This window comes from Chanodichthys erythropterus, chromosome 14 (assembly GCF_024489055.1).
Source record: "Chanodichthys erythropterus isolate Z2021 chromosome 14, ASM2448905v1, whole genome shotgun sequence".
Taxonomy (NCBI): domain Eukaryota; kingdom Metazoa; phylum Chordata; class Actinopteri; order Cypriniformes; family Xenocyprididae; genus Chanodichthys; species Chanodichthys erythropterus.
Window position 1 is genome coordinate 23,808,620 of NC_090234.1, and position 107,623 is coordinate 23,916,242.

The window sequence follows — 107,623 nt, forward strand, 5'->3', positions numbered from 1 at the left end:
AATTGTAAATTGTTATTACATGACAAAAGTACATACATGTGTGTGTGTGTGTATGTATATATATATATATATATATATATATATATATATATATATATATATATATATATACACACACACACACACACACACACACGTGCACAAACATAAATATATGTGTATATTTTATTCAGCAGATACTAAATTAAGTAGTCTGAAAAATATGTTTTCCAATTATCACCTTCAAAGTCCTGTTTTATCACCTCCAATTTGTCCTGCTTCACAGGACGGTTTATTTAGCAAAAGTACAGAGGAGATTTTAAACTGAAATGGCTTTATCCACATGTAAAGGGCATGTGGGTGGACAGGGTGATTTTAGCAGGGGGGATTGAGAGAGTTCAGGGAGTAAGAAGAGAAGAAAACAGCAGATGGACTTTGGATCAGTCTCACAGTGACTTGGCAGTCAGATTTCATACTTTGCACGTATGAAGTGATTCTCTCTTTCAGGCTTACAGACTCGCACACACTTACAGTAAAAGTAAAAAGAGACAGAACTTGGAATAGCCTTAATTTCACATAAAAGTTTAAGGCAAATGATTTTCTTTTTCAAGACTAAATGTTCTGACAGCATTTTTAGCATAATGTAATGTAGTTCCTTTACTGTAACTCTGATATTTGCTAAAATATTTATTTATTATTAAATCCTCTATACTTACAGATATTCTCAGAAAAACTGTAAAACTGGCAACAAAGTCTAATTAATTAATAAAACAGTAACATATCAACATAAGAGCTGATAATCGAAAAGTGTGAAAAACAAATACAACCTTGCGTGTGCAAACATTATAGGTACAGTATAACTGGTGGAAACATCAGTAATCATATTCAGGAGCTTGTCATAATAAAATGCTGTGCAGTGATTTGTCAGCAGCTCCATGGGCCAGGCTGGGCAACAGAGTGTGTTTTTTGGAGCCTGGCCTTTTGCACGGGCAATATAACACAATAAGGCTACATTAGCTGTTTCTTTTCCCAGTAGAGAGATGCTTAATGAGCTGGACACATCTCCAAACCCAGCGCCAAACACTCGCATCTCACACCTCAGGCGACAAGAGTGTGAGTGTTTTTGTGGTCAGGCGCATTATGGCTTTAAACCAGAGTGAAATACATATTAGTGCCAACATGTGTACAGTCTTTGGGGAATGTTCAAGAAGAAAGAATTTTATATTACATTTTTTTTTTTTTTTTAATTTGTGTATTATCAATTGTTTGTGTATCCAACTGAAATCTGATCTAAATAATTGACTGTTCACACTGTGTATTGCAACTGTTCAGATCCAATTTGTGTGTCCCATTGCACTCTTTTATGCTGGCATGTGTCTGTTGGTCTCAATTCAAAATAATAAAGTGCTTCCATCCACATCCATCCATCATAAACGTGTACTCCACACGGGGGGGGGGGTAAACTGATGTCGCATCAGTTAAGCTTTTTCCATAAGTTGAATAGGGAAGGCAGAGGACGTAGCTTAAGCTTTTTGAACTGCAAGAGTTTTACACTTACTTCGTATGTTGAATATGGAAGACGGAAGAAAGTGTAAAACTCTTGCAGTTCAAAAAGCTTATGCTACATCCTACACCTTGTTAAATATGGATATTTTTTACACAAATGCATTGCTTTGCTTGTTCACCAGAAAAAAAGAAAGTCATATACACCTAGGATGGCTTGAAGGGTGAGGAAAGCTTGGGCTGATTTTCATTTGAAAGTGAACTAATCCTTTAACACTTGTTAAATATGATCAGATTCCAATCAGATATGCACAAAAATCAGGACAGACAGTTTGAACAAGGACTTTTGTCTGCTGTCTCTTTGACTCATTAGACTTCCTCAAACAGTATCATTAACACCTCTATTTGATGACAACTGCCCAGCCGCTCATGTTCCTTCTACTGTGTGTTCATCTCAACATGCTTATGTTCAGGTCCGTTTGCTCATATTGCATATGTCCAGGAATGCCACTGATCAGCACAAAGTCTCAAGACTTAGCACTGTACATTTTTAAACACCGCGATCAGAGTTATACTTTGTCTGTTCCCACAGATGCCGGGAGATAATTCGGCCGGTCATGTGATGGGCGTGAGATGCCAGGGAGGTCTGAGCAGCCGAGAACAGAACCAGCGGCCTTCAGCTCAGTCTGGAATAGTAGTGTTAACAATCAACATGAGAGCAGTGACGTAACCAAGAAAAGCATTGACGTCACTTTACTGTACAACTGCAGGAATAACACAGCTGACCAAATTCACAAGGATCTCAAATTCAGATTGCAATTAAAGAAATATAATATTTCTGCACTCAAATTGTATTTGTTTGCTCGGGACCCGGTGTCACACAGTCTCTCGTGTCGGCCATTATCACAGATCTCTTTTTACTGTACAAACTGTATATTCCTAACCCCAGCAAACATTGGTCCGGTGGCAACGTCGTGGTCATGGTAGGACGGCATAAATCGGTAAAAATATGTAATACAGAGCATTTCCTAAAAATACATTCAGATACGTTTTTACATGTCTACAAATTTCTGGGCTTGCATGTATAATTGTTTTATTTTGACTTTTAGCTACATGTAGTTCAATATATAATACTTACTTAATTATTTACCTAATTAATTAATTAATTAATTAATGAGAGAAATGTAAAAGACATAATTTTCATCAATTTCATTTTGGAATTATTTTTCAACCATAACGGGACGTGTCGGAGGGACATCGTTTAAACGGTCATTAAACGTCCAAATGTTTGCTGGGAGCCTTACCCCTAAACCTAACCATCACAGAAAACTTTCTGCATTTTTACATTTTCAAAAAACATAATTTAGTATGATTTATAAGCTGCTTTCCTCACAGGGACAAATAATGTCCCCACAAGGACAAGGATTTGGGATACTGCCAAATTTGTGGGAACATTTTGATCCCATAACGTAGGGTTTACAGGACGACACACACGCATCCTAGGCGCCAGTTACTCTTGATGGTAAATTCTCCAACTGTTGGGGGTTGTAATGGGCTTTCCAGGCTAAATTAAATAACATGTCTTCAAAAATAAGGTGCAGAACACACACACACACACACACAATATATATATATATATATATATATATATATATATATTTTTTTTTTTTTTTTTTTTTTTAAAGTACTTGGGGTTCCAAAATTGCACTTTTAATATGCCATTCATTATGCCATAATTTGGACAGCAGGATGTAGCGACAGAGACAGATAGAATTTAGTGGGTCAGGATACACACACAAACCCCAAACATCCACTGACTGACCTCATTAACTCAGAACAGACACTAACAGAGCTACCGGTCATTGCTCTCGTTAACACTGCCCTGGGGTATGGACAAGGAAAAGAGTGGCAGCTGTCCATAGGGAGCTAAAGCATTTTTAGAGCACAGACTCATCTTCCCTGAATTAGCTTCCGTGACCCTGCAGACCCTCTGCTGTAGGGAGGTGACCTCCACCTGTCCGGCATAGATAACAATGATGCTGAATGCCTGCTCAATAGAAACTAGCAAATCAGAAAAGACACTAGTTCAAAACTTGTAGTATATGGCTGTAATACTTAGGCTGAAGCATTATGTGTTCATTGAGATGAAAACAGGCCAAGTGCGGATATGACCTGCAGGTGCTCCAATACATCAAAGGAATTTCGCTTTTGGAATTCATCTGAGCCTTTAGGGCAACTCTAATGCTAGCCAGCTTGAGGATTCATCCACTACACTCTTAAAATTGGAAAAAAGTCAACTTATATTCAGAAATGTTTTTTTTTTTTTTTTTTTAATATGCATAATGTAATAGCAGACTATTGCTCTGTTGCCTATTCCATAATTTAAGCCTTGCTGCCTACATAGAAAACTGCCTGCATACTAAGGACACATGATAACTAAAATGGTGGAACACGCTAATTTGGAACACTCCACATAATCAGCAACTCCTATAAAAGTGCATCATATAAATAGCACCCTGGTTGTGAAGCAAATGGGAAACTTAACTCACAATTGAATCCAGTATTTTGGTGCTTTGTTGCTAAGTTACATGATACTTAAAGCAAAAATACAGCTAGCACACAAATACTGGAGATAAATCCTGTTTTTAAAATTGTATTAATACTTTTATACAGTATACATACCATTCTAAATTTTGAGGTCAGAAAAATTAAAAAATACAAAATAAATAAAAAATGTAAATGAAGTCTCTAATTCTTACCCAAGCTGGATTTATTAGATAAAAAATACAATATTACAATTTAAAATAACTGTTGTTTATTTTAATATATTTTAAAATGTAATTTATTTAATGGCAAAACTGAATTTTTCCAGTCTTTAGTGTCACATGATCCTTCAGAAAATTCTTCTGATATGCTGATTTGCTGCTCAAGAAATATTTCAAGGTGCCCTAGAACGTTTTTTTACAAGATGTAATATAAGTCTAAGGTGTCCCCTCAATTTGTCTGTGAAGTTTCAGCTCAAAATACCCCATAGATTTTTTTAAATAAATTTTTTTAACTGCCTATTTTGGGGCATCATTAGAAATGCGCCGATTCAGCTTACTTCCCTTTTAAATGCTCGCGCTCCCCGCCCCCGAGCTTTCGACTCTATATACATTGCATAAACAAAGTTCACACAGCTAATATAACCTTCAAAATGGATCTTTACCAAGTGTTCGTCATGCATACTGCATGCATGGATCGGATCATGTGAGTATAGTATTTATTTGGATGTTTACATTTGATTCTGAATGAGTTTGAGGCTGTGCTCCGTGGCTAACGGGCTACAGCTAACATTAAACTGTTGGAGAAATTTATAAGGAATGAAGTTGTGTTTATGCATTATACAGACTGCAAGTGTTTAATAATGAAAATAGCGACGGCTCTTGTCTCCGTGAATACAGTAAGAAACGATGGTAACTTTAACCACATTTAACAGTACATTAACAACATGCTAATGAAACATTTAGAAAGACAATTTACAAATATCACTAAAAATATCATGTTATCATGGATCATGTCAGTTATTTTTGCTCCATCTGCCATTTTTCGCTATTGTCCTTGCTTGCTTACCTAGTCTGTTGATTCAGCTGTGCACATCCAGACGTTAATACTGCATGTCCTTGTCTAATGCCTTGAACATGGACTGGCATATGCAAATATTGGGGGCGTACATATTAATGATCCCGACTGTTACATAACAGTCGGTGTTATGTTGAGATTCGCCTGTTCTTCGGAGGTCTTTTAAACAAATGAGATTTATATAAGAAGGAGAAAACAGTGGTGTTTGAGACTCACTGTATGTCATTTCCATGTACTGAACTCTTGTTATTCAACTATGCCAAGGTAAATTCTATTTTCCATTCTATGGCACCTTTCATATAATTTTGAATGTTAAAAACAGTTGTGCTGCTTAATACTATATTGTACATACAGTGAAACATGTTTCCAGGATTCTTTGATGAATAGAAAGTTCAAAAGAACAGCATAATATGACTTGTCTATAACTTAATATCACTTATTACATGAGCATTATAAAGGTCTTTACTGTCACTTTTGATGTTTAATGCCCCAGATTTTTTAATGGTATTGATATTAGCATTTCTCTCATCCACAATTTTAAAATAATTTAATAAAGTAAATAATAATTATGCTGCCTACCCTCCAGAACAGGTTTTGTGTGGGAATTACATGTATATGATGCCTTAAAATGCTGCACATAGTCAGCTCACTTGGATTTAAAACAGAGCAAGTATGAAGAAACTAAGTGCAGGCACAGAAGAGCACCATTAATTGTAGCTGTTGAGCCAAACACATAGGTCTACACTAGTGTGGTCTTTCATTTGGAGGGCTCTTCACTTATAAAAATGATTATTTGTTTCACAGATGGCTGCAGATTGCGTATGTCCCTATTATGTCATCCAGCCCACAGAAAAATTCATTTCCTCTTAAAAAATGAGAAAAGCAGGAAGACTGGTTTGTAAAACTGGGCCTCACATTGACCATATTGTGCCTCTCACCACAAATAAGAAATAAAACTTTGGTAGAAGAACAAAGCTCAAAGACACAATAAAGGGTTGAATTACAAAAAAAAAAAAAAGAAAAAAAAAAAGAAAAAAGACAATTACTCCAAATTGGTATTATAATACTTTGAATGAGTGTTATACCAGACTTTACATCCCACCACGTGATGTGTCATATATCAAAGTTATATTATAGAGCACATTTCCATCTCACAGGCCTCAGAGGGATGGATAGATGGACAGCAGTGCCAGAACCCTATTACAGGCTTTAAATGGTGAAAGTTCATGACCAAAAACGAGAGGTTATATATAATAGACATATTTCATGTTTTATTATAGTAAATTCAAAGATAAGACTGTACAAGAAGAACTGCACAGACTCACTCTCTCTTTTTGGTCTAGATTTTACAACAGATTCACAGTGCTATTACATACCGTGCCAGCAGAGGGAGTTTTGAGTTTTCGTTTCACACAGAAGATGTGCTTACTGAATGATTTTTTCCCCCCTCACAAACTGAGTACAAATATGCAGAGATTAAATGAAAAGAGCTCCCTCAGCTGTGCCTTCCTTATATTATTCTTTGAATTTTTTAAAGAACTATTTCATTCTGAAATACGCATATCCTTGGTGTAAATATGGATAAACTGCCACAATTTATGAACATTTCTCTAGTTAATTCTAAGTATGGTGAAATAAAAGTGCTCACAGAGTACAAGTGTTAAATACACCTGTTGTTGGCAGGGAGAAGCGAGCACTGTGAATGAGTTTGGCAAGGTCAGTTCAGATCACACGGGGGCCCCCCTGGTTTCTGTGGATCTCCGGTGTGAATCCGCATGGATTGCACGAAACCTGTCAATCACAGAAAGGAAAAACATCTCAAGTAGGCCTCTGGATGAGCGTCACATTGGGCTGATGCAGTGACATTCTCATGGTGGCGTTGTAACAAGATAATGATCTTACAAAATTACACTGACATTGAGAAAACATTTTGCACTCTGGCATGTCATGAAGGATAAAATTCACAGCATACTGCAATGCTCCCTAACTTTCACTTGTAGGTGACCATGCACCTGCTTTCTAGCAGACCACAGCTTTGTAATATTGTAAATCTTTTTGCACATTTGTAGATGAGATTAGTTTTGATGATTTGTAGATGAAAGACAAATGCAAACTTTTTTTTTTTTTTTGCTTGTTTTGTAACTAGATGCTTTTTTTAAAAAAGCTCAACCAAAAATAAAAAAATGTCATAATTTACTATATCATGTTGTTCCAAACCTGCATGACATTCTTCGGTGGAACACACACAAAAAAGTGTTTTGGTAAGTTTTTTTGTCCATACAATGAAAGTGAATAGAGCCCAATGACCAAATAGTTTTTTGTGTTTTTTTTTTTTTTTTTTTTTGGACTCCATTGACTTTCTTTGGGACAAAAACAGCTGAAATATTTTGGAAACATTTAAGCATTTTCTTTTGTGTTCCACAGAAGCTAAAGTCTTACCGGTTTGGAAAGACATGATGACTTCACTGATGAATTTTTGGCTGAACTATCCCTTTAAGCTTCAGACTTCAAATGATATTTCCTAGTTTCTCTGTGCTAGAAAATAAATCAGTTAGAAATGTTTATTATTCTTCAGATTGGCAAGGTTTAGCACGGCTGAAATGGACTGAGCTCTGAGTATACATACGTCAGAGAGGTCTGCTGCCTTCCTGAAGTTAAGCCCAGCTTAGGAATGGTGTGGCTTTACTGAAAAACAGCGCATCCCACAAAGTCAGAGGCCACCCCATGTGGGACTACCTCCTGACCTCCTCGTGAGCGGAGTAGAAGGTTTGAGGGGTGAAACAGGGATAAGATCGAATTTTGTTTCCCTGTCAGAGGAGGTTAGAGGATTTAGGCCGAAATCAACTGCCCCTCTTTATCTATCACTCCTCATGTCCCTATTTTTCTCTTCACCCACCCTTGTGCTAGAGTACAGTGCAGCTGTCCCTTTTCTCTTTAATTTTTCTCTGTCAGATTTCAGCCTATAATTAGCAGAAAGGACCTCGGTGACTCCTCACGAATGTGAATGTGTATGTGCTGTCCAGAACTAATAGAACTAATCCCCCCCACCCTCTCCTCCTCCTCCTGGGCATCACTGGGCTGACAGGTTCACAAGTGTACATTGAGTATGATTCGGTTTCTCAACACCACTACATATCCCCTTAAACCCCAGCACAGTGTACCTTAGCAAGCCCCAAAGCCACAAATCACTGATCAGTTACAGACTCACACGCTCCCCACACTCTTTGATAAACAGGTTTACGCACTGGAATTACATCTGTGCTAAATGATAATAGAGTTTTGCAAATTAAAAGTTATTTTCATAATCGAATACAGTGGCAGTGCTGGATATTATAACACAAACTTAATAAGAAGTGAAACATTCTATTTAAGAAAAAACTTTTATGTGACAGCCTGAGGACAGGGTCGTAGGTCAAAAAAAATGCATAAAAACCTTTAAAATAATGAAAAGGTTTGCAATTTTTACATACATAAAGATGCTACAGTAAAAACCTAATCAAGTTATATATACGGTGGAAAACTGTAAATGATTTAACATAACTGTAAAATAGTGTGATATTATTACATTTTGTATAAATATTTTTGCTTCTCATTTTTATCAGTAATGTACATTATGGTGTTTTTATGGCATTATTTTAGTGTTGTCTGTCAGTCTGATGGTGTTTTGTCTTTATGTGTGACTCTGTGCACTTTATATATTTTAGCTATGTTTTTTTAATGTTTTTTTTAATCACAAACATCTCAAGCATTAAAAGGAGATTTAAGTTAATGTGAACTTAATTGTTTTATTGTACTATTTTTTATCATTATAAAGCTTGTCAGCAAGGTAAAATAAAGCTGTGTGTTAAACTGTATTCATCCAGTCTCACACTTTCACACCTTAACTGAAGGTCAGTAAGGTGATCAAAAAATCTGAAATCCTACCATAGCAATTTCCATTTTAAATACAGTTGTGTAAGTCAGCGTGAAAAATGCAACAAATGCAAGCAAGCATTTCGTATGCAGTAATATTTCTGTTGAAATGTGATATTTATCCCTGTGTAAACCGTGTCATTCATAACATTACAAAGTCATACTTATTTTCCCCTTTCTCACACTTCGTTTGGGAATTATCCAGGGTTAGGATGGCTTTCGTCTGTTCCACGGGCTTTGTGTGCTTTAGCCGTGTCTCCGAAAAGCCTTAAGCTTCGATTTCTACAGCGAAATTTCACCTTTTTTTTGCAAGCAGATGCAGTAATCCACCATGAAAGCATCGAATGTACTTTAACTTAAGTTTCGTTGCCTTTACCCAGGGTTATTTTAATAATAAATGCAATTAATGTACTAATGCAAATCTAACTGATATGACTGGGCTTGTTCTTTTGGCACAAGTCATGCTTCTCAATTGCTTAGTTTGCATAGGGAGCATGTGTTTTAATTCACGTGTCTAAATATAGTATGGAATGGTTGAAAACAGACAAAGAAACGCTTACACTTGTCATGGATGCAGTACAAACTGTCGCAATATAAATATATATATATAGAAATATAGCTGTTACATTTTATAGTAAATTTCTAAAATAATTTTAAAAATATTTGTATATATTTTTAAAAAAATTATGTGTGTGTATGTCTTACCGTAGCTGGTGCAAAGACGAGGCAAATACGGATCTCCACAATAACAATGGGTCTCTTTCATGAACAACGGGAGTCCGGGAGACAAGGGATATGTAACAGTATGTGTGTTTATATATACAGTGGGTACAGAAAGTATTCAGACCCACTTAAATTTTTCGCTCTTTATTATATTGCAGCCATATGCTAAAATCATTTAAGTTCATTTTTTCCTCATTAATGTACACACAGCACCCCATATTGACAGAAAAACACAGAATTGTTGACATTTTTGCAGATTTATTAAAAACGAAAAACTGAAATATCACATGGTCCTAAGTATTCAGACCCTTTGCTGTGACACTCATATATTTAACTCAGGTGCTGTCCATTTCTTCTGATCATCCTTGAGATGGTTCTACACCTTCATTTGAGCCCAGCTGTGTTTGATTATACTGATTGGACTTGATTAGGAAAGCCACACACCTGTCTATATAAGACCTTACAGCTCACAGTGCATGTCAGAGCAAATGAGAATCATGAGGTCAAAGGAACTGTCTGAAGATCTCAGAGACAGAATTGTGGCAAGGCACAGATCTGGCCAAGGTTACAAAAAAATTTCTGCTGCACTTAAGGCTCCTAAGAGCACAGTGGCCTCCAAAATCCTTAAATGGAAGACGTTTGGGACGACCAGAACCCTTCCTAGAGCTGGCCATCTGGCCAAACTGAGCTATTGGGGGAGAAGAGCCTTGGTGAGAGAGGTAAAGAAGAACCCAAAGATCACTGTGGCTGAGCTCCAGAGATGCAGTCGGGAGATGAAAGAAAGTTGTAGAAAGTCAACCATCACTGCTGCCCTCCACCAGTCGGGGCTTTATGGCAGAGTGGCCCGACGGAAGCCTCTCCTCAGTGCAAGACACATGAAAGCCTGCATGGAGTTTGCCAAAAAAAAACACCTGAAGGACTCCAAGATGGTGAGAAATAAGATTCTCTGGTCTGATGAGACCAAGATAGAACATTTTGGCCTTAATTCTAAGCGGTATGTGTGGAGAAAACCAGGCACTGCTCATCACCTGTCCAATACAGTCCCAACAGTGAAGCATGGTGGTGGCAGCATCATGCTGTGGGGGTGTTTTTCAGCTGCAGGGACAGGACGACTGGTTGCAATCGAGGGGAAGATGAATGCGGCCAAGTACAGGGATATCCTGGACGAAAACCTTCTCCAGAGTGCTCAGGACCTCAGACTGGGCCGAAGGTTTACCTTCCAACAAGACAATGACCCTAAGCACACAGCTAAAATAACGAAGGAGTGGCTTCACAACAACTCTGTGACTGTTCTTGAATGGCCCAGCCAGAGCCCTGACTTAAACCTAACTGAGCATCTCTGGAGAGACCTAAAAATGGCTGTCCACCAACTTTTACCATCCAACCTGACAGAACTGGAGAGGATCTGCAAGGAGGAATGGCAGAGGAACCGCAAATCCAGGTGTGAAAAACTTGTTGCATCTTTCCCAAAAAGACTCATGGCTGTATTAGATCAAAAGGGTGCTTCTAATAAATACTGAGCAAAGGGTCTGAATACTTAGGACCATGTGATATTTCAGTTTTTCTTTTTTAATAAATCTGCAAAAATGTCAACAATTCTGTGTTTTTCTGTCAATATGGGGTGCTGTGTGTACATTAATGAGGAAAAAAAAAATTAACTTAAATGATTTTAGCAAATGGTTGCAATATAACAAAGAGTGAAACATTTAAGGGGGTCTGAAAACTTTCCATACTACCCACAGTACTGTGCAAAAGTCTTAGGCACGTCAGTATTTTCACCCCCCAAAAAAGGTTTTAAGCAGTTATTTATATATTTTGCTCTAGTGTGTCAATAGGAAATATCCGTTCACATTTCCAAACATTCATTTTGCCATTAATTGTAATAATCCAGTGAGATTTTTGAATACACAATAAGACTAATAACAGCCGGTGCTCCACATGGACATCAGAGCTCACCATCATCAAATCCGTCTGTGATTACATGAAGAAACAGATGAAACTGAGCAAACCAAATCAAGACAAGAGCTGTTTTAAATGCAATGGGTGGTCACACAAAATATTGTTTTAATTTAGTTAATTTAAGTTAATTGATAAATAAAATCTATTTATAACAGTATTTTTTAAAAACATCCTCACTTCACAGCATTTTTACACAAGTGCCTAAAACTCTTCACAGTACTGTATCTTTGCAGGCAGGTTTCTTGAAGCATCTTAGAGACACGGCCACAGTTCTCCTGGATTTAGTTTGTCTCAGTTTCATCTGTTTTTCATGTATTCACAGACGGATTTGATGATGGTAAAGATCAGATCACTGTGTGGAGCACCGGCTGTTGTCAGACTCTTTGTGTATTCAAAATTCTCACTAGATTATTACAATTAATGGCAAAATGAATGTTTGGAAATGTGAACAGATATTTCCTATTGACACACTACAGCAAAAGATATAAATAACTGGCTTAAAAACTTTTTAGGGGGCGTGAAAATACTGATGTGCCTAAGACTTTTGCACAGTATTGTATATACACACACACATACACATACACATACACACACACACACATATATATATCTATATATATCTTTCAGATCTTTATTCCTGCCCCTGCAGCCAACATGTTGATTACGAGAACTGATTGTTTGCTTACAATCTCAGACCTTAATAAGTAGCCTTGTTAGGAGATAATCAACAATATTCACTTCACCTGTGACTGGTCATAATGTTTTGGCTCATCAGTGTGTGTATATACATATATATACATATACATATATATACATATACATATATATACATATACATATATATACATATACATATATATACATATACATATACATATATATATATATATATATATATATATATATATATATATATATATATATATATATATATATATAAATCAAATGGGACAAGGAAAAAATAGGTCATGATACTTTGATTGACAAGTTCATATGGAGAGACCTCTACCTTGGCAACCAAACTCTGGTTGCTAGGATAACATGAGCAGATGGATGGAACGGCTGATTTTCCACAGTGACTGTCATGTACAACCCCCACCTGCAAAACTAGCCTTGATTCTCCCCACACGAGTAAGACAGAGAAGCGCAAGATGACTTGGCACTGAGAAAATGTATTAGATTCAGGGGACGAATAATTAACTGACGTCAGCTGCAGGGTAGAGCAAAGGTTGAGCTGCAAATATAGCTGAAGTTTTTTTCCTCAATAAATCGTCTGTGGGTGGGTAAGAGCGCTAGGAATGGCTGAATATGTCAAGTGGACAGGTCCAGCACTCTGATTAATGTGACAGAAGTCAATGCTGAAATAGAACATCAAACACACATCACAAACAGCAGATCATTCCTCTCTTCTGGGAGAGAGAGCTCTGCGGATACTATAAACAGCCGTTACTGGTCAAAGACACATCTCAGGTGAGATTTGTACCAGTAACCTGTGGTTTTAGACTAACATCTGTGAGAGTCAACTGTGCAAATCATTTAGGTGCGGATACTGCTTTCATCTGCCAACAGCACTCTTCATTCATGTGATTATTCCACAAGTTATGATCTGTTACAGCCATATATTATTGTATATGAAGTGACCTGACAGTTAAAAAAAAAAAAAAAAAAATCCTTTTACTAAATTTAAAGTAAAAACAGTTGGCCAAATTTGACCATAAATAATACATTGAGGATATTATAGGCATGGTTGTTTTATCAATATTCAAATTATATTATTATTGCTAGCTTGACTTACAGTTAAATCTCAAGTGGCCAACGGGAAAATAAAAAAAGAACACAACATAACTGTAACACAAACCCAAAACACCATTATGATAACACACATAACATTCTAGTCACACAACCAAAACAATAAAATCAGTCATTCAAAATTAAACATAATATTTTATTTAAAAGTGAGGATGCCCCTTTTCCCATAAATTATTGTGTGATTATAAAAAGTTTCTGAATATATTTTAACAATATTTTACCACAAAAATACACAATGCATAAACATAACAAATAAATTACAAATATTAAAATATTTTAATATAATATAATTTATGATTTATAATCAGGGCTTGACATTAACATCCACCAAATGCGGGTGGATTTCAGCAGTGGTGTGTAACGCAGTCACTCCTACTGACCACTTTGGTGGGTTAAATTTGTATATAATATATAATATTTTTTTCAATTGTAGTCTTTTAAAAAGAGAGCATTTGAAATAATAAACGAAGTGCAATGTAGTATTGTCCAAAATATCGATATTGAAATGCTGAAATGCTCCCAATACACATTTTCCGCAGAATAGATAACACGATACCAGTTGCGGTTTCTCGCTCTCTTATCTCTCCGACATCAAGTTGACACACAAACCCGTCTCCCCTCACTCACTTGTTTCATTTGCTCCAGATGAATAATGTTGGTGTTTAAGGTTGTAAAGAGGTGGAAGATTTCCGGTAAATTTCCAGAAACTTTCCATGGGAAGTTAAGCTGGGGAATTTGGGGAATATTTCAAGTTGGACACTTAACCAGAATTTACTAGAATTAAAGGCAGATTTTTTTTTTTTTTTTTATTTAACTTTTATTTTTCCAGGAAAGTCCCATTGAGATAAAAAGAAAATTAATTGGAAATTTGGGGTAATTTATACCAACTTTATCATATACAAACATAAACATTTTGTTGCGTCATAAGTAGACATGCAAGCAAACCAATACAAATTTTAAAAATAATATTTTTAACTGTACCCAGCATTATCACTTAGTTTTGGAGATCTATTGGCTGTATAAATGTTTGATTTTAAGACATTTTGTTAGCTTTTTATTTTTGGTACTATGTTGGGTCAAGTCTGTAAAGTAGTGTGCTATGTGCATGTGATTGAGTAATGTGCAGGGTAGAAATTAAACTGAATTTGCCTTCAATCTGGTTGCTTTAACCAAGATTATGCTGCAAGATTTAAACTCCTGTTATAGGCTGGAATTTTGCAACCCTATTGGTGTTACAGGGCTTGAATTTTGGCGTGGGATTGCATGTATTGTTCATAATTTTACATATTCCCACACATTTTGTGCTCACACCCAAAGTTGTTTTTCACTGCTTACGGTCAAATACACACAAAATAATGCCAAAATGTCGGTCTTTAGCAAGTATTCATGTAAACATGGTCAGTTATGTTGTAAGTGAACGTAAACAGAGAGAAAGAAAAATGGATCCATGCATCAGATCTTAAAGTGACAGCAGCCTAATATACCTGCTGGCAAATTATGAGATAATATTAAAAATATCTATATGGCAGTTTTTCCCCTTGGTATCGATGTCAAAATTGTGGCCAGTGAAAGTGGCTTGTAACTTTAGAAAACCACTAGCCACAGAGCAAAAATGTCAAGCCCTGTTTATAATGTATATTTAATACAAAATATTAACATATTTACGATCGACTTATCAGTGAAACCCCTTGTGGCTATACATCTGTGGCATGTGGTCCATATAAGCTGCAAATGCTCTGCATACCCAAGCTATTCGTGGACTCGGCAATTAATATTAACACTAACTATAACATATCTATTACATTAACATATATGGTTGACTAGGAACAGGATATGTAATAAATCTGAGCCACAGCAAAACTGACTGGAAAAAGAATTGGCTTCAAATGCATTTAGCATATCTGTGGCTTTGAGCGGTCCAATACCGTAAAATTAGCACCTTTACGGAAAGACGTAAGCGTCTGGACAGGAACCAGCCAGAGCACTGGGGGATATTTTGGCAGCTGCAGAGGTAGCGGTTAATGATGGAGCTGATAATATTTCTGTTTTTATTGACCTGTCAGTTCTTATCAGAGACTTTCTCTAAAAACATCCCTCGCCTTTCAGCGCCACTCTTCAGAGGTTGAGAAGTGGAGGAGGCTGCCGCAGGGGTCAAAGTTCAGTTGAATTGTTCTGAATCAGCAGGAGAAGATTCAAAGAATATTGGAAAAAAGAGAAATTAAAGCATGAAATTCAAACAAAAGGAGTGTTGTACAGATTTTTGTCCCAGTGACCACATTCTTGTATTGTGGTCCTAAATCATCTTCAAAACAAAACAAAACAACAAAAGAAAAACACTTTAGCTTTGGTTTTCGAGTGAAGACTAAAATGAGCAAATGTTTCTAATTGTACATAAAATACACATTGCTTTTTCAAGAGGGCTACTCATGCTGACAGGTCCAAAAGAGTAGACATCATGCAGATACAAACGGCTCAAACCCACTATACAAGCTGCAAATCCTGACAACTTTGCGCATGAAGTTAGGTTCAGTTTTAGCCTCCAAAATAAACCATCATTCCTTGGCCAGCCCTCATGCTTCATAAAGACCCAGTGTAGTTATCACCTAAAGTGTGAACCCACTGCTCACACTGTTTTTTATAAACAACAAGGCACTGCCAAGTACAACACATACAATTCCAACAATTTACTATAAAAGATTTGATCTCTGACTGTAAATGTACAAAATATCCTCAATATCAAAGGGAAAAAATAGCTCTCTTGCAGGTCCACCTTTGTTCGTCTCACTTTGACTCACGAGAGGAATGTACAAACTTATCAATTTACGGATACTTATTCTTCTTTCCTCACTGAGTTTTCAAATATTGCACTTTCAGATGACGCCAACAGAAACTGAAACTAGACACTAATATACCACTAAATTAAATATCCATTATTATTTGCAACCCAATTGTCTCTAGTGATAATAGCAGTAAGAGAAAGATGCATAAAGATGTCCATTTCTAAAATCTATATTACATCTATGCATAATTTGCTAAGTCCATCAGAGTGGATGTTTTTCATGGTATCTGAACAAACTGATCATATTCCTTGATATCATATAACTGCAGTGGTAAACAAACATTGCAAAACTGAAGAGCGCTTCCACCCTTTGTTCTTGACACCAGAAACACAGTAAACGATGACCCCTGCAATCAGCTCCCACCCCTTTGTGCTGAAGCCAGAGTTCCACAATAAATCATGCAGGCAAAAGATTGTTGTGCGCGATGTGGAATCTTCATGTGATGTGATGATATCTAGAACACGTACATGTGGTGGCTGCCCTCTCACATGCCAAGAGAAGCTTCTGTCTCTGCTTTTAGACCATCCACTCACCCGGACCTTTAATGTGAAAAGCTCTTGCCGCTGTAATTTGTAGCCTGCTGAAACTGTCAAGAGATTCAGGGTGGGAAAATAGATGGTGGAATGTACCCAGAGATTGGGTACATTTTCAGTACCTAAGTGTAGTTTCAAGGGGGGTGGGGAGACATGACCCTTCATCCGTGCTGAAAAGAACTGAGTTTGAGATGCCAGTAAATGAAGCATTGACAGCTACAGGGCTCATGCTGGGTGACAATGAAAATTAGAAGTGACTTAGGACCTTAAAGGTGCTAAAGAGGATCTTTTCGTCGACTGAGAAACCAAAGACTGTTACTGAGTTTTTGAAATGAGCGCATGCGTAAGAACAACCCCCCCTCCTTTCGAGGGAACGCCTCCCAAAAGTCGTGCACGAGTATTGGAACACAAGTGTTTACCACCGGCATTCACTGTGTCATGTCAGTGGATTCATTGTGTCGGACTCAGCGCAGGTAACTCATAATCTGCAGTAGTTACTCCTTTCTCCTGACAAAAACATCGCATGTGGCACCTGTGGAGTGTGGAAAGTTACTGGAGCGTGCAGCCGCGCTCGTCTCTCACAAGGAACGTCATGCAGTGATTGACAAGCCAGAGGGCCGATCATCGCGTAAACGATTGGCTGATGTTTTTAAGGCCCTACCTCGTGCACAGATGATGTATATTAATATTATTCCTTTCAGTGCACCTAATAAATAGTCTTTTATCAGTTAGTAAAGACAGTTTCAAGTAATATTGCAAAAATGACAATACAGGCTGAGGCTTGGGGCTTTAAGGGCTTCACTTTAATTCAGGTCAAATTAAATAGCATCTATCTTGCAATCTGTGCCACATTCCAATTCTATTGGATTTGGAGAGGGTGAAAGTGAAGGCCACTGTCATATCTGAGAAATGAGCTTGAGCTGATGAGTGTTTCGGGACAATGTGTGTAATTCTGATGGAGGCAGCCACTAATGGACCTTTGATTTTATTTATTTATTATTATTATTATTATTGGATAAAATTATCTGGAAAAATGCCTAAATGTAAATGTTGGTAGGCTGAGGCATTAAAAATAAAATGAAAAATAAATTATATATATACAGTGAAAACAGTAATATTGTGAAATATTATTATAATAAAAAAAAAAAAAAAAAAATATATATATATATATATATATATATTCTATTGTAAAATGTTATTTATTCCTGTGGTGGCAAAGCTGAATTTTCAGCATCATTACAGTCTTCAGTGTCACATGATCCTTCAGAAATCATTGAGATTTTGAAACCCTTATGAAGTAATGAAGCCTCGTTTACTGAAATCAAGTGACTTTGGCAGATTAATACACGCTATGAAACACTGATTCGAAACAAAAGATTTGTTAAGCTTCGAAGCTTCATGAAGCGGTGTTTTGGGATTGCTCATCACTAGATATTGTTGAATAAAGTCATTATTTAGTTTTTTTTTGGCACACAAAAAGTATTCTCGTTGCTTCATAACATTAAGGTTGAACCACTGTAGTCACATGAACTGATTTAAATACGTCTTTAGTATCTTTGTGGCCATTAAAAGTGTTAATTTTCCTGCTGTCAATGCAGGCCTCACTGAGCCATCAGATTTCATCAAAAATATCTTAATTTGTGTTCCAAAAATGAATGGTCTTGAGTAATTAATGACAAATTTTTCATTTTTCACTTAAATATTTTTATAACATTTTTATAATATATTTTAACATTTTTCTCAGCATCTTTCGATGGGCAAAAAGAACAGCTTTTACTTGAAATAGAAATATTTTTTAACATACTAAGGGCTAGATTTAGTAAACAGGGTAAATTAGCATGACTGTGCAATTCCAAAAAAAAATACAGATGGGAAAGGATAGTTCTGTTCTGCGCATAATCTACTGACAATGCGCAAATTAAAGAACACAGACGCAGCCGGATCATTTCCATAATGAGTCATGAGTCACCAACACAATCCAGGAGCAGCGCAAATTAGCATCTGGTTTAAGACACGTTTCTTTTGGGCGGTATATAATGGTGCAAATACCAGTAAATTGACCAGCGCAAACCTTAATAAATCACCTTGCATGATTCATTTAAATACTCTCCTCCCATAAATTTTGTGTCTTTAGTAAATTTTTGGTTTGTGCTGGTGCAAGATGTGAGTAAATCGGGCCATTGTTTTGTCACTTTTTCAATTTAATGTGTCCTTTCTGAATAAAAGCATAATTTCTTTCAAAAACACTATTACTGATAAACTAACAAATTAACAATAATCCCTACACTGACCATCACAATCGGCTCACTTCTGGCCATCACTTCATGTTTCTGACTGTGACTTCAGTTCAGCAGCTCCGCTGACCAATATTCATCTCCCTCATCACTCAACACCAACACTGAAGCACAGTAATTACCGGCCCTAAACTCATCTCCAATCAGACTTCAGACAGAGACTGTCCACATGCAGCTCTAAATCCCTAACCAGATGTCACAGTGTACAACTTACTAGGTATCTGCATATCAAATAGCCAGCCAGAACTGTCTGTACTAGGGACAGCAGAAAGGTCATATTAGAACAGCTGAAGACAGGAGTTGCATTTCTCAGTTTGAAGCTGTCTAGGCCTCTGTTCTAAATAATATGAACTGATAGATCAGTCGCTGACTGATGAACAGAAAATTTCTGGCTAGCCATCTTCATTAGTTAAATAATGTTTCTAGACATATTTTGGTCTTCAAAGCTACAAAACGATTTAATTAAACAGTGTCATCAGACTGATGCTGTCTGAAATAAATGTAACGACCTGGTGACACATGTATGGTGTAAACTATCAGAAATGTGGCACCAGGACAGGGAGAAACATATCCACCGATATTAGATTACATTAGTCTGCTCTCAAGTACAGCGATGGTCACGATGTGCCGTGGCCTTCTTTCTCTCATCAGAAACCAATGGAGTTTTAATTATGCAGTTTGGATTTAATTACGCTCTGCTTTGCATACCCGTAATGTTATCTCTACACTCTATCCATTACTAATGCGATTTTAAAAATTACAAGCAAGCATAGTGACATAATGATGCAGAAAATAAGTCTCTGACCATATCATTTCTCTGCAGGGCACCACACATTGTACAGAAGATGAGAATATAGCAATTTGTCAAGCTGAACATAATGAGTAACACCTGCTTCTCAGTACAATGCTGTACACGACCACAGTCACACATTGTATGTGGCCACATACGCAGCGAGGGTCAGTCGCATTCTCTTGTGACACAGAACACAGGTGGCCGGTTCACTCAAGCCTAGCTATGATAATCCCCACATCCCATGCCAGTTTGTTCCAACATCAGCTGGCAAGACTGAAGACCTTGCATTGTAACAGGACAATTACTACAAATTTACCTTTGACTTACATGTCGCGTTTATTCTAAGCATTTTCGCTTGAAAGCACTCGTGTTGCAGCTGGTTTTAGGTTATGCAATATAAGCCAATAAGCTGGGCTATAAATGCACAGAGAAAACAATTAATGTAATGTAATATATTCATTTTTATCAAAAAATATATGTTGATCATCCTGCTGAAGATGAAAGGTTTGTCTCATTACGAAGTCTGCTGTTCCTCCACTGCCCCATGGTGCTGAAACTGAGGTGTTAAAATGAGGTCTTGATTTATTAAGTACTAATTGTTGGTGTGAATGTCTCTGCTCTAGTCTGGTGCGGGTTACTGACAGTTTCCACTGAGTGTGAACTTTTAGCGGCTGGCAGATTCAAGGGATGAACCCCTGCTGAGGAAAGAATATTTTTGAAAAGTTGCAAAGTTGTTGCCACCACTCGAAAATCGCCCCTCGTGTCCTAGGGGGGTATTGTTTATTTTTTTCACCTCCAACAGGCTAGTGATTGATGAGAGGGGGGCTGTCAAAAAAGAACAGAGACGGGAGAGAGAGAGAGAGCGGGGGTGGTGGGACAGGGAGGTGGAAGAGAAGAACGGGCCTAAAATAAGCTAGTCATGGGTTTGGACTGCTCACAGGTCAGTGGCGAAGATGTGTTCACAAGCCATCACATTGGCCACATGACAGGCATGGCAGGACATTGCTGGAGGCCCAAAACAGAGAGGCCCGCAGCTCTATTTATGGAGCAGAAATTCAGCAATGGACACGCACTGTCAGCTCATGATGGATCAGTGAGAGGAGGCCTGGGATGGGTGGGCAACAGGGTTATATTATTGCAGCACTGGGGTTTTAGGGACAACATTTCACCAAGCATGTACAGGCCCCATTCATGGTACACACTGGTCATTGGACATCTGTGCTTTTATGGCTTTACTAAAAGAGCGTGATCATGTCAACAACCTATGTAAAATGAGCTTTTAAATTATATATTTGGGGTGTAACGGTACATGTATTCGTAACTTTTTGGTAATTGTCGTTCACAGGCGATCCACACTCCAATCCAGAAATGGGTAATGCAATGCTGTTTGCTAACTGCCACAACAGGAAAAAGCTAAGAAGAAGAAAGACATTAATAAAAAAGCTTGAGAATAATATCTCACATAGCATTACATTTACCTCAGGCAAATCATTTAGTGTCCACAGCATGTTAGTTCACTAGAGACTAGAGAAATTAACTCTAGAGGGGAACAGTTCACTAAATATAGTGATAATATTAGCTTATTTATTATATTTAATTTACCTGTTAGTTATTTCTTAATTATTTAATATATGTTAATGACAGTATATTTCAAAATTGAATTGGAGTAGAAAATAATTGAAAAATAATTGTATAATTAGATTTAGAAGTTAATGCAAAACCTGCCTTGTTTGCAATTTACATGTTTATTAGGGGCCAAGCACCGAAGGTGCGGAGGCACCTATTGTTATTGTTGGCGTTCTTTTTTTTTTTTTTTTTTTTTTTCTTCTTCTTCTTCTTCTTCCGCTCTTGAAGTCTATGGCAGCCCATAGAACCGCTTGCGGGAAAGTTGTGAAATTTGGCACACAGTCAGAGGACAGTCTGACCTTTGTCCATAGCAAATTTGGAGTCTCTAACTCAATCCCTCTAGCGCCACCAGCTGTCCAAAGTTGCACTTATGTTTATGTTAATAACTTTTGAACCATAAGGGCTAGAAACACAATTCTTTTTTCCTCTTATTCCTTGGCTCAAGACGAATCGAACGCACCATATGACGTCATTTTCCGTCATGAACATTTTTCCGCCATTTTGAATTTTCTGAAAAACTTACTTTTTCGAACTCCTCCTAGGCCGTTACTCCGATTTTCATGAAAATTGAATCAGATCATCTTCAGACCATGCTGACAAAAAGTTATGGAATTCAAGTTGATTCCTCAAACCGTTTTCGAAAAACTAACGAACGAATTGTACGTAGTGCTTGCGAAAACAGAAGTAAGGCTGTATCTCCATGGCAGCTTTATCGTATTCAGACCAAACTTGGTACATGTCATCACAAGCATGACCTGAGGTACCATGCAGTGTTTCGGCGCAGCGCCACCTACTGGTGCGGAGATATGAAAAATGGGTATTTTTGCTTATAACTTCTGATAGGTTTGTCCAAAAATCATAAATTTGGTCTCGTTGGATTCGGGGAATCATGCCGACTCGAATGATATCCAATTTTCCCAATTCGGCCATTTTGGCCGTCGGCCATTTTGAATTTTGTGCTAAAATGCTGTATTTTACGAACGCATTAACGTATCTTTACAAAACTTGGTATGGGTCATCAGCACAATGCCCTGAAGGAGCCTGAGAAGTTTCGGCACAGCGCCGCCTTGTGGTCAAAAGTTATAACAAAATTTACAAAAATGCTAATAACTTTTGACTGTATTCACCAATTGTAATGAAACTGGTCTCAGTAGATTCCTTGGGTCATGCTGAGAACAAAGATATCAAATTTGCCATAGTCAGCTAAACTTCCTGTCCGCCATATTGTTTTTCTTTAAAAACCTACTTTTTCGAACTCCTCCTAGACCGTTGCTCCGATTTTCACCAAAATTGAACCGTGTCATCGTCAGACCATGCCGACAAAAAGTTATGGATTTCAAGTCGATATGTCTAACCGTTTTCGTATACCAGAGCAAAGAATTTGAGGCATGATGCAAAAACGACTCTTGAAGCTGTATCTCTTCAGTGCTTTGACATATTCAGACCAAACTTGGTATGTGTTTTCACAAGCATGACCTGAGGCAGCATACTCTGTTTCGGCGCAGCGCCACCTACTGGAGTGGAGATATTAAAAATGCCATTTTTGCTTATAACTTCTGATGGGTTTGACCAAAATTCATAAATTTGGTATGGGTCATCAGGACAATGCACTGAAGGAGCCTGAGAAGTTTCGGACCAGCGCCACCTTGTGGTCAAAAGATATAACAAAATTGACAAAAATGCTAATAACTTTTTTTCTAATTGCTCACTACTGCTGTTGGTCTGATGCTCCCAGCCACGTTGGCTTGCTTCTTGTGCCATTTTTGTGCTTGGCCCCGTAATTGCTGCTTGCAGCTATATTTATTATTATTATTATTATTTTAGTCTTGATTATTATATCTAAAAATAAATAGCAACTGAATTTAATAGTTTGAGCTCTGTTGTTAATTGTAACCTTTAATATTATAGTAATGTGCAAGAAAAGGCTCCCTGTAGTTTACAGCATTAGCTGAGATAAATATTTTTTATCCTTAAGGAAATGTTAATTATAATTGAATTAATTTAAATAGAGAGACACAATTTGTTCAATAAACCACTGTTTAATAAAAAAAAAAGAAAAAAGAAGCAATTTCATGTTTAGTTTTCTCCACCTTGCTGTACTGAACCCGTACTGGACCGTACCTTCAATACCAAGGCACGTACTGAACAGGGGCGGATGAGAAAATAATCCATATTACATATAAAACTACACAAATATTACAAATTATGACATTAAAAAGAGCGCAAGTCACGCGTATTTCTTAAGGAACACTGCCCAACAGCGACACACACAGGTAAAGTATGGGAAGCCAAACACACCAAAAGTGGTACGAGGCAGCGGGGTGTTACAAAGCTCGCGCCGCGCTGACATGTCATCTGCGCGGATCAATGGGCCGCGGACGTGTTTTCTAGCGCCACCCAATGGGCAGCGCAGCTCGAGCTAATCTCATCCAATAGTATCCAGCTGCAGACCCGCAGGCAGCACCAGTTTCAGAACCGCAGTTTCATGATGTCTACAGTATTTAACAACAATACTTTTAAATAAAGTCATTTTTCTGTTCATATAGGCCTAATATGCATAAGATATCATGATGTACAAAGAGGAGTTTTAATTACCAAGTTATTCGATAATGCAAACTATGTTTTGTTAAGGCATGAACTAATTTGTATAAACTGTGAACAAATACTTTTAACCATATAATTTTGAAAATATATTAATAAATGTGTAACCATATAGAAAAATGTCTCCCTTGACTGTATGTGATATTTCCTTATGGTCGTGTTGTGAACTTCTGACAAATAATATAAAGACACAGGCATTTAAGGGCATTTAATGTCAAAATATAAGCCTACATGTATTTAATCATTGCAAATCCTTGAACAAGTGAAACATGCATTTAAGCCAATGAGACATCAGAAGTAGTATATGGTGAGTGTATGATATTTCTGTCATGATGTGGTGAACGAATTTATATTTATATATTTATATTACTAAGTATTTGTATTACTAAGTGTCTGCTAGGCTATTGAATCATTTACATTTTATCATTAAAGATTTTTTTGCATTTGTCAAAGATATGTATCGTGTTAATATTAAATATTAATAAAACTTATTCATTTTGTTTTCAGGGATGAAAAGACAGGGTTTTCTGCAGAAATGCCATGATATGGGCTTATAATCTTTAAGTGTTTTAAGATGATTATTTGTTTTTTGCTTGTTTTTATTTTATTATGAGCAGTTTAAATATGTTTTAATCCTATTATTTTAGAAATGTTTTATATCCTATTTGTTTTCAACACACGTTTTACTTGTTCAAGGCTTTTTTTTTAAATGGTTATTTTTATTTGACATTAAATAGCCTACGTTACATAATGTAAGTATTATGTGTAACAATTTGAACATGAATATACAGTCAAATGTTACACATGTATTGATATGTTTGAATTAATTAAATAATAAATAAATCTTCTCAAACTCTGTGTCATTGTATTAGCCTATTTAAAACGTGGAGAAAATCATTTTAAAATAAAAACGGCGTAGTTGTAGCCTATTCTCGCAGTAGCCTATACACGACTGTGTTTGTATCCATTCATTGACATATAGCATAGCATATAGGCTGTTTTAAAATTTTGCTCTTTGTACATCATGATATCTTATGCATATTAGGCCTATATGAACAGAAAAATGACTTTATTTAAAAGTATTGTTGTTAAATACTGTAGACATCATGAAACTGCGGTTCTGAAACTGGTGCTGCCTGCGGGTCTGCAGCTGGATACTATTGGATGAGATTAGCTCGCGCCGCGCTGCCCATTGGGTGGCGCTAGAAAACACGTCCGCGCTGCGCTGACGAGTCGGTCGCGCGGCTCGGCCCATTGATCCGCGCAGATGACATGTCAGCGCGGCGCGAGCTTTGGAACACCCCGCTGCCTCGTACCACTTTTGGTGTGTTTGGCTTCCCATAGTAAAGTTACACAGAGGAGTCATGCCTCCCTTTCCTCTCATAGGAATCAATAGAAAATCATCAGAACCCCGGCGTGCGGTGGGTTTTGTGGGGGGTAATTGAGAATGAATGGGGAAAGTCACGTGAGAGGAGGCAATGTCTCCATCGCGCTATGATTGGATGTAATTGGTTATGATTGGATATGATTGGTTTGTGCGATAAATCCCGCCTCTCGTTGACGTGCGCGTTCCGCGCGTAGGTTTGACTCGTTTGACTGAACAAATGATGGCGTCAATCGGAAGACTAATCGAAAAGTAAGTAAACAGATCACCCAGTTAGATATATCACTACTTTATGTCACGTCAAAATCAAACTTGAAATGGACTGAAAGCATGATTACTGCGGGGTTTTTTAGTGCAATCAGCTTGGTGAAATTAAAAATGCAATTCGTGTCTGTGACAGACGGTGTTAATGGAGCATGACTGATGATCCAAAATATTCTAGGTTGACTAATATTCTATGTGCCTCCTCATTTCAGAGCACCACTGCACGCCACTGGTACTGAGCCATCATGCTTTTATATATATATATATAGATATATATATATATATATATATATATATATATATATATAATATTAGGGTTGTGTGTTTAGGGGTCAGGTTAGGGGATAGAATATACAGTTTTTACAGTAGTAAAATCATTATGTCTATGGCAAGTCTATTTTCTCCACAGAACATGAAAGTCCAACGCGCATGCCTGTGTGTTTGATCAAAGAAATGCAGCCTTGGTGAGCATAGGACACTTCTTTAAAAATACTTTTTTCAACGTTTAAATTTTATATATATATATATATATATATATAGTATAGGTTCATTGTAATATATATTGCAATTATATATGTTGCATAATCAATGAGTCTAAATGAAAAATTGATTATGTTAAAAAGATTACGGAAAGTCATGAATGATGCCATGGTCAATGTGTTTCCGCACAGAGAAGCAGGTTGTTTTCATAGAACAAAGCAGGGCTTCCTTTTACAATCCAGCATTTAATACTCTCCAGAATGTCATTATAAAGGCTGCTGAGTCTGTCTCCCAGCTTTCTCCAGCACAGCTGCTGCAGAGGGTCGGGTGCGTTCTCCAAGACTAAGCCAGGTTTGGAATAGCAGTGATGACCCCTGGAGTGAAAGTCTGCAGATCCCGTTACGACCCCCCTTCAGCCGTCCAGCCATTTGATTTATTTATCTGCTCAGAATTTACAGCTTGTGAAATAGTCTCAGTTAACAGCACAGAGTGGGATGGGGCACAGAGCAGTGCTGGGGGGTAGGTGGAACAATAGAGTCCGCTTCACGGGGGGCGCAAAATCAACCTGTGCGCGTACCAGCGTTTGCAGCTGGTGTGTGCGTTCCTCCTGTCTGACGCACCTCACTCAAGGAGGAGAGTATAAATCCAGTCCATAAGGAGGAGGGGACGTGTCACATAACTGGTTGTCGTTTTTTTAAGACGTGAGGAAACATCACTCGGCTTGATTTCTTTTTGAAATACAGCAATACCATGAAAGCTTGTGCAAACATTTATAGATAAGAACACACTGGGGTCTATTAGTGCCACTGACCCCTACAAAGCTGGTGTATGGCGTATTTGTTTAAAAACACTCGACACTACCGTTAAAACCATCCACACTAAGGTTTGCAGGCATTTTCCAAAAGTTGTTTGTCCACACTGAAACCTCAAAAAAGGCTTAAATGTACAGTTCAGCCAAAAATGAAAATTACCCCATGATTTACTCACCCTCAAGCCATCTTCTTTTAGACAAACACGAGTTATATTAAAAAATATCCTGGCTCTTCTGAGCTAATGGTTTGAATGGCGCTCCTGATTTTGAAGTCCAAAAAGCATCCATCCACAGCTCCAGGGGTTTAATAAAGGCCTACTGAAGTGAAGCAATGAGGTTTTGTAAGAAAAATATCCATACTAAAATAACTAACTTCCAGCAGACGGCCTACGCAAATCGACTTGTGCCAAAAGAATAACATCTGACATGTGACCTATTGACGAATGCGGAGGCACAAAGGATAGAGCAAAACAAAACATTACTTGTAAATATTAATATATAAATTTATATCTCTGATTGATTATATCTCCAGCACATACTAAAATGGGTCATAGACCTATGAGCCGTTAAAATTAATTCAAGAACATGCATTTATTGCGTGGACGGAGCAAGAACATAATGTAAGTGTTTAAAATGCATATGCATTGTTCATTTGAAACCTTGCCATCTTTTGCTTGCTGTTAATGATGTTAAACGTACGAAGCAAACTGTCTTAAACTCAAACTGCTTAAATAACAAAGATATGCTTAAATAACATATCTTTCGCCTAGTCAAACAGAACGCGTTTTAGCGGGTCAATGCAGGCATAGAGACGCCTTTTTAAAAGTTGAACTTATTTTAAAGGTGCTAAAGAAAATGTTTTGTTTCATACATTTTTGCAATATTACTTGAAACTGTCTTTACTAACTGATAAAAGACTATTTATTAGGTGCACTGAATGTAATAATATTAATATACATCATCTGTGCACGAGGTAGGGCCTTAAAAACATCAGCCAATCGTTTACGCAATCATCGCATAAACGATTGGCCCTCCGGCTTGTCAATCACTGCCATGACGTTCCTTGTGAGAGACGAGCGCGGCTGCGCGCTCCAGTAACTTTCCACACTCCACAGGTGCCGCATGCAATGTTTTTGTCAGGTGACAGGAGTAACAACTGCAGATTATGAATTACCTGCGGTGAGTCCGACATAATGAATCCACTAACACGACACAGCGAATGCCGGTGGTAAACACTCGTGTTCCAGTACTCGTGCACGAGTTTTGGGAGGCGTTCCCTCTAAATGAGCTGTGAAGGAGGGGGGCTGTTCTTACGCATGCGCTCATTTCAAAAACTCACTAACAGTCTTTGGTTTCTCAGTCGGCGAAAAGATCCTCTTTAGCACCTTTAACTTAAGCGCCACGTTTTTAGAACACCGCGTCATGCGCAAGACTGTGCAAAGGATGTGAGACGTGAGCGCAAAGGTCAAAGTCCGTCTAGAGTGCATAAACAATGAAAAACAATAGAAAAGTAGCGCAATGGATTTGATAAACCTGGTGTGTGAGAACAGCCCAATTCTGCGTAATTAAAGTTGTGTTCATTACTAAAATAGTAGACTTCTGTTGCATTTACTTTCTAAATTGTCAATGATCAGTAGAAAAGTGAAAATGCAGCATTTTATTGAAAGTGAAAATAAGATAAAAACTCCCATATCATGAAGAGGCATGCTATAAAAAATGCTCAGTTTAAATAATTAAGAATCTATCTATCTATCTATCTATCTATCTATCTATCTATCTATCTATCTATCTATCTATCTATCTATCTATCTATCGTCCAAGTTGCACTTAAAATCACTATTCCATGTATGGTCTAAAACGCAGTTATCATGTTTTGACACAGGACAGCAACTGTCTGTCATCTTTGCAGGAATATAAAAATTGTACAAAGTAACATTCATTTTTAACGAAACTATGAAAATGGATAGCTGGCACAACAATGCGGGTATAACATATATAATATGCGTCACATAATTAAACATGCATCATTTCAGAATACCTCCATTTTCACAGTCCACAATACAATGTGCTAATGGCATTTTCAATTTACCCACTTGGGAGAAAGCTCACTTTTATAATATTAAGGTAGAACCACTGTAGCCTACTCACATGAACTGTTGTAAATATGTTTTTAGTACCTTTCTGGATCTTGAGAGGTGACACCGACATTGCTGGCAATAGAGGCCTCACTGAGCCATTGGATTTCATCAAAAATATCTTAATTTGTGTTCCGAAGATGAAAGAAGGTCTTACCAGTGAAGAACGACAAGAGGGTGAGTAATAAATGGCAGAATTTGCATTTTTGGGTGAACTAACCCTTTAAAGGATAAAGCACTGAATATTCACAGGCACTCCAGTCCCCTTTTTAGTTCTCCACGCTGTGGTTTATTTTGCTCTAAAACTCACGCCTCTCAGAAGCATAAGCACAGAGCTTGGAGGTCTGTCAGTGTGTGGCTTGTAAAACACCCCCTCCGCATAGCAGTGCTCTCCCAATTTCTTCACTGATATCACACTTTCCAAATAATTATCTCTTTAATTAATTGTAACAAACAGGTTCTTTATTAAAAGCATATGCCACATGATAATTATACAGTTGGTCATGGGTTTATTTTTATTTATTTATTTATTTTTATTGGATGGGTCAGAGAGTGCCAGAGAGGGGGTGTGACAAACCTCACTTCTTTGACTTTATCCTGTTGTGAACTAGGCTGAGGTGAGTGTTTGTGCTGGTGGTTGTGGTCTGGACACTGTGGGGGCCAAAGGTCATAAAGACTTACCTCATAAATGTCTCCTCTGTGCCTGCAGGTCATGATCTCAATGTGGCAGTGGGAATGTCTGACTCTATGCATATATTTTAATATAGTGGCCTCCACTGTTAAATATTTGTCTTTCTGTGCTGTTTGGCAGAAGAACGATGCTGGTTGGGAGTTGAATAGCTGTCGTGGGACCTGGGGATATAGCATTTGAAAACACAATGTACCCTGTGTTACCTTTTATATACCCCTGATCTGCTGGCAAGAAGAGATGCTTCAGACTGATGTGAAATAGGGACTTTTGTGAAGAAGATTTTCAGCAAAATTTTATATAGATTTCACATTAATAAACTGGCCAGCCAAACATTAATAAACAGGTCAGCTGATAAAATGCTTTCAGTTGTTATTGTCTAAGAAAATATATTACAAAAAAGACAAAATTCTCTTTAATTCTCTTTAAAATTCAATGTGTGTGAAGATATATATCACAAGGGTTATTCTTCCAATAAGACATAAAATGACTCAAATAAGAGGAAACTGATCTTTCTGATGAAAGAAGTAAACAAACAACTACCCACCCCAAATGTCATCAACCCAAAGTGGGGGAGAGTTGCAGGGTTGGGGGGTAGACTAAAGGAAAACCAAGAGTGGAAATGTCATAAATCAGCTGGATTTTAGAATCTGATGACAAACCTAATTCCTGTCTGAAAAGAGCCGAGCCATCCCCTCCTGACTGTCATCGAAGCCGGCCTATAAACATCGCAGCTGTCAGCCAAACTCGTGAGGCCCGCGAAGGACATGCCATTGTACCTCTCGCATGCTCTCTTCCTGGGCCAATTCTGGAATGGAGGTGCTGGTGAATTCCATTTTACATTTTGTCACATTCAACCCCTTGCTCAAACTCCACAAAATTCCACCCTGACAACCCGATCCACCAGCCAGCACCTCCAGCCCTCACTTCATTTGGTTGTGTCTGACCATCTGTTGAAGGGCATTAGTTCTTTAAAATCACTTCATCCCCCTATTGCTTCTAAAACAGGTTGTGAAAACTTAATATGGAAACATGGGTGATGGTTGGATGCTGAGAAAAGGAAAGGGGGGATAGAGCTGGGGGAAGGGGATATACATACAGTGCTAAATGTTACCACTGCGAAAGGTGAGTAGAGGAGCTTAAGAGGCCATTTTCCACTCAACAAATGTCCCCCGCTGCTGCCAAACAGACACACACACACACACACACACTCAGTAACTCTCCACACAGATCATATATATATATATATATATATATATATATATATATATATATATATATATATATATATATATATATATATATATATATATATGTATATATGTATATATATATGTATATATGTATATATATATATATATATATATATATATATGTATATATATATATATATATATCTATATATATATGTGTGGGTGTTTGTGTGTGTGCATATATTTATATATATATATATATATATATATAAATATATATACATACATATGTGTGTGTGTGTGTGTATGTGCGTGCGCGTCCGTGTGCGCATACGCGTGTGTGTATTGATGATGATTACATTTATTAATAATAAAAATAATAAAACATATTTTAGTACATAAAAATTTAATTGGGCAGGAAGCAGCCCCAGTGACATTTTCCTGCTTATTTGTGACGTGTCACATCCAATGTAGAGGTAAAATAACTGAGTAAATGCAGCCTTGGAAAGATCAAAGAAACAAAACAAACCCAAAAAAGCAACCATTGTCACTATAATTCAGTCATTTTGTTTCTGTGGACAGACTTTACAGAGAAACTCTGTTTCGCCTCACGCAGAGGAAGTCTAGAGACCTGACTAATTGCAGCTTCCTTCAAGTTAAAGTGGGACATAAATGCTACAAAGAATTATGGCTTGAAATAAATTTGTAACAAACTCCAAAATGGGGGGCTTCCACCTCATCAGTTTTTTGGCCTCTGCATTGGACGCGACACATCATAAATAAGCTGCAGAATGTCACAGGGGCTGCTTCCTGCCTAATTAAATAAACGTGCTGCGTGATGCTGTGAATGCCTGGTGTTGTGTGTGTACCATATGTACTACAAATGTACACATCTTGCTGCAATACACATGCAAAGGTCACAAACACAAACTTCCTGCCTTCATCTTTCTCTCTCTCTTCTCATTCAAGTCCTGACAAACATACAAGAATAAATCAGTTCCTGATCTCTTAATAAGGACTATACGTCAGCCTCTTTTTCAATATAATACAAACCCTCTGCAATTCATGGAGCAGATTAAAACATCAGCAAATACCTACTTTATACACTTTTGGCATGCAATAAATATAACCTGACAGTAACAGAGAAATAAAAAAGCCGATGTGTGATTTATTTGTATTCATATACAGCATGTACACCTCAGTGATTTAGTCACCCAATGCCACACAGTCTCATATCCTTCTCAAGTCAAAAGCAATCTAGTTAAACTCTGTTGGGAAAGCGGTCACCAGACCTGAAAAAGGCCCTGAAACATTGAGTTTAAAAGCCTTAAACTTACACCCCAGGCTCAGAAGATGTCAGTCAGCACCTAAATACTCTTGTCTAAGCTCAACCCTAATTGTATCCATCATCACCTGCAGTGATCGAGACATCCAGCCAACGCAAAGTCGGTTTTGCCGAGGCTGGACAGACCAGCACTAGGGCAAATGGCTGCCATTGTTTCCATTCTCTACCACACCAACTCCATTGTCATTTTTAGGAGGGTGATTGCTGTAATAGCCTTGTAATTGGCTTTAAATGGATTAGGACCGAGGCACAGCAGTGAAAATCTGGACCGCATACAGCTACACACAACACATAGGCTGAGCTGGACACAGACAGTCTCTTCATGGCAACTGAATTCAGTGGTGGTTTAAACAGTTTGTAATGGAAACAGTGCAGAATTTAAGTTGATAATTTACAGGTTAAAAAGTAGTGAAAATGGTACCATATAAAAAAAGTACCACTCTACAAATTTGTTTTTATTTAAAGGTGCCATTGAAAGTTTTTTTACAAGATGTAATATAAGTCTAAGGTGTCCCCTGAATGTGTCTGTGAAGTTACCCCATAGATTTTTTTTTATTCATTTTTTTAACTGCCTATTTTGGGGCATCATTATAAATGAGCCGATTCAGGGTATGCGGCCCCTTTAAATCTCGTGCTCCACGCCCCAAGAGCTCGCGCTTGCCTTAAACAACATAAAAAAGTTCAAACAGCTAATATAACCCTCAAAATGGATCTTTACAAAGTGTTTGTCATGCAGCATGCCTAATTGCGAAAGTATGGTATTTATTTGAATGTTTACATTTGGTTATGAATGAGTTTGATAGTGCTCCCTGCTCCGTGGCTAACGGCTAATGCTACACTGTTGGAGAGATTTATAAAGAATGAAGTTGTGTTTATGCATTATACAGACTGCAAGTGTTTTAAAATGAAAATAGCGACGGCTCTTGTCTCCGTGAATACAGTAGGAAACAATGGTAACTTTAACCACATTTAACAGTGCATTAGCAACATGCTAACTAAACATTTAGAAAGACAGTTTACAAATATCACTAAAAATATCATGATATCATGGATCATGTCAGTTATTATCGCTCCATCTGCCATTTTTCGCTATTGTTCTTGCTTGCTTACCCAGTCTGATGATTCGGCTGTGCACATCCAGACGTTAATACTGGCTGCCCTTGTCTAATGCCTTTCATAATGTTGGGAACATGAGCTGGCATATGCAAATATTAGGGGCGATGTATGTTATACACATTGCAAATATGTTGAGATTCGCCTGTTCTTCGGAGGTCTTTTAAACAAATGAGATTTATATAAGAAGGAGGAAACAATGGAGTTTTAGATTCACTGTATGTCATTTCCTTGTACTGAACTCTTCTTATTTAACTATGCCAAGATAAATTCAATTTTTAATTCGAGGGCACCTTTAATACAAGAAGGATCTATAACATAAAAATATAATTACGAACGCACAGCTTTAGAATTTTTTTTTTTTTTTAAACATTTTACTAGTATATATTTTTGATACCCTAAACTTAACCACTTTTCAACAATATAAAACACAAATAAGCAGATAAATGAATACAGTGAAAATATTTTGTTACTTTATACTATTATATTCCACATTATGCTGGATTAACTGATATGCATATTTGGCAAAATCTGACAGATTATTACTTATTGTTTTGACCATAACATGCAATCCGTTGAGGGTAATGTCAATATCTGAAGTGTGAGATTTACTTATTATTGCCCAGTTAAGTTTTATTTTGTGAACACAAATGAAGGGGCAAAGTTACATGGTCACTTGTTTCTTTCAAAAAAAACGTATTTTCCCACATGAACATGATTCCAAAATGCACATAGTAATTATCATCTGATTACATAGCATTTTTCTTATGCAGACTAAATTCTGAAGTATTTTGTTAATTCTACAAATGTTTATAAGAATGATGCTGATTAATGAAGATGAATGATTAATGTACATTTTCAGTTCATTGTAGTTGAAATAAGAAGTTAAACAGCTATTAAGACAAATGGCAGCTATTTTCATGGTAACACTTTATAATAAGATTCCATTTGGTATAACATAAGTTAACTAAACTAGCTTACATGAACTAACAACGAGAAATACTTCTAAAGCATATTTGTGACCCTGGACCACAAAACCAGTCAATTTTTTTTTTAAATTATACATCTGAAAGCTGAATAAATAAGCTTTCTATTGATGTATGGCTTGTTAGGATAGGAAAATATTTGAGACAACTATTTGAAAATCTGGAATCTTTGGGTGCAAAAAAAATCAAAATATTGAGAAAATCACCTTTAAAGTTGTTCAAATTAAGTCCTTATCAATGCATATCCACTCACAAAAATACATTTTTGATATTTACAGTAGGAAATTTATAAAAATATCTTCATGGAACATGATCTTTACTTAATATTCTTATGATTTTTGGCATAAAAGAAAAATCGATAATTTTGACCCATTGTTGGCTATTGCTACAAATATACCCGTGTGACTTATGACTTATTAAAATAAAAAGGTGTACTTGTTAATATTTGACTTGAGCTAACATGAACTAACAGTGAATAGTTGTATTTTTTATTAAATAATTTTAACAAAGATTATTAAAAACTAGAACAAATTCATTGCTTAATGCTAGTCAATGTATTGTTGTCATTTATCTGAAATAAAAGTATAATCTCCATTAAATTTAGACTTACAATAGGGTTGCATATACAGAATTCACAACAGCACCTCAAAAATAAACATTTCTTACATGCACATTCAGTAATAATGAATAAAAGTGAGTGTTTGTTTTAGTGGAAGAGAGAAGTCCCTTCAATTAAAAGACCGTCTCTCACTGGGTCTCTCCTTACTGCAGTAAATTTAACTTGGCATTCCTTTGTATGGAGCAGGTGTTTGGGATTACTGAGCAAACCCTCTGTCTGAAGAAGGCTTGGGAGGAGGGAGGGCGGTCACAAAGATGGAAAAAAAGGTCCAGGGTACAGTTGTTGTGGGACATATGAACTTAAACTTCATGCCATTCCTATATTAAGATTTGTTTGCTCTCTCAAACTAGTCCACAAACAACCTGGCTTGCTAGAAAAGTATGTTAGTGGACGTCCACATGCACTGATTAGGTTAAATGACAATAATGGAGCGCTTCATCTCTATTATTACATTTAAAACTTATTCCACAATAGAAAATTTCTCTGTTGTTCGTGCATTTACAACTGACTCCCCTGCACCCTTTCAGCACCTGCTTTCCGTACCAATAGAACAAGAGTGTAACATAAGGATGCTAAGCTAGCCATAATGTTTATTGTTTCCTTTAAAAGCCTGTGAGACTGTGAAACAAAAGCTGCTCACTAATTCCAGTCATCCTCCTGCTTGCTGCTGTGGTGAATGAGGTGTTAAAGGGTTAAACTCAAACTATCCTGAGTTACAGAGACACATGGGTTGCCAAGCAAAAGGGCACATAGGAACACACACAGACAGAGGGGTATTTTCATGTAGCAATCATGCACCCTAACAACTGCCTACATTTCATGGACTTAGAGGAGCTTTATCTTGCAATCATGAAGTAGCCCTGCAAAGCCATTATGCACAAAAACACCCCAGGTTTGAGGTCTAAACGGGTGCACTGATGCTAAATGCCATAGGTGGAGCAAAATTAGGGCAGTAATGTAGTCTGGGCCGGCCTATACAGTAGGCCTGCACTGCCAGAGAGTTTCCTGCAGGCTCGCTAGCTGCTATGGATTAGTTGTGCGATGATGGCGTTTTGCGACCATGTTAGAATGCCATTTTTACACAAGTAACTGCTCTGAAAGGAGATTAACATGGATCTTTTTGGAAAGGCTGGCTTGAAGTTTCCATGAAATCAATGGCCCAGGTGAGGGGCAGAGAAGAATGCAGCGGCTGTTTGTCAAACCTGCATTCAGACACACACCAACACATATCTACGTGTCTCGACAAATAGATTGATGAGCGGCTAACATAGATGGCGAAGCACTGGCATGGCCACTGTTAGGCCCAACTCTACAAACACAATCTTAAGCCAGCCATCATAGTAACATTTTATGTGACAAGCATTATAAAGGTGATTTATTGTTCGCATGTGTGTTGGCAGAATATTTCCCAGAATATTTAACTGTTGGGGAGGGGGTCTGGATTAGCTCTGCATTTTCAAGCAGCCAGAATGATGGCTGTTCACGCTGTCCATCTATCGACCGTTAAACAAACTTCCTGTGAAAATAATGAGCGGAACGAATCAAACTGCAGAATGTGGTGCAGAGTCCTACTCGAGGATTGAGGAGGTGCATTGGTTTATAGAGAGAAGAAAAGCGTGCCAAGAGCTGTGTGCTGTTTTTACAGGCCTATATTATTTACGGCTTAGGGATTTACTCAATCGTTGCTGCACTGATCATCCACCCGAAACAATTTCTACAGGTCAATATTTTGGACTATAAATACTTTATCCTTGCTATATCATTTTGCAAAGGCAACGTCTAGTCAATCACAATTACAGTAAACATGACTCTAAGGCCACATTTACACTGCAGGTCTTGACGCCAAATTCCTGATTTTTTTGATGATCAGCTTACTTGTGTGGATTGCAGTATTTTATGTACAGCTGTACTATTGCCCTGATAACTGGGATGCACCCGAAGCCAAAAATTATGGATGCACTTGGCAGAAAAACGAAACCAAATATTACTTAAAAATAATAATAATAATTATTATTATTATTCATTTCTTATTTTAAATTAGTTTTTTGTATAATTGAATTATTATTCGACTTTTTTAAATTAAATTAAATTAAATAATTTTACTGAATCTAAAATAACCAAACTTTACTCAAGTACTAATACTAAAGTAACACAAAAATTGGACAGAAAACAGGCCTGTATTAAAATAATGTTACATATAAATATATTAATATCAATATATTATTTTTCATTCAGTTCTATACAACAGAATCAGATTTAACATATTTATTTTTTTCACCAATAATCAAAATAAAGTATAGTCCTACAATCAGAGCATGTGAGCAGATAGCAGGGAGTGGATCAGTGAACGAGAGGGTAGTGTCATTTTACCAGCGTTGCCCAGCACGGCTATATCACACCATGTTACAGTGTTCAAACAGAATCAAACAAGTCCAGAGAAATTTCATGTCGGCACATTATTTGATTGGACTTTGCTTTTCCGGTGAACATTGGGCACACAGCGCGCACAAGGAGCAGAGCGTGGAGCGGAACATTGTGCAGAACATGCAGCGCGCACACGGAGCAGAGCGCGGAGCGGAACATTGGGCAGTCGCTTCAGTGCCCAAGGAAGTAGACCGGAAGTTGAAGTCAGCCGCGTGCTGCCATCTTGTAGCAGAACTTCACTTGCGTTAGCATCCCCATTGACTCCCATTCATTTTGGCGTCACTTTGACAGTGAATAACTTTACATCTGAGGCGTTTAAAGACTCCATTTGTCCATTATTTATTTCTAAAGATACACGACAATGTATAAAGGGCTCCATTACCTTCTATGTTGCATTATGGCCCCGTAGAAACAGTTTTTGTAAAAATAAGCTAACGATTGCGTCATAACCACTCCACTCTCTGTCGCACAGTAGAGAAATTACCGTACAGACAGGAGGAGAAGCTCGCAGACAATCGGGGAGATTATCTTAATATGGCGTACTGGCGTTACATTTTAAAATACTATACAAAATAATTAATCAGAATACTTACTCCTGCTCACTCACGCCAAAGAACTCCCCGCTCAAGCTCGCCGTCTCTGCAAGATTAACGATGGCAGTTTGCACGCACAGCTACTAGAAGATTTACATCTGTCAGACAGGTTGCGGACGTCATCAAGCTTAGTGTGAGTCTGCGCGTCAGAAACGGAAGTGCTAAAAATCGCTAAAAATGGGCTTCACTTGACTCAATTGAGTTCCACTGGGGTCGCTGTGTCCATTTCTTTTACTGTCTATGAGTCGCTTCGAAGTCAAAGCTACTGGAAGGCAAGCCTGCAACCTTTAGCCAAAAAAGCGTAACGGCTAAAGCTAACGCCAGAGACCAGAGGCTGTTTTTTTTAATGGAAGTCAATAGATGAGAGGCTTCACTATACTGATTAAACAGCTTTTGTGGGGAAATAGCTAATCATTTAAATAATGGACAGCCAGTTTGCTAATCTTCAGAATGTTTTACACAAAACAATACTTTTGTTGGGAACTATATATAGATTTTAGCTTGATAAAATGTATTTTTTAAAAGAAAGACAGACTAGGGAACGTTGCGACTGACGTCACTGCCATTGCACTATCCGCTTGTTAAGTCGTGACGTAAAGAACGCCGTTTCCGGGTACAAGCCTCGACTCGTTTCACTTGAGAATGCCATCGAAAAACATTGATTAAACATCAATCATTTAAAAAAGTTAAACATTTTAAATACTTACAGTCTATACAATAGTCTCCGTGCTCACAGCGTCACAGATATTAATATTTTAATGATTTATAAAAGATGAATCATTGTCTGGCCATCTGGAATTTTGATATGGAGATAAAAGTTGTAATTCTAAATTTTTTTAGTATTACACCACATCGTGTATGTATATTAGCACCATTTGTTGTTTTCTTGTGGTATGAGATAGAGCGTTAGGACCCGGAAGCGCTGCCATGTGACGTCAGACTTAACAACCGGATAGGCTGAGAGGTGCCACACGTGATTAAGTTAGCCGTTACACTTTCTCCAATGGTAAGAGATACAGACCCGCTTATCTCCCCATTATATACAATCTCTGTCGAAGTTGTGCATCATCGGATGCGGAGCCTTTTGCAAAGTAACAAACTTGAACATGGAGGGGCGGGGCCACACATTTTTGGCTTATAATTTCGGCCTTTTTTCTATTTTGGCTTTCCTCAAAAGCAAGATCAAAGTCCATGTCAAGTCAAACTAACAAAACACTATGCTTCTAAGTCACTACAGGTCAAGAGCTGTAGTTCCAACCACACAATTTTGGGCATGCTGTTTATTAATGTTGGTTAGAACTATGGTTTCGGGTAACCGACAGAATCGCTGGACTATGTTGGTACCAACAGAACTTGCGACCAGTTGACTATCAATGCTTTTGGGAAATGCACCCCAGAAAGCAGGTTTCTCAAGTGATGTGTTTTGACAGCTTGAAATTTCAGCCACACTCTTCATACTTGACATATGGTTTTCAGGATGCTTAATTCAGCATCTGCTTCAGCAGGGTCAATAGCAGGATCTATGGGACTAGGCCAGGCCGGACTTCTCTCATTAGAGGAGGAAGTGCCTCAGTGGGGTGTTTCTGTACTCCGCAGGTACTGAACCACAGGAAAAAGGGGTCTGGCCCCAGACTCAGCTGTTTCCATCTGGACTTATCGTTTCATCAGAACCACTTGCTTTGAGAGGGTGTTGGTATCTCAAACATCTCTTTTCTTCTCTCAAGAAAAAAAGGTTCAAACAGTTCCTTTTGACCTGAATGTCTACATTTTATTTAAATAGAAGAAACCTATTAAAGGCACATTATGTGATTTTCGCCTCTAGAGGTTGCTTATTCAAAACAAAGGTGTAGCTTGATAATGCCGTGAATGAGCGTGGAATCATGTTGTCTTCACCTCCGCTGATGGAAAGCAATCCGACGGACTCTGGCAGAAATCATGTCTATGGATGAGAAAATGCATAAAATGTATTATCTTCATGGTGGCATGAAGCAGGGGCGCAGAGAACCGTGGCCTGTGGGAGCAAATGCTAATGAGAGACACCTGCGATTCACACCGGTCTCGAGAACAGTGGAGCTTTTATTATGATGCAGTCGCTTCCGCTCTTTCCGTTGCATATGTGGGTTAACGCAGCACTGTTTTACATGGCTGAAACAATCATACTAAATACATTTGAGTGTGTTGAAAGTTGTGTTAACATGATGTACATTCGCTCAGAGGCTGGATGAGACACTCATTGCACATTGCAGTAATCTAGATCGATATTAGAATATCATATTAATAAAAGCTGGATGACTAAATGTCTGTTGCTAAATGACATGCAATTAATTTTTAAATGTATGATGGAGAAAGCTCTCTCTAATTATGCCATGTTAGCCACTTGACAAAATAGTGCTGTCTCTGAGGCGTGGTAAAACATTATACTCGTGGTAAATCAAGAAAACAATTCAAACAGACTGTGTTGAGCTGCATAACCATGATCAGTTTGTTGATAAATGTATCCAAACAGTTACTCACCTGTCTAATAAAACACAATATATTACAGTAACTCACAGAAGTGAGTACACCCCTCATATTTTTGTAAATATTTAATTATATCTTTTCATGTGACAAAACTGAAGAAATGACACTTTGCTACAATGTAAAGGAGTGAGTGTACAGCTTGTATAACAGTGTAAATTTGCTGTCCCTTCAAAATAACTCAACACACAGTCATTAATGTATAAACCGCTGGCCACAAAAGTGAGTAAAAGTGAGTGAAAATGTCCAAATTGGGCCCAAAGTGTCAATATTTTGTGTGGCCACCATTATTTTCAAGCACTGCCTTAACCCTCTTGGGCATGGAGTTCACCAGAGCTTCACAGGTTGCCACTGGAGTCCTCTTCCACTCCTCCATGACAACATCACAGAGCTGGTGGATGTTAGAGACCTTGTGCTCCTCCACCTTCTGTTTGAGGATGCCCCACAGATGCTCAATAGGGTTTAGGTCTGGAGACATGCTTGACCAGTCCATCACCTTTACCCTCAGCTTCTTTAGCAAGGCAGTGGTCGTCTTGGAGGTGTGTTTAGGGTCGTTATCATGTTGGAATACTGCCCTGCGGCCCAGTCTCCGAAGGGAGGGGATCATGCTCTGCTCATTCATGGTTCCCTCAATGAACTGTAGCTCCCCAGTGCTGGCAGCACTCATGCAGCCCTAGACCATGACACTCCTACCACCATGCTTGACTGTAGGCAAGACACACTCGTCTTTGTATTCCTCACATGGTTGCTGCCACACACGCTTGACACCATCTGAACCAAATAAGTTTATCTTGGTCTCATCAGACCACAGGACATGGTTCCAGTAATCCATGTCCTTAGTCTGCTTGTCTTCAGCAAACTGTTTGCGGGCTTTCTTGTGCATCATCTTTAGAAGAGACTTCCTTCTGGGCCAACAGCCATGCAGACCAACTTGATGCAGTGTGCGGCGTATGGTCTGAGCACTGACAGGCTGACCCCCCACCCCTTCAACATCTGCAGCAATGCTGCCAGCACTTATATTTCCCAAACACAACCTCTGGATATGATGCTGAGCATGTGCACTTAACTTCTTTGGTCGACCATGGTGAGGCCTGTTCGAGTGGAACCTGTCCTGTTAAACCGCTGTCTTTATGTAGAGCAACAATTCTTTTTTTCAGATCCTCAGAGAGTTCTTTGCCATGAGGTGCCATGTTGAACTTCCAGTGACCAGTATGAGAGAGAGTGATAACAGCAAATTTAACACACCTGCTCCCCATTCACACCTGAGACCTTGTAAGACTAACGAGTCACATGACACCGGGGAGAGAAAATGTCTAATTGGGCCGAATTTGAACATTTTCACTTGGGGGTGTACTCACTTTTGTGGCCAGTGGTTTAGACATTAATGGCTGTATGTCGAGTTATTTTGAGGGGACAGCAAATTTACACTGTTATACAAGCTGTACACTCACTACTTTACATTGTAGCAAAGTGTCATTTCTTCAGTGTTGTCACATGAAAAGATATTATAAAATATTTACAAAAATGTGAGGGGTGTACTCACTTCTGTGAGATACTGTATATATCTGCCTTCAGAGGATGCATTCCAAGGTAGGAAGGCATCAAGGCAAGTCCGAATCCAATGTTAGTGTAACACTGTTCGTAAGTATGGGAAGAAGGAGGCGGGAACCGGCGAACGTTCAACAAAACTTTAATTCAAAATAAACAAATACAAAATGAAAGTAATGCCGGCAGACCCTCGCGGATGTCTGCCGGCCACACAAACATAATAAAACATAAAATAAAGTCCAGGCCTGGTCCTCTCTCGTCCTTCACTGTCATTGCTCCTCCTTTTATGCTTCTGGAGCTCCTCCGTGAGAGACTCGAGGTGAATATTGTTAACACTTTCGTCACCGACCTCGCGCCGTTCCCTCACGGCTCTCGCCCGCCCTGCTCATTACATACCCCCATCGCCCCTCGCAGGCCGGGGGGTACTCCTGAGACTCCCCCCCGGGGCCTGTCACTGCGGCCGCAGCACCTGGGAGTAAGGACAGACGAGACAAGAGAAAGGAGACGGAAGCACAGGGAGCGACAGAACGAGAGAGGGAAGAGAGGGGGAAAAAATTCTTGGACCGGTTCCCGGACACACTGCCGCTTGGTCCTCAGCCAGCCGAGGGGCTCTTCCTCGCGGTGCCATGCGATGGTACTGGACGCTCGGTGGACGGCTCGATCCTCCTCCGCCCCCTGGCGGCCGGCGATGGCTCCTCCGACTGAGGGCAGCCGGCAGTGAGTCCTCCGTTCCCTGCTCCTCCCCTTCATGACGGACGGCAGCAGGCTCCAGCCCATGGAGAACGGCGGTGACTCCTCCGCTCCCTCTTGGATGGCAGCCACCCCACCTCGTCCCAGAAGCACGGCAGCAAGCTCTCCGTCCCACCTGTCACTAGGCACCAGCACCACAGCCTTGGGCAGCCTCTCGCGGTCTTCACACTGCTGCGCAGCCCCGACTTTGCAGCACAGCGATCCACCTTAGCAGCGAGGGATCTTCGACAGCATGTCCCTCCTTCCTCCCGGGTTTCGGCACCAATGTAACGTAGTTCGTAAGTATGGGAAGAAGGAGGCAGGAACCAGCGAATGTTAAACAAAACTTTAATTCAAAATAAACAAATAAAAAAATGAATGTAATGCCGGCAGACGCCTTATAAACATAATAAAACATAAAATAAAGTCCAGGCCTGGTCCTCTCTCGTCCTTCACTGTCGTCGCTCCTCCTTTTATGCTTCTGGAGCTCCTCTGTGAGAGACTCGAGGCCGGTGCGACTTGCAGGTGAAGATCGTTAACACTCGCGTCACCGACCTCGTGCCGTTCTCTCACGGCTCTCGCCCGCCCTGCTCGTCAAAGTTAGCTTCACTTCCTCTGTCCTGAGATACCTTCATCTGATTGATTTTTGAAGGCAGCAAAGATGTATCCTATGCTTTCCATTCAGTGACAGTTGAGCTAGAAAAAGAAGGATGCCATCTGAAAGTTGCAGTTTCTGGTCAGTTTATGTGTAAATGACGTTTTCCACTTCTGATGTCATTTCTAGCGAGAAATTACTAATAAGTATTTGTTTAGTTCTCACCATTTTGCTGTAGATCATTAAACTGTTATGATTCCTCAGAAGTCTGCCTGAAATCTGTTACCTTCAAATGCTAATGACTGCAGAGCCATTGGCTATAAGGCAGCGAGGCAACAAGTCAGTTGCCTAAGTTTTTAGATGCAGCCCAAGAGCGCTTGTAATTACAGCTTGTAATTTGTACGATAACTTGTACCACCTGACCTGCAGATTCACTTAGGTGTTGATAGTGGTGCCACAGAAACGCATTATTCCCACCCTGCATCTCAATCAGCTCCCTAGCTTCCTAGGTCGTGAATCAGTATATTGTGTAAATGAATGTGGCCGACTGCTGAACTAGGGAGCTGATTGAGATGCACGCCCAGTCTGAGGACGTGAACAGCTCAGAATACAACATCACATGGTGCTATGTCGAGACTATGGTAATTACGACATGGCGTAAATGCAGCATTTCTTCTCTGTTGTGATGTATGTTCGAGAGAAACATTATTTCCAATAATTATGTGTATTTATTTGTCTGGTACTTAGAAACAATGTTGTGCCAAAATTTCAAATCTGCCTGTTCTCTGTGAAAATAAATTATGTCCTCTCACACCCAGAATGGACAGGTAAATTTAGGAAATATGAATGCAAAAGTGTACCTCTACCTTTTCTTTCTGTGTGAAATGAACTACTGCAATGCAGAGTAAACAAAAATTCACATTTGTGTAGTAATTCCGACATAAAGGTAGGAGCATTACAACAGGTGATATTGGCATGATTTAATTTTGATGTGCCGTTACTGCAGTAGCATTCCGGATGAAACTTAGAGTTATTTACTCAAATAACACGTTTAGTGCTGGTAGAATCATTTGGAAGAGAAACACAAGAGGGCAATAGTTTACCAGAAATCTTATTTTATATGGCCATACTTCAAACCAGCTGTGTGGATTGTCAGAAGACACACTTCCGATTTCACAATTAAACATCTTTGTCCTCTTAATTATTTCAGGACTGAAATGCCTGCACTCGTTCTGATTTTGCTCAGGTTGATAGCATGTCATAGCATTTGTTAAAGTTCAAAATATCTTGCCAATATGAATTTCACTTCTGAATGAGAATTTCCTGATAATTTACTCCAACCCCATGTCATCCAAGATGTTCATGTCTTTCTATTTTCAGTTGAAAAGAAATTAAGGTTTTTGAGGAAAACATTCCAGGATTCTTCTCCACATAGTGAACCCCAGTGGGGTTCACTGGGTTGAAGGTCCAAATTGCACTGTCTGTGCAGCTTCCAAGCGCTCCACACAATCCCAGACAAGGAATAAGGGTCTTATCTAGTGAAACGATGTGTAATTTTCTTTAAATTTTTTTTATTTTTTAAAAAAAGTATATACTTTTTAACCACAAATGCTCATCTTGCATTGAAATGTCATGCGTGACGTAGGCGGAAGTACCGCAGTAGGGCAAAAAATGTAATCTAATTTTCTCCTCCAACTTTAAAATCGTCAGATATCGTTGTTTTACCTTTTTTTTTACCTTTTTGTTTTTTTGTAAAGGCCGCTTAACTTAATCTTTGCACGTTCACTTTGTAGACACTGGATCGGTATTTACGCCTACGTCACGCATGACCTCTCTATAGTATCTATATATTTTACCCCTAATTTACACTTTTGCATTCAGATTTACTAAATGTACCTGTCCATACTGGGTGTGAGAGACCATAGTTAATTTTCACAGAGGACAGGCAGATTTGCCATTTTGGCACAGTGTTGTTTCTAAATACCAGACAAATAAATGCACATAATTATTGGAAATAATGTCCAGACAGATGGAGATGTGCCAAATTATGAAATCATGCACTCTTCGATTGCATATCCAGTTATTACTAGAGCTGCACTTGGAAAACAGGTGTTTCTAATACAGAGATGTCTCCACGGTCTTCTACCCCATTTACTTTCTGATGATGATTCAGATATGATATTTCATGGCTGGAACTGAGCACATGATGGGATGTGATCTGAGAAAGAAGAAAAATAAAGAGGAACAGAGTGAAAGAGAAAAAAAATTACTCACTTCTGAAGACATCCATGTAATGGATGCTGATTGTGCTTTTAAATCAACGAAGTCTGTGCCGGGATAATGAGGGCCAAAGCCCAGACATAAGAGAAGTGATCATAAATACTGTAAACGTATTAAGAGCAGACATATTAAAACCAGAAATGTAAAAATTACCCACATCTAGCGTCTAACATATTCCTCTCGTCCCACTCCCTCTTGCCCCCATTCGATCTCTTTTAACAGGTGGCATATTTATATGCATCACCACAGTGAAAATGATGAATTTGAGCCACATGGTCTTCTCTTTCTTCTTTATATCAAAGAGAACAGCAGGATCAATCCCTTGTTTTTGCACATTTATTTTTACACATATTGACTTTCAAATAATCATTTTCAGTTTCTCTTTATCTCAAGCCTATGATTATAATAAAGGGGAAAATAAGAGGGCATGAAAAAGATTGATTAGTAAAAACAGCTTTTTTTGTAGGACCTAGTAATGGGTTTCAGATTGTGAAGATGAGAACTTTCTTTAGATCCTCCTGCGTTCTCTATGAAATTATGCACATGGATTAACATTTTTAATTTATTCAAACATATAGGCTACATAAATATTCGCTTGAGTAGGTCCATATTTTGATCTGTGATGATTTCTGATTTAACATCCACCATATACTGCATGATATCATTTCAAAACCACAACCAAAAGCAACGAAACCCTTGATTTTTTTTTCAAGAAACAAAGAGGACTTATAATATGTTTATTTAATGAGCTTTATGTGCTTGGCACTTGTATTTACAGTCTTAAAAGCCTAAAACAACATTTGTTCATTCCTCCCACACTGGTTTTAATTCAACATACACTGGCCATATAATTGCTTAGCATTTAAATATATTCATTTACAAACACTCCAAAGCATATACCTTAATTACCTTGTCTTCCTATGGTTTTTACCCACACAACAATTTAAAACCTATGTGCTTTACGTGCATTCACTATTGTTTATATGTTTATGTTCCACTCAGGATATGGTTAAGCCATTTCCAAACCAATAGGCAAAGGTTCAGCATTTCAGTAACAGATTGTCAGAAACACACAGACACCCTGTTATTACAGGAGGATTTAACTTTGCCATCCTGAGAGAGTCAGTTTCCAACATTGTATCGCAACCACTATGACAAGCATTGTATATTATCGACAACAAAAACAACATACTGACAACATTTATTCGTCACAGTTTTGAGGATATGTTTTGTTCTGGCTGATGTCTCTGTTCATGTGGGCCATTATTGCGGTTATTATTGCACCAAATATGAATCCTCACCAGAATCCATCTTCTAAAAATCGGACCTCATTTGATTTAGTTCAATTCTTGCACATTGTTGAGGATGGCAGGTCAGAAACAACAACAGTCAAGTCATTTTTAGCTTGTATATCCATTTGCTTTGACGGCATATTAAGTAAGAGATGAAAACAAGTAACACTTTAACTCCATTTTAGTCTGATGAGTGATAAGGCAATGAGATGACAATAAGTCCACATTGAACGGCTGGTGTCACCAATGTCATGATGGCGAAATGCTCACACCAATGTATCAGACCTTTTGAATAATGAAACTCTGAAAACCCTGTAACGCTGAGCAAAAAACTGCAGCAGCTGTTCGTGTTTTTATCTGTTTTTGGTTTATTTTACTTTTTCAAGCGCTTCAAACCATGTGCATGGACATCTGTGAAGAGGAGCCATACTGGCGGCCATCACAGCTGCTGGCCCCCTGTTGGCTGCCGGCGGGGTTGCCGATCATGTGCATACTGTCCATGCCGCTGTTGGACAGGTATTGGCGTTCCGCAAATGCTCCAGCAGAGGAGGAAGAGCACAGTAAGCCACCCTGAGGCTTCTCTGGGCTGGCAGCCAGGCGCGGTGATGCCGGGAAGTTGTATCCGTACAGGTTGTAGGGATTGTGAAGGGAAAAAGCGTTGTATGTGCTCTGCTGCACATGATGATGGCTCCCAGAGAACATATGGGCGGAGGAAGGGGATGAGCCGGATGAAGCTGATGACCCAGAGGCAGAGCTCGCCCCTGCCTGCATGACGTACTGCAGCTGGGATGCGGGAAAAGAGGCCAGCTGACTTCCATACGCATCCATCTTACCCCCACCGCTGCCACCGCTGCCGTTACCAGCAGCCAATGAGGCGTGAGCCCCTCCCTGCATTCCTGCAGCGATGAGAGAGGAAGTCCTCTGAGGCAAGAAGGAATCGGAGGCCTGGGCGGAGGTTACAGTGCCTCCTGTGGTCTGGAGGCGGCCGTAGGAGCCGTCGGCCAGTCCTCCGTAGCCCTGCAGGGCAGCCATGTTGCTTCTAGCACATGCGGGGTACTCAGACAAGCCCAGGTTACATAGCTGGCTCTCCCTGCAGCCCACATTGAAGGTGTTGGGTGCCAGATGGAAAGTAGGAGGGGAACAGGAAGGGGAGAGAAGGTGTGTCGCACCGGAGGGAGATGGAGTGCCAGTGCTGGAGGTAGTGGGAGAGGTGCCAGTGCTCCCTCCTGAAAAACACAGTCAGCAAACATTCAGAAACATCCAAACCCCAAAGACACACTGTGGATACACGTTCCTATGCATGAAGAATAAGTACACACTCAAGAGGAGAACGGCGAGACAGAGCCAGCTCTGAAAACACACGCACTGTCCAACAATCACACTGAGAGCGTATCTCTTATTTCATCCCATGGACCACGAGCAGTCACTGTGACTCCTTAGGGAGAGCATTTCATCTGGTTACAAGAGAGGCCTGTTCAAACCTGGCAACAAGTGCCACGAATGAACCCATAATGGAGCGCTCATCTCTAGTGCTATTCTACATAACAAAAATCATTCTTTAAAAGTTGCTTGAAGGGATAGTTCACCCAAAAATTGAAATTCTGTCATTATTTACTCACCCTCAACACAAAAGAAGATATTTTGATTTTGAAATGTCAATGTTTTTTGTCCATACAATGAAAGCCGGTGGGGTGTGGGTTTTGAACCACACTGACTTTCACAGTTCTTTAAAATATCTTTTGTGTTCCACAGAATAAAGAAAGTCATTCCGATTGGAAAAACATGAGGGTGAATAAATAATGACAAACTGATGAATTTTCATTTTTACCTTGAAAATATTTTTATAGTTAAAACTGTAAACCTGAGATCATTCTAAAAACTGAACTAACATAACCCAAGTTAACTTTCTTCTTTGCAGATTTACGTTGTCAGTATGATTGATTGGATGAACACAGTATGCAGCCTGCTTAAATAATGGCTTGTCTTGCTCTTGCAGTTGGGCTCATATATGCCTGATTGTGCCATTCAGTTTGACCTCAATAGACCTTTCAGACCATGAGTATAACAATAAAAACACTCTTCTTCACTCCAACAAGCACATTTTCTGTCATTGCCTTTTTTATTTTTCCCTCAAACACTGAAACAAAAGACAATGTGTAAAAGTTTATGATTGATTGATTGATTGTTGCCAAACAACTGGCCATTACATTCTAACACATCTGGCAGGGAAATGCAGACACTGTGTGAGACGCTGAAGAAGTGGGGTTTAAAGAGATGATCACCAGAGGTGAGGCGCAGTGTGAAAATCCTATTACATGTCTTGTCAGCTAAAACCATCTCAGGAATACTGTGACAAATGTTGATCTCAAATGTGGCTTGAGTTTGAGAATATGCATGTCTGTTCAACAGCACACTGGCCGTTTTCTCTCAGTATGACATGCAGCATTTCGGCATATGTTCATAGAGGGGGAAAAAATTCACTGGCACATATGCACAGTGAATAAGTCAAACACATGGAACTGAATGATAGCAGTAGGATATCTACCACATATTTCTTTATTAATGAGAAACTGGCCAGCACTCAGTTTGTTGTTTTGAAAATGTAGTCTGGTATATGGCTCAGAATGGGAAAGAAACTAAATAATTCAGAACTCTCTTGGCTGAGGCTTGGGCCAGCTCCATATGCGTTCGATAATACAGCTGAGTCGAGTTCTGGTTCGCTCAACGTGGTTCTGTTCTGTTGGCTGAGGGAAAGGAGACCTCGCGGTGATGTCATGTTTTTCCCCTGTTGTCAGGCTGGGGTGAGAGAGGCTTCAGCGGTGCTTTCGAGAACAACTAATTACGCCAATAGATCTGCATGTACTTCTTGAGGGCAGTCAGTTTGGGCTGCGGGGTGGGGGCGGAGGGAGAGAACACGACGTTTTGTCAGCCGTGCGAGAACTTTAATTAACATTTAATCTGTTTCGAGAAGTTTGTGATGACAAACAGATGTCTACTCAGACAAAATACCATGCTCACATTACTCTGACCTTATGACGAGAGAAAAAAATAGTTACATCAACATTTGATCATCTGGGCCATAACTAGCTATGAGTAAGACTGAGCTAAAGAGATGATTTTAGCAATCGGACAACTGAAAGAGCAAAATTCACTTTCAAAAAAGACTTACTTTTGAAAAATTTAAAGGGTTAGTTCACTCAAAAATGAAAATTCTGTAATAAATTACTCGCCCTCAAGTCGTTCCACACCCGTATTCATCTTCAGAACACAAATTAAGATACTTTTTGATAATAAAAAATTTTAAAAAATCAGTGAATCAGTTGTTCTGAGTGTGTATGAAACTGCCAAAGTCACGTGATTTCAGTAAACGAGGGTTCGTTATGTGTTTCGAAATTTCAGTGGTTCACTACTGGGAGGCGTAACTTTGATACACGCTCCGAACCAACGATTCGAAAACAAAAGATGGATAAAGCTTCTAAGCTTCATGCAGTGTTTTGAAATCGCCCATCACTAGATATTGTTGAATGAAGTCGTTATTTTGTTTTTTTATTGTCGTACAAAAATTATTCTCGTTGCTTCATACACTCTAAAAAATGCTGGGTTAAAAACAACCCAAGTTGGGTTGAAAATGGACAAACCCAGCGATTGGGTTGTTTTAACCCAACTGTTTTGTTAAATGTTTGCCCAACCTGCTGGGTAGTTTTATTTAACCCAACTATTGTTTGAAAATGACTATATGGCTGACTTAAAATGAATCTAAAATGAAATTAAAATGTTAATTTATTAAACATATTAATAAATGTTAATTTTCAAGATATTTTGGGTTTATTTTAAGTAAGCAATACTGTAATTTTTAAACAATAGTTGAGTTAAGTAAAACTACCCAGCAGGTTGGGCAAACATTTAACCCAACTGCTGGGTTAAAACAACCCAATCACTGGGTTTGTCCATTTTCAACCCAACTTGGGTTGTTTTTAACCCAGCATTATTTAGAGTGTAACATTAAGGTTGAACCACTGTAGTCACATGAACTGATTTAAATATGTCTTTAGTAGCTTTCTGGGCATCTGAAAGTGTTCATTATCTTGCTGACAATGGAGGCCTCTCTGAGCCATCGGATTTTATCAAAAATATCTTAATTTGAGTTCAGAAGATGAACAAAGGTCTTACCCATGAGGGTGAGTAATTAATGACAGAATTTTCATTTTTGGGTGAACTAACCCTTTAATTCCATCAACATTAATTCACCCTTATGACATTTCAAGCTTCAAAGTAAACACAAAAATACCTTAAAAGTATATTAAAAGTGGTCGAAACACCTTGTTGGCTATATTTCAAGTCTTCTGAAGTCATACAATAGCTATGTGTGAGAAACAGACTGAAATTTATGTTGTTATTCACTGAATCAATATAGTCACTTTTCCACTGTTGGGCCAAACCTTTTCTCAACTGCTCCATTCCCTGCTGATCTGGCCCATATGGATATGGTTTCATTTTCCACTGTGTGAGGTTGATAACGGACTTCTTTGGAATGTAATACAAATGTGTCAGTTGTTACATTGGTAACCGTTTACAGACGATATGAGATGTAAAAAGCGACCGCGTTATGGAGGACAATCAGATATTTCTTTTAATATTTCTTTTATTACTAATTTGTGTTTACATCGCTCAAATAGTGAGCCAGATACATAGGAACTAGCAGCTAGGAAACAGACAAGTGACCAATCCTGAGTTGTGACGTCACTACACGCATTCTACCATCACTGTTTAGCACAGTTAGCCAACCATGCTGAGAATTTCCAGGCCAAAACCGGTTTGTAATCATGCCGTGCCGTACCAGGCTCAAGTGGAAATATAACTGGAATCGCTCCTTACCATTCTTAGAACCGTTCGGCCCAGCGGTGGAAAAGTGGCTAATGAGTTGAACTGGATAACTAAATCAGTTCGATAAGTCAACAGATTGAAAAAGATCACATTGATAATTATTTTATCTACAAATCGAATGTTATGAATGTTAAATTTTGATGAATATTTGTTTTTGTTTTTTTTAAATAAATGAACCCATTTTGGTATCTTTTTCATATAAAGCTAAACCATGGTTTTAGGGTGAACTGTTCTTTTAAGGGTCTGAGGAAGTGAAACAACATTTGATCTATTGAACAGGCATATAGACAACCTCACTCTTGGACACAAAAACCCAAGACTGTCCAACTTGTCCCACCCATTGCAGAGCTCCCTACAAGCTTACAGTCATTCATAAATCCTCTGTGGTATGTGATTATTGCGGCCACACAGTAACTTTAAAAAAATGATTTATGAAGCAATATTTTGAAATCCAAAGCCTCTGTTATTTAAGTAGGCATGTTATAAACATCTCCAGTCACAGGGACCATGCACATACCTTGCTGTTTCTGCATGTTCGTGAAGTCCTCAAATGTCAGCGTCCTCACTGGAGGTCTCCAGAAAGCATACGTCTCCATTATTGCCTCCAACCCAGTCCTGCACAAGGGATAGTGACAGAGAAAGCCGGAAGAAGAGACGTGAAATGGCAGAGAAAACAGGTGAGACAGTCAGATTATGCACATGAGAAAAAAGGGTGAAAAAGAGAGGGGGAGTTTGAGGAAACTAGAGCCCGTAAAAAGGAGTAGGTTTTTACTGTGCACATAAATCTTGGTGATGTTTCATCTCTGCTCTGTACATGGCTCCCCTTCCTGTGTGATTTACTCCTCTTTGCAGAGCTCCCTGCATCAGCCCTCGCCGTGCTGCTTAACAGGCAGTAATTCTCTACTCCTTTCTGCTCGTTAGTGAGACGCTCTAATGACTGGCTGAGACTGAATCCAAATGCTGCTCACCAAATGACAGATTTTTCCCATTAATATCACAAATAAGAATTTACATTAAAATATTGATTTATATTTAGGTCAAGCAGATTTGATTTCAATCAAAAGTTAACATTACAACTTAATCTGCGGAGTGTAAACCAGGATGAGCAGGATTCATTGCAACCGCAGCTCCATTTGTGCAATGAATCCTGCTCATCCTTTGTGACAGATCAACTGTTTTGCTATATACAAAATTTTGTACATTTTTTATTGTAAGGGCAAGAGTGTTTTTATATATATATATATATATATATATATATATATATATATATATATATATATATATATATATATATATATATACATAAAATCTTACTCCTGAATAATCTTTTCATCTCTATTTTTCTGCAATGAAAATCTAATGCTAGTTCATAAATCAGGCAGTCTATTGTTTGAAAAATGAAAAAAGATGTCTCAAATATCTGTGGCGATAATACTCTCCAGATGGAAGTGTGCTTTCATGTGCTGAGGGTCTGTCTCAGACTTTCTCGCAGTATTCTGACTCGCATCTTATAGAGACGGAGCAGTGAAGTGCATGGAAATACAGCGAGAGGGAAAGAAAGGCGAGTGAAAGGGTGGGCGAGATTGAGGGAAGGGAGTTAAAAAAGCGAGAAAAGGAAAGAGAGGCATTTTTCTTTCCGCTGCCCTCAATCAGATTGCTTTATCACAGATCGACCAGGTTTTCTTGGCAGCTGAACGAGGGAGTGATTTTAATGTAGCAGGACGTGGGATTAGGAAGGATCCTCCTGGGGTTCATATCCATATGAAAGGCCACTGCCGAGATATGTGTGTATTTGCACACACAGCATGGACAATACAGAGCAAGGGTAAGATTTCCTGAAAATCTACCTGTTTCTCCCTGAGTCCCGGAATCCTTTGGCAAATGGGTTGCGGTCGATCTTTAGACGGGTAATCTGTTATAAGAGAAGAAGTCCAAAACAGACTCATTTAATAATATTTTGACATATTCAGAAACTTCAAACACATATTCATCATAGCAATTTAATAATAAACTAAGTCTTTTCTCAATGTTTTGTTTTTGAAACTGATGCGTGAAATGGGATGCACAAAATATTGCCACCATACTGGTTCCTGGTTCCTAAAATTTTTTTTTAATTTATCGGTATGTGAATATTATTGGAAAATTTTATATATGTGACCCTGGACCACACAATCAGTCATAAGTCGCATGGGTATATTTGTAACAGTACACTGTATGGGTCAACATTTTTCTTTTATGCCAAAAATCATTAGGATATTAATTAAAGATCATGTTCCATGAAGATATTTTGTAAGTTTCCTACTTTAAATATATCAAAAAAATATTTTTGTAACTAATATGCATCGCTAAGGACTTCATTTGGAAAACTTTAAAGGCGATTTTCTCAATATTTTGATTTTTTTGCACCGTCAGATTCCAGATTTTCAAATAGTTGTGCCTCGGCCAAATATTGTCTTATCCTAACAAACCATACATCAATGGAAAGCTTATTTATTTAAAAAAAAAAAAAATTGCCCCTTATGACTGGTTTTGTGGTCCATATATAATATTGTATTTATATTTTTACACTCACTTAAGGTTAATCTTTAAAAACACTAATATGTTAATATTAACATTGTTAAATGCAATCAAAATGAATTTCCATTTTTCATACTGAAAATCATACTAAATTCACTTGTATAATTGATTTTAGTTTTTAGTGTTTGCCATTTAGACAAAACAGTATAGAATTTTAATATCGAACATAACATGAAAATAATTATTGGCAAGAATTTTAATTTTAATGCATCTCTAGTTGTCAAGTTGTATTATGCCTATTAAGACCTGAACTATGCGTTTCATAGTCACAGTGGTGCTGTACACTGACAGTCAGTAATGGACCTGTTGGTTCTGGTAGGCTGTGACCGTAGTGAACACGGTCTCTGGGAAGCTGAACGTCTTTACTCCTTCCCCTGTAGGAACAGGTTTAGTTGGAGAAAGCTCGCTGCTGAAGTCTTTCCGGATCACGTGGACACGGGGCTGATACTTGTGCATCGAGTGCAGGATGATCTAGAAATAAAGAGTTATATCATCAACTACTCTGCCACAACCACAAGAGCTCACTTACACAGCTGTATGGATTAAATGTCTGTGGCATAATGAGGCTGTGAATATCAAAGCTGCCTGGACCAATATGAGAACATGCTGTATCACAGTGTGTACACATGTTGATGAGATATGAATCAGGGCAGCTCGAGGGTGAGTATCTCACACCGATGTGTTGGCGTCAGAGCATAGAGGCTGTAGCCTTCCCTCCGGCCCTTAGTCTGTTTCTAATTACTCCCAGTGTCAGTGTGTGTCTCCTGGGTCCACCGCAACCGAGGAGGTCAGGCAAGAGAAGAGAGGCCTTTGCAAAACAGCTTGATGACAGTAAATTTAATATTCCAGCTCCCCCATTCCTATCCAGTCCAAATGCACAGCCCAGGAGAGCCCAATGCTGCCCAAGGCCAGACAACACCAGCTCAATGAAGACCGACTGAGGAAGTGTTCAAAGCCACACTGCTGTAATTCCAAAGATCGGAGATATTCATAGAATATAGTCTGGGGCCTAAAAGGAATTTACAGGTGATATATGAGCACAAAAATTACACATTATGAGTTCAAGTTTAAATGTTTCAAAAGATGTGTATGTACACCCTAGTTAAAAAAAAAAAAAAAAAAAAACTAAGTACACTTCAAATCCATTGACATATTTATTGACATATCACTTAAGACTTACTGATATAAAATTATAATTAAACTTTATTTGGAGTATTTCTTTATTGCACAATGCACATTTCTTAATATTACACCTAAAATATGTTTTAATATCACTATTAATAAGGATTGTATGATCTTTGTATAATATCAGTCTTTAGGTACACTTAAATATCTTGCATTTAAAGTATTATTGCAAAACTTCCACTTTAGCACAATCAAATATACTTAAGTGTGTCTTTAGTTGGACCTCAGCACTACTTCCACACAATTAAAGTGCATTAAGTACAAAATTAGCTTTTCCAATTTAGCAGACTTTGAGTTGTGTACAAAAAGTACAATTGCAGGGTATTTTATTAACCACATAAATATGTAAATGTATTTGTAGTATATTTAGCACAAAAAATGTATTTCAAATACATTTAAGTATATTTCTTTTCACTAGGGCATATATATACATATATATATTTACATACACACTATTTATAGTGAGTGTGATTATATATATTCATTCTGAAAGTATACATCTCAAAAGTTGTGTATATATATATATATATATATATATATATATATATATATATATATATATATATATATACACAAACAAACACATACATTATATATACAAATTAATTCTGATATTAAAGTAAGATGCCCCTTATTCTACACCAGTAATATTTAAATCCTCTTTGCAATGAAACTGCGATCTAAATGATTTTTGGTCAGGAGGAGGAACGTGAGGTTCATATATTCCATGGCGGCGAAGTCCCACACAGGACGTTCCAGGGTTAACTTCAATTCCGGCCCTCACTCGCCCTCCAGGCGAACAAAAAATAAAGTCTCTTTTTACGAGGTTGTGGTATAAGAAAAGTCCCCTCTCCTCTTCCTGAAAAAACACCAGCCTGCTACAGTTGTAACACCCATATGTTATTACATTTGTCAGAATACTCGAGTGATAGCATCAGTGACTCGAGTCAAAACAGCCCCATATGCAGAGGAGATGCCAGTAGAGCAGCGAACTGTGCAGACGTGGCCTAAGGCAACTATTCTACCCACATCAACCCTGCATCTAAAATACTGATACACTGTATCTTTTGGTAAGGAATACGCAGCCTGTCAGGTGCAATTATTCTATACTTCCTTTCTGTGCTCTGGCTTTACAACACCATTATACTGCTGGTCATGGGCAGATGCATAAATTAAAAGTGGATGATCGCATGAATTGAAACAACGTTATTGATCTGCTTCAATAAAAATAAATAATAGATATAAATAGATCAAATATTGCACTTTATTTATATAAATCAGCACTTTATTTATATAAATCAGCACTTTATTTATGTTAACTTTTATTCTTAACTATTTTCTGATTGTTTTTTTTTTTTTGTTAAAAAAAAAAACACACACACAGACAGATTTTTCAAAACAGAAGTTTCTAACCCATGCACTCTTACAGATGTGTCTGGCTAACATCACATGACATAACTCAATAGGCCTACCAACACAACAGCACAAATACAAACATCACAATAAACTATTAAATTATTAATTAGTGAGATTTGTGCTACAGTGCATGAACAACAAAAAGAGAATTCATGTAATCAACAAAATTGGATTAAGTAAATTTTCATTTTACACATTTAAACTGTTTTCTCATTTCAAAATTACTAATATTGTTTTAATACACAGGGTTGTTTTGGACCCTAAACACAGTCAATCTCAAAACAGAAAACATTATAACAAAACATGAGGGCTTGGCTTGGCCTTTAAAACCATACTGAGCAACTTAAGCACATTTTTCTTTTGTGGGTCTCATTATTCTGGATAGAGTTGGATGTATCACCTCATTACTCAAAGTCACTGTCACTGCGATGATACATAACCAAGACAACCTAAGAAAACATGCTGGGGATGAGTGTCATCTGATGCTCTGATAATAAATTCATTGCTGTGCACTCAATGCCTCAGCACAATGCCACAGAACAGAGCCAGGCACAACACAGTCACACTCGAACAATGAGAAAAGATGCAGTGGACACAAAAACCAAAGATCTGGAGGACATACCTAAAAACAATTCATATATGTTGGGGGGGATGAATACATTTCCAAATAATAACATGCGCTTACATTTCGTTTGTACTCAGCTGTTGTTCAACACAGATGCATGGGGAATATCAGTCAAGTACATTCAAATCATTCTTTTTCCAATTTTGCCAGTTCTTCAGAGAACGCACTGAATAATGGTTTTCCTCCTTGAGAGAATATACAGATGTTTTTGGGGGAAACGGGGGTTGTTATCCATCAACTAATGCATGTTATGAATACAGCGATTCGGATAAGCAGCTGTATGTAAAACATACATTTAATGTGCAGAAATTGCATTTGTTGTAGTGTGATGAGTTGGTGGCTTTAGTAATCATATGCATGGGTCAGTAAGATTTTTAAGTATATTATGCACACCAAGGCTACATTTATTTGATCAAATGTTTCAAAATATTATTACAGTTTTCTATTTGAATATATTTTAAAATGTAATTTATTCCTGTGATGTCAAAACTGATTTTTCAGCATCATTACTCTTAGTACATTTCATTTCATTAGTCTTCAGTGTCACATTAATCTTTAGAAATCATTCTAAAATGCTGATTTGATGCTCAAGAAACATTTCCTATTATCAATTTTGAAAACAGTTGCGCTGCTTAATAGTTTTGTGGAACCATGATCATTTCTTTCATAATTCTTTAATAAATAGAAAGTTAAAAAAGAACATTTTTTTAAAAAAAAGATAATAAATGTAATTAATAAATGTCACATTTGATCAATTTAATGCATCCTTGCTGAAGAGAAGTATTAATTTCTTTAAAAATTTTTTTATTAAAATCTGACTAACACCAAACTTTTACTATAGTACTTTGTAATATATAAATACTGACATCATTACATTAACAGTAATCAAATGTGCACTTACATGGCCTTGATCATCCAGCTCATTGTTGGTGAGTTTGAGTTTGTCAAAGCTGACCACTTGTCTCATCCAGGTGTCTCCTGAAGCCAGTGAATCCGGGTGGATATAGACTCTGGGCGGCACTGGGGAATCTGCATTTCCCGCCACCATCCACTTTGAGCTGTGATACACGTACCTGCAAAAATACATGCATAACATGATACCCTGTTCCAGCGGCCCATGAGTCTGTGTTAATAATACCAAAAATTACATGTGCTCTCGCATCCAAATTTTGATTGTTCAAAATACTTCTAACAGACCATACAAATTCAAGATAATCATAATATCATATTAAACCTGTTTTGGACTGAAAATAATAACCTGTACTAAATGGTGTGTAAAAGTATGTTAACATTAACATAATTAATGGAAAGCATTAAAAAGATTCTAATACATGTGTTTTTAGGCATTCCTAAAGTGCTGTTTGCAGGGCATTCCCTCAGCTGGATGCCTTTAGTTCTGGCCATGCAGTTGAAAGTGCTTAACTGCGATGCCTCTGCCAAAGTCATCACCCAGCTCTCAAATATGGACAAAACTCTCATTTGGCCCCTTTTTGTTATTGCTTGGCAGCATTAAACATCCTCTGTGTCTGTCTTATTCTCTCCCAGAGCACCCCACTACTACGGACACGAACACATGTGCACATTCACAGGCATTAATCGGTTTGATCTAAAATTATATTGATAAAGGGCATATATATTTGTACAAAAACATGTGTGCTTTGACACAAACAATAATACGGTTTCTGTCCCTTGCACACATATGTATATAGAGCCAGGCGTTTTTGTAATTTCCTGTTTGGAGTGCTGTTTAGGGTTATGCTCTATGTAGCAGGGAAAGTGTTAAAGCAAAGGGAAACCTAATACCAAAAAGGACTGGAAATTTGATTAGCCCTCTTTCATCTTTCATAAATCTGCCATCTGGCACTAGCACAATCAATAAAGATCCAACTTTATGTGACACCTTTTTGGACAGATGGTGGAGCGACTGCCCATTAGAGTCCAGCAATATTTAACACATGCAGTACACTGTACACATGCGGAAGGCAGCATTTACATACATTTAGATGATAGGGAAAAAATGGCTTTATTATTAATGTAAGGACCCTTCAGTAAAGAACAGAAACAAAATAACAGGGTTAAAAACTAGTCTATGCATATAATTATTTCTAGTAGTTCATTATCAGTGTTAGGGGTAATGCATTGCAAGTAACTTGTGTTACGTAATCAGATTACTTTTTTCAAGAAACTAGTAAAGTAATGCATTACTTTTTCAATTTACAACAAAATATCTGAGTTTCTTTTTTAAATAAGTTAGTTTTTCACATTTATTGACTGACAGTTCTCCTGTCCCCATGTTGAGAGAAATGAAGTGCAGAGGTGTTATGCATGCTGTGTAAACATGACAGTTATTTTACTTCTAGACTAAATGTGAACATGCATTTACTCATCTCACTTGCACGAAAACATACAGTATTCCTCAAAATGAATAAAAACTGTGACATGCAATCTTAGAATTTTACGGAAACATGTAATAATGAACTATATTAAATTACACAAATATACTTTATGTATTTAATCTCACTTTATTAACCAATGTATTTGCTACTGAACCTTAATAATCTAATTCAACCATACTAATAAGCAAAAATAAGAGTGTTGAACTTCCTTCTCCTGTATCCTATTCTTCTTCAATCCAGAATGGTAGCACAGCTAAAAAGTTTGTTTGAGCTGCATCCTCTACTGTACAGGCGTAAATATGCATTTCCTTCAGCTTATTCATTTCACTTTGGGTGCGAAAGAGCCTTAACATTTGCCAAAAACATAACTTTTTTGTTGTTATTAAAAAACAAATAAGCGAGCCCAGCCCAGGTGAGAAAAAGTAACGCAACAGTAATGTAACGCATTACTTTTCACAAAGTAACGCAATACTGTAATGCAATACTTTTAAAAGTAATTTTTCCCAACACTATTCACTATATGCTTGTGCTTTCTCATACACACAACACAGCAGCAAAGAGACCAAGTCATATATTGGGTTACTTTACTGACACAGTAAGTGATACTCTGAAGTGTGGACCAGAGCATGTGCTCTGCGTTTACATCAACCTGAGTCTGCACCATGTGCGTTTATTGTGTGCATATATAAAATAAGAGGACGTGCATGTCTGAAGTAGACAGCTGTACAAAGGAAAAAAATAAAGAAGAGACAAACAGGCCAACACCTAGAATTAACGTAGGATATTTGATAATAATTTTACTAGAGAGAGCCTCCGTCAAGGATCCGAAAATCTGGGCCGCTTCTTCTTCTCTCAAACATAAGCCATACCAAATGCCCACATTAAAGAGTAAAGTAATTCAAGTAACACGTAAAGAAAGATTTAACAAGTCTAGTATAAACTCTATGTCACTTAAAAAGGGCAGTGCGCCTAAGTAAAGTGAGTAAATTCCAATAAAGCCTGCGTTTCCAGACCCGAGCCCTCGAGACACATGAGGCATTCCAGTGACAGCTCTTTGCTCCGTTTGCAAAGCCTTGTGGTAAATTCCCCAGCCAGGAAGAAAATCCTATTTAATTTTACAAGATCTTTTGGCTTCTAAAATCCTCCATGATATTTGGGGGCTCTAAATGGCTCTCTTCAAGACCAGTCCTCGAATGGCTGTGGTTTTATTTTCAGTAAATGATTACATTAAGTTTAATTGAACTGGAAGATTATTGTGTTGTCCACTTAAAGTGTCAAAATGTAATTAACATAACATCCACAATGTTCTGCATCATTTATTTTAAAATTAAAAAAACCCTTTCTAAAGTATACAATATATAAAATGAGAAAATATTGGTTTTTGCTCTATTAATTGTAGGAGACTTATCTGTCACCTTTTGCCTCTAATCAATGTGCTTATTTCAGTCATTTCCAGTACTGCTCTCAGAAACAGTTTCACTGAATATAAACAAAAATCAGATGCGTTTATTGAAACAAGGAGAGCTAACCTTGATCATTAAATAAAAAGTGACTTAATTTGGGAAGACTTAAACTTGTAATGAAGCACGGCACATGTAATTATGGAAAGGACAAGTGCACAACAGCAAGCCGTACATGCAGGCTTTAGTTGTATTCATGTAAAGCTTGTCTGTAAGCATGTGTGATGGAAAGTTGTCATGGTGAGAGCAAAATCACAGGGACACACTACACCACCTTCGATGCTGATACGGCAACTCTGTCAGGGCTGCCGTCAGCGTTGCATATTCATGTAAATCTCCGACTCCATTTCAAGAGGGCTCAATTTTCCAGTTTATAGACAAATATCCAGTCAAATTTGTCATTTTCCTCTTTACTCATTGCATTCTAACAGAGCTTCACACTCTCTGCAGCAGTGCTTACCTGTATCTCTTGTTGTCCACTGGAACAATGTCCATGGCAATGTAATACTGCTGATGTGGATCCAGTCCGACGATTTTAACTCTCATGGCAGGGAACATTCTCCTGAAACAGAAAATAATTAATATTATTGCATGTGTTTATCGAACAATTGCATTAACTGTGATGCCACTGACAAATAAAAAAAATTAAATAAAAATAGTGAAAAGAGAATAAAAAAACAAAGTTAATGTAAATAAGACAGGAAATGAATTAAATGATTGAAAACGAATAGCATGTGTTAAAGTCATGTCTATTATATTGAAATATACCACTGTCTGACACCAACAAAAGCATAAAATAATAATAATAATAAAAAAAGAATAAAATAATTATTTTAATCATTCTTATCTTTGAAAGTATCAAGTCTCACTGAGCATTAGCAAATAATTGGATTCAGATACATTTTGGTAAATTAAAAATATGTCTAAAATAAAGAACAGCAGACAAATGAAAGAACTCAGAAATGTCTATAAAAAGTTCAAACAAACTAAACTGAACAAAGAGACCATGTCTAAAAAGACATTTTTGGCTAATTCCTCATTTTACACTTCAAAAGCAATTTCTTTGTCTTTTCATTTTAACGTCATAAATCTCTTTGTTCATAATGAGAGAAAAGTGTCTGGTCGCTCACTTCCACCCCCCTACACCTCAAAATTTATAGGGTTATTATTAGCACGGGCATGAAATACACGGGGCTATTCATGAAGTCGTGTTACACGCGTTCATATCAGAGTAATTATTATTTCAGGCTCCATTTTTGACTAAACATACAAACAAGGAGCCTATAGGCTAAAACATGTTAGTTTGGACACGAGTTACTTTGTTTGATAAAGGGTTCTTCTGGTACAAACAAGATTGTTTACTGTTGCAACGAAAAATTGCTACACTCGGGATTATCAGTGCGAGAGAATCATATTGATGATGAAAAAAAGTGTAGGCCCAAGCAATATATCTAAAGTTATCGAGAGAGAAATATTCAGTAGTTTAAACAAACCTTTATTATGCTAGTTTTAGATTTTTTTTTTTCTTTAGGCCTATCTTAATCAGCATATAGACTAAATATTTGTTGTTTTTACCGAACACACATTTAAACGATTTATTCTCCGTGAATTGGGCACATAATTAACGAGATTTTTACACAATTACGCCAAAAAAAGATAAAAATAAGAAGTCTAATAATTTGTCATTGGCATTATGGGTTCGTTAAACGAGGTCCTTTTTTTCTTACTTGTGTCTAAGCCACAACAGTCGTATTAATAAGCTCTACTTTACAGCTCTCCAGTGCAGCCAGGAAGTATTCTTGAGTACAAGTTTACCCTGTGTTTTAAAACAAGGAATTACAGCAATAAATGGAGACATGTTATCATGTTGGTTTGATCGTAAAGTGTAAAAATGGCACGGAAATACCTGGCAATCCCCCAGAGAAAAAAGGGGCGAAAGGTCTTACTGTGAACTGTGCAGGTTAAGTTATATGCTCGGTTTGGGCTGTAATTGACGCTCAAAAGAGCAAGAAAACGAAAAACATATTTCAAATATATTAATTAGAAACAGTTGTTGTTGTGCTGTTTGCCTACCGTTATAGGGTTGACTAAGTAGTGGAGTAGCCCCGTAGCTCGCCATGTAAAAGTTGTGGTTTGTGATTTGTGACTGCTGCCCCCATGTGTAACACATTAGCGCCCCAAAACAGTGTTTTCATGTTTTCAGTCCCCGCGCGCGGTCACATCCCTTTGCCAAACAATGGTATGTTACCTTGAGCTTATTTGCGCGTACGTGTGTCAAAAAGGAAAAAAGAGAGTGCTTGTAGGCATATAGGTCGATGACAAATGTTCGAGATGATAAAAAGAGAATTTTAATAAATACAATTATTAGAATTGAAATTTAGGCTAATAGTTTTAAAATCGTTGTTGTTTTAATACATTTCTTGAATATTTTTTTTTTACAAGCAACTGAAAAATACTTCAAGACGTTTAGTTGCTTATTTTAATGATTCTAAAAATGTTAAGTTGTGTAAGCCTAACCATCAAGTAAAATTATTTAAATACTTTCCTTGCCTGTTCAAACCACGTGAGTGCACACAACTTCAATGTAGGATACATTTGCAAACTTATCAAGATACAAAAGCCTTTCCTTTTGAAGTGTAAAATGAAGAATTAGCCAAAAAAATCCTGAATTTTTAAAACATAATGAAATCTTTAATAAATAATAATAATAATAATAATAATATATAATGACCTTTTTGTTTAATGGTTTTCTTTTGGCTCACAAAATGGCTTGCTGCATGTTGGTTACTCCACACTGATTTTAGTTTGATTTTTAATATTCATTATATATATATATATATATGTATATTATATATATATATATATATATATATATATATATATATATATATATATATATATATATATATATAATAGTGATTGACTGCTTATTTTAAAAAGAAATACTAATAAAATATTATGCAAAACAATTTTTGCCAACAATTCTGCCATTCTTTTAATACTTTTTTTTTTCTATATTACAAACTTTAAATTCAGAATCTGAAAACATGTCAATGACAGAAGAGAACGTGTAAGTAGTTTCATTTATATCGTATTTTTAATGTACGAATGTCAAAAAAGGGGTTATACGCCTATCTTTAAATTTGGTTACATATGAATAAAATATAGTCATATTTAAAAATAAATGCTGGTTATTGTCTGGTCTGGAAATTCTAACATGAGATAAATTCAATATTTTACATTTCATAAAAGGTTTACCTTCCTGCTTTTGTGATGATCATTTCTGTACCAATATCGTGGAAGCGTTTCCACAGGTCAGCGCACTGCAGCTCCACCTGGATCTCCTCCATAGAGGCGGAAGGTGAAGGGTCGCAGGCGGCAGGGGTCAGGTCCGCCGGGGAGCCGAACGAGCAGGACGTCCTCTCCGCCAGACCCTCGCCGTCAGAGCCCGGGCTGGCCTCCGAATCTACAGCGAGCAAATAAAATCATTATAAACGCCAGCAGCAGAAAGGAGGCCTCGGGAGGCTTGTTGACAATATTGAGCGTTAGAACCAGATCACCTGCAGCAGTAAAGGATAACGACTTGGATTCACTCAGACCAACATGGGTTGAGGCCTTTGAAAAATATATATAGCAAAAATAAAATAAACCGGAAAATCTGATTCAGAACATTGGCTGCAGAATATTTCTTTTTGTTTTCTTAAAATACGACGTATGATGATTTTGGACACGCGTGGGGTTAAACCGACTTAAATTAAAAGACATGTTCCCCAATGACAGCTCTATAAGCCTATTCTAAATAATAATAATATTCACAGAACGAATAGAAGATTATTCAAAATTAGATTTATGAACGAAATTGCCGATAAAATAAAAGCTATTATTATTATTATTTATGCCCACGTTCTTTTAGCCTAATGTTTTGGAGGAAAAGCTGCAAATCTTGCGCAGAATCTAAATTAGCAGTCTAAGTTAAACTTTTAAAATGGTTAGCACTACCATCAAAAAGCATGCACTTAAAAAAACTCATTTGAATGACCAAATGTGCGCGCACGTTAGTGACAGTTTAAAGACAAACGAAAAGCGGAGAAATTCAGGCCTTAACTCTGATGCAAAGCAAAATATATGAGTGAGATGAGTTACACAGGAAATTCACAAGAAATCCATGTATTATGTTTTAGGCTAATTATTTACAGATTTTTATTACTGAAGTGCTTACGCAACATAAGGCTTATTGAAATTATTTGAATTGCTTTGGCTGTACATTTCATGCAAATGAGGCTGTGCAACCGAAAGCTGCAGAGAGACTGGCCAACAGCCCGGGCCAAACCGCCATCACCCCGTGCACAGAACCCTCTGAGGCCACGGGAAAGAGGTTAGAGAGCCCGAGTCAGAGGGAGTCCGACTTTTCATCAACCTCATGAGAGATTCAATCAGCGTAATTACAGTAATGAACCCCATCGTCTCTTTCATGCGATCTCTCAGGCATGTCCTCAACTCCATCCAAACCCGTCAATGTGCTGTCGTTCCTGAGCTGCTGTCTGTCAATGAGCCATTCCACAAGACCCTCTGCCAGAATTACGTACAACATAACACAACAAACTGTAGACTAGCTACCAGCGTCAGCTTCACACAAACGATAAACTATAGTTTCAAAATAAGACAGATAACAAAGCTTCACCTTTACCATGGACATGATAACACTGCCTACCAAATCAGTCAACTATAGCTTGTAGGTGTTCTGTAATTAAGACTATAGTGAACGCTAGGTTGACGCAAGGAAGCAAATACAAAAACACAATTAGTATTATAGCATACGACTAATAGCAGATTCATATTTTCTGCTGCCCGTTGATACCGCAGCACACCACTATCACATAAACAAATTCACTGTGTCTTCTTTTATAGACTTGACTTACTTGTGAATGACCTAATTTTTTTCTTGGTACAGAGGCGAACTAAGCATGAAATTGCAGAGTAACCCAATCCATCAGGAACAGAACCACCTGTTTCTGCTGGACTTCATTCAGTCTCATGTAAGAAGGAGGTAATAAAAATAAAGATTAAGACTCCTTTTAAATGTACACATCTGTCGTCTTTCATTTTTACTTTGCCCTCTCTGGGAATTATGCAAGCGAAGGGTGAAAAAAAATACATCGAACGTCATTTAGAACAGCTGACAATGGCAGACTTTAGCAATATTCATTATCATATTTATTGAAGAATTTAAAGAGTTTCTAAAGTATTGAACCAAACAGAATGCAAATCTTTCAAGATTTTGACATTAAAACCAATTAACTACACAATGGTCCAAGTTGAAAGTGATGTTTTCATTAAATATTGTAGACGTCTTACTTTTAATATTTAGTTGATATCACACACAAGATCCTCTCTTTGTTTTGCCTATATGATTCATGAAAGGAAATATCGCGATATTTTATTTGTTTATTTATTTATTGCAAACCTTATCTTTGGTTGCGAAAAGCAGAATAAGCAAGGTTAAACTCATAACATCACATTAATTTTTCAACGATGTGCCAGTTAGAAAGTCTAATATATATCTAAAATTTGATGTGAAAATATATAGCTAAGGGTAGCATAAATCTATATCAAAACAGATCGTAATAAAAAAAATAATTTTCAGTGTGACCAAGATGAAAACAGCACGTAAGGTGAAAGAATACTTTGGGGTCAAAAACTGATTGGTTAATTATTTCTTTAAAATTATATTTCTAATTGATAACGATTTATTAAAAACATAAAAGCTTGTTGTTGATTCGCGCCTTAGGCGACTTGCTTTACTAAGAAGTCTTCACTCCAGTGTCTAAAAAGATTTTGTAATAGCCTAGCTATATAAAGTATATTTTCCTCTGTAATTAAATCAAGATGGATTCTACCTGGAACTGTAGATATTGTTGTTCAAAGACGTAGAAATGTTGCCATTTGTGTTGACTGAAACAGTCGGAAGATCGCAGAAACTGACTCAAATACAAAAACATCCGTGTCTGTTTATAACATCAGCCTCGAACAGATGAGAAACTCATCTGTATGCATGCGCGTGGGCAAGATCAAGACCAATGTATTTAGATGAACTGAAATTATTGTGCCACGTAACTAAATGAAACAATCTATTGTTGTCCATATTATAATCCGCGTTGTATCACAGCTGAACCAAGGCCTATTCCCATTGGTCGTGTAGCAACAAAGATGTTGTTTTATTCTAGCCTATTCATGAACTCTCTGGTTAAATAAATACATGAAGCACTGTTAAGTTTGAGAGAAAATGCTTTAAATATGTTATATCATTTGAATCTGAATTAAAAAAAAAAAAAAAAAAAAAAAGTATTTACCATGCAACCTGAACATGACATTAGGCCTATATCATAAAGGTATAAGCAAACGCACGTTTCCGTGTAATGTGCATCAATAGTTTACAATTCGACATGAAATAAATGATGTTTAATTCTTGTTGTGTTAATTGACAACATTTTTAAATAGAATACAATCCGTTATGGACACACATAGGCCTTCTGTGACCTGTTGACCTGAACGCGTAATCTAATAGAAATCAAGTTAAATCTTGTTCGTTAAAAACAACAACAACAACAACAAAACCTACTAAAAAGCTGTCTGACATTTTAATAAAATGAAAATGATCTGAATGCTACTCACCTGTTGCAATTTTTTTCTTCCTCTGTAATAAAGCTGCTCTTTTGTCTAACTAACTTTTGTCTGTGCCCACCATAATTTTTAAAATATGGAGAACGGTCATATTTATCCGGCGTCAATATCAGAATATGTACAGAATGATCAGTCAGCAGCCTGTTGTGCGGAACTTAATGGTCTGCCTAATGGCAAATGTTCCTGAAGCGAGACTAATGAAGTGATGACTAACGTTGCAACAGTTGAACTACAGCGATGAAACCAAGAAACACACACACACACACACACACACTCACATTTACAGTTTGTGCATGAGCGCCTGCTCGCGTGAACTCACAATAAGAGCACTTATCTTTTGAGACGACCTGGAGAAGGGTTAGTATGTACAAACTGACATCTACAGGGAGTCGTGTTAAACTCTACGTTCATATTTCCAATTAATTTGTATAATATATATACTCTTCTGTTTACCTAATAAAACATAAGACCACGATTAGACAATTGTCAGGCCCTCGTGGACACACCGTCTTATTATTCGATATTTATACATCACTAATTTTTCATTTACTTAATTCTTAGTCTAAATTAAAACACCAATCCTTTTCTTAAAGGGGAAAAAAAATCACAAGTTACAAGAGTTCTATTCTAGACTCCAATTTCGTATTTTAAAAATAATAAAAAAAAGCGAAGTGGTATTTCTACACTGTTGTATTCATTGGTCTAGTATGAATGTTCTAGACACTTTCTTTTGGATTGGTAAAATTTCCCTGACAGAAACAACGTCATATTTAACTATTTTGTGCAAAGTAATTTAAGAAAACACGGTTATCTGTTGTTTCGTTATAAAACATTTAAAATGCTATTATAAAAAGTGATGTTTGGGCCTGTAATTGTAAGCTAGGCTATTTGAAACATTTTAGTCCAGTGCAAAACGTTAGTTTGTAAATGCGGCCAAAAGTTAAAGCTTTGGGATGTTTATGTTGTGCATGGCAATTCAGTTTGCCATGTCATTATTCATTCACTAACCCGGATCAATATCCAGACAATTAGCAGGATCCTCGCCGTCTGCCAATTGTCCGTTGCTCGCGAGGCTCTCCATAGACAGTTCCAGTTCCTTTTCTTCCCAGCCCCGGAGCTTCCGCTTCTTGTTTGTCCCGATCAGGGCTTCAACCGAAAAGGCGTGCGCTCGTGAACTCAGCGCGGCAGCGGATCGTCTCCTGTCACTCATCTCTCCCACTGCAAATCCAACGGAGGACAAATAGAAACTCCGTCCGGGCGGCTGGCGCAAGAATGCCGCACGCGCAAAATGTTTATATCGGGTGGATTTAGGTCTCCGGTGACGACGGTAATCCAAACCCAAGTCTAATTTATGCCCTTTAAAAGCTTAAAAATGAAAGAACCCATTCCCAACGAAGAGGCTTTGGTTGAATACCTTTTCCGAGAAGATAGTTTGTTAGTAGGCTATATCTCGATGTTTTGCGTCTCCGTCCAACTTCTCTGCGTCTCTTTTTCTGTCGCTGAGTCCTCTCTGATTGATATTCACTTCTGGAAAACTTTTTTTCGAAGCGTTAAGGGCAACCCTCTCACTGTTTGTCAAACCTAGCGTGACCAATGGGAAACGCAGGAAGGGAAAGAGCCAAAATATGTTGTCCAATGAAAGAGGAGGGAAATAAGCACGGTGGAGAAACTCTGAACTGGAATTTGGAGATGGCCATCTTACAGTGAATTAACCTCATTCGATTTAACAAGCAGATAAATGTTCTGAAAACATTTGTTTTTGTTCCATAAGCGAAAAAAAGCATTACTTTTTTTTGTGGTAAATTAAGTCTACAATAAATAATTTTAACAAGATTTCTTTCTAAAGTTTTTTCGTCCTGGTGGGTCATCGTAAAATGTCTTGTTGATTAAGTAACCTATTTGACCTTTAAAATGTTTGATTGCTTATTATTAAAAAAAATAGTCAGCATAAAATTATCTTTTTCTTTCTTTTGTCAGTGACATGTCTTTTTGAGCTTGATTGCATGTAGATGCACTTTATTCAATTATTCACTAAGATTAATGTTAAACTTGATGAATAGCCTACTAGTAGGCTAAATAAAAGACTGGTCTAAGTGTCCCATAGATTTCCTCTTAGGTTTAGGCCTTGGCCTAATTATAAAATATTAGCTTTTTTATAAATAAAGATTTCATCTCCTGCTCTTCATAATCAAATATCATTACAGTGTGTAGCCTAAATGTTCCACACAGCACTAACACCTTCGTATAGTGAAAAAAACACACAATGCGATCAAGGCTGTGACACGTTAAAATGACAAAAATCTTGGCTACTTTTCATTGTTCTCATGTTTCACGTTTTCATCAAGACTGTTCCAAACAATTAATAACATTACATTATTAAAATTAAATATTACTATTATTGATAAGTGTTCAAAGAATAACTATACATGCATTAACGTGTAGCGTTTTTCTTGCAAAAAAGGAATAATTAAAGCTTTACAGCCGGCAAGTAGCTAAATAGTAAAATAATAATAATAAAATAAACGAGAAATTAGTAATGAACTATATAGTAGTTGGATAAATAAAACTAAATCAACTAGAAACAAATTTAATAAATAGTCTAATTAAAAATAAATTTCACAATAAGACGGATATAGAAGAAATATAGTTACATTTAAAAATGCTAAATAAACTTACAAAAAAAGACTCAAAGTTTATGATTCTTAACCGCTAGTATAGCGGTAAATAATCATAATCTTTGAGTCTTTTTTTACACAAATTACGCAGTTAACTTTCTACATGCATAACATAATTTACATTTAACTGCGAATTTATTTGATCAAAACAGTGGTTGAATTAGTAGCTGGAGCAGATCGCGCTGCATCCTAATTTACACGAATAGCTAATTTACACTTTAACCCTAAGATCCTGCTGCCTGTTACTTCGAAACAAACCGGTTCAACTTAAACCACAGCAATTAGGCTGACGATGTGGATGGGATCCGGTAATATCATGGCGTTGATAAATGGTTATTTCCGCGCGTTATTCTGAATACCAAATATTTTTCTTTTATCTGCTCCAATTAATTGTTAACTAATTTATTAGTGCATGATGATGCAATGCTCTTAATTAAAGTGTGGATTAAACAGTTTAATTCTAATTAAATATAATTGAATTAATTTAATATGTATACACTCAGTCCTGTTTTGAAGGTCACATTAAAAATAAATTGACTAAGAAACCATTAATATTAGCCTATTATTATTATTATTATTATTATTATTATTATTACGAAATAGACAGACCATTTGTTTTGGGGAGAGAAAGGGAAAGCTATTCGGTAAGTCTCATTAGAGGGACTCTTTATTCTCGCTGGATGAAACGTTGCCAAAATACACGGGATCCTTTTTAAGAAAATGCTAATAATCAGGTTTGACAGCAGAATTCCATTGTTTCGTCATTGAACGCAGTAGACCTATTTTTGATGTTTGTTAACGCTTAATTAAAAAAAGGCTGACCCCCATCTTTCAGAAACAGAGCTCAACTGGGTCTAGTATGCGCATCACATGAGCCATTACCCAACTAACTCAACACATACTTAACTGCGCATCGCTTGGTATCATGAGCGCTGCATCCGATTAGCACTGTTCACTGATTATGATAAAACACGTACTAAATGTCTTACACGTTTTGTTGTCATTTTACTGGTTATTTAACTCCAGCAATTCAATATTGGCAAATGAGCATGCTTGCACTTTGGGTATTATTTCCATTTAGCTGCGCATATGGAGTCTATACCAACGTTGGCACAAAACTCAACAGCTAAAAATAGCGTATTTGAACAAGGCGAAAATGAATGACACTTCAAAGCAAAGAGTAACGCGAAATACTGTCAAACAAGCGACTGTTCTTCGCAATTCCTTCAGCCTATAGGATATATAGAGAACGAAAAAACCCAGCTCTAAACAAACGAATCATTTTGCTGCACTGATCATTAATTGCCCTGTGGAACGAATAAACTCCCCACCTAATCCTCCCATATATCCTTGAATTCAAAATACTGCTTGGAGAAAAATACTTGTTTGTGCAGGCTACATGACGATGGAAACGTTTCCAATAGCAATTTAAAAGAATCCGAGAAAATGCGGGTACAGTTAATAATGTTTTCTCATTTCATGATTTATGATGACTTCTTTTAGGATTATTTCATCGAAAAGTAGGCAGAACTATAAAGGAAGTCATTATAAATGTGGAAATGTTATTTTTGACTGAATTTAAGTAGCTAGCCTATATGAAAAAGACCTAGGATTTGAAATTGTTCCCAATTTAAAATTACAAGCATAACTCATTATTTTAAAGTACGCTCATTTATAACATAACAAATCCACTCTTGGGTTATGGATTTCAATATTAGCCTGTGCAATTTTTTTTTTCTTTTTTGAGAAATTTCTTTAATACACTCCTGGCTACTTTTATTCTTTAAATGTAGACAGAGCATATTAAATGACAAGCTTTTGTACCTGAAAAATTTGAAAATATCATCATAGACCAAGTGCATCAAGACATTGAAACATGAAACATTTCCAATTTTATCAATTGCCCTGCCTTAAAATGTATCATTTTGCTTTGGACAGACAATCTTGACGCCTCTTCACAGATACATTCCTACACTGTAAACCCGAATAAGTTGGCAAAACTCAAAAAATTGAGGCAATTAGTTGCCTCAAAATTTTTAAGTTAAGAAATCTAAAGTTTAAGTAAGCAGAACTGGGAGGTTTTTATTTTGTACTCTTACATTTAAATTATTCTTAACTTAAAATGTTTGAGTACACTACTTCATACATTTAACTTAAAATGTAACCTCACTGTAAACATTTTTTAATCAGTGTAAACTTAGCTAACAAGCTAATTCAGAAAATACTAACTTGCTACTAATTTGCTGACATCTTAACAATAGCATGGTATAGCACTTGCTGAAAGAATAAGGCAATATAAAGCATTTAACATACTTGCTCTCAAACCAAGCCGCATGTACCACTTGTCACCATGACAAAAACCTAAATCTAAATTAATCTAAATTAGCGTAAAAAAACATTAATAACTACTAAATATCCCTCTTAACATTAATCTTGCATTAAAAAAAACTTATATAACACTTAATTTTAGCATTTACTCTGCTTTTTGAGTGCCATGGGCAAAGCATGCAGGGAAATAGAAATCCCAGCCCACTTTCATTTAAACTTAAGTTCATCTAAATTAAAAGAAATAAGTTGATAAAACTCAAAACAATGAAACAGTTCAGTTCACTTAAAATGTCAGTTCTGTGAACTAATTTGTTTAATTTAAGTTTGTCCCACTCAAACCAATTCATTATTTTGAGCATTAGGATTTACAGTGTATAGGAGGAAAAAAACAGTGCAATAGGCTACAATTAAATTATTATTCTTACACAAGCATGCATAGTGCGTGTGTCAAGTGCCATGTCAACTAACGGCCTTGAGCAGACTTTGCCAAGTCTTCCACTACAACAGGACTGGCAGTTTCTCCTGCTCAGCGTTTGTGTGTTGGGGCACGGGTGAGATTGAAATAGATTTTGAATACTGAAAGTTAGTCATATACCAATAAATAAAAAAGAAGATTATTTTATTTTAAATACATAGAAAAATGAACAAAAATACAAGATTTAATCAAACAAAACTGAGCATTTTGACAGACATGGGAAATTTATGGTATTTACTTACCAACATTTTTTTTTCCACCAGTAAACTAAAAGAATCTTAGACAGACAAAGAAGAGTTTGTTGCATCTCACAGTTTATGAATTGCCTTAATAAAAGCCCACCAGTTTCCTGACTTCCGTCATCACGGGAGCTGCGAGGCTGCGAGCCTTCTCTGCTCCTTTGGCTAACAGACTCTCAAGATGGCCTCTGTCGGCCCTCAGTCTTTGGATCTCCAGCCTAATGGGTTGCAGCTTCTGTACAATAACCTCAGCCACCACATTCTTGTACTGTCCAGTGTCCATACCCTCAGCCAGCCTAACCACCTCCTCCACGCTCTGTCCAGACACAGCCGCATGCATGGAGACTAGGTTTGAAACACCTGGCCGACTCTCAGGCTCATAGGTCACTTCAGAAGTGAAGTCAGTCACAGCTCTGCGAATCTTAAAGACAATGTCATCAGGCGTATCGGTCAGAAAGACTGTAGATAACTTTTGGGGGTCTGACTTGGACATCTTAGAAGAAGGATCCCTCAGAGATTTCACCTTTCGAGTGACACCTGAGAGTTAGAAGGCAGGAATAGTTAAACATTTCATCTGCATTGCAATCAAGTGAATGTTTTTTACACTCTCAGAAAAGGTACAATAGCTGTTACTGCACTCTAAAAATGCTTGGTTGTTTCAACCCAAATTTGGGTCAAAAATGGACAAACCCAACCGTCGGGTTAAATTTTTTAACCGAACGGTAGGAGTTGTCCATATCTGACCCAAATCTGGGTTGAAACAACCCAGCATTTTTTAGAATATGGGGTGGTACACCTTTGTACCAAAAGTGTACATATAAGTAACTAAATGGTATATTTTAGAAACTTTTTATAAGGTTCAGTTCAAGTGACAACTTTTTGTACCATTTTTTTTCCTGAGAGCATGATCTTTCCTATTAACTACAGTTCAAAAGTTTAAGCATTTTAAATAATGCCTGTATTAAACAAGGACACATTAAAGGATTAGTGCACTTTCAAATAAAATTTTCCTAATAATTTACTCACCCCCATGTCATCCAAGATGTTTATGTCTTTCTTTCTTCAGTTGAAAAGAAATTAAGGATGATGAAAACATTCCAGGATTATTCTCCTTATAGTGGACTTCAATGGCCTCCAAACAGTTGTTGGTCAAAATTACAGTTTCAGTGCAGCTTCAAAGGGCTTTAAACGATACCAGACGAGGAATAATGGTCTTATCTAGAGAAACGATCGGTCATTTTCGAAAAAATTACAACTGTATATGCTTTATAAACACAAATTACCACCGAACATTACGTTCATTCCGTAAGTACAATAGGGAAAGCGTAGGACATACAGCGTAAGCTTTTTGAAGAATATAGAAGTGCGGTTTTGGCGGAAGCACGTGCAAGGCGATCATTTGTTTATATAAAGCATATACATTTACATTTTTTGAAAATGACAAATCGTTTTGCTAGATAAGACCCTTATTCCTCATCTGGTATCGTTTAAAGGCCTTTGAAGCTGCATTGAAACTGTAATTTTGACCTTCAACCTTTTGGAGGCCATTGAAGTCCACTATAAGGAGAAAAATCCTGGAATGTTTTCATCAAAATCCTTAATTTATTTTCGACTGAAGAAAGAAAGACATGAACATCTTGGATGACATAAATTATCAGGAACATTTTTTTTGAAAGTGGACTAATCCTTTAAAGGATCAACAATGTGTCGTTGTTTAATAAAAGTATAATCTATAGTAATGTGACAGTAAAGACATTATAATGTTACAGAAGTTTTCAAATAAATGCTGTTCTTTTGAACAGTCTATTCATCAAAGAATAAAATCACTGTTCCCACAAAAATATTAAGCAGCACAAATGTTTTCAGCATTGATAATAATAAGAATGATATATGAATGTATAAGAATGAATAATAAAGAGAAAGAATAATAAATAATAATAGAATGATTTCTGAAGGATCATGTGACACTGAAGAATGCTGAAAATTCAGCTTTGCCATCATAGGAATAAAAAATATATTCAAATAGAAAACAGTTCATTTAAATTTTCCAGTATTACTATTTTACTGTATTTTTTTTTAATCAAATAAATGCAGACTTGGAGCATAAGGGACTCCTTTCAAAAACTATACAATATAATATAGCATATCACTTAATAAAAGTAAGTCACTGACACAAAATATGTGTGAGATATTGAATTTAGTAACTGCTATGATAGATTTAGTTCAGTAAAGAATTTGCCTTATTCAAACTGATAACTACTTCTTTTAACTATTCATTAAATGAACTGGCTTGTATAGTTGAACCAAAAAGCGGTGCCGAAAATGGCGCAGGAAACTAGTTAATACAGATTTCTCTGAAATGCTTCCTTCACAATACTGCCAAATCATTTCAATACAAAAGCAGTCACAGAATGCAATTTTCCACTTTTTATAAAATCAAGTTCAGTAAATTAGCATTAAACAGTAACCACAAACCTCAAACACTCATCAGATTGAAATTAAGAATCTCAGGAAAGCAACTGGGATGTGTAAATATTATTTCTTTGTGAGATCACAACACAGATGGTCAGATCTTTCATTTGGTTTCAGTGCAACAGACAGTGTTTGGCTTCTTCAGCTTTGGCTCTAGGATGCAGGCACAGTCTTCCATCACATGTAAGAAGAGCGACGTGAACCGGTCCTTTGTGAAGTCACTATAGGGAAACCCCCCAAATCCATTATCACCCCATCACTCAGATAGAGGAGGAAGAGAACATTCCTTTAATCAAAGCACCATTGCACACATGACTGGTTTCATATTGTGCTTTTATGATGGTGATAATTATAGAAAATGAAAGACTGTAGTTCAAACTGATGGTCCAACATGCCTGCCATGTGTGCGAGTGACTTATTATGCGAGGGTACGCTGTTGTGCGAACGTGTAACATACTGAGAGGAAGGCAGGGCGCTTGAGCAGACATTTGAGAGCACTGACTCATCTGTGTTCGCTGAATGACCGGGTAATTTGTCGTACTTTTCCGCTTTTCAGAGTTTGTGCACAGGTGAATCTTTATGAGAAAAACAGACTGATTAAAACGGGAAGTTAAAGTCATGAGATAAATACTAGAACTTCCAAACATACTGAGTAGGGCACGAGGCTCGGGGAAGAACTCTCCATACTGGTTGTTAAAGATGCGGGCCAAGTCCTGGGCGAGCTCCAAGTGCTGGATCTGGTCCTCCCCAACTGGCACATGTGTAGATCTGCACAACAATAACATCACACTCTCTCAAACAAAAAGCTGGGAATATAACCGCACTAAGAACAAAACACATTAAAAGCAGAGCCGGTCATACTTGTAGAGCAGAATGTCCGCTGCTTGCAACACTGGGTACGTATAAAGCCCCACACTGCCTTCATTCTTCTGCTTGCTCTTCATCTGCAACAAAAAGAAATGGAGGATTTACCAGTGGAAGGACAGAGGGGAAAGTTTGAAATAAATCTAAAGCACCTTTCATTACATTTGGCTGCAACTGTCTGTTTTCTTATTACAATGAGGTCTAACATCAAGCGCTGTCTCAGTGTCCCAGGTCGGGCTGAATGAAGGAGTTTTGCCACATTAACACACACAGGCAGCATCCAAAGGCCACTTTCCGCCACGTTTCACATGCACTCAGCTGTTGAGTAAACAGCTAGGTGTTTTCCCTGCAGCGGTGGGAGGCTTCTGGCCGAGCGCTCCGTCAGCAGCAATATAAAAGGGTTGTCCTCTCTGGGTGAATCACAGTCATTATCAAGCCCTGTCTCTGCCTGCCAGGTCCGCCCACCCTCACGACCGGCACAGGAAAACCCTGTCGCCGTGCCACATAGACAACAAACAGAGGAGGGAGGCTTGAACATTTAAGTTGGCAAGTTACCATCTTCTAGAGGGCTCTAATATATCATGTGTCTTTTTATTTAACATGATCACGTGCAGATAAAAACTGTTTTTCAGCTGATAAACGCGGCAAAAACAAGCGTGCTGTCATTACCTTCCATTGAGGTAGGTGCCGTAAACGCGGCATGCTGGTAAGGCAACCCAGGATCCATGAGAGCTCAGCATGTTCAGAGACCTGCACAGATCAATTGTATAATTACATTTTCACAACAAAAATTACGTGGCACACATTTCTTTGGACTATCAATTTATTAAAGGCACAATATGTATTTTTTCACCGCTAGAGGTCGCCTATTTAAAACAAAGCGCCGAATCTTGGGAGTTGTTGTCTTGGGAGCCAGGGAAAAAGAATCTGATGGGACTCGGGCAGAAATCATGTTCATGGATGAGATTATTAATGTTACTGTAATATGAAGCAGAGCAGGACCAAGTGCTGTGCGAACAGAAATGAGGCCGCTGGAGAGATTGCTAATGAGAGACGAGTGCGACACATGGCTCGAAAGCAGTGGAGCTTTTATTATGCCGCAGTCGCCGCTTCCGCTTCTTCCGGTCAAGCGCATGTGGGGTAACGCAGAGCTGTTTATCATATTAGATACATCCGAGGGTGTTGAAGATGTTATAACGTATGAGACATTTGTTGCACAATGCAGTAAGCTAGATTGATATTAGAATATCATGTTAATATAAATCAAGAAACGAGACTCACACAATAAGACTAAATGTCTTGAGCTATATAACAATGATTAGTTTTCTGTCTATAAATGTATCCCAACAGTTGTTCCCTTGTCTAATAAAGCATATAATATATTAAAGCATCTTTGGTGTTTTCATGGTTTCTACAAAATAAAACTGGAAATTGACAGGCGATGCACGGACACAGCCCATGTCCTGGTTAAAATTGCTAATTTCTCTGGATTTAAAGATTCTTGGAAACATAATCAAGATAAAATATATAACACTGTTTTAGTGTTTTTTTTTGTTTGTTTTTTTGTTTTTTGATATTTCAATCCAAAAATCTTACATAATGTGCCTTTAAGAAATACATTGAAAATGTAATTTATTCATGCAATGCTTTGAACACACTTATTCTATGATGAGTAAGTTTTTAATTTCTCAATTTTATTTTGAAGAAATCAGGGTATCCAGATATTATGTTGTAGAAAAAGCCACATTAAAAGAATGAATTTCTCCATTTCTGAGTTAGAAAACCAAACAGTAAAGGCTATCATATACTGTAGAGTGTTTCAAGGTCAATAATAAGACTTTTAAAATAGATAAATTGATGTTTTCATGACATGGCAATGGTTAGTTCAGGTTGTAAAATTTATTGTAACTCCACAAAAAACTTAATGATATTTATGAATTATACAGTGGGGATTGAAAGTTTGGGAACCCCTTTCAGAATCTGTGAAAATTTTTTAACAAAACAAGAGAGATCATACAAAATGCATGTTATTTTTTGTTTAGTACTGTCCTGAGTAAGATATTTTACATAAAAGATGTTTACATATAATCCACAAGACAAAAAAATAGATGAATTTATTAAAATAACCCCGTTCAAAAGTTTGGAAACCATTTATTCTCAATACTGTGTGTGGTTACCTGATGATCCACGACTGTTTTTATGTTTTCTATTGGTTGTTCATGAGTCTCTTGTTTGTCCTGAGCAGTTAAACTGAGCTCTGTTCTTCAGAAAAATCCTCCAGGTCCTGCAGATTCATCAGTTTTCCAGCATCTTTTGCATATTTGAATCCTTTCCAGCAGTTACTGTATGATTTTGAGACCCATCTTTTCATTCTGAGGACAATTGAGGGATTCAAACACAACTTTTAAAAAAGGTTTAAACGTTCACTGATGCAATAAGATCTGGGGGTGAAAACTTTTGAACAGGATGAAGATGTCCACATTTTTCTTATTTTGTTGAAATATAATTTTTTTTTCATTTAGCACTGCCCATCGGAAGCAACAGAAGATACTTGCATGTTTCCCAGAAGAAAAATTAAGTACAATTTACCTTGATATTTGAATTCAAAAGTTTTCACCCCCCAGCTCTTAATGCATCGTGTTTCCTTCTGGAGCATCAGTGAATGTTTGAACCTTTTTTTAATAGTTGAGTTTGATCCCTCAATTGTCCTCAGCGTGAAAAGATGGATCTCAAATTCATACAGTAACTGCTGGAAATGGTTCAAATATGCAAAAGATGCTTGAAAACTGAAGAATCTGCAGGACCTGGAGGATTTTTCTGAAGAACAGAGCTCAGTTTAACTGCTCAGAACAAACAAGAGACTCATGAACAACCATCACAAAACAAAAAAACAGTCGTGGATCATCAGGTAACCACACACAGTATTAAGATCCAAGGGTTCCCAAACTTTTGAACGGGGTTATTTTAATAAATTCAGCTATTTTTTTTTTTGTCTTGTGGACTATATGTAAACATCTTTTATGTAAAATATCTTACTCAGGACAGTACTAAACAAAAAATAACATGCATTTTGTATGATCTCTCTTGTTTTGTAAAAAAATTTCATATTTTCACAGATTCTGAAAGGGGTTCCCAAACTTTCGATCTCCAATGTATACAGTATGATCACACTTTAGATTAGGGTCCAGTTCTCGCTGTTAACTAACGGTTAATTACAGCTCTTGCCTCAATAAACTCCTAATTACTGCTTATTAATAGTTAGTAAGGCAGTTGTTAAGTTTAGGTATTGGGTATGATTAAGGTATGTAGAATACAGTCAAGCAGAAAAAGGCATTAATATATGATTTATGAGAACAGCCAAACTCCTAGTAATATGCATGCTAATAAGCAACTTGTTAATAGTGAGAATTTGACCCTAAACTAAAGTGTTACTAAATGTGTGTGTGTCAAATTATTAAATTACTCTTAATATGCACAGGGACAGTACATTATGCAAAACCCGTACATTATGCATAAACTAGGCATCTTCGTAGCGCCCCTGTGTGGTAATGAAGAGAACAAGAGGTTCCCCACCTTTCAACAGGTGCATAATAACACAGTATGGCTTCTCTGCATCCAAACTTTATTACAAGTACTCAAACTAGTCTTTCTCTCATTATAAAATCATGAAAGAGCTTATTTGACTGCTGTTGTGAAATCTTCACAGCTCCCAAAAGAGCTCCAGATTCGAAAGAAAAACACTCCTCAAAATCGTTCTGCTTCAGAGAATTAAACTTTATGGGTGCTGGCGACACAGCCATCACCTCTCATACTCACAAAAGGATTCTGAGGTATCTGACGTAAACCCTGAGAGGAATAAACATAAAATATGATTTTATGGCCCAGTGTTGAAAGAGACATTTATTACAGTTAGCTAATCTACATGTGAGGGTGAGACAGCGGATATGAAGATGACTGAGGGATCATGGCAGAAAATCTGATATAGTGGTGGTATAATGTCTCAGATGACTTCATTTGTCAGATTTGTGCAATCAATTAAGACTAGGGAAGAGTGAGTGAAACAATAAAGGCCTAATTATAAGCTTTTTATTCCTAAGACACATCAGTGAAAAGAAATTTAAAAGAAAAATGAAGGTCCAGAGTGTAAAAAAGGGTCATAATTGTTTCGATTTATGCATAGAGCTCAATTACGCGGGTCTGCCAGAAACGCACGCATAAATCTCTCTGTTGTGTGGATGTTATTCTGGTAAAAGGGTTTCTAGTGCAATTTATCCCAAACACACATACAGCTACAACACCAAGCCCTGTACTTAAGATCCGATTGATTTTAGCTTGTCACCATTTTTTCAATGAAGTCAAGTGTTTTCCTTGGGCCAGGGTATTATTTTCACATGTGGAACAGTCTTGTGCTCATATGTTCTATGGGAGGTCTTCAGTCCTGCCAAGATATGTGGCATGAAGTTAAAATGGAATAAAATCAGGAGGAGTGCGAGTGTGTGCGTTTTCACATGCTCGCTGCAAAGTTCCAGTGAGAAAACACACAAAAACCCGACACACTTTCACTCTGCTGCACAACACACACAAACACACACAGTTGAAAGCATATCAGGTGGCTGAGAGGAAGAACATGTCCACACTTATTATAGTTACCCTTCAAAAGTTGCTCAATTCGAGAGAAAACTTGCTGGACAGCTAGCGAGTTGCTGCGTACAGTAAAATCTATTATTATCCTCCTCTTTCTGCTTCATGTGGTCACTTTGAAGTGGGCCGTGAAAACGAATCTGTGTGTTTTCCCCATCCCGAGAATTTTTAGAGATAGGAATGAATTTGGTAGAATAAGCATTTAAAGCTAGCCTCTATTAAATAAATATTTGTAATGGAAAATATGTTTTAGCTGACTGCCAGTAGTTCAGCCCAATAAAACGACCAGACTCCTTTATGGAATGAGACTTCTGAGGTTATTTGAAAGGTGCTTTTGACGTTATTTGACATTGTTTAGGCAGCAGGGATGAACAAAGATCTGCACGGTTCAAAAATATAATACTAGTAGCAGTTATGCATGGTTTAAAGGGATAGTTTAAACTCTGTCATCAATTACCCTCATGTCGTCCCAAACCTGCATTACTTACTTTCTTCTGTGGAAAACAAAAGTAGATTTTTTTTTTTTTTTTTTTCATACAATGAAAGAGTTGCTTTGAACTCCACTGTCTGTCACTGTGTGAATAAAAACATCAAAATATCTTCTTTTGTGTTTAGCACAAGAAAGAAAGGTGAGTAAATGATGACAGAATATTCACATCTGGAAGAACTATCTCTTTAATGTGAATTAAAGAATTACTTCAGAATTAAAATTTCCTGATAATTTACTCACCCCCGTGTCATCCAAGATGTTTATGTCTTTCTTTCTTCAGTCAAAAAGAAATTAAGGTTTTTGAGGAAAACTTTCAAGGATTTTTCTCCATATAGTGGATATCAGTGGGGTACAATGGGTTGTAAATTGCAGTTTCAATGCAGCTTCAAAGGGCTCTACATGATCCCAGCAGAGGAATAAGGGTCTTATCTAGTGAAACAATAGGTCATTTTCTAAATTTTTTTTTTTTAAATTCAAAGTACCGTGGTAGTACGTACGTACGTCATCACGTTTGACTTAGTCTTTGCACATTCGCTTTGTAGACACTGGATCGGTATTTCCGCCAACGTCACACATGACCTTTCCAGCGTGATTACGTAATGCATGCCGCATCACAGAGCAGTGCAAGATGAACATTTGTGGTTAAAAAGTATATAAATGTTTATTTTTTTTAGAAAAATGACTGAACATTTTGCTAGACAAGACCCTTGTTCCTCAGCTGGGATCATGTAAAGCCCTTTGAAGCTGCACTGAAATTGCAATTTAGACCTTCAACCCATCCAAACCTGCGGAAATCCACTGAAGAAAGAAAGACAAACATCTTGGATGGCATGGTGGTGAGTAAATTATCAGGAAATTCTGAAGTGAACTAATCCTTTAAAGCCATAATATATACATTGTTTTTGAATTACCGTAAAGCATTTTGTCACTCTCGTGTGTACGTGAACATGAGGCGAGATTGTGTCGGGTCGGCGCAGCTCAACTTGCAAGTGCTGTTTTCTGGTGTAGACGTGCCAGAGGGGGTTAGTGCTCGCCTCAAACACACCACTACAAGTCAATTAACCATCGTAAGGACTTAGGAAACTTTTTATGAAGGTAAAAAAAGTTACGTAGTTCTGCTTTAATACATGTTGATTACTTGGAAGAAAGTCTTCAAAGCAAGACTCACTTGAGACTGCTGAAAGAGGATGGAGCGAGTTGGGTCAATGCCACAGGCCAACAGACTGGCAGCCATGTCCAGGATGTTATCTCGCAGCAACTGAGGGTCCTGAGGCTGGGTGATGGAATGAAGGTCTACGATGCTGTACATGACTGTACTGTACTCATCCTGCAGGGCCACCCAGCTCTCTAGAGCTCCCAGATAGTTCCCCAAGTGAGGAACACCTGTGGGCTGGATTCCTGAGAAAACCTGCCCTTTAGGGAGGCTCTGTAGGGAAAAAAAGAGGAGGAGACAAAATCCGTTTAGAAGAAAGACAAACAGTAATAGGAGAAACAAAAGACAGCATAAAAGTGAATGTATTAAAAGTTGGTAGTCCACCTACAGGAAGAAAGCCTTACACAGTTTTATGAATGTTATCAAAGCGATAAATCCAAAGTATGTCTCACACTAACAGAGCACCCTACCGGGTGAGAGAGTGCTAGAGCGGAACTGCTCCACAGCCAATGAAAACACTCCACAGTTCACAGCCAGCCAATAGCAGCTTTTAAGAGTGACATAGTTGTGGAATAACAATCACAGTAGTGGTCCTACCCGAAACAGCAATAGAAGAAAGCAGTGCGATGTTGTAAACCCATAAAGTATCATTTAAAGATTGGGAAGAATAAAACAAAGAGCTCATTTTAAAATGCTTGAAATGAGAATGAAGCCCCTACTCCTTAGTCTTTATGGGAAAAGAGAGAGAGAGAGTTCTCGCCCACTGACCTCTGGACAAATATTGTGATAATAGCCGGCTTAGATGAGCCAGGTTCTGACAGTGGACGGTGGCAGTAAGCTCAGGCAAGTTGAGGATATACATAATTAGCTGTAGTTGATGCTCTAAAAAATACTTTATATTCATATTCAAGTCATAGTTTAGGGTCCAATTCTCACTATTAACTAACTATTAACTATGACTTTTGCCTCAATAAACTCCTAATTAATAATAGTTAGTAAGGTTTAGGTATTGGGTAGGATTAAGGGATGTAGAATATGGTCATGCAGAATAAGGTATTAATATGTGCTTTATAAGAACAAATAAACAGCCAATATACTAATAATATTTATGCTAATAAGCATCTAGTTGATAGTTAGAATTGGACCCTAAAGTAAAGTGTTACCAAAAAAACTAAATTCAAAATTTCCAAACTCCAACTTCCAAAACTCCCAAATAATCTAGTAGTCTTTAAGAAAAGAGTAAGATTACAAAATAAAGCACACTTGCATGAAAATAGTTGTTAACACCTGCATCACATGTATGAGGTAACTTACTTTGGGGCCCTTTTACAATCTGAGATCTATGGCTGATCTGAAATCAGTTTGGCTTGAGGGAAGCCTGTAGCCAAGGGAATACATACAATCACTGATCCAGTATCATTAGCTAGTTAGCCTATACGTAGAGAAGGAGTAGGCTATTTATGCCATTACTTGGTGAGTAATTGCAGTGCAGTGGCCCGAATGCACAGGGCCTCTCTGAGGTGTCAGAAGTGATTTGGGGCAGAACGGAGCCTGGTTCATGTGTGTTCTCACCTTGCGCCATTCCCCTCTTCCCCTCCGGCCGATCATTAACCATCCAGACATGGTAATGGTGTCATTTGAGACAATCGCACATAAGCTGAAACAACACTAGTCCCAAATACCGAAGGAATAATCAGCCTATCATTCCTCCCATCTACCGACAAGAAGGAATGTCTGAAAAATCAGATTTTTTTATATCAATTTTTTGGCAGCTGTTGTGATGATGGGGGAACTTTATTCAATGGGTATTACATAGTAACCTGAAAAATGCCCATTTTCAATGTCATTCTTCATTATTTATTAAGGGTGTAGGTATGGTTTTAACCATCATAGTGACATCAGTTAAACAATACAAAAATTCCTAATCCTTCAATTTTTATTTATATGTGTTTATGCCATAAATAATTTTTTTTCAGTACATTACCTTGTCTAATCTAAAGTTAAATGAAAAAGGCTTATTTATTTTATACAGTGTAAAATACATGCATCATGTATTTATGCAATATGATTTCATACTGAAATGATTCAACAGAAATGTACAAGTCTTGAGGCTCTATTGTAATTTGTAAATATGTCAAGAATAAACAATGCTTAAGTCAAACACAGATGTTAGACAGCATCCCTGTTGTGAAATAAAATACTTTCATTTTACAACTAAAATCATGACACACAATACTATTCCCATACTCACCAACCGTAATTTCACCCATTTACTAAAATTTACTAGACTTGCTCTCTCTCCTCAGCTGTCCCACCAGCACAAACCCCTTCTTGATGACACCTGGCAGGAGCAGGAACTTCTCTCCTAATGTTTTACACTGACAAACACAACACTGTTGTACCACAGTGCTGCAAAAAAAATCTTACAGGTCTACCATATGGAGTACACATTAAACCGTAAAAGTGTGTGCGCAAGCCGATAGGGTTACATAGTACACCTACAATCCCTGTTCTTACATTCATGTAGGCACTTTGTAGGAGTATTTAATTGTAAGAACGTCTGTGTGTGTTCCAGTGTAAGTCAAGAACCTCCATTTGACTACTTGAGATGAACTGACTCTTCTGTATCAAAAAAGTATTGAAAGTATTGCAGGACAGTTAGAGTGATGGAAAAACAATTATAAGGTTTTCATGCTTAAAAGGACTAAGCCAGAGGTTTTTAATAAGGGTAAAAAAAAAACATGCAACTAATCATATAGATAATCAGCTTTTCAAACACTTCTCATATCTTTTGTTGATGTCAAAGGCTGTGTGTCCAATCAAAATCAATCAAAAATGTTATCTGTCCTCTAAAAACTAATTCAGGGGACCTTTATACTTAAATATATATATTGTTGTGAAAAAAAAAATCAAGTTCTGAAATGCTGTTAGACTTTTTACTTGTAATTGTTATTTTATTCAGCTTGGATGACACACAAATTATGCCTACTGATTCGATATACTATCATGACTTGGTATAGTTTAACATTTTCAGTTAATCAAAAATGTATTTAATTTTAAGTTCTGTTAATGTAAAATAAAATCTGATGACGTGTAAACGTGTTTCATTGTTTTGAGTTGTATGAACTCTTCTTTTAATTTAGAAGTGAAACTGGGCTGGGATTTATATTTCCCATCATGCTTTGCCCATGGCACTTGAAAGGGAGAGTAAATGCTAAAATTAAGTGTTATATAATGTTTTTTTGCACAAGATTAATGGTAAGGGAGATGTAGCAGTAATTAGTGTTTTTGTTATGCTAATTTAGAAGAGTTTCTGTAAATTTTGTTTTTTGGAGATTTACCATTTTGGTGACAAGCGGTGCTTGGTAAGTTCATGTTACTTAGAAATGCGTTTTATTTTGTCCAAAAAGTGTCTTCACCTTACTTAAAACATTATGTTGGATCAACTTAAATAGTTGCATTCATGTTGACAATTATTAAGTTCATGTTACTTAGAAATGTGTTTTTATTGTGACAAAAAACATCTTCACCTTACTTAAAACATTATGTTGGATCAACTCATAATATTGCTTTGAATTAGTGTAATTCTCCCAATTGGCTTAAGTTAAAAATTCTAGTGGAAAACGTTAACATATTTTTTTTGTTGAACCAATGTTTTATTTTTTAGAGTGTATTAAATAATAAATACACAAAAAAATGATTTAATCATTTCAATGTTTGATTTTAGGAACATTTTATTTACTGCTGTATTTAGGTGAAATATCGGGTCTCCACTAGATGTTCAAATTAAAATTGGACATGGACTGTAATTAACAACTGGCCATTGCTATGCTCACACTGTGAAAAATTTCTAATAATAAAAAAAAACATCCACCAAATGTAAAAATTAAGTTCAGCTACTGCCTTAAATTAAGTCATTTCAACTCGTTAAAAGTTTTTAATACCTAGTAATTACCTAGTCTAGTTGTATAATATAACTTAAAAATTCAGTTGAAATTAGTTCAATTATTTTGATGAGTTAAAGTAATGGAAAAACATATGTTGCTATGAATTATGGATTACATCATTTTTTACAGTGAAGAGACATTCACCAAGAAGTGATAAATACCCTAAAGAACCATCAAGACCTTGACGAAAGAGACAGCCTAGCTGGACTCTGACATCCCGGCAGAGACGGCCATCTTTGCATGCCAATTCCAACACTACCTTTCACCACCCTTTATGGTTCTGCAGGAAAGCATCAGCAGCTCAGTAAATGTGGAGAAGCTCTCCACAGGAGCTGATATCAGAGAGGGAGCGTGAGGCCGGTTCTGAACGGCACCTCTGACCCTCCCGCCCCAGTCCATTTGTCCCCCACTAAGCTTCAGACACACAGAACCTACTGTTACAGTGTCTATCAGCATCGCCTCACTCACCCTATTAAAACAGACATCACGCTGAACAGCAGAAACACATGCCTTAATCCTGCCACTCTCCGCTGGGCTACCCAACAAAGCCCGGCTTTGGTGAAGTATAGAGCAGAAAATCATTTTTATGCACCTTCCCGTGCCCGAAACGGTGGGGAATGTGTGCTTTTGCCGTACCGAAACACACTCAGCTTGAAGCGAAGTGTGAACGACCGAAAATAAAACAGGAACGAGACACGTTTCGGGGGGAAAACACATTAGAGAAAGCATGAGTGACAAAGCCAAAAAAGCAGCGAAAGAATGAGCAAGGAGACAGACCAAAAGAAGAAGTATTTCGTGGGGAGGAGGGTGGCGTACAGGAGGTGGCAGGGGGGCAGGAGACGGAGCGTTTGATTAAATCTGCGGTTGACGTTTCGGACAGGTGAGATTGATGAGGTTCCTCTACGCTTCACACTGTGCGGAGAGCGCAGGGAGAGGAACAGAAACTCGCAGTGTGGAGAGCCAGGGCTGGGGGCCCTCTCACACCGTGGGGTCCCCGGCCTGATTAATGGGGCTGGAGTCCCTTCAAAAACAGCGCTCCCAGCAGAAAGGGCCGCACCGCGCTCCAAAAATAACCAGGACGGGACAGACGCTCCACTACGGACCGCGGCTCGGAGGCCAAACCCTGAACCGTTTAGGACCAATCGCTTTTCTTTCACTACAATCCTCCCTCTGCCGATCGCATTACATATTAAAAGATAGGTTACGCTTAGTCTGACATGAAATATAATCATTTGCAAGCTACACAGAAAAGGCTGCCGGAATCTCAAACCAAAACCCAATGCCTGGCATGGAGAATGATAAATGTCTTGCATGGATTATATTGCGATATTTGGACTCTCTTTATAAACTACACTATGCTAATAAAGGACAAATCCACTTTGACCTTTTTTCCCCTTTGAGCCTCGACAGGAAAAACGCAGAGGCGCTAGCCTACTAATGACAAATTAAACACATAAAAGTCACAACGAAGCAGAAATAACCTGCATACACCTCATAAATTTATCAAGGTGTAATTATGGTAACACTCAGGAACTCATGAGCCAGGCTTTTTTTTTTTTTTTTTCTTGTTCCCTCCAATTTCCTGCAGAGCTGACTGTTGGTTTGAGCACTGCCCAGAAGCTTGATACCAGATAGTGGGTGCAATTCAATTAACTACGTCAGATTTTCTGTTACCATAAGTCTACAAGGTATGGCACAAAACTGCAGCATTACTCTACAGGAATTTAGAGCCAAAATACACTAAATTATCAAAAATATTATGAGCGCTAGAGGGGTCTGGAGGATTTATTCAGCACATATTGCATTCATCCTTCAGCATGATTAACCGAATTACGCAGTGGAGTGTGAAATAAAGTGCTTAGCTGACATGTAAAAACAAATCGTGTAATTAATAAACATAATCAGGCCAAGCTCATGTGAGCCTCCTTTCCTACGGTTTCCTCTCCGGGCGGCTCTGGGAGTACGTTTAATGGTTTTAGCTGACATGAGAGTTAGAGCATTTAGACCTGAAGAAGAATTAAGAGCCGTTTCCTTTTCGTGCAACACAAGGCTGAGATGACTGATATCAGCCATTAAGACCACAGGCGATTAAGGGCCGGATAGGGAGCGTCATGTTTTATAACACAGCTTGGAGCGAAGGCCCACTGCATCCTGCTGCCTCATGCTGCAACGTATGGAAGGATAATCAGGGAAGTTTCAGGATGTGATTGGAACAAAAGCTTAAAACTGACATCAGTTTTATTGTCTAAATAAGTGCATAAAACACTTACACAACAGGGGTATTTCAACAGAGTTTTCAACACAGAGCGAACAATATAGCGAACAAATTAGCATTTGTTAGTCAAAACTTGCAGATTTTGGTATTAACACACCCGTATTAAAGTGCTCCTTTTTTGCTTAACAACTTGATTAATTGAGACTTTTTGACATTTTATAAACAACATTTATTTATAGGCATAGGCATGAGGTTAAATTCCCCTCTAACTTATACTTGGAAAGAAAAATCCATACTCATCTCTGGCTTTTCACACCATATTTCAATGACCTTTGCCAGGAATACACTCCATATGTTGACGCACATCACACCTAGCAGCATTGTGAACATCCGCGTTAGCACGCGGTCCCCGACATTTGGAGAAAATTAAAACAAATGAAAACCAACACCTCATTTCTAATGTTGTTGCTGGTAATACAGGACTGCTGGGATGGTTTTGACGTCTTTCTGTAACCTCACTCCCACAGTCGCAGCACTCCGCACTTTAGTGTCCCAAACGACACACTGCCTGTAGTTAACAAAACAGAGACTGGCTGCCAGCGGTGGACGCACATTCCTACACGGCAAGTGTGCAGAAGTCATCAAATAAAACCTGGTTGTCAATCAAGTCAAGGCAGTGAGGGCTTCACATGCTCAGTAAAAGGCTCACAAGTTATAATTTACTGTGCTTAGGTCCAGTTAGGGTTACACTTTGGGAATTGCATTGTTTAATTAACAGTTCCTTAACATACTCCAGTTCACTTTGAGTACCAGGATTCCCGTATAGAAAAAAAAGGCTGTAATGGCTGTTATAATCAGTGTTATTTTAAGATGGTTTCTAACAGTGAGACATGGCTAATTGAGCAAGAATGAGTGAATTTTGCATCTTGGGTCAAGATAATCCAGATATAAAAGTGGTATAGCCTAGGTTTAATTATTAATAATAATACTACTACTAATAAAAAGTAGTTCATAGATATTTTCTGTCAAAACTGATGATTATTATTTTTTATGGAATATTGCAGTATTTATTGTAAATGAATTATCCATGCATTGCACATCATTGGGTTTTTTTATATGTGCCCTCGACACCTCTTCTCTTCTCTGATGATGTGATTACTAGGGTGAGGGTGGGATCAACCTGTCACTCACATGAGATCACAGCAGTTGCAAACCGCAACCATCCAATCAATTCCTGATGAACAAAATCAAGTCCCGTCCTACTTTTTTTTTCTTGTTCAAGAAGTCTTCAGTCTTTTTCTTCAATCGGATATACATCACTATAGACCTTAGCCTGATTAGACATTGAATCTAACATTAATGAAAACAAGGATTTAAGGGATAGACTTACAGAAATGGAAAGCACTGTAAAAAGGTCTAGATCACGTCATTTTCAGAACTACAATTCTTCATCACTGCAGAACCTAATTTATTCCCTGCAGATAACAACCATTTCAAAATGCTTAGCTACATGTTACTGTACATGTAACACTTCATATATAAATGTTTACTGCCACTAATGTCTATTCTAGACCTTTAAAAGCTTCAGCAACTTGGTACCTAAAACTAATAACACTGCAGTTATTTACACATTAGCCTATATTTGAAAAGACTATACAGCACTGTAAAAAAGGTCTAGATCACGTCATTTTCAGAACTCATAACTGTTTTAGATTTTTTTTTTTACTTTTTTCCCAGAAAGACATTTTACCAGCTGAACAATGCATGTTGTTAGATCAACTGTACAATCCATTAAACACACTGTACTTCTATCTCTAACAGCCTCATTTTTATTCCTGATATGGCACTACCATAAGATCTATAGGAAAGAAAAGACTATCACGATTTGCATTTCACACCAAACTTAAAAATATCTGTTAACACTTAAGTATAGGGAACACATATAAACTATTAACTATAAACCATTACTGCTTATTAATAGTTAGTAAGGTAATTGTTAACTTTAGGTATTGGGTATGATTAAGAATGTAGAATAAGGTCATGCAGAATAAGGCATTAATAAGTACTAATAAATAGCCAATATTCTAGTAATATGCAAGCTAATAAGCAATTTGTTAAAAGACCCTAAAATAAAGTGTTACCAAATATTTCAAGAAAGTTTCTGTCTTTTGACAAAGTGCGCAAATCTATACAATAAAATTCAAAGACCTTCAAATGCTTAAACAGTCTTGAGAATATTTATAGTAAAAATGAGAATATTCGTTGTGCACTAATCATACAAACTAAATATATCTTTCATGATAGTTAAGCAAGAGTGAGAATTAATGTAAGATTCTCCACAACTCATATGCAAGCCACAGCAAGGAAACGCCGCAACTAAACAACTCATTTTTTTACTGTTTTCTTTCACTATTTTCATAGTTTAAAAAATTTAATTCAGCACAAGGGAGTAGACAAAATTTCAACATTTTGTTCTACTCTAAGAATTTTTTTTTACTTTGATTTACAAAAACAAGTCTACAGACTGCTGTATTCACCAACTCTAGTTAAATGATAAATGAGTGGAATGAAGGACGTCCTGAACCTACAACCTCAAAGCAGAGTTGCACAACACAACAAAACATTTCCCAATGTATGTTTGAAATAAAATGAAATTCACAAATCACAATATGATGTAGTTCTTCCAAACTCTGCTGAAAAACATGTTGTCTTTTACAGAATCATGAGATCATCTTAATGTTGTTATTGTTACCACACAAGAAGCGAAAGATTCTTAGACATGAGAAACATTTTTTTTGAAGTGTTTTTGAAGGCTCTTATGCTCACCAAGGCTGCATTTATTTAATAAAAAATACAGTAAAAACAGTTATATTATGATATAGCCATTAATCGAGTCTTCAGTGCCACATGATCCTAAAGAAATCATTCTAATATCCTAATAATAATAATAAAAAAAATCCTAATTATTTCAAACCTTTAACTGGTAGTATGTGAATAAGCTACAATTCTTCATCACTGCAGAACCTAATTTATTCCCTGCAGATAACAACCATTTCAAAATGCTTAACTACATGTTACTATACATGTAACACTGCATATATAAATGTTTACTGCCACTAATGTCTATTCTAGACTTTTAAAAGCTTCAGCAACTTGGTACCTAAAACTGATAACTGACAAAGGCGCTTTTTAAACACTGCAGTTATTTACACATTAGCCTATGTTTGAAAAGACTATACAGGCTACTGTAATGTGTTTAGATTGACAATTACACTTGTCGGATACTTTCAATGTATTGCAGAAGGTTTCCACTGAAGGTGAACCATGTAACAGATCCTCCGTAATGCTCTCAAACTGCCAAATAACAAAATGGCAAAAAGAGAAGACCTTCTTACCGTCGTTCCCGTCGCTTTCCCAGCTTTAAATAATCTTCGATAGGAATTACTCTTGTGAATAAAACGAAATACAGATTTCACGTTACACTTCATGGACAGCGCCATCTTGAATTATTCATAAACACACACGTACGGTGTCCAATAAGGGACATAAGGGCAAAACAGATCGGTAACTCACTCATATTTCAAAAGGAGCTGCTCATGAAATTCCCACCTCAGCAAAAATATTGGGCGAATATTCAGAGCCCTTGAAGTGGGAACTTAGTTTGGAGGGAGCTGTGCGCTTGTGTCATAATTAATCCGTTTGCAACTCACTTGCCAAAGGGAGCAATGAGAGACAGTTTCCTCATTATCTTGGAATGTTTCCCCGATGACAGCACAACGCGGAGTCCATCACCCACAGGAATTTCCAAGGTAAGAAACTTCCATGACTCAAAAAAGGTTGGGATTCACTGTTCTACCACAAAAGAAAGTGAAATAAAAGTATATAATTTTCACTTCTGAGTTAACCATGCCATTAAAACCACCCTTAAAGTTAATCCTTCCTTCACATTGTAAATGTTTATTACACACACACACTCTGTGCCCAAATGTCACCTACTGTAGGCAAGTAACTCACTCAATTTTGAGACAGAGTAAGTATTAAAGGGTTAGTTCACCCAAAAATGAAAATAATGTCATTAATTACTCACCCTCATGTCGTTCCACACCTGTAAGACCTTTGTTAATTTTCGGAACACAAATTAAGATATTTTTGTTGAAATTCGATGGCTCAGTGAGGCCTGCATAGCCAGCAATGATATTTCATCTCTCAAGATCCATTAATGTACTAAAAACATATTTAAAGGTTTAGTTCACTTTCAAAAAAATTTTTCCTGATAATTTACTCACCCCCATGTCATCCAAGACGTGTCTTTCTTTCTTCAGTTGAAAAGAAATAAAGGTTTTTGATGAAAACATTCCAGGATTATTCTCCTTATAGTGGACTTCAGTGGCCTCCAAACAGTTGAAGGTCAAAATTACAGTTTCAGTGCAGCTTCAAAGTATATGCTTTATATAAACAAATGATCGCCTGAAAACTGCATTCACGTATTCTTCAAAAAGCTTCCCTATTCAACTTACGGAACGAACGCAGCGCCAGTTACATTTTTTCCGTAAGTAGAATAGGGGAGGCGTAGGACATACAGCGTAAGCTTTTTGAAGAATATGAAAGTGTTGTTTTGGTGGAAGCACTTGGAAGGTGATAATTTGTGTTTATAAAGCATATACAGTTGTATTTTTTTTCGAAAATGACATCGTTTCGCTAGACAAGACCCTTATTCCTCGTCTAGTATCGTTTAAAGCCCTTTGAAGCTGCACTGAAACTGTAATTTTGACCAACACCTATGAAGAGACGGCGCCAACTCCTGCGAGGACTTCAGAAGACGCAATCATCTGGATCAACATGGACATTCCCAAATTTCTATATATCCTAATTATTGTTAATATGTAATTTTTTTTTCCAGAAGCTCATTGCTTCTACCTTCAGTGAAACTGCTAACAGTGATTGTAAATTAATTGCCTAAATTATTACATTATTTGCTAACTGCATTCTTTAAATTGTAATGTTGACATGCATTCTCTGTAAAGCTGCTTTGAAACGATATGTATCGTGAAAAGCGTTATACAAATAAATGTGAATTGAATTGAATTGAATTGAACCTTCAACTGTTTGGAGGCCATTGAAGTCCACTATAAGGAGAATGATCCTGGAATGTTTTCATCAAAAACCTTAATTTCTTTTCTACTGAAGAAAGAAGGACATGAACATCTAGGATGACATGGGGGTGAGTAAATTATCATGAAAATTTTATTTGAAAGTGAACTAATCCTTTAAATCAGTTCATGTGAGTACAGTGGTTCAATATTAATATAACAAAGCGGCGAGAATATTTTTGGTGCACCAAAAAAACAAAATAACGACTTATATTAGCTTCATTAGGTTTTGGAGCGTTATGAATCTTTTGTGTTGAATCATGATTCGGATCTCGTGTCAAACCGCCAAACTGCTGAAATCACGCTCCGAACCGCTGATTTGACACAAAAGATTCATAACGCTCCGAAGCTTCATGAAGCAGTGTTTTGAAATCGGCCATCACAATATAAGCCGCTATTTTAATTTTTTTGGCACACCAATAATATTCTTGTCGCTTTATAATATTAACATTGAACCACTGTACTCACATGAACCGATTTAAATATGTTTTTAGTACATTAATGGATCTTGAGAGAGGAAATGTCATTGCTGGCTATGCAGGCCTCACTGAGCCATGCCGAAGATGAACGAAGGCCTTATGGGTGTGGAACAGCATGAGGGTGAGTAATAAATGACATTATTTTCATTTTTGGGTGAACTAACCCTTTAAAATCCAACTCTAGCATTTCATTTTATGTAATTATCGACCTCCTGGTTTTTCAAACAGCTCTGTGTTTTGCAGTATTTCAGACTTCTGTGTCCCCTTCAAGCACATCTGCTGCTGATTAATCTCACCTTTGCATCTGGTTGTATTCACACACATATTCTATATTCAAGACCGTCTCCTGCGGCACTGTAACACATAGACCGTGATCAAGCAGCGTGTCTATACCAAAACCTCACTTTGTGTTTGCATCACGCTCTGTGATTCCCGCTCTCTCTGTTGGCTGTTAGTGCCTTTGGCATCTATTTCCTGGCCACCCAGTTGCATTGCCTTGTTCTGCACCTCTCTAAAGAGGAATTTCTCATGATATGATGATGATGATGATATTTCTCTTTCTGTTCTTCTAGAAGAGGTGGTTTTACTACAGCATCTTGTTATAGCCCCCTTCTTCTTTCTTCTTTTAATGTGCTGCAGCAAAATAAAAAGTTTGTGGTGCTTGGACAAACCACTTATGCTTACAGTTGACATTTTGTGTGATTGAGTATGCGAGACAGAAATAAAGGGGTGGAGAGACGGAGAGACAGAAAGAGAAAGAGAGCAAAGCCGGGTGGATGCAGAGACAGAACTGGCAGCACCCTACTGTGATAGACTTCAGGAAAATAATATGTGGCTAATCTCTGTGTTTGAGTGTGTGTGTGTGTGTGTGTGTGTGTGTGGTCCATGAATAACATCTCCAACTTTACTGAGGTTCCTTTGTTTTACAATAAGAAAATCAGTTTATTTATATTTTTAAGCAAATGAAAATCCAAATAAATGAAACTTCAATAGAGTGTGGCCCCAAAAAAATAATAAATTGCTCAATATTTATGTAATTTTGGTTTATTCAAAGTTAATATTTTATGCATTTATTTAAATAATGGCCCAAAACAGCTATAGATCTTATACAGCATAACCTTTTTGTGTGTGACAGTTTAGCTTTTTCAAACAAAGTTCATAATTCAGAACTTGGCTCCTTTTTAATTAATAAATGGGAAAATTAATTGAATTAGCTATGCCAAACAAGAAGTTGAATTGGAATCACAGGAAGAGAAATTTACTTTCAATTCAAAGTAATTCAAGACAGCTAAATAATACATTCTTGGAAATTAAAGGGTTAGTTCACCCAAGAATGAAAATTCTGTCATTAATTACTCACCCTCATGTCGTTCGTAATTTGTTGTTCATCTTCGGAACACAAATTAAGATATTTTTGATCAAATCTGATGGCTCAGTAAGGCCTCCATTGCCAGCAAGATAATTAACACTTTCAGATGCCCAGAAAGCTACTAAAGACATATTTAAAACCTTAACGTTATGAAGCGACGAGAATACTTTTTGTATGCCAAAAAAACAAAACTTTATTCAACAATATCTAGTGATGGGTGATTTCAAAACACTGCTTCATGAAGCTTTACGAATCTTTTGTTTCGATTCAGTGGTTCGGAGTGTGTATCAAACTGCCAAAGTCACGCTTCCCAGTGGTGAACCACTGACATTTCGAAACGCTTATGACATATGGAAGGCTCGTTAACTGAAATTACGTGACTTTGTCAGTTTGATACAAGCTGCGAACCACTGAATCGAAACAAAAGATTCGTAAAGCTTCGATGCACATCACTAGATATTGTTGAATAAAGTCGATTTTTTTGTTTTTTTGTGCACAAAAAGTATTCTTGTCGCTTCATAACTTTAATGTTGAACCAATGTATTCACATGGACTGTTTTAAATATGTCTTTAGTAGGTTTCTGAGCTTCTGAATGTGTTAATTATTTTGCTGGCAATGCAGGCCTCACTGAGCCATCGAATTTTATCAAAAATATCTTAATTTGTGTTCCGAAGGTGAACAAAGTTCTTACGGGTGTAGAACGACATGAGGGTGAGTAATTAATGACAGAATTTACATTTTTGGGTTAACTAACCCTTTAAGTGTTCTCCAAAAAGTACCTTTTTTAATGTGTAATATAATACAAGTAGTGTCAGATCTTTTCTTTTTTTCTTCTTCGTTTCTTCATATGGTGACGTACATCATCCGAGTGAAGTGGATTATCAAAAAAGAGAAAAAAATGTTGACTTGGACTTGATTCTATCCATCTGTTGTTGATTGGATGGAGGCACATCTAAATGCAAGCTTGCAGTCGATTGTTATTAAGAGATAATAGGGTTATGTGGACTAAATGATTGGTGAAGTCTGACATACATCACCAGAAGGATCGTTTTACCAGAGGATTGATTTATGACATTTTAATGAAAATTAGGAGCTCAATTTTTTTTTCCAAAAATGAAACGTATATGGATAAATCGTTCACAATAAGATCAATAACATGCATTTAGAAAATAAATAGATTTCATGTTGACTTTTATAAAAATAAAATATATATAAAATATTTCTTGCCATAAGGCCCATAAACCTTTCAAATCTTCAAAAGACTTTTTTACACTTTTTCAAAATTTTCAAAAAAGGATTTTTCATGCGAACATTCAAAGTTGGCTTTCGCTTTTCTTGTAAAAATTATCAATACCAAATAACAATTTTAATTCTGCTTTCTTACATCCAAATTCACATTGCAATACTGCATCTCGTCAGCTACCTCAATTGAAATTCAGGAAATTCAATCTGAATTCAATTCTGAATGAAGTATAACCCTGCTATTAACTGTCCAAAAGTTTTTGTGCCCGTTACTGCATATTGAATGGCTGCCTCTCTGCTGCGTGAATGTCGACCTCTTTCATCGCCCTCCCTGATCACTAATTGTTCATCTCCTCACTGCATATCTACCTGCCCAACCACCCTCATAGATCTGTTCTAAAAATCCTGGCCAAGTTTCAAGTAATAGAACCAGGGCCTATTGACCGCCCCTGATGTGCTGTGGAGAGAATGGGCAGGGTGGCTGTAACCAACAGCCCACCTGTGATAATATATAGAGGCAGGGGGCCATGGCCCACCACGGGGCAGGGCTAGGAGGGCACGGGCCTGGGGAGCGCAGGGACCTCAGCCTGCATCAACAGCTCCCTAACTCGCCAGCATCCTGACACTGACAGACAGGCCTTCCCCTCTGACACTGCAGCCCACGGGGCGCCTGCCACCCAAGTCGATAGATGGATGGATGGATGAATTGATGAGAAGATGGATAGGTAGATGGATGGCTTGGCTAGTTGAATGAACAATTCCATTTTATTGAAGAGCTTTTGGAAATTTCCACGTATTTTAATTATTTTTTTCCCCTCCTACTTCGGTCTGTTAAGGAAAATAAGCAGCTGGTGAGAAGTATTTTGTGTAAAGCAATGTTTGCTCCTGAGAGGAGAGTCTGGTTTCCATTACAGCTATGGCTGACTAGCCTGCAGCACCGAAAGACACAGTAGTCCAAGACAAGTACACAGGGCTGGGCTTTGGGTGGGCTATAGTAGAGTCATCTCTTTCAATGTTCTTACTTCAGAACGGCACACTTTTGCTCTGTTCGCTGGGACCCGAGGCTTCACAGTGAGCACAGGCCACCAGACGTCCCTCTCAGCTGTGGGGAACATGTGCTGTGGTCCTCCTGCCTGTCAGAGGCAAATGCATGACCGTTTTCAAACAGGCAGGGAAGCAGCCAGCCGTGTGTGTCTGTGTGGTGCTGAGGTGGGAGGGGGTCGTCCCTCAGGAGGGATGTGTTTCAGCACCTTGTCTCCTTCTCTGTTTTAGCGCTGACAGAACAGGAGGGAAGGAGTGACGGGGGTGGAGAAAGGGTCTCTGCTCTCTCACTCCCATCTGCTGTCTTCACTCTCCAGCTATCATACAGTAGAGCACGAGAGGGGTTAAAGATCATGTTTAAGGTCATGAGCTTGGAGAAGCTAAACTACATATAATTCAGTAGCATTTTGATCTCGGCCAGTAGAGACTCTCACACACAACTGGACATCTTACATTACTGTTCAAAAATTTGGGGTCTGTAAGATTTGTTTTTAAAAGAAGTCTCTTATGCTCATCAAGGCTACATATATTTGATCAAAAATACAGTACAAACAGTAATATTGTGAAATATTATTACAATTTAAAGGTGCCCTAGAACCTTTTTTTAAAAGATGTAATATAAGTCTAAGGTGTCCCTTGAATGTGTCTGTGAAGTTTCAGCTCAAAACACCCCATAGATTTTTTTTAATTCATTTTTTTAACTGCCTATTTTGGGGCATCATTATAAATGAGCCGATTCAGGGCTGCTGGCCCTTTAATTGTTCGTGCTCTCCGCCCACGAAGCTCGCACTTGCCTTAAACAACATAAAAAAAGTTCAAACAGCTAATATAACCCTCAAAATGGATCTTTACAAAGTGTTCATCTTGCAGCATGTCTAATCGCATAAGTACAGTGTTTATTTGAATGTTTACATTTGGTTATGAATGCGTTTAAGGCTGTGCTCCGTGGCTAAAGCTAACATTACACACTGTTGAAGAGTTTTATAGAGAATGAAGTTGTTTATGAATTATACAGACTGCAAGTGTTTAAAAATGAAAATAGCGACGGCTCTTGTCTCCGTGAATACAGTAATAAACGATGGTAACTTTAACCACATTTAACAGAACATTAGCAACATGCTAACAAAACATTTAGAAAGACAATTTACAAATATCACTAAAAATATCATGTTATCATTATTGCTCCATCTGCCATTTTTCGCTGTTGTTCTTGCTTGCTTACCTAGTCTGATGATTCGGCTGTGCACAGATCTAGAAGTTAATGCCTGCCCTTGTCTAATGCCTTTCGTAATGTTGGGAACATTGGCTGGCATATGCAAATATTGGGGGCGTACACCACGACTGTTGCGTAACAGTCGGTGTTATGTTGAGATTCACCTGTTCTTCGGAGATCTTATAAACAAATGAGATTTATATAAGAAGGAGGAAACAATGTACTTTTCCATGTACTGAACTCTTGTTATTTAACTATGCAAAGATAAATTCAACTTTTGAATCAAGGGCACCTTTAAATATATTTTAAAATATGATTTATTCTTATTTTCAGTGTCATGTGATCCTTCAGAAATAATTCTGATTTGGTGCTTAAGAAACATTTCTTATTATTATTATCAATGTTGAAAACGTTGTCGTGCTGCTTAATATTTTTATGGAAACTGTGCTACACTTTTTTCATGATTCTTTGATTATAAATGTATTTGAACATTATAAATGTCTGTTTCTTTAAATATTCATTTCTTTAAAAAAAGAATTTTAGTGTACATTTGAAAGTTTTATTTATGCTTATAAGTATATGAAAAATACTTTCAAACCTTGACCATCTGCCTAAATGAAGACAAGTTGTGCACATCAGAAGATATCAGGTGGCTGCCCTAACGGAGATTGCAAAGAAAGAAAATTGCATGCTTTTGATTAGATGTCACAATCAATAAATTGACAAGCTGCATTTATGACTTTCTTTTATTCTTTTTACTTTTTATCTTCTTTTTCTTTATTTTTTAGGTTTGATGATTACATGTTAAGTATTGGAATAATGATTTCCAGGTCTCTGAATCCATAATGATGTGTATTAGAGCGATACTGGAAACATGAGACTTTTCCTAATTTGACCACAGAAAACACTGGTTGTAAGTGGATGGACATTATTACCATGGTCTCCTTTTGATGGAAAAAACAACAATTGCTCATTTAGATGAAAATTTCACCCCAGCATATCCAAAATGACCTTATATATATATATATATATATATATATATATATATATATATATATATATATATATATATATATATATATATATATATATATATATATATTTTGTTTTTTTTGTGTGTTTTTCATAATAGATTCAGGATGTAGGGAAACAATTGCTTTAGACAGTGACACTTTCTTTCTTTCACACATAATAACCTGGTGGGTTTACTGGTTTCTGCACTTCATGACTCATCAGCATGAACTGGTAGCAGATTCTGGATAGACCAGTGAGATTTGGTTTATTTTGGCCATGCTTTGATGATTAAATCATTTATTGGTTCAGGCTTCATTACATTAGGCATTGCTAATAGCCCCATCACACTTCACGCTTAGCAAACTGATGACTGATAGACTACAACTACACAGTTACACATCAAAATTCAGAAACAGTTGGGTTCCCTTCTTTTGTGAGGAATCCAATCATAGCTACATATGTGCAGTTACAAACATATCTAAATTTAGGAAAAATTGCAATATACAATTATTCTGTAGTCTGAACATCAGAATATTCAGTATCACAGCACTTTTTTCATGCATGTTGTATTGTTTTTGTACATTACATTACATTTCACATACTTTCTCATGTATGTTTCATCTGCACAAGTCACTGACCCAGTCATGTCGGCATAAAAGATTTTATTCTATTCCATTATAAAATTGAGGAAACATGCAAATGTGCTATTTCAAAAGATGACAAAAGGTATATTTATAGTCACTACAAAAGCAAAATGGATATTTCTTATTTATATGGAATATTGCAGTTTATACAACCGTTCTTTCTGGTTCTCGAATCTGATTGGCTGAGAGCCGTGCGGTATTCTCCCAGTATCAGCACTGGTGCCGTTTCACCATTTGTATCACCCAGCTTGCGGCGACTGTCATGGCAGACGAGCAATGAGAATGTAGTTATTTAGACCTCAAATATGTCACTCTTATATAAACTAGTGCTGTCCATCGATTAAAAAATTTAACTCGATTAATCAAAAAAATTTCTGAGATTAATCACGATTAATCGCAATTTAAAAACTCACGTTTTTATACGTTTTTAATATATTTTATAATGTAATAATTTCACAGTTAATCTCCAAATTAAAACAAGACAGTATTTTAAATACTTGTTTAATGGCATCTTGTTATGAATGAAGGTCAGTATCAGTGATACTAATACTGCTACTGGTGTCTCAATGAGATTGATCCCCCCCAATTTTAAACATGAATTATAGCCATTCAAAATTACAGTGTAATTGAAAGCTATAATTTTGTACATTTATTAGGTTTCTTTTAATTTAAGTGAACTTACCTACCAGTGCCCGTACCTGTCTAACAGATAAATACAGAAATTGATTAGTTACCAAACACTCTGCACTGCATAATTTATAGCCTAAATTAATCATCCATACGCACAATTCTGGCGCGTGACTTTCTGTGTGTCGTGTGTGTGACAGGACATTAACGTGTTCTCTTTTTCCTCTTTTGGCGCACTTAAATGGTTTAAAAGCATTTGCATGAATAAGAGCGTGATCATATATTGTAATGAATAAATTGTAATTAAACACGTTAAACTGGAAAAAATTAATTGCATGTGTTAATGTTGACAGCCCTAATATTAACATAGCGCTTATTTTACTATTTGTTTTGATGCTTTTGCAGATGAGAGCTCCAGGCCGCCAGTGGCCATTCAATGCTTGTGTACCCGCAGAGAACAGCTTCATCTCGGTCAATCCTTTGGGTATTTTTAATATTTTAATACCTTGTAATCTTTAATAAAAATAACTTCCCCTCCCTCTTGCAAGGACATCTCTTCTTTATTCTAATGATGTGTTTCTAGCACGAGGGTGGGATCAACCTGTCACTCACATGACATCACAGCAATTGCAAACCACTACCATCCAATGACCCAATCAATTCCCAACTGACAAACTCTAATGGTTACACTTTATTTTAGTGACATAGTTACATTGTACTCACTCAAGTACTGAAAAATATTAATTAACTACTACAGAGTTAGGGTTTGGTTTAGTTACTTGTAATTATGCAGAATTTACTGTTATTACTATAGTAAGTACATGTAGTATCTATGTCCCCTTAAAATAAAGTGTTACCAAATCAAGTCCCGTCCTACATTATTTCTTGTTCCAAAAGCCGTTTCACTCAGATAAACTTCACAATATAGAAGAAAAGACTCGCAACTTCCATTTATGCCAACTTTAAAAGGGAAGGAGCAACAGCTGTCATTATAGGTGTTGCTGCTGTGAAGCAAAAGAAAGAAGGGGAGAGAAAAACAGACGGAGGAAAGGAGGCACCGTAACATTGGAACAGGACTCTGATTATATCCAGACAGCCTTGTTTCACCACCGTGCATCATTACAAATGTGCCCCCTCTTTTGAATCTTCTCACACACAGACTGCTCTACGCAGTGCATTATAAAGCATGCATCAGTATGTGTGTGTGCCCTTTTTAGGCCCTGCTGCTGTCAGCAGGCTACTCTTCAGAGTATGTAAAGGGTATCACTTTACAGTGAAGTCACAGGCCTGGAACCTCCTCCCTCTAGCTGCAGCAAACCCTGTAATTTCTATTTGCATCTTATTTCAGCGTAATCTCTTTACATTCTTCACGGGAAACACAAAGCTGCTGTTGTTGTTAAGTGGGGGGAGACCTTGGCATCCTCTAGAAGAGGGTACAAAGATAGTTAAATGGTACGGTATGTCTCAGTTTAAGAAGGATTTACAGTGTACAGCCATGTATGAACAGAATCAAGGAAACGGATACACAGTAGCTGCAGTCCACCTTGTGGTAACAAGTGTACATTAGCTACTGAAATTCAGAGAAGACATTGTCCGCATTTGCTGCTAAATTGTCATAATTCAAAATGTACAGGAAATGCCATGACTGCAGGCGACACAAAATCACTAAGCCCAAAATAGAAGCGTCAATATTCTTTGCATTCATGACTGAAATTAGCCGGTTCAGTGACACACAAAGGCGACGACAAAAACCTCTTTGAGTGTATGCATGTAATTAGAAACATAATTAAAATGTACAGTATGTGGCTCTGAGAAAAAGCAGGATCTGCTAGCTGGTTTACGGCCTGTTGGTTTACAGCTGTTTTCCTGAATAATTAAGTGGGGAGAAAGCAGCCATACCCACCACAGCTGGAATCTTTTTTCATATCCTAAAGACGGCTGTCTAAAGATTAACACTAATTTAATAGAAACCATAAACATCTCAGATGGATAAGTAAATAGTCATTTGACGAGCAGTGACAGATATAGCAGCACCAATCATTTTCAGTAGCTTGTTCTATCTGTGTTCATTTTTATATAGATTTCACTATAATGATGATAAATATATTTGAAAGAAGTACCAGTTATTTTGGTTTATCGCTGTAACTACTTATTTAAAATTGATATAAAATGCATACGTTTCTTTGGAGTGACATAATAGCCCTATACACAAAATAAAGTCAACAAATTCCATAAACAAAGATTAATAATAATATTTTTGTAAAACAAATATAGAAGAGAGACATTATCCCATTCATACCTGAGAAAGACTTGCAGTGTGCTAGTCAACAGGCGTTCTCTGCTGGCAATTTTTACTGCAAAATGTAAATCTTAAAGCATAAAAACTGAATTTACATTTCCAAACACCTATTTCGTATTACCCGCTCATTTTTACAGCTGGTTTTTAATTTTGTTTAAAGATCATGACAAGCTTGTGCCCAGAACCAGCTGGTTATGATAGCTCAGACCATTAACTGAAAATATGAGGCCAACATTTCCGTGCCAATCTGAATATGTATATTTTTCCCCATTAATGAAATCACTGTGTATTCGACTTTTAAACTTTTCTAGCTGCTTGTCCAAGGCCTGCATTTTACATTTAAGGTTAAATATGTGTGTTACAAAATGAAGGTGTGAACTACTGTGGTCTTAGGAACAAATACTAGCAACTTTAAATGTGTCAAATTTTCTGACACATTTGTAGTTCCTTTCTTGGACACTAATACTTCCCAACATTAGGAAGCATGCAGAGTAGTAAAAGAAAAGGTAATGAAAACAAAAAGCCTTGGTACATTCAGTTTGGTTGAGAGAACAGTAGCTGTAACGATATAGCCTTCATTTTACACACATTTATCATTACCATTCACACACATTCATGTTTACTCAGTCTGTTCCATAAGATGTCGACTTACTAAACAAAAGCAACACAAATATATGGCTGTTTTGTAAACGCGTTTTAAGCAAAGATAGCCTACAAGAGATCATAAGCCTACTTTATAACCTTAATTCACATCCTATATTAGTGTTTTTTGCGTTTAGAATTCTTAACCACCTTACAACCAATTTTGTAAACAGACGTCCCTCATTCCTCTCATCACAGCTCAGAGGTCGCGGGTCAGTTGCGTGATCATAGGTCACCCTCTAGTGGAGACACCGCAGAGCGTCTCAAAGAACGTTCAATAAGTCATTCAATACTGAGGATCTAGCAATTAGGATCTTGCTCTAAGTTAATTAACCGTAAGAGCACTGATAGGGACGGGGCATATAATGAAGCACATCTAGACCGCATTGCACGGGTGAATGAGCCGGCAGCGCACTGCGCTAATGGAAATGATAGACATGATTAGCCTTTAATGTGGGCTTGAATGAGGGTATCGGGTATCATAGGCAATGCAAAGACAGCACGGAGAAGGTGCATTTATGGGGAACTACATCTGTGCATCAGCATCCTAATGAAAACGATCTTCATTCCTGAGCAATCAGGACCCGCAAGGCAGAAAACAGGCCGCGCACTGCGGAGGCGCGCGCGAAAGTGGCCAGCGTTACCGTGGAAACCGAATACTCAGCATGTAAATAATGTGATCTATCGATGCCATCTGGAAAAGATTGGGCCTGGGTGCCGTAACTGCCTCTCTACCGATATGTGTGGGGGATCCATTACCATATTTATTTGTACTGCTAAACTTAGTCGGTGAATGGGATTATGTAGTGGCGGATTGAGGGTAAATCCTAAACAAACACATATATTAAAGCAGGATTTGGAGTATAACCTGGACAATAATGGATTTACAAGACAAGAGGGGTTTTCTCCCTTTTTCACAAGCTCTCCTTTTGTCAAAAATTGAATCCAGACTTTTTGGGGGTGAGTCTTTTTGCAGTGAGAGCGCAGTGAGGGGGTGGGATCTGGCCAAGGTATTTATCATATTTGAAAAATCTAGTTTGATGCGGAGGGGTATGCTACTCTATCAAACTCACAGTCTTGGACAGAGAATCACGCACGATTCGCTTGTGGCACAAACATGAGGTCCCTCCAGCTCTGTAAAAATGGCATCAAGCTTACTTTTCCCGATGGATGAATGCAAGACTTTTCTTTTGCTCTTCCAGTCATATCCCGATGAAGCAGCAGTCCATGTGTTCAGAGGAAGGACTGGTGAAATGGTCTGGCCCACAGACTGACAGCAGCCTTGAAAGTGAGTTTACAGTGAGCTCTCTTTATCTACTGCTCAGACTGCTTTTCCCATTTAGATTCCCTCCACAAATCCTCGTCTCCTTCCAGTGTCACAAAATAACAGATTCTCCATCCCTTGACCTCTGTTTTTATCTAGTTCTCTACCCTCTCTGTGCAGATAAACTTAATGTACTCATTATGATGAAGTCAAGAGTGATGAGTGGTCACACAACAAAGACAGAGATGAACAAATGTCCTCTGAAACACTTCTAAAAAGGTAACTTTCACATTTGGCTCTAAAATACATGAGAAACACAATACTTAGTTTCTCTTTATGAGGTTAAAATAAAATACACACACAAATATATATATATATATATATATATATATATATATATATATATATATATATATATATATATATATATATGGGTAATTGACGAATAAGGTTTTTAAAAGTGTAAAATTAATAATTTAAAATATTTATTAACAATGAGATTATGTATTTTTTATTATCAATTAACACTGCTTTTGTCATTTTTCTACAAGATGGACAAAATTTGTCTCCAAAAAAGTCATTGTTTAACCAAAATTTCGGTTTTACCGAATGACACTTTTGGTTATACCAAATGATTTTGTCAAACAATGCTAACAGGCTGATATCTAGTTAGCTAGCAAAAGGACAATCAAACATTTTATATTTGGTACAAGTTTTTAAAACATT

At 37.3% G+C, this 107,623-nt stretch overlaps 2 protein-coding genes and 1 long non-coding RNA gene across 5 annotated transcripts in view; 1 reads left to right on the plus strand and 2 right to left on the minus strand.

Moving 5' to 3' along the window:
* The window catches only part of LOC137035362 (uncharacterized), a 2,657-nt gene extending 399 nt beyond the window's left edge, over positions 1 to 2,258 (plus strand). The window contains exon 3 of the long non-coding RNA XR_010897059.1: positions 2,075 to 2,258. This is a non-coding gene — a long non-coding RNA (uncharacterized lncRNA). The remainder of the gene's footprint in view (positions 1 to 2,074) is intronic.
* Positions 2,259 to 46,619: 44,361 nt separating this feature from the next.
* On the minus strand, positions 46,620 to 69,932 carry tbx15 (T-box transcription factor 15). 2 transcript variants are annotated; one of them, XM_067410436.1, is made up of 8 exons: positions 69,422 to 69,932; positions 64,991 to 65,198; positions 62,193 to 62,294; positions 58,778 to 58,949; positions 54,954 to 55,121; positions 53,921 to 53,985; positions 52,591 to 52,688; positions 46,620 to 48,415 (listed from the first exon to the last, which is right to left on the minus strand). In XM_067410436.1, the coding sequence occupies exons 1-8, from the start codon at positions 69,621 to 69,623 to the stop codon at positions 47,580 to 47,582; spliced, it is 1,851 nt and encodes a 616-aa protein (XP_067266537.1). In that variant the 5' UTR covers positions 69,624 to 69,932; the 3' UTR covers positions 46,620 to 47,579. The 2 variants fall into 2 exon arrangements, with proteins under 2 accessions (XP_067266537.1, XP_067266538.1); XM_067410437.1 differs by lacking the exon at positions 69,422 to 69,932 and adding an exon at positions 68,405 to 68,584.
* A 3,952-nt stretch (positions 69,933 to 73,884) lies between these two features.
* wars2 (tryptophanyl tRNA synthetase 2, mitochondrial) lies at positions 73,885 to 93,579 on the minus strand. Of its 2 annotated transcripts, none has more exons than XM_067409702.1 (6): positions 93,486 to 93,579; positions 83,766 to 84,023; positions 78,136 to 78,216; positions 77,464 to 77,546; positions 77,252 to 77,370; positions 73,885 to 74,667 (listed from the first exon to the last, which is right to left on the minus strand). In XM_067409702.1, exons 2-6 carry the CDS (start codon positions 83,904 to 83,906, stop codon positions 74,219 to 74,221), a joined length of 873 nt encoding a protein of 290 aa, XP_067265803.1. In that variant the 5' UTR covers positions 83,907 to 84,023; positions 93,486 to 93,579; the 3' UTR covers positions 73,885 to 74,218. The 2 variants fall into 2 exon arrangements, with proteins under 2 accessions (XP_067265803.1, XP_067265802.1); XM_067409701.1 differs by lacking the exon at positions 93,486 to 93,579 and adding an exon at positions 93,308 to 93,440 and having other exon boundaries at positions 73,886 to 74,667.
* Between the last annotated feature and the right edge of the window lie 14,044 nt (positions 93,580 to 107,623).

Coding starts and splice junctions, on each gene's coding strand:
- tbx15 (XM_067410436.1), bottom strand. CDS start 69,623: ATGAGTGACAGGAGACGATCCGCTGCCGCGCTGAGTTCACGAGCGCAC. Junction 65,199..69,421: donor TTGTCTGGATATTGATCCGG/GTTAGTGAATGA, acceptor TGCTCGCTGTAG/ATTCGGAGGCCAGCCCGGGC. Junction 52,689..53,920: donor CGGGACTCAGGGAGAAACAG/GTAGATTTTCAG, acceptor TCCCTTGTGCAG/GACTGGGTTGGAGGCAATAA.
- wars2 (XM_067409701.1), bottom strand. CDS start 93,412: ATGGCGCTGTCCATGAAGTGTAACGTGAAATCTGTATTTCGTTTTATT. Junction 77,547..78,135: donor GGCACCTACCTCAATGGAAG/GTAATGACAGCA, acceptor TTTTTGTTGCAG/ATGAAGAGCAAGCAGAAGAA. Junction 77,371..77,463: donor GCGGACATTCTGCTCTACAA/GTATGACCGGCT, acceptor ATTGTTGTGCAG/ATCTACACATGTGCCAGTTG.